Source organism: Lipophrys pholis (assembly GCF_963383615.2).
Source record: "Lipophrys pholis genome assembly, chromosome: 2".
Taxonomy (NCBI): domain Eukaryota; kingdom Metazoa; phylum Chordata; class Actinopteri; order Blenniiformes; family Blenniidae; genus Lipophrys; species Lipophrys pholis.
In genome coordinates this window covers 10,783,206-10,927,384 of record NC_137636.1, presented here as the reverse complement: position 1 = coordinate 10,927,384, position 144,179 = coordinate 10,783,206, and the positions used below count along the sequence as shown (strand labels likewise).

The 144,179-nt window shown below is 39.4% G+C and overlaps 7 protein-coding genes across 11 annotated transcripts; 4 read left to right on the top strand and 3 right to left on the bottom strand.

The window, feature by feature from the left end:
* Positions 1–925: 925 nt before the first annotated feature.
* cdh16 (cadherin 16, KSP-cadherin) lies at positions 926–27,477 on the bottom strand (the record flags this gene model as incomplete). The annotated part of the gene is made up of 17 exons (XM_080458055.1): positions 926–1,630; positions 1,774–1,890; positions 2,523–2,639; positions 6,165–6,404; positions 6,544–6,674; positions 6,770–7,011; positions 10,306–10,497; positions 13,593–13,669; positions 14,187–14,399; positions 15,249–15,399; positions 16,911–17,036; positions 21,632–21,828; positions 23,522–23,680; positions 24,168–24,297; positions 24,575–24,709; positions 27,244–27,342; positions 27,457–27,477. The coding sequence occupies 17 exons, from the start codon at positions 27,475–27,477 to the stop codon at positions 1,530–1,532; spliced, it is 2,448 nt and encodes an 815-aa protein (XP_080314181.1). The 3' UTR covers positions 926–1,529.
* A 1,552-nt stretch (positions 27,478–29,029) lies between these two features.
* rrad (Ras-related associated with diabetes) lies at positions 29,030–31,656 on the bottom strand. Its single transcript, XM_080491385.1, has 5 exons — positions 31,575–31,656; positions 30,938–31,328; positions 30,207–30,280; positions 29,880–30,084; positions 29,030–29,491 (listed from the first exon to the last, which is right to left on the bottom strand). Exons 2-5 carry the CDS (start codon positions 31,308–31,310, stop codon positions 29,214–29,216), a joined length of 930 nt encoding a protein of 309 aa, XP_080347511.1. The 5' UTR covers positions 31,311–31,328; positions 31,575–31,656; the 3' UTR covers positions 29,030–29,213.
* A 2,797-nt stretch (positions 31,657–34,453) lies between these two features.
* LOC308106609 (ATP synthase F(0) complex subunit C3, mitochondrial-like) lies at positions 34,454–38,669 on the top strand. 2 transcript variants are annotated; one of them, XM_080458457.1, is made up of 5 exons: positions 34,454–34,564; positions 34,859–34,951; positions 36,057–36,128; positions 36,560–36,759; positions 37,212–38,669. In XM_080458457.1, exons 2-5 carry the CDS (start codon positions 34,913–34,915, stop codon positions 37,324–37,326), a joined length of 426 nt encoding a protein of 141 aa, XP_080314583.1. In that variant the 5' UTR covers positions 34,454–34,564; positions 34,859–34,912; the 3' UTR covers positions 37,327–38,669. The 2 variants fall into 2 exon arrangements, with proteins under 2 accessions (XP_080314583.1, XP_080314584.1); XM_080458458.1 differs by having other exon boundaries at positions 34,554–34,747; positions 37,212–38,096.
* A 668-nt stretch (positions 38,670–39,337) lies between these two features.
* LOC308106893 (uncharacterized protein) lies at positions 39,338–41,079 on the bottom strand. Of its 2 annotated transcripts, none has more exons than XM_080458919.1 (4): positions 41,022–41,079; positions 40,569–40,907; positions 40,368–40,469; positions 39,338–40,176 (listed from the first exon to the last, which is right to left on the bottom strand). In XM_080458919.1, exons 1-4 carry the CDS (start codon positions 41,065–41,067, stop codon positions 40,127–40,129), a joined length of 537 nt encoding a protein of 178 aa, XP_080315045.1. In that variant the 5' UTR covers positions 41,068–41,079; the 3' UTR covers positions 39,338–40,126. The 2 variants fall into 2 exon arrangements, with proteins under 2 accessions (XP_080315045.1, XP_080315046.1); XM_080458920.1 differs by having other exon boundaries at positions 39,346–40,176; positions 40,863–40,907; positions 41,022–41,070.
* A 2,221-nt stretch (positions 41,080–43,300) lies between these two features.
* On the top strand, positions 43,301–48,624 carry nsun3 (NOP2/Sun RNA methyltransferase 3). 2 transcript variants are annotated; one of them, XM_080491354.1, is made up of 6 exons: positions 43,301–43,709; positions 44,992–45,095; positions 45,187–45,695; positions 45,929–46,083; positions 46,741–46,862; positions 47,320–47,930. In XM_080491354.1, the coding sequence occupies exons 3-6, from the start codon at positions 45,227–45,229 to the stop codon at positions 47,651–47,653; spliced, it is 1,080 nt and encodes a 359-aa protein (XP_080347480.1). In that variant the 5' UTR covers positions 43,301–43,709; positions 44,992–45,095; positions 45,187–45,226; the 3' UTR covers positions 47,654–47,930. The 2 variants fall into 2 exon arrangements, with proteins under 2 accessions (XP_080347480.1, XP_080347479.1); XM_080491353.1 differs by having other exon boundaries at positions 43,304–43,597; positions 47,320–48,624.
* Positions 48,625–74,214: 25,590 nt separating this feature from the next.
* Positions 74,215–133,560, top strand: LOC308127148 (ephrin type-A receptor 6-like). Its single transcript, XM_080491984.1, has 20 exons — positions 74,215–74,804; positions 85,383–85,447; positions 98,519–98,647; positions 99,697–99,846; positions 99,942–100,103; positions 100,225–100,453; positions 111,599–111,754; positions 112,311–112,661; positions 123,170–123,294; positions 123,664–123,826; positions 125,348–125,453; positions 126,646–126,716; positions 129,267–129,392; positions 130,567–130,752; positions 130,873–130,934; positions 131,042–131,251; positions 131,332–131,481; positions 131,566–131,759; positions 132,113–132,262; positions 132,756–133,560. Exons 1-20 carry the CDS (start codon positions 74,726–74,728, stop codon positions 132,868–132,870), a joined length of 2,979 nt encoding a protein of 992 aa, XP_080348110.1. The 5' UTR covers positions 74,215–74,725; the 3' UTR covers positions 132,871–133,560.
* A 2,535-nt stretch (positions 133,561–136,095) lies between these two features.
* Positions 136,096–142,214, top strand: arl6 (ARF like GTPase 6). Of its 2 annotated transcripts, none has more exons than XM_080488844.1 (8): positions 136,096–136,281; positions 137,348–137,496; positions 137,594–137,655; positions 137,817–137,885; positions 137,977–138,071; positions 138,296–138,425; positions 138,704–138,759; positions 140,166–142,214. In XM_080488844.1, the coding sequence occupies exons 2-8, from the start codon at positions 137,359–137,361 to the stop codon at positions 140,189–140,191; spliced, it is 576 nt and encodes a 191-aa protein (XP_080344970.1). In that variant the 5' UTR covers positions 136,096–136,281; positions 137,348–137,358; the 3' UTR covers positions 140,192–142,214. The 2 variants fall into 2 exon arrangements, with proteins under 2 accessions (XP_080344970.1, XP_080344971.1); XM_080488845.1 differs by having other exon boundaries at positions 139,792–141,248.
* The last annotated feature ends 1,965 nt before the right edge of the window (positions 142,215–144,179 follow it).

Genomic DNA, 144,179 nt, shown 5'->3' with positions numbered 1-144,179 from the left:
ACTACTTATTTCTTCATCTGTGGTGTGGAAAAGTGACCTGCTGCTGGTGGTGAGGGTGGCAGAGCACACCTAAAACGAGCAGGTTCCCCCCAGCTGAGGCCTTTACCCTGACTGACGTTATGGGACCAGCGACATTTTGAGATAAAGAACATGAAAGCTTTACACAAAAAAAACCTGGCCCAGATTTGAACCCACAACCTCTATAGTTTATTCCATTCTACTGTCAGATTGACATATTTCACAGGGATAAATTGATGATTATCTGTTAACTTTTCAGAAACATTTCCATAACAATGATAATAATAATAATATCTATTGCAGTATTTTGGATCGCAAACTGCATCATAGTCATGTTTGGGTTCCTATAAAAGTCTTGTTATGACAGTTTTTGTTGAAAAGCTGAACCTGTTTGTGTTCAAATTCAACCTGAGAATTTCACTGGTCCGCAGCATGTTGCATCACTGGCTATGTGGTTATTCTGTTTTTATCCTAACAGCTGAGTATGAACAATTATCCAACCTTAATCACACTGTTGCCACAGCAATGTAATAGATTGGTATATAGAATCTATTCTATTTCCAATGCTTTGTCTTTTTGTGTATAAGAAGTGATTACTGGACAGTGCAGGGCAAGTGTCATTCAGCAGACCTTCAATTGTTGAGCTATTCATAGCAACACTTTGGTCTGAGTATAGCTTTGCTTGCCTGCTATGTGGTGTGGGGTCAGCATTTGTGAAGCGGTAATCACAGAAACTGGAACACGGCGCTAATGCAATTATAAAGGCGGGGTAATATCAGGCTGTCTCATTAGATTTATTGTGTTTTGGTTTATATTCTGTAAGGCAAAGGGTATCTACAGATAATGAATCATGAACTCGTGTATCAAGATAGGTGAAAGGGGGGATTTGAAGCTGAAAAAGTTAGGTGGTGTTTGTAGCTTGTTTTATTTCTTTTGAGGTGTCAAATTACAGAAGATTACAACTTAGCTTTACAGACATGTTTGTTGTAATTGTTGGCTGTACAACTAGTTATTCTTCTCTATCATTTGAGGACTTGATTCCAGCTAAACAACATCATCCTTAATTATTCCGTTGTGCAGCGCAAAATACGAGTGTAAGGCACTATGCCTGCATTTCATACAGAAAGTCCAAAATGTATGAGCAATACATATTGTGTCATGTTATTACCACTTATTATTCTCCATGAAAATCACAGATTTTGTTCATAATGTTTATAATTTTATCAACACATTTTTGTGACAGTATTCCTCTCAGTGGTTGAAAACAGTGGCTCCACAGCAATAATGAAAATACTCGAAATACAACCCTCCAGCATAAGTCGACATTTGGTCCGAGGCACAGGCCAAAGCAATCAGGATGCATGAACTAAACAAAACAAGTTTGGCGTACATATGATTCAATGATTAAAACACACATTGTGAACAGTGATGGTCAATAAACAAATTTTGTGCTCTGGCAACAGTGTTGTTCTGCTTCAGTGTCCAGGTCGAAGTGAGTAGGACTATCCCACTTAGATGGAAATCTTCAGAGGAACTCTCTCCTGGTTAGTTTTACTTTGCTCTTTGGGATTCTGGTATGAGAGTCTAACAAATATGACAATGAGGATAGTTCCTGTAACAGAGGGATACAAGTTATGCAGATATACAAAACAACTCAAAGAAAAGTTGAACTTGAAAAGTTTTCTTGAAAAAAATATGAGAAGTCCTTCATATCTGTGTATGCCGCCACTTTGTTTTTTCAACCTCTGTGCGTACCTATGACTGTGAAGGTGCCGAGCAGGATGCCCACTGTCGACTGAATGGTCGGCATGCCCTCCAACTGTTTCACAGGCATTTTGCAGTTTCCTCTGACGTTGCAGGGACACACTGTGACTATCAGAAAGGGAAATCAGGACAACAAAAACAAGTCAAATTTTAATGATTCCTAACCCCAGAGGAGTTCTGACTGAACAGGAAATGCACGTCCACAAGGAATCACTGGCATGTTTACAACGGTGTTCAGTTTCAACAGAACTTCTAGCCAAACTAAATCCACAGCGTACGTTAAAATGGACATGACATCATACTTTCACTTGATGATAAAAGTAAATATTTTTGTATTATAGACAAAATCCAATATAATATACAAAGAACACAACATTCTACTTTCGCTTGCTTCATGTGTGAATTTTGTTATTTTAGTATATTCCTTACAAACAAGCAAAAAAAAAAAACCTAAGCTCTTTTTATTCTCTAAGCCATATAGTTTATACAAACCTGTTCATTTGAACTGATGTTTTATCTTGTGTTATGTATATAAACTGTCAGCGGGCTATACTGGACAGATCACAGTCCCTGGAGAGCTCAGTAATCACAAGTGTGGAAAATTCATTTGTAAAGCTGCAATACATCAGGAATACACTGGAGCAGAGGTAGGATCAAGTTAGTATGCTTTGCTCTTAGCTCCCAGCGCTTTGTGCCATGACCTGCATGCACTCAGTGCAACTCATAGGTGTCAGCGTTACCTGGCAGGTTTATGAAGGTGCTCCTGGGAGGAGAGCTGCTGTCAGAGATGGTGAAGGGCACGGTGTAGACCTCCGGGGCCAGGTATGGGATGTTTAAAGACAGGTTGGTGTGAGTATCTGAAGCGCACAATATTTGCTGGTTGGTTCAGAAAATGACACATTAAAAGCTGTCTATGACTTAGTTTAGCTGTAGAATTACACAAGATAAGCGTTGTCTTAAAATGTTTAGAGTTTCAGCGCTCAAGTGTTGCAAAAGAATATTTCAAGATTTACTCTTTAACGTCGGTGACTTTTGATAGTCAGTCCTTGAAAACACAATACATGATAGTAATATCTATTAAAGATGTGTTGGCAAGTGTAAAACTGAACAAAATGAATAGGTTCACGAGTGAAAAGACTAAAACTCTCCCCGGTTGTCATCAAAAACATTTCACATCGCATGGCACTAATGTCCGGATTTTTATGAAACAAATGATGTGCTCTGGAATTGTTTTAACTTCTAACAGATACCTTTACAGAAACAAGACATTAGCTTAAGGTAACCATATATGGTTACTTGTTCTATTAAGATTCTTATGTCTCGTTCAGTGTTCAAACAGGATGCAATAATTCACAATTCTCATGAATGAATATTATATTCACAATACAACACAGACCATACATCCTGAACTGGTTAATGTTTCATAAAAAATATAAACCAGTCATGAGTTTGATGGTGGTGATACATCTCAACGAAGTTGACATGTCGTCTGTGTTTTAATGAGGATACAATATGGGTTCATGTGACTTGAAATCACTGCATCATTCTACCAGAAACAGGAAAGCCTCCTGACCCACTGTGACACTGTGCGGTTCTCCAGCTGGACGGTGGAGAACAGGAAGGACCTGCAGCAGTTGGTGAGAGTGGCAGAGCTAAGCATAAACACATCACTACCACCCCACAGAGACATTTACATTGGCAGGCAAGGAAAGAAGACCATCTGCATTTTGAAGAAACCCACGGACCCTGGATGTCACTTGTTCTCCCAGCTGAAATTGAGGAATAGACGTTAAAACCATCTTCTACCCTCAAGCAAACAACCTTTGCCCCCTTTAAAAGAGACAAACTAACTAAATTAAAACTAATCACACTTTATTAACTTGAGGTGCGATCCCTCCAGTACCTTAGTTCAGTACCTTATCTATTATTTTACTTCACTTTTACCTGAACTGCTGAATGTTTTCCCTCTGTCTCTTAAACTATGATAACTTGGATTCTGAATCTCTTCTTTTACACTTCACGCAGCATCAAAACCAGTGACTTCCAATCAGGTGGCCTGACCACCCGGAATTTAATTCACTCATGTCACAAAACTACTAAGTTTAAGCATTTATTTACTTTGGAAGTGTATTGTATATTTAAAGGTAATCTCACAAAGTCAGCAGTGAGAGAAACAATGGCAGCATAAAAGCAATGGGCAAAATTGGAGCTGAATGCATCTTTTGCCGTGACTAACTGGTGAAGTTTCAAACTGTGCAAGCTGAAGCAGTACCAGACCACCAAACACCCCGAGACGGTATGTAAACCCAAAGAGTTGATCCTCAGTGAAAATGAACTCATCAAAGTATGCAATTGTTTTACAGACATTATGATTGTATTACTTGAACCACCAATGAGGCGAATATCTATCAAAAGTACACCCATACAGCTGCATATCTGCACAACACACAGAGAGTGTAAGAGACAGACGGAGCTCTGTATGCAGTGGTCTGGAGCTTGTACCTCTTTATCTTATCTCTCCACATCAGTCTAAAATATAAGCCTGGTTGCATGACGTAAAAACCCTGCTCTGCAAAGAGAAGGCTTTTATCAGGCTGTTTGAAGTCTTATCAGGGGGTCTTAAACTCTAAGCTTGCACCTTACCATCATTCCCCTTCATGTTCCATTTGTCAGTTCGGGAAAACACAAGCTGTGCAGCCCTTATATATAGAGGCCGTTAATGTATATAATGCAGTTATCCTCTACCTGCACTCTGTCACCTCTGATGTAACAGTTTATCGGATGGACGTGTGACTACCTATGTCGTCCAGAATCAGTGACACTGGAATGTATTTTACACTGCTGTGCTATTAGATGTGACACAAGGAGATTGGCTGTAAGTTTTCTCTTTCCTTTTGACTATGAACAGTAATTTGAAGATGAAGTGGAATAAGAGCATGCTGGCTCATTAACTTCATTTCCACATTGAAAAGAACTGTCACATCTGTGAAAGATTTTTGGATGAATGGATATATCACAGAGGCGCAATCTCCTTTTCAATAAAGGTTGGGGTTGTGTCACTCGAACTGTGCAATTCTGCTGCAAAATTATACTGACACAAGTACACATTTATTGGTACAGCCATTACTGCCTGTGACCAGGTGCAAAGCATTCTGGGAGAGTCCTCTTTTAGCCTCCATTAGCTGGCAGGAAACCAGTAGTGACGCCAAAGAAATCACACAGAAGATATAATTACAGCTGGGCTCAATCAATACCAGCAGGAACAGGGGAGTGAAAGAAAACCATAAAGAAAAAAAAAAGCTGAGAGGGAAGTGGTTCAACTGTTTGAATGACTTAATGGCAGACGTCATAGCTGCAAATAGTTGGCATTAAATGAGCCCAACACTCGCTGTGCATAACTACAAAAAAAGCATAATTGCATTATACCTCCCATTGCAGACAGCGCTGGTGAAATTATGCAGGCTGAAATCAGAACATAGTCATTCGCAAATCTTCAGGACCAGATCCCCACTTTCTTTGATCGTTGGAATGCAGTTTGCATACTTACATTTATGTAAGTCGAAGCAACTTATAACATTAGTCACCCTCTGGCAATCTGAATGTCCACTGGTTGTATTTGAAAATGCATCAATCAGATATGTAGCAGGGTTTGACCTTGCAGTTGGCTGGGGACAACTTGTCCTCTTCAATAAATTAACTTCCTACATTAAATCAGTCTGCATTAATCAGAGCGCATGTCACAGTTTGTTTGGACAATTGTGTGCACAATGCTCACGTCTTCATCCTAAATGTTCTAAAACGGTGGGATGACGTGTCGTGATGTGCATTTTAGCAGGTACGGCTTGACACAGTGGACATTTCACCTGTCAACGCAGCAAAAAACATGTCACCATAGAGAAGTTGTGCTTTTGCACATGCATGTTTGCAGGGGCACATAATAATAATATTATTATTTTTATCCATACACCTGTTATTTGCAAAGTATGACAAGTATAAACATCTGCTGGGAAAAGAGGTCATTTCATTTAAGATATTTGGATATGAAATAACATCCATTTGGCTGCACTCCAGCTGGCTTTGAGACCATGTTGGCAACCACAATCCAAACATAGTACTTTAATATAATGAATACTTGATTTGATTGGAGAATAACAGAAACTCCTATTGTCCTATTGGATATTCATTCCAGATATTGTTCTGATTGCAATTGGCACCTTGTACTTTCAGCTTGTTAAATCTACCAAATCAGTGTAGAAAAGTAGATAAGCAGAAAATATCTGCCAGAGCGACAGTATATTTGTGTGTTCTCTTCAAAATGAGTCATAGGACTTCCATTGTATACTCTGAGGTGACTGAGTTCGCCTAGTCTGCCGTCATCTCACCATTTATAGGCGTGAGTTTCCAGTTTCGGCGAACTGTGGCATCGCTGCGGAGGGAGAAATTGAGCCTCCCACCATGCTGTGGACCATCACTGTCTCTGGAAGCGAGCACCAGAGCTTGGTCCTCCCAGCGAGGAGTACACAGGTACTTCCAGGAGTAGTCTCCAACTAGCACTGGGCTGTTGTCATTCACATCCAGGATCTGGACAGTCACCAGGGTGGATGCGGATAAGGAAGAGTTTCCTGTGATGAACACAGGAATCATGAAAAACGTGTCCCCAACAAGTTGTGGCTTTTTATGCAAATTAGGATTTTCGCCTAAACTATTAAACATCCGTAAAAGTGTATTGTGAATGAAATAGTTTAATTAAAACTAACTTACGTCCATCCACTGCAATGACTGCCATGGTGTACGTGCTGTTTTCCTCTCTGTCCAAGGCCTGCACAGTTTTTAGTTCACCAGAATACTTCCCTATTGAAAAGTATTTCTTTGTGTCTCCTTGAAGAGAATATCTTGCACAAAAAGAAAAAAAATTACAGATAGAGGAAACATACATATAAATAACAAATGTGCTGCTTTGCGCATCTCGACTGACTGAATTGGTTACCTTATTGGGTGGGAGTCTGGGTCGTAACCTCGGATGGTGGCAATAACTCGCCCTGGCTCCTCCCCTTCTCTGACGGTCACCTCATAATGGCTTTGAGACAAGACCGGACCCTCGTTTACATCGTCAACATAAATAGAGACTGTAGCTGTGGATGCAGGTCCGTATCGACCACGAACCAGAGCCACGGGATTCTGGGCACTGAGGACCAAGATGTACTCACTCTCACGCTCAAAATCCAAAACCTGCGAGAAAATGCAATAATTGAAAGTTGTCGATCAATTTCACACACATCTTTTTAGACACCAATTCTGGAAACGTCCTTTTTGCTTTGCAGCAGCATACAGGATGAGAATGAATAAAACTAAAACCGCAACAAAACAAAGTTTTATTGAAAACACAGTTTTGAGGTCACAAAATGCCTTGATTTGTATTCAAGAAATGTCACTACCACTAAGCTTAAAAGCCACATTTTACTCGGATTTGGAAGGTTTTGGAATGCCTTTTTTTTTTTTTTTTTTTATATCATACAAAATCTCAGAGTACAGAAACTGAAGTGGAATGTTTATGATGTTGTCGAATTTCTCTGGAATCTGTTAAGCAGAGAGAAATCCCCACAAAAAGATCATTTCCATGAGATAAAGGACAGCAGAGTCCCCATAGTCCAATTCCCTTATCATTCCTCAAAGGAAACAGGATCTACTGGGTATTGCTGTATTTGTAACAGGAAATAGACACTGAAGTTAGAGGGGGAAAAAAAAACATTATTTGATGTGTACCCATTTCAATAGTTTCCTTTATATGTTCAGTATGTGTGCAAATGCAGGGTGACTATGCAGTAAATACCTCAACAGAATGTGGACGTATTGCCATACGTTATTGTTAAAACTTTGGGATATTCATTCAATGAACAAGAGACTTAATGTAAAATAGGATACCCCCCCCCCCCACCCCCCACCCCACCCACCCACAACACCCCTCCCACACACACGTATAAATAGATTAAGGCGTTGATGTTAAAATTCTACTTATTTTTAGTATGAACCACATTTAGCTCCATATTTGCACCAAAATTAGGAGCAGCAGACTCATATGATAGGATTAACTTAATCTGGACTCTAAAAATAGTAACTGTGACCTGCTGACTTTGTATGACGGATTAAAGGCACTTTCAGAGTGGGAGTTTGGAAAGATTAATTTTGTTTTTTTAGTGTTTACAGTTCAGTCAGTGATTTAAATACTTGTCACACATTTAAAGATCCCAATGATTCCAGATGTGACAGAAACCAGCAAAGGTAAATTGATGAAATCCATTATTTTATCCCCATTTTGTATGATTTTGATTATTCTAGTGTGATCTTTTGACTCATGCCCCGAGGCTTCTATTTCCTGTCAACTTGTACCCTTAAATGAGATCTTTCTTCCCATAAAAGCAGACATATTAAGCCGGCATCGCCTGACATCATGCTGCTCGTGCTGAATGTGTCTCTGTTGCTAGGAGAAAAGTACAAACCTTGGGGGACAGATGAGCACTGCTGCTGCTGCTGACTGGAAGTGACGCGTCGCGCGAGTCAGCGTGTATCAGTGCTTCAGTTCGTGTGCACGGACTCTCCAGAGGCTATCGTCAGTTATTTCAACTACTAAATAAAACTCCCAGGGCAACACTGCCTACTGTGTGCTGTGTTGTGTGTATTTCTGAGAATTATGAACACTCAAACTCTACTGGATTGTTACAGTCACACTGATATTTTACCTTATGTGAGTTAGCTTTTATCTCTTTGTTTCAGGCACACGTTGGTCTCGCTGTTTAATTTTGTTCAATTATATTACATGTATGTTTGAAAATATTTTTCAATCATTTGTGAAACACTTTGAGTTGAATTGCATTGTCTGAATGCTGAAATATCAATATAGATTGATTCATTGATTAAGTTCACATGATCCTAATACCTAAAATATTATTCAATGTATACTAAGAATTGTGACCAGTTTAAAATACTGTGATAACATTATGTGGCATAATTATTTTTTAATGCTTTGGTTACAAAACAAAACACTGAAACACTTTCCTCTCCCAGTGTTAAATCTTACATATTTCTAGATATTTTAATCCCTGCAGTAGAACCATAGAAGATAATGTTAGCTGGGTTCACAAAGTCAAGAAACTAATTTACCTGTTGAATGTCTGCTCATAAATGAACTTCAAAAAAGAACTTTCTCCTAATGCGTCTTTAACAAAGTGGTTTTTATATTTGATGTACTACCACAGGCCAACAGTTCACCTACCACATTCAACTCACTCACATCCTTTAGTTTGTAATACATTTACGTCAAGCGGTAGCCTCTGTGGTAAGCCGCCATAAGGGTCTGCTCACACAACCTAATTATTCACTTAGACTGTGAGCAGTGTGTAATTTCTAATAATGAAATGTGTCTGCGTTCTGGTGCTGACCTCATACTGTAACACCATAAATTACTGGATTTACACAAGTTAATTTAAATCCAGTGAGAAATTTCCTGGGATGCGTTTACTTTTTACCAGGATGAGCTAAATAAACAACAATATTCCTCCAGCGATGCAAAGTTAATTACTGTAGCATCTCACAAGGCCAGTACAAAAACCTCAGCAACAATTCATTGTGCGTGACATCACCACTAAGAAAACAGACCAATTTGAAATAATACACTGATACCATTTTTAGGTTCCAGTGGTCTGCTTTTCCTCAGAGGAGCATGAGCAATTTGCTGTTCAATCACATTCATCACATAGACTGTCTCCTGCCTGGCCCACTTACAAAGAGCAGGCCATTATCCTATACTCCCACTCACGTGCAGACACACTTGTTTTATGCAAACGTGTGAGCTGTGAACTTTTACATCTTATCTATTCTTTGTACAGCACTTTGGTCCATGGTGGTGTCTTTAAATATGCTTTATAAATAAAGTTGGATTGGATTGGATTGGACTTGTTCCTGCATGCACCCCTGAAACACCCTGCTGGATTAAAGGGGGCAAGCGAAGGGTGATGTGCCCTGGGAACAAGACAGATTATTGGGCTGCAATATTCTATTGGCATCAGAACTCTGTTTTTCTTTGTGGTTTGCACAACTGTAGTATTGACGTATTGGAACATTATTTTCTGACCTTTATTTTGGTGCCTCTCACATATACACTGTAATATTCCAATCATGCGAACATTAATAAAGTTTATTTTCATCTGTATTTTGGTTTGGCCTGCTACTGAATGATCTGTTAAAACTGCAAACATACCAAGGAAAAATACAGGCCGCAGAGCCAAAAATTGTCTTTGACGTTAATATTTGTGCCCCTGGGAGAGGCTTTTATTGGTCTCTCTTACCCTAAAAAGGATAACAAAAACAATTAAGTTAGTATAATTTGGACTGAACTCCAATGACTGCGTGTAAATAGTTTGACCTTGATTTGTGTGGTACGCAAACAAAAAGATGCTCTAGTGTATGCGTGTGTGCGTATATACATGTGTGTGTGCAAAAAGTCACGAGAATTTTTCAGCTGTTCACCTTCGAAAGCACGAGTGAGACCTCGTTGGTCTGCTTATCCGTCACTAATGTAAAGACCTCTTCCTCGTTTCCAGACTCTAAATGGTAGTCCACCTGCCAGCTGTCTCCACCTCGAACATCTGCGTCCCCCGCCAGCACAGCTGTCACTGTGGTGCCCACCGGAGCGTCCTCCGGGATGTGAAAGGGTCCGTACTACGGGGAGGAGGCAGAAAAATGTGTGACTATTGAGAGAGTGAGCATCTATTGAAAGATAAAACTCTAACAATTTGGATTTTTAAAGAATAAACTTAACGAAGTGGTGCTCAGATAGTGAGCTCACAACTTCCCAAACACCATCCATCAGTACGGAAAATAAGAACGAAAGGAGAAATTCAGATACCACGGTGTTCAGTGTTATCAATTCTGTAAATCAACAACTGAAATGTTTAATGTTCCTTTTCAGCAGTCATTAGGCATTCACATTACTCCTGGAAAATCTAAGTGAGCCGTGAAGCTTATCAGTTGGAGGGCAAGAAAAGGTCACATCAATTCATCGAGATTTGAGCAAGATGTGGAAATCTCTCCTGCTAAAGGAGATGCAGCCACCTAATAAATCCAGGATTTACTGTAATGTCTTTAATATAGACATAAACATTTTGATCGTTTCTGAGAAGTTTTAGTGCATTTTATTTGTGAAGATCAGATCCCCTCTTTTTTTTTTTTTTACAAATTTATTCAAAAGCTTAAAATATTTAAACACACAACTTCCCTGTGTATATTTCATTGTGATTTTCTATCATGGAATCATTTTAATAATGGGAACTGTACAACATAAAGTGTTGTCCATTTTTAATAGTGGTAACCGAATGACACTGGATGCTGTGCAGGACAGTGATGTTATAATATGGGAATTCAACCGTTAATGTATTTTCACATCTACAAATGATCTTGTATTTTTTTTTTTTTTTTTTCTTTCTTATCTTTTTTCTTTCTTTTTTCTTCTTTTTCTCTTCTCTCTTTTAGAAGTTGGCATGGCTGCCGTACACGACCGGGGGGGAACGCACAAAGGGAGAGAGAAGAGAAGAGAGAGAAGAAAGTCGAGGGGGGAGGGGTGAGGGGGGAGGGGGGAAGGGGATAACATACAATGTCCTTGTTGTGCTACATATATTATTTGCAATAATCACACTCATCCAAATACTTTCCAACTGTTATTAGATTGAACCAGCCTGAGCAGCTCTATCTAGACAGTAAGATGATTTTCTAGATTAACCAGCCTGAGCAGCTCTATCTAAACAGTAAGATGATTTCCTAGATTAAACCAGCCTGAGCAGCTCTATCTAGACAGTAACGTGAAGCAGGAACATGAAATAACAAAGAGGCAACAACAAAAGAGGAACATGATTTTTAAAGTTTGAGCAAATGATGACAGACAACAAGCAACTTCAGAAGCACCTTTCGTGAGGAGTGAAAGTGTGTGTGTGTGTGTGTGCGTGTACAAATGATCTTGTAAGTACAGGTGCCAAATGCTTAAAGGAATATATGCAATCATATACAGAAAAAAGTATTTTTGTATGGATATTAGTCCAACAAAAATATTACAATCTGACTGCACTATAAATGGCATTTAAGGGACAAGAATTCATCTGGTTCCCTGTCAAACATTTTCTACTCTTGCTAGAAAACCATTGGTGTTGTAGTTTTGTGGCCACCAATGACAGTCACGGGTGACCGACCATCCAATTTTCAAACGAGACGATAATGCGACCGCATGGGGAGTGTATGTTTGCCCCCTCTTGCCTTCCTGGTGTGAGCTGACCTTTATTCACAAACCTCAGTGTGTTTAGACAGCCGTTTAATCTGCCACTCACAGATGTCCTCTCGTGAAGCAGCCATGCCTGTGATCCTGCTGCCCCATCCGCCGGGCTGCTGAACCCATTCCTGTCACCACTCACCTCCCACATCAACCCCCCCACAGTGTTGCCTTCACATTGCCATGGAAAAAGCTGCTCTGCTCAGGCGTGACCTGCTCAAGAGCATTTTCCACCTGTGTGTGTGTGCGTGTGTGGGTGTGTGTGTGTGTGTGTGTGTGTGTGTGTGTGAGTGTGTGTGTGTGTGTTATCTGAGTAAGTGTGCTTTTGTTTATCACAGCTTGAATTGAAATTCTTCACTGTTTAAAGAACATGTGGTTTATAGCTTTGCGTCTTTTGCGTAAAGCATGTATTTGAGCAATACCATCATGACAAATATATTTTATTAAGTCTGTATTCAATGCTTCTGTCTCATGTTTCTTAAAGCAATAACAGTAAAGATCTCCGGCCAATTGCTATTTCCAGGGAGTGACTTCCTTCCCTGAAACAAATAGTGTTCCTTCACAGATCATTATGTCTGCGTAGTCAAGCAACTCTGTGATGGTCTGGGAGTAAAAACAGTGAACAGAGAAGACTGTATACCCATTATCACAGCAGGATAATTCTCCCACTTAGCTCCCAACCCTCAGGACTTTTTTTTTTTTTTAAATCTCTCCTATTATACAGCACATGTGGGTGGAAGTGAGGGGATTTTCTGAAATTGCCTATCTTTAGTTCATTTCTTTCATATCGCCACCCACGCTAGAATGAGGGAAACCAGTGCGTTGCTTCATGCTGTGCCTGCAACTGCGGCGTTAATGATGCGGCCTCATCTGGACCTCTGAACCACACCGACAGGTGTTGAAAGTTTCAGATATTTTAAATGTGATGCAGATGATGGTGAGGTGAAGAAAGAACAGAAGAATAATTCAGTTTAAGATGTCAGAAATGACATTACAAATGAGGAGTGCTAAAGTAAGATGCTGAAATAAAGAATCGGGTAATACAAACATTCTTGGTACACAGTAATAGCTGTTACAACAAAGGTCCTTGCATAATCTGGAAAAATCTGTAACATTCTAATGGTACTGGAGGGCGTTCTGCAATCACGATGTTGATTTAGCTATAAATAAATGGGTGGAAACTAGTCTCCAAAGAAAGCTTTATCGGATTAAACTCTAAAAACACTGTCCACTTAGAGTACAAACCACTGAATAAAACTCCACCAATAACATGGTGCCATCACTATAAGCCTAAGATTAAAGGGCATATCTAATTCCCCATCAGGGAAATTAGATCAGTGAGCTGCAGGGTGCATTCACAGTCTGCAATCTAGTAGCCCCTTTATATAGTCTGTATTTTTTTATTTTTTTTTAATGCTCATGCTGTAATGCCCCAGGCCAAACATTGCATCAGAGGTGTGTCTTGATGTCTGTGTGGATGCTTCTTGTGCTCTCGTACCTCATGCTGGGAGAAGACTGGTGGGTTGTTGTTTTCATCCTGAACGGTCACAACCACGGTGCAGGAGCTGTTCAGACCTGCCAGGAGACATCGCCGTGGCTTCTGTTAGTGACTCAGGGTCAGTCCGTCACCCGAATATAATATGTTTAAGGAACAGCAAGTACCTCATCCTGCCTCCATCACACCCTGAGTCCATGAGTCATACAGAACACATCATCTGTCACCCCAGTGGTGAGCATGTATACACTGGATGCTAACAAATTCACAAAGCGACTGACGCACTCACTCACAAATCTAATCCATCTCTGCTTGTGGGGGTCATGACAGAGCCTAAAACATTTCACATAAATGCACAACACATACGTAACTAGCAATGTACGAAAACGTAGCAAAGAGAATCAATTCATGATTTTTATGTTGTTGTACTGTTCTCACTTGCACGACATATGATTTATGTTTCTTCATCATTTTCTTACAGCATAATGTTTTTCTGCCTTGACAAGAGACCGTATGACACCAAACACTGTCAGTTAAACACCACACATCAGAGAAACCTTCAGAGAAAGGCTGTGTTCTGCGTCTGTACAGAATCACCTTTAGCATCCTCAGCAGTGATGGTCAGAGTGTACTGTGGCGCTGTGCCCTCCATACTGTCTGCCTGGACAGAGATGACCCCTGAGTCACGGTCCACTCTGAAGAGGGCGCGAGGACTCTCTGGAATTTGTCCAATTAGACGATAGAAGATCCGCACATTGTCCGTCTTTGGATCATCGTTATCAGCTGCCTGCACTGTCAGGATTTCTGTCCCTGGGAAAAATACACATATAAAGAACAGTGAAAGTGAGATTCGTAATTTAAGTTACCTTTTGATAAAAAAAAAACCATGTTTCTTTTCTCTCTCTCTGTCTCTCTGTCTCTCTGTCTCTCTGTCTCTCTCTCTCTCTCTCTCTCTCTCTCTCTCTCTCTCTCTATATATATATATATATATATATATGTAGAGAGAGAGAGAGAGAGAGATATATGTATATATTAGGGGGAGAAAATCTAGATATTTCAGACTATTCTCAATTTCTCATTACAAAACACTTGAATAAAGTTGCACAGTTATGTTTACAACAGCCAGCAAATCTAAAATGTTTTTGGACTACTATATTAGATGGCCACATAACATCCTGAATGAGAATGGGGGAGAAAGGTTATGGCATTTAATCTTCATTTAGGAATTCCATTTAGATGAACAGATTGTGAAATCTAATTCATTTCTGTGTATCAAATTGCTCAAAGCATTTACAAAATAGAGCTGGAAAGCAACTACCTAATGTTTGTCACAGCACATTATTATACATGTTATGATCATGTGGGAGAGTAATGGTGCCCTCCGTGTCCTCCCAAACTGCTTTCTATATCCAGCACACATCATCAAGACAATGTCAATACTGCCAGTCTGTAACGCCACATCGTCATCATAGGGTAAGTGTTAATAATGGTCAATTATGATTGATATTACTGCTATATAAAAATCCCAAACTTCACTAGCAATAACACATTTTTGAAAGTAATTATGTGAAGCAGTACATACATTTCAAACTTTAACCCATCATGTTCGCTGTTTATAACATGACATCATAATTTATTTTCAATAAACAGATTAGCTACCTCGAGCGGCCAGTTCCTTAACCACAGTATGATACTGTGCTTGTGGAAAGGTGGGTCTGTTATCATTGGCATCGCCCACCATCACCCTCAACTCCACAGGCTTGGCAATCTGTCTGCCATCTGGACGCTCAACCACAATGCTGATTTGGAACTGAGAAAGCCAAAGAGGACAATGATGTTAGTCACCATTGGAGGTAAAGCCACAAAGACAGAGGATGGGTTATGCAACAAAGTACCAAGTAATTGTGGTCACTTTATCATAATGGATGTGTTACTGTTATTTAGTGGAAGTTCACAATTTTCACGTGTGGACGGGTCAAATAAAATCCCTGGTGTGAGAGCTGCTGTTAAAACCCTGGTGCAGATCAACATCCTTGCATAACAGAGTCATTCTTGTTGTAATGTTGCTTTATAGATGCCATTATATTTTTTGAAACCCTGTTGTTGAGTTTTTACCAGGTTAAAATGTCAAAGTTTGTTACATCAGCTGCCCAGAGTGCTTTTGTTTTTATTTTATGAATTTTTTTCCAATAAATTTGCCAGTACGAGTGTGAATTGAGTTGAGCTGAGTTGAGTTCCCACCAGGATGGGAACTCAACTGTGGGAAAACTTCTGGGATTTGAAGGTCTTTAAACACATCCAGTGATTCATTTCATGTTCATATCACGAAGAAACCTTTAAAAATATATATATTTTAAATCTTGACTAATGTTGAAACACTATATAGAAGCTAGTTTGGCACTTCTGCCAACTAAAGACAAAACTCTTCCAACAAAGAACAACTTAAATGAAATATTGTCAGTCATTCACTAAATCACTGTAGAGGACAGAAATGGCAGTGCTAGTAGTCTGTGTTTTAACTCTGTCTCTGTAGCTCTGTCTTTTGTGGCGCTTGAGCCTTTCAAGTGAATATGAATTGTTTAAAGAACACTAGAGAAGCTTTCTATGCTTGTCAGGTTGTTTTATTGATTACCTTGTTGCAGTGCACTGTAATGAGTGATTTTGTTTGATGGAGTGGATTAAGGTTCTTTCAGTCAAAAGACTGTTAAGGTGGAAGTAATGTGACAAATTTTAATTAAAGTCTCCTTTCAGAGAACAGCATGGAAACCTGATGAGTGCATTGAATATCTGCCACTTATTCGTTCTGTTTTCTGTTGTTGTCTGCTGCAGAAAATTCGTTAAACAAATCCCACTTCATTAAACCACATGCAACTGTGCTGATTTAATTACAAAGGATAATAAAATCTGGTTTCAGCCCCTTATGACTCTCGTATGGATAAAAGAAGATGAATTGATGGATATTGGAGTCAGATTGAAAGATATATTAAGTCTGCAATATAGTTACACTGTCTTATACCAAAGTTAAGAATTCAGTCTTTGAGAAATGATCAATGCTGTACCTACATCGAAACTATTTAGACCAGGGGTAGTAAATGTGCTGTCTGTGGGTACTTGGTAACCTGCTAGGACCAATTCGTGGCAGTAATGTTCCAGAAAATAGGGGTCAGTGCAAATGTCACAATTTTAAAGTCATATATTCAGGAAATCTTTCACAACTACACCTTTATTTGCCAAAACTCTTGAAGTACAGTAGTTTCTCAGTTTTAGTTATTTGAACGTAGAGGTGTTATTTATACAGTATTTTGCAGTAAATGTACACACCTGGTCTTGTGTCTCTCTGTCCAGTGGGGCGTTAAGGTAAATGACTCCTTCTCTGCTGATGGTGAAGAGCATCTCTGGGAACTCCCCCTCCAGACTGTACTCTGCCTGACTTCCACTCCATTTGACCTACATTAACACACATGAACGGAGAATAGTTTTATATGATTACAAAATCAAATACATCAAAGTGTTGTAAGAGTAAATAAAACTTTACCGTAGAGATATTATATCTGACGTGTGCAGGAAATAAAAGTAGTGCAGCTCAGACATAGACAGCTTTGCGCCCAAACGAACGAGATGTTCAAGTCCAAAGCTGAACTTCCATTTGTTTACACGATAGGAAGCCAAACAAATCCTCTGACAATGACGGAGAACAGAAAGCGTAGCCAAAACTAACTATGCAGGCTGAAGGGGATTTTCCACTCTGCTTTACAGCCCTTGACAGAGGGCTGTGCAGAGGGGCTGAAACAACCCTAGTAGTCATCAAACAGCACCCAACAAGGACAGGAGCCCAGTCAGAGCACAGCGGATGCACACCCAGGGCATATGTACAGTATCTACTCAACTCACTGTCACACTCTCCTCCCATGTTTTGGATATAGCTGCCCAAACCAAGAACATCTGTATACAGAGCACCCTTTCACACAGCTGGCATCTTTCCAGTGTTATGGTGTGCTCCTGGACCTTAGAACTCTAAAGATATTTGATAGATTATGAGTGCCTGTTCATGAAAAAACAAAAAACAAACAAAAAAAACTTTTCTATAAAACTCATATGAAATAATTAGTTTTGCTTTCATCAGTCTTTGAGTTTGCAGAGCACGCTCGGGCTCCTCTGATGCTTGTGTTTGAACTGTGTCAAAGAGGCTTGTGTGTGTTTCTACATAGTTCTCCAGGCAGTCTGGAGAGTAATCAAAAGCTGAATTTCAAAACATGATACAATGCTCTGCATCAAATTATAAAATCAGGCAGGGGCAAAAGCATCAAAGATGCTGAAGAGGTTGTTGATTATGACTTAAAATGCTTCACAGGCAGTCGACCGTAGCAATTTTGATTTCCACATGCATATTTCAGTCCATTTTCAAGCAGATCATACTGACATCCAAACAGTGAATTGTCATTTTAATCACAGTTAATCACTTAACTAAATACGTTGATTTGGGGTGTACCTATAGTACCATTGTAAGATTATCTACGCACCAGTTAAAAGATAGTGTGAGATAACCGAAAAAAATCTTACTGTGTGTAATTCAGATGAGCAACACATATTAAAGCAGTAGATATGAGAGGACTGTCTTGTTTAAAAATCAAACCTTGCTTTTTTTTTTCGATTGTGGAATCAATCTGTAAACACAACACTCCCACTATCTCCTCATAAAGTAGAGATGACCATCTGGCCATTACTCCATTATTTATCAAACTGTGTTCGTCTTGATGCTCCGTTTGCTTTTCACAAACCCTTGAGTTATGGCGTTACACTTTGATAACCGTCTGTGTGATATTAGTTGCTGAACATAAATTGATCACAGTGATAAAGAGTGAGCCAAAGAATAGTAGAGATGTTGGAGTTAAACCGAGGCGGTAAAAGAAATCAAACGAACAGCGAAGAGGCTTTCTGTGTTCTGAAGTCTTCCTTTGGCTTAGGCTTCCCCAGTGTTTGATTTGCACATTGTTCTCTGTTCCTAGTCATCTGATGTTCTTGTCTCGAGTCCCCTGTGTTTCCAGGCTTATTTTTAGCACAAACATCTTGTCATGTTTCTGTGAACTTCACTTCCTTTGGTCATAGTACTTGTAGCCGCATGCATGAGGCTGAGGTGTGCTGAACATAATCACAGTCAGGATGATTCAGTACAACAGCAAGACCTTGAGTGCAATATTGCTTTGGGGCAGCCGTGGCTCAGTGTGTGTCAGTATCAGGTTTTTCTTCCATTTCCAATGTTGGTGGTTTGATCCTCCTTCTTGCATTGTTAATGCATTTCAGGTGCCTTGAGCAAGACATCAAACCCCAACATTTGGCGACCACCTTGCGTCTTCACCTTCAAGTTTTTGAAAGATTGTCAAAGCAAATGGGTGAATCGGTCAAAACCAAGTTTGCCGAGACTGTTACATGATACACTTCAAGAGAACTGATCACATGAGCATATCTATTGTAGAAGCTTAAACGTTTCAGCTATTCACAACATCACTTTGGGTGAAAGCTGTTAGCTGAGGTGTTACATCTACAAAATGTTTCATCTGCAATACTAAACACTGATTAGGAGGAAGTGACGAAGGTCTAGTGAAGCTCAAACTAATTCCACAAAAAGTAATCAAATTTCATCCCCCTGTGGAAACTGACAATTCAATGCCACTTAGAGCTCTGACTCATTCATTCACAGGCCCAGGACCTCTGGTCCACTTCAAAGTCTCAATAAATTGCATTACTGTTCACGTAGTTCCACAGAGTGCATTACATAATCAAGATTTTCATGCAATCAAAAAACATAAGCAGCAGATGACGGATTGAAGTGAACTTTCAGAACTGTGAAAACAGAAAAGTGCTGAAAACCAGCGTGGATGACATATTAAAATGACAACCAAAGCATATTCTATTCTGCAGAATCAGAACAATTAAACACAACAATGACTTACTTTGGTAACAGACTTTCAGGGAGAGATGGATTCAGGAAGAGATACATGAAATCTGTAAACCAGCAGTAGGATTTCAGCATCGGTCTCACTGTGAATGATGTCATTTATTTGTCACAGTTGAGTGGATGTGGACATGACTGCTCCATTTATGTGAGGAGTCAGTAGAGGAGGTGAGATCCATAGACTGGGTCCCTCAACACGATCATTTTTGTATGTGTCATAACAGCGGTTAGTCCCACCGCCTACCACTTCACACAGCAGCACAATCTGCAACGTGGGCGAGATGAGGCTTCCCCTGGATAAGGACCACGTTAACCTAATCCAGTTTGGTGTGATTTGTGAGGAGAGTGAATGGGATACTGTAACTAAATGGTTTTCAAGTTGATGCTTCTGTAATAGAACACCAAAGACTTCATTTCCCACTCTGTTAACACTATTTTTCATGATGGATTAAGACACATACACGTAGAGAATCTGCTCATTTAAATATTTCCAGACGGTCTCATTTGTATACAGGGACACAGATCTGTTGGTATTAAAGACTGAAAATGAATCATTCTTTAAAAAGCAGCAAGCTGTGTTTGATATCATTTGCTGTTATGTTATAGAAATACAACTCAAACTTCATTGTAAAATTGAATTAGACTTATAAAAAAAGGCAAAAATGTGCCTACACCAGTGAATCCACACATTTTCAGTGGGAGGCAGGGGGTGGTAGAACAGAAGACAAGAGAGGCTGAGGGCGAGTGTGGGGGAGGTGGGAGAAAACAAGAGGGGAGGGAGGTATCGCTATGTACCTTGTGGTCACAGTGACTCTACACAGGGCATTTAATTCAACTTCAGAAAATGCTCTTCGGTCCTTTCAGTGTCACAGCATGAAGCTGAAACAACAATACAGTCTGTATGCAGCTGCAAAAATTAAACATTTCATAAAATATGATTAATGCCACTGACATCTAATGTGATTCAGGAGTTTCAAAACCACCAAGGACCTTTAAATTATTGATCGACATGAAGCTGATATTTGCAATATATAATAAAGCAAATAGGTTATGACCAGGGACACAATGAAACTTAGTAATATGTGATAAGACATAATGTTAGATCATTTACATCACAGTATAGTGATCATGTAGAACAACAGAGTCAACGCCTCCAGAAACTGTGTATAAACTTTAACACAAAGCATTAACTGGCCTTTTGGGAACGGGGGAAACATCATTTAACAGATATTGACAGATTTGTTTCAAAAAGAAACCGAAATATAGAATGTTAGGTGTACATCTATCATGTGAACATCTGTAAATGTGAATTATTAGTAGATAGCAACTGATCTATTATTGAGCTATCAAATGTAAAAAATAAATAGATAAAAAAATCTTTTTGTAATAGTTCACAGCTCAAGTTTAAAGACAGCCACTTTACAGTGACAAAAAAAGAGACCATGTAACAAAGACTCAGCTGAGGGCTTTGAGTGAAATGACTCAGGGTTTTTATTAAGTACTGTTAGTTTTTCTCACTGCATTAATCAATGGAATTGCCAAACACACTGGTTCCAACAAAATCTGAGACTTTATTAAGCCAAATACTCCCCGCATACTTGTTTAAACATACAAGTCAATAAAGATGACATAAAATACTGATGTATTTATAGAGAACTGTTCAATACATTTAAAAATGATGTCATACGTTGGATGTATTGAGTGGGGATGTTAAGCGGTAGCATTAGAATAATGTCCCGATGAGTGGTGGTGGGTGTGAGAGGGAGCCAATGACTCTTTTTGATTCTGAGAGCCTAAGTGACTCAGTCAGGAGGTAGCCTGAAAGGATCCATGGCATTTGAACACCATCAATAATTTAGTATCTGGTCACTTAGGAGGTCCAGTGAGGCACTAAAAACAGCAACAAGCAACGCGATGCCGCTTCACTCAGTCCGCGCTATCGACAATGTTTGTTTTATAGTAACATGATATCATAGTGGCAACTGCATTAAGCGAAAGCTGTTTCCATAATCCATGGTGAAAATCAAAGGAGTGCTTTTTATTGTAGGTGGGTCAAGTCACTTGATATGCAAAAGGTTTAACTTCTCACCTGTGAGATGGGGATGGGGTAAGGGCCTGGGAGATTCTCCTGAAGTCGCACAGGGTCAGGAGAAGCCCAGGTATTTCCGGTCACCTCAACAGTAACGATGCCAGTCGTGAAGAAGGCGTTCACCTTTCCTGCCATGTCCTTCACCATCACTGAGAGCTTGTACCGTCCACACATCTCCGGGTCAAGAGTAGAGGCACCTGGTGGTCCAACAGACAACGAGGGAGACTTTCACATGTTGTCTTCTGGAACCTTCTGGAACAAGTTTTTACACTTGATGCCTTTCTCGATGCAACCTGAGCAACTGGGTTTTGAGAGTCTCTTTCAGGGACTCACAGCATGAATGAGATTCACAGAAGCACCAAGCTTACTCCCTAACCTTTGGTCTGTCCTAAAGAATCACAAAAAACATTTAAAAACTATTCTGTTTATTTTTCCTTACTTTATATTATTTATCTATTTTATTTTATTTTTGTCTAAATGTAAGCTGTTAAACATAAACAACACATCATAATCATACCCTCAGATAAATGATGACATTGAAAACCATGCAGCAGATATTCATGGCGAAATTGCCTTGTGGAAATCAGCTATAGTGTTGTCTCATTAAACTCCACCAAAGGTTTCCGGAGCACAAGAAATAGCACCAGCATGCCATCATTTACTCGGTACTCTATATCTACATTGTGTGTGAACAAGTTCTTTTTTTGTTTGTTCATTTGCTTCTTTCTTTACTTTTGCATGATTGCACAGGAATAGGTTGCTGAAATGCATCATTTAAAGAAATACGTCGTTCTATCTGGTAGTAAAGCTTCCTTTCAGCCCATACCTATCTGGATATTCAGATTAGTTTTATTCTTGTATCTCTCTGCGTCATCCTGACTTCATGTAGGCTCACTGGGGGCACTGGATGTGAAATATAGTCTTTTACCTAAAGTACCTCAATTGAAAGCATTCACATGTAATGAGACAGTTACCTGCTAAACGTGTCTTAGACAGCTGTGTCTTCCTCATCTACCAAACAACCCGCACCTGGAGCTCCGAGCTGCCTCTGAGGTTAACATTTGGTGTTAGTGTTAGAGTGCAGTGTGCAAGTGGAGAAGATGATAACGTCGAAATGAGGCTCAAAATAGATAGAATCAATCTGAAAGATAGCAAAGGTTGTTGGTTTGCCATAATCAATATTTCAGCAGGTGTTTGAATGGAAAAATTGAAATTGGCAAACAGACAGAGGGAGCGAGAAACACATGAGAGAGAAATGTGTACAGTAAAGACGAATACCTTTTATCGCTCCATGCTCAATGTGGATCCTTGTTAAAGTATCAAGACCAGATCTCGCCACCATAACTTGACCAGACTTTCAAAAAGAAGTCCCTAACGTTCCATGAGCATGGAAGGAATACTCACCCATTTTTTTAAAGTTGTTTATACCTACTTACATCAAAGCTGAGACTTGGCACTAATAAAGTGTCCATCACTTTAATTCAGATGGCATGCTCTTAGGCACAGTCTTAAGTCTGAGTCTGAAGGACGTGTCTGAATACTTCAGGTCTAGACGTTATGTAATGGCTATACTGATTCTAAACTTTCAGAAATGTAACATGAGCACTTCATGAGCCAACATGCTCTTTCTGCTGACACTGATATATTTGCAACATGATATAAGAAGCTATTTATAGCAAAGGAACAAATTAAATGAAAACCACTGGGATGTTAAACAAAAACTATTTCTATGGCATATGAATATACGACAGAAATACTGAGTGTATGAAAATAACAGGCCTTTTCAAGTTGTGAAGAAGACGGCTACAGTAAATTAAAACACGACGCGTGCTGTGCCATATCTGCACTATTTGTGGAAGAAAGCCCTCGGAGCCATTGATCCAGATTTACCTTCCTCCGTGAGAGAAACCTCTCCAGTGATGGAGCTAATGAAGAACATTTGGCTGGAGGGAATCCTGGGAGTTTGTTCCATCAGGCTGAACCGCAGTTCAGCATGGGCAGTGTTGCGGTCATCACGATCTAACGCCTCCACTTGCATGAATGGGATCCCTGAGGGTGATGAGTGATGCGGAAAGAAACCATGGGAGTGGGAAATAAACAAAAAGGAGTCACAAAATTGTCCGGAAAATATTATTGATTTAGATAATAAGATCCATATTGATCCCAGGTGAGATATTGTGGAAAAAAAAATAAAATCCACAACTTTCACATACTATGATGCAATCCTCCTGTCTGCAATGTTACAAATGTCACGTTAAATTGAAATTGATCACAAACATTTTAAAGAAAATACATTTGATCATTGAGTCAAGGCTGGCGTGAAGTCTGAACCTTGCACCCGGGAGCTGAAAAGTAATTTCAGTATGATCAAAAATGAACTGATTCGGTTTACTAACTACTTTACGAAATGATGTTACAGGTATTTCAAATATCAAGATGTCAGTAGTGAGAAATGTACTATATATATAATATATTCTATTATTATGTTATATATAACTATATAACATGGTTGCATTGTTGCTCAAGGTTCCCATACCTTTAAGAAGCCCGAGCTGCACACTGCCTCTCATGCTTTCCTCGATGAAAGCAGGCACATTGTCGTTCTTGTCGATGACACACACTTCAACCGTGAAGCTCTGACGATGCACCGACGTTCTGAAGGACACCTGCACCACACACACACACACACACACACACACACACACACACACACACACACACACACACACACACACACACACACACACACACACACACACACACACATTTTCATAATTAATTCACCATCAGCGTTCAATTCTTCATATATTTAGACAAGTACATTAAATTACATTAATTTTACAATGTCAATTTAATACATATCCAGACATTTATTCAAGCTGACTATGACTCATCAGAGACAGGTATAGAAGTGACATTATATGAACCAACATGATATGGTACCTGTAGAGAGTAAGATGGCTGTTTCTCTCTGTCCAGTGGTTTTAGAGCGTACAGGAACTGAGAATCAATTCCAAATATTCCTTCATCATCTCCTGTTACAACCAGGTCACTGTAATTGCTGGGCAAGCTGTGAAGCTGAAGAAATGGAAACGAAAACAAACAAATAACAAAATAATACATTTTGTTTGCACTCCTCTCTGTATCCAAGCCAGGTACGAATGCATAATGTGTAAGGAACTATTACTACAGTTATCACTGATTTGACTTTAACCTATATTCAACCAGGACACCCCATTAGGACTTGAAGAAATACATTTTTTAATGATTTTTTTCTATATTCATATCTCAATTAAGTATAAAAAATGTAACTGATTTCTAAGTTTTTGAATTTTTTTGCTTGTGTAAAATTCGGCCTTTCCTATTTGGAAGCCTTCTGGTCGACTTACATTTTTAAACTGAAAATACATTACTCTGTGTGGTGAAATGTTCACTAAGAGACAATGTTACAACGCCCACACTAGCTGATCTCTTGACACGCATGCGTTGCAGGAGACATCTGGTTCCTTGAGAAGCTGAAACAGTTTCATGGGTGAAGTTCATAACAACCTGATATATAACTACTTTGATTTGTGTATGCTGAGTGAATAAACCACATTAATAAATCCAACTAAAGCCCAATGTATATATATTTTTTTATTACTAAGTTGTCCAGACACGGGCCTGCAGGCAGCATAATGGTGCTTTGGTTAGCAGTGTCACCTCACTGCAAGGATTCTATTGATAGTTTGCATGTTCTTCTTGTCCATACACAGATTTTCTCTCTAAATATGTGCCGGTCAGGCAAAGCAGTGGCTCAAAACAGGTTTTCTTTATAACGGTGTAACTAGTTACTTGACCATCTCTTAATGAAAGCTATGAGGTGAACTGGTGAACACAATCCTCATTAGGTTAAGTGATGAGTGTAAATTCTCCATATTTATGTGGGAGTAGATGATTTTCCCCCACCTTTAGCTGATCCGGGCTCCACCCTTACTCATAAAACAAATATAGATCATAGATGAATGGAAGTCAATGCACGAGCAGAAGGTGCTCATGGCCACCAGGTCACGACACTTTGTGAAACTAAAAGTTACATCATTATCATTAATAGATTTTGAGTCAGAATCTGTTCAAATGAAAATGACAATGTGATGATTACTGAAATCAATGAGTTCGGGGTGGCTGAAGATCAATAGGTAAACATCTTAAAACCATGTTAGTTTTGTTTTTTTAAAGCAGCGTTTTAACAGTAAAATGTCCATTTCCCCCTGACTTTCGTGTTTTTGTGAGTACCCTGCTTTTCAACTTGTGTTGCTGACAGAATTATCATTTAAAAAGGTAAGACTATTAAACAAACTTTAGCCAGAATGAGCAACCTTATTGATTACATCTTCTGAATCTCCAAAATGAAAGTCTTATCGCAGCAAAAAAATTCCAGAACCCAAATATCTACATTTAGAGTCAGTGCCAGTCCCCAGTCATAGTCGTGGCTCTGCAGTATGTCTGTAGAGCTTCCGTGCCTGGTAAGTATCTCAAGATTAGTCATTCAAGAAATTTGATTAATAGAAGAGACATCCTTGATGAACAGAGCTTTGTGGAAGGGTTCTACCTTGAATAAATCTGAAGCACTCATTGTGTGCATTCCATTTACGAGACAGAGTGAGGTTATTGGCATTCATTTCTGTCCATTAACGCGCTATTGGTGAGTGACTGAAGTGTTAATGAAACTCGGTTGAAGTTTGAATAGCTCCTATGTAATTGTGCCTCATTCGAGATGAGATGACATCACAGTATGGCCAATTAACGTGCCAGATGCTTGTACTGTTGCACAATCCAGAAAACGTCTGAGTGACATGCATGAAAAAACAACCCGCCTGCTACCCATTTGGACCAAATGCAGAGGCTGGGTCTGACGGCTGAAAAGCATTATGAGCGAGCCAATTATAGTGCAGTGATGACGGCAGCGTGCTCGTGCAGTACATTTTCAACCTTGAGTGCAGACAGAAAGGGAGGAGAGAAAAGAAAAAAAAAGATGCAATTCTGGCTTGCCACCTACCTAAGCGTCGACGCATAGACAAGCAAAAATCAGTAAACAAATGATCACCAGAATATCAACACACTCAAAAAGCTGTCAGTAGATGGATTTATTTTAAGTTTTTCTTCATTCATGGGAAGTTTTGAATAGACATTCCTTTCAACTTAGTTAAACAGCTACACACTCCTGAGGTGGATGAAGCAGTATAGAAGAAGGATAGATGGATGGATAATTAAAAAATGGAGAGGCTACTTTATACAGGCTCCGTCTCAATGGCCTGAATATGGAAGAAGTGGGTAATGAAGGTGGAAGGACAAATTACAGTTGCTCTAAAACAAGATGTTTTATAGCTATTTCCAATCGTTACTGATACGAGATTTCTACACTGGTTACTTGATACTGGTTTTTGTAACAGTGACTATAAAAACATTCAATCTTTCAGTACTTGTTTGCCATTCAAATTTAACATAATTGATTAACCCTCAAATTGAATATATTGTGATAATTTGTAAAAATTTCTAATTAGATGCCTATAAAAAATAATTGTTGTTCAATAAAATATGATAGTGACTTTACATAAACTGAAGTGCCTTACCTTGGCCAGATACCATGGGAAAATGCCATCGTAGTTTTCAGGAACACCAATTTTAACGTTGGCCCCAGAGCAGGGTGCAGTTGTATAAATCACTGCCAACTGTGAAACAAGATATTAAGTGTCTTAGTGGGTTTTGCTGATATGTTAATGCAGTAATTTCCTTTTAATAGATTATTAAAATGTGTTAGAATATAAAAAAAAACAACTTCTTACTATGAATGCTGTGAAGCGCATTGCTGTGGGACCTTTGTCACTGCAAGAATAGTGTATGCACAGCATGTCAAACTAACTAGGAATCAACACAAAACACAGTCCTGTTACTGATTCACTGTCCTGAAATTCTTTCATGCTGAAGAATCTCCAAGATTTCACATATTCAACAATACACATTGAAATGTGTACCACCTACAACAACAATAAAAGCCATATTCCAGTTAACTACTAGTACAGATATCTATCATGGTGTGTTGAAATGTAAAGTTAGTGCCTTCTAAAAATAAAAAATGAAGCAAGTTATATTCTATTGAGGTCCTAAAGATAAGACTCTTTAAATAAAGCCAATTAGAAATATAAAGTCACAGGCTTGTCCTCTCTGAATAGCAATATATAGGAATTACTTCATTCTCGCCTGCAGAATATCACATCCATGACACAATCAGGGTTGACAAACATAGAGGTTGAAAACGATTCTGAAAACGATATCGCTCCTAATTCCATCAAAGTAGTCCCAGCTTACCTTCCAGCTTAGTGGTGTATGTGCTCTGTCTGAGACGTGTTGGAGGAGTGTAAGTTGGATGGAAAGATTGCGTACTTGTACCCCTTCAGTGGATTAATGGTTAACACCTTCAGAAAAACATGCCTAACTACCGTGTTTCCTTCCTTTAAAACCAATGGCCAGTGAGGTTCCATTCCACTGAAACCATCAAATGATTATTCATGATGAGGTGAAGCTACTTGTTTTCTGGTGCACTGTGCATGAATACACAACTTCAAGAGGGAGAAGATTTCATGATTAGTTCTTTTAGATTTTATTTAGAAAAGAAAAAGGAAATCGACGTAAACAAAGAGTTTTCAAATCTCATCAAGGTTCACGAGACTAATATAACTTATTGCTTTACTCATACATTCACAACCTGAATTCAATGTTTCGGAACAACATAGAATGGCAGAAGTTTTCTCGAAGCGTCCACCAATCCTCAGTAACTTGGCAGGGGCACGAACCTGCGTACCACATTTCAAGTAAACATGACTTCAGACGACTTAGCATTGTGATCATTTACCTTACCCAACAGAGCAATGAGATGTATGTTGCATTTCAGCATCATTCATGGTATAATATATACATGAATCGCTTATAATAAAGTAACACGACGATAACCCAGCAGCGAGGCGATTTTTGCAGCTCAAAAGAAAATACACGCTTTTGTGGATTTCTCATTCATACTGATCAAATTATGACAGAAATATGTTTATGGCAGACGGTAAAATAAAATAAAATAAAATAAAAATAAAATAAAATAAAATAAAATAAAATAAAATAAAATAAAATAAAATAAAATAAAATAAAATAAAATAAAATGAAATGAAATGAAATAAAATAAAATAAAATAAAATAAAATAAAATAAAATAAAATAAAATAAAATAAAATAAAATAAAATAAAATAAAATAAAATAAAATAAAATAAAATAAAATAAAATAAAATAAAATAAAATAAAATAAAATAAAATAAAATAAATGCTTCCAAACCCCCATGCAGATTATTATCATTACCATGATATGACTTTACAATGCCAAAAATGTCATTTTTATTCATCACACCATTATCTGCTTTAGTTTGGTGTCTAAAAAAAAAACCAAAAATATATTTCTGTACAGCTCTATTAGTCCTTTTGGGTTAGTGTTAAAACACACACAGCATCTGGTCTTCAGAGGCCAAAGGAAAAAATGTCTCTTCATCCCATCTGTTCCTCAGAGAACCGTCAGGTCATGGCAGGATTTTGACTTCTGCCTGAAAGCCATTTTCTTGTTCTTGCGTGCGACCATGCGGCCCAGAAACCGTTTAGCCTTCTTGCCAATGCTCTCTCTGCGCCTGCAGTTGGCCATGCGTCGAGCGTTCTCCTCCTTGCTGTCTTTCCTCAGGCGGATCTGTCTGACAATACCCTCGAACAAGTCGTGCACGTTGTGGTGAAGCGATGCAGACGTCTCGATGAACTTACAATCAAATACCACGGCACAGGCACTTCCCTCTGTCATCCAAACAACAAGAAATAATGGAAATCAGAACTCTGAAAGTTGTACATTTAAGACAATTCATTGATACATTGATAAAATTTTGCTCGATGTGATAAGACTGGATAATCTTGTTAAATTTGGCAAATTTAGTGTGCTATTTTAAAATATGCCTAATTTCATCATGAAACATCCAATTTATAAATATAACATTTGTCCTGACCACAATTAAGAGTTCAGAAATAACAGCTCCTCATGATTTGATTATCAGGGGTCACAAGATTTAAATTTACATGGTAATTACTTCACACTTCAAATTCCACTCCACCAGACAGCTGCATACAGTTGCATCCAGACAGGCAGATGCAATTAGGCACAGTAATATGGATATTTTTGCAAACTTACCATCTACAGACACCTCTCTGGATCGCACCAGGTCACTCTTGTTGCCCACGAGGATTATGGGAATGTTTTCTGACTGTCTGGCCCGACGCAGCTGAATACGGAGCTCTGAAGCCTTCTCAAAGCTTGACTTGTCTGTCACGGAATACACAATGATGTAGGCGTCTCCCATCCTCATGCACTGATCCTTCAGCCACTGACTGTTATCCTTCAGGAAAGAAAAGAAAGATACCAGGCTAAGCATCATACATGATCAAGCTCGTCTTTTGACACATGTTTATTGAACAATGGGAATGGTCAGGCGTTTCATAAAAAATATTCAATCCTCACCTGTTCCCAGATGTCATACAACAAAATGGATGCTTCTTCTTCGTCCACCATAATAGATCTGTCATAAGTGTTTCCTGGGGGGAAAACAAATTTGTTACACATCAGCAGAAAGAATAAACTCGTGCTCATGCAATCCTTTTTAGTGAATATGTGTTACTGCCTTTTCATACTCTGATAATGGCGATGTTTTCCATTTTAGAGTGAAAAATAGAGGCAATATAATCTATTATCACTAGACTTGTGTTTCCCTTTCACTGTATTCTATTTAATGCATCTCTGTTAGCTGTACTACAGAGGGCTGGAGCCTCACTGTAGATGGAAATAGCAATAATCAATGCTGGACACTCTTGCGTGCGGTGATAAGGACCTGCTTTTTCTATGAACAAAATCTGTAATCTCCAAAGATAATATTATTTATATTCAGACAATTTTTGAGTAAGCAGTTTATAAATAGTTTAAATATATATTTTAGGTAAACATGGTTGTTATATGATTAAATTTAATCAAAAAACTGAAATGATATACCTTCTCAGAGTAGCAGATAATTTTTTTTAACTTAAATTTCAATAGTATATATTCATATAAGTAACTCTGCATTGTTCAGTGTTATGCAGACTAAATTTACCTTCCATTGGCTCAGTTATCTCGCCTTATATTTAAAGGCAATGGACATCTGCCTGAGTGTGTCTACTTGGTACGCGTGATGACTCATCTTCAGCAGCACCATTTACCTGCTTCATCGCAGTCGTGACCAGCATCTTCATCCCCTCCAAAGACGCGCGCCAGGCTGGTCTTGCCGACTCCGTGCTCCCCGAGGAGAACCACTTTGTACACCTGGGATTCCGCCTCGCTGCCGGTGGAGATGACGGAGTCGGAGGAGTCAGACGCGCAGCTCCCCCGGTGCTGCTCGCTCGGGGAGTAGGACGTGCAGCGCAGCAGGTTGGACAGCTCGTCGGTTTGTCCCGTCTGTGGCATCGTGACGCGCAGGTCCCGGTCGTCCACGGGCATGCTCCTTCTGTGCAGATTGGGCAGATTCATGGGGAACGGCATGCTGCCTCTCCTTTTGTCCATATTTCGCAATTTGTCGCCTTTGTTCAAAGTCATTGTGCTGAAACCGAGGATCTGTATGGAGAGAAGAGCTGTGCGTAAATACGCGACCCGATCACAGTGAAATAGCCATTTCAGCGGACTGACGAGGCTTATAACACAAATATTTATCACTGGAAGTCAAAGGTGTGTGTCACAATAAAGACATCTATACAGAATTTTACGGAAAATACTATTGCCACGTGCTATGAAGCTCAACATGAAACAAAACTAAATCTCGAAATCTGACAGTTTAAAAAAAGAAAAAAAAGAAACACTTACTCTGTGCTGGCAAATAAATCCAACGAAGGAAATCCAGTAATCCTTATTTGAAAAAGTTGTGATCGAAGGGACAGCTTTGCTTGAGTCTGAGCAGAGTCTCTGCTGAGCGTATTTATACAGGACTGGAGTGACGTCTGCAGGGATTCGCCCCGGAGAATCACGTCTCCGTTTATTATAGTGGTGCGTAACAGTAACATCACACAGGAGGGGGAGTATAACTGGAAGAGCTGAGGAATCTCCCTTCCGCCTCACCAAATGGAGCTTTCTTTGTGTGGGGGCGGCCAGAGATGAATCTTTGAAGAGGGAAAGCCCACTTAAAGCTGGGTCATGAATATTTGATAATAATTCAACAGACACATTTAGGCATGGTGGGATATCCACATCACGACGCACGACGCAAGATGTTGAGGCGTTTCATTGAGAGAGACTCTCGAAATGTTGCGGGAGCTGATGGTCACCTTTGAGGTTCATGTGATCTGCAAGGTGCAGGTCAAAGCAATAAGCCTGTGCAATGTGTTTAACATACTATAAAGTGTATCTTAAAAAGGTGACAAAGACACAAAAAACGGCTCACAACGTGCAAAAGGTGTGCCTTATTCTCTGGTTTGCCATTACACGAATGTGTTCCATGTTTTTCTTTCATATCTAAACAGAAAACACATCGTTTAACAGACACGCATTATATAACAAATAATGTGTAATATGAAGAGCTATAAAAAACCCACACACGATGCATTCAATTACTATTCATCCCCAGCTCTCCATCCGCAAAACTGACAGACACACTGCATTCACAAAACCACCCTGCAATCAGTTCCTCTCAGCTGAAAGGACTGACCCAAAGCTGTATGGTAATGATGGCAGTATTTTTTGGATTAATTCAATAATCTAAAAAAAATCATTTTAAAATGTAGAGGGTCTGGAAACATCTATTGTAGACCAATTGCATTTGGAAGGTGAATTTCCCCAATCTCATCTTTGCGTGTGCCAGTCTTTAATGCAACACATTATGCGTAGATTTTCTTTTACAAAATGTGGCTTCTTGCACGATTTGTACTGCCACGGTGTTGCCAGATGCTGTATTGCTGTGTGTGAAACAGTAACTATTCTGAATGTTGAAAATCACACAAGGTTCATGGTCAGAAATAATTTTACGAAGGGATTTGAAAAAATGTTGTATGATGTGCTGCTGCCCCCTTCTGGCTTTTAGTGTGACATTAGAGTTCAACCTTTTACAATTCTGGGTCAGGCGGTGACTAGTCCCAAGCATTATGTGACTATATACCGCACGTATATCACACGTAGGCTACAGTCTACTGGATATCACATAAGGTACAGTATGTGATATATACTGTAGCCTATGTACAGATGTTAGTAATATATACATTTTCCAAATCCTTACACTTATGTGTGACTCATATATGAATGAGAATCACCCAAACCTACATTGGTTTGTTTGTCCTTCATGGAGCAAAACTCTCTCTCTCTCCTTTTCTTTATGTATACCTAAATTTAGCATACTGATAATTCAGACTATAAAGTGTATGTAGTGTTTGTCTGTTTCATATGCATGAATGATAAAATGGTTCAGCCTTACATAGAGGTGATCGGTGCTTCTCACAGGGACTAATGTCCACATTCACTTGATGTAGATGTGAGTCACAGCTTCAGGCAATTCATGAAAGAAAATATGTCATCATGCATTGGTCATAATGTAAACATAAATATATGTACGGTAACATAAAGAATCCTGTTTATTGTGATTGAATAAGCATTTCTCTTGACCAAAACAAAGAAAAAGTAGCATTTAAAATTTGGAGACACATGTATGCTGTTACTTTTAATCCCCATCCAGCAGCAGGATCAATTTTCCCATTTTCCTAGTCTTATGCTTCCTTAATGTCCTTAAGGTTGAAAAACAAACAAACTAGAGAGCACATTACTGTACGCGATTGTAATGCAAAAAGAGGACATTTTGAGTGCTTTTTTTTAAACAACGGTTTTGACCACAGGCACACACATTGATGGAGCATCACACAGTGAAATAGTCTTGGACAGTGTGCAAAATTATTCATTTTTTGGATTGTAACAAATACTTACATCTCACAAAAGATTCTTGGAATTTTAAAGAAAAAACACAATAAAACATATTGTTTAATTTGATTTCACTTGTCAATTATATAATGGAAAAATAAAGTTCTGACATGTTCAAAAACTTTATTTATATTGTCAACGGGGCAAGAGAACAAATTGCGTTTGGTGAACATCATTTGCTGAAACAGTTTTACAGGAACAGTACAAGGAGGAAAAAAATGATAAAATAAATATAGAGAAAAAGAAGAAAGAAATACAAAGTGACATCTCATACTAAGGAGTTTGAGTTTCCATAAATACAACCAGCCAGGAAAGTACAGTATTCTCCTGTTTCAATCGCCTTTAGTTTGTCAGCGTGTTTAAATGTAATGCTTGAACCTATTCAGAAAAACAATGACACGTGACTTTTTTCCAGCGAAGTTGCACCACTGATTGTAACACTATGACATCAGGAATAAAAAAAAATTCAGGTAAGTATAATTGCTTTTCATCATGCAGTTATCAAATAGTCCAAACACACATTGTCCCCAAAAAAGGTAAACATATTATCAATATCAATATGAATGAAATCAGTAATATGATGAACATGTGTGACAAACGAGGCGACGGGGCGACGGGGCATGGTGCGTAAAATACTGAGCAAAACACTCATCAGTTTTAGACCATTTATAAAATGGATGTCATAACTTTTAATAAGAGATAATATACCCACTTGTGAAGTATCAAAGTGTCCTGCAGGGGTACTGATCAGTGAGTAGTTTGCTTGTAAAAGGGTGATCTCATTCATTCTATCGGAGGACTGCAGCACCTTCTGCTGGACGCCGGAAGTCGCTCCTTTCAGACGCGTCACTGCGCATGCTCGTTCCTCCCGTGTGTTCGACCTCTACTCCAAACCGGTGAGATCTGCTAGCCTCCTCTGTCACAAACTGTCTCTCACGTTAAAATAACTCCGTGACGCTTCTCTCTTGCTCCGTGTCTTTGTGCTTTTACCGGCCGCCCGCTCGTTCGGTCGTTCGGTTTTCCAGTTTGCCGATTATTAGCAGCATTGTGCGCTTTTGCCGTTGATCGTGACCTTACTTGTGCGTCCGTCCAACTTTGCACACCCTGTCCTTTTATTCTCCAGCAGACGATCTGCAGCAGGAACTAACATCAGCTGCACTTTGCTGTGTCCCGTTTTTGTTTTTCTACAGGCTTCGGGCAAACACCAGCTGCTTTGGTTGACCTGACCAAGACGTCTCCTCGTAATGTACGCCTGTGCTAAATTCGTCTCCACGCCCTCTCTGGTGAGTCACTATGAATGAAAGATCTCTAATCGCCTCCTGCAAAGTACTTTGCGTTTGCGTCGACTGTCAGCCGGGATGTTTTCAGAGCAATCCGCAACCGGGCTGAGCTGTACAGCCTCCTTCTCCCCTCTGCTAAAGTCAAAGTCAGCTCGTGCTGCAAGGACGTCCTGGTTTTATCGGGGAAAAACTCAATCCCAATCCTCCTGTGAGACATTTTAAAGCCTCCCCGCAACACATTGCTTAAAATGTACCCAGCTGAGAAGAAGAAGCCAATCTAAAGTTGAAAACTTCGATACAATCCAACACTATGGTGTAATGAAATGCTCTTTCACATGAGTTATAGCATCCCAGTTACCATAGGTGGAAATAACCGATTACAATTCTACACTTGCTTTTCCATGCAATGTTAATATGCACACGTATTATATAATCTACTTTGCTACTTATAAAATCACAAGCTACTACAGTGTGTGCTCTCGATTTGAATTAATATTCAACGACTTATTTGCTATTTTGTGGACAATAAAAAAAAAAAACAACAACCTTATTCTTGACATAAAATTCTGGCTTTATATCTATATTTGTTCACAAGACACGCTCCTATACTTTTAGTTTGTTTCTGAGTACCATAACTTACAAACTGAATGTTTGTCTGCCATTGACGATCCAAGTAAATGTGGTTTTAAAAAGTAATTTATGCTTTCAGTAAATAAATGAGTTTGTGTAGCACATTTGACTGCGTTTGGTATCCACTGTCTTCACCTGATTTACCACACACAAACATAGTGCTGATGGCTGCCATGCAAGGCACTCGCACATCATTGGGAGCAGTATAATTCAACTCCTTGCTCAGGAACACTTCTGCACATGGACACAGTAAGATAGGGAGTTAAAACTTCCACCGACCAAGCAGCAACAGCCCAGAGCAGCTTCTGAGAAACGTTTGACTGCAATTCGAGCTATGTGACAGAAGTTGTAGAAATTGTTAGTACTCTTTCTACCTCAGATAATTACTTAAAATGTGACTGCTGTTTTCACCAGTTCAATTCATACCAAGGCATCTCTGCCTTAACCAAATATGTTGTTGTTTTTGCGTTGTACACAGGTCCGTGCTGGATCTCGGGCTCTGTACAGACCTCTCTCTGCAGCCGCAGTGTCAGATGGCAGGAAGTCAGACGTGAGTAGCCATCAATGGAAAATGTCTTTATGATGCCTTAACAGTTGCTCCCTGAAGAGGAGGAGCACTCTCAAGCAATCCCATGTCCAACAGTCTTCTCTGCTATTCCCATCACTTTCTAAACACACTGAATGACTCAATATCCACTCAAGAGAAAATGCAGGACACGCCAAGCAATTTTCAACTAGTTCTAGAACAGCGGCACGTATTAGGATCAGATTAGTTTAACTATTGCAATTGTTAGTTTAACCAAGTCGTTATTATACAGTGAACTTTTGGAAATAAGCTAATTGATGTATGCGTTCCTTTTGTTAAAGTTATTATTGTAGTGTACCATTATGTGGGTGAATACAAATACAGTTATACATTCTGCGTCCAGTTTCAGACGGTCTCTTTGTAATTATTTATTTATTTTTATTTTTTGCTTTCAGACCGCTTCACTCCTGGCACCACAGAGCAGCGTAGCCTCTCAGCAGCAGCTGGCAGTACGAGGATTTCAAACCAGCGCTGTGAGCCGTGACGTCGACACCGCTGCGAAGTTCATCGGCGCCGGAGCCGCCACAGTGGGAGTGGCTGGATCCGGAGCCGGAATTGGAACCGTGTTCGGCAGTCTTATTATCGGATATGCGAGGTGAATTAAACACATTACTTGTGATCACAAGGACACCCATGTTGATTATTTCCTCTCCTGCTTCCTGACTGCAAAACGATGGATCTGAATCCTGGTTGAGGTGTTGCCCCACCTCATATGTTTCCATGCCACCACATCCAATACTTTAGAGAGTCATTTGTTACAGTCACTATGTGTTGTAGCTGCTGGACATTTCAAGCATGCGAGGCAGGCAAACCAGAGCCCAAAACCCACACGACTAGTGGCTAGTTATTGTGGATTTGTATCAGTCTGCACCACGTTAGATCGCAAACTTTGTTTTTGCAATTAATCATAAAGGCAACCAGACATTTCACAGTGGAAAAAACATAAGGAAACTATCAATTCATCTACATCTTAAATGATCATCTAAAATGATTCAAGTGTAATTCTTACCTCAACCTTGGCTCGAATGCTCCTCTCTTTCTCTACAGAAACCCCTCCCTGAAGCAGCAGCTCTTCTCTTACGCCATTTTGGGATTTGCTCTTTCTGAAGCTATGGGCCTCTTCTGTCTGATGGTTGCGTTCCTCATCCTGTTCGCCATGTAAGCTGGCCGAGCGCCTGCCGTGACAGAATACACCACGATGTTAACGAGAATTCGCCGGGGGGGGTGGGGTTAATCTCGGCCTCCTTTGTTGCTTATTCTCGTCCATTTAGTGGGTTGTGATCGATTTGTGAATCCACCATGTACGAAACTGTTATGAACCCAGATCACTTTACTGAGGGTTTGTCAAAATATTGTATATTTACTCTAAAGTTTTTGTTAACAACAAACGTGCAACCTTTAACATCAGTAAAACTTTTAATTCCTCAATGTGTGTCTGTGCATATTTTCTATGGGCCTGTGTGTGTTGATACGGGGTGCGTAATAGAGAACCTCAACAACCTGGATAATAGTTTCCTTGTGATGACGGAAGTGGGTGAAAGAATCATTCCATAAAAACCCTTTCATATGTCTCCCATAGAGATTGTAACGGATGAGATCTTTAACAGTGCGATGCTTTTTTTTCAGTTTTATAGGAACTGGTTTTAGCTGAGGGAGACAAAAATATACTGTGAGTAGCTATCCTGGGTTTTCTTTTCACTCGGTTAAGATCATTTTGGAGAAAGAAAAGTCACCCGACAGTCAAGTTGTCACTAGATTTTGATTTGCCTGTTCATACTAAACATTACAGTAAAGCAAGAAGACCGTTTCAATAGGACATTTGAAAATAAGATCGCATATATAGATTCACTTTCAGAAGGAACTCATTTATTGTAATAAGCTCCATGTGTATGTATATATTGTACTGTATAAAAACATTTTGACGCACTGTTTACAGAAAGTTTTCCAAGTGAAAATGGAAAACCTCTCATTGTGTTTTGGGTGTTTGGTTGACACAACAACGGTGCTCGGAGCCAATGAAAATGCAACTTTTTGAAAATGCTCCAACTCCATGTAAACGTGGGAGAACAGTTTATTCTGAAACGCTGCTACTGCACATGCGTCCTATGGCCAAAGTAAATAGTCCTTCTGCACATGTGCGAGTAAATGGACAAAAACAACAATGGCGACTTCCAGAGTCCAGATTCTCCTGGGACCTGGTAGTTTTATAGTTGAGTCCCCTGTAATAGCAATCCAACCTTATAATTAATCAAAATAGTTTACTATATTTCATATTTAGTATTATTTGAATAAGGTATTTCTTATATTTATCTTTTCATGTAATGTGGAGCTGCTGTTAAAACAGAATTTCCTTATGTGAGAATTATGAAGTTATTTCATCTTGACCTAGAGATTTGACCGCGTATACTAATGCTCTTCATCATGAAATATGTTCTGGTTGATGCCTAAATGATCTGTAGGTGTCGTTCTTTGACAACTTAAAGGCTTTGTGTGGTTTTGAAGCAGAAAGATTAGTGTCAACGTCCCTGTTATTGTAGGCACTATATTTGTTTTGAGCTGTGTGACCGCGGAAAACGCTTCTATGGGCAGAGTGTGGTTCATATATACTTAGCATGCAAACATAGATATACAAGTGATGAAGTCGTCCCCAAAAACCAACTCAAGCACAAAATGCACCGAAAGCCAGGGCATTTCTGTTTAGTAGAGTATTTCTTTCTAACTCCAAATATTGTACAAACATATCCTAAGCATTTAAAAGCCTGATTATTTCCGCTATGATTTGCCACACACATCTGCTCCTGGCAGACTACCACCTCATCACATCGTACAATTAAAATTGCAGAAAATCCTAAAGCGTTTGCATTTGCTAAATAAACAATAGTACAGTTCCAACTGATATTATAGAATAGAAAATCACACTATGACAACAGAAAATGAATATTAACTGTAAAACTAAATAGCCCAGAGTCCTCCCCTATCATCTTAATGATATCATCTTAATGCTATATTATAAGGTTATAAGATTATTCTTGGTGCTGTTATCAATATCAAGTGACAACATTAGAAGTTTAATAAAACAAAACCCCAAACTTTGCATGATTTTATTGCATAAATCAGTTTCACTTTTTTTTTTTTTTTTTTTGTAATTTTAATAAATTAAAGGCGACTCTTGAAAGTTGTTAATAAGTTGGTAACATAGTTTATTTATTTCATTCATAGAAAAACAAACAAATTCAATACAAGAAAATACAGAACAAAAGTTTTAACATTCCTGAATGAATGGGAGGAGAAAGATTCACTTATATACTCTGCTCCTTTTGACTATAAGGTCCAAGTGGCCTAAATAGCCACTCTTGCTTATATCAGAGTTATTTCTCAAAAAAAAAAAAAAAAAGCCACTTTGATTCTTCTATGTCATTTCAGATTTGTTATTATCTATCTACACATATTGTTTTCTAACTAGAAATCTACTGATGAGCCACGGCTCAGGTGCCACATTCACTCAGTGTTTCCAGTAACATGGTGTGATCTATTGTTTACGGGTAATTCTGTCTTCATGCATGCTTCCTAGTATAGAGGTGGTTGAATGGGTCACATTCCTCTTTTTTTACTTATTCGGAGGTAAGTAACAAACGGAGGGTAAAACTGTTTGTTTAAAGACAAAAGTTGTAGAATAGAATATTTCAGTAAATATATAAATCCAAGACATTCAATGAGAACAAAATTAAAACACAAGAAATGGAAAACAGTGACTGTAACAGATGCAACGGCCGCAGGCTGCAGAAACGTACGATGACTCTAAAATTAAAGGCCCTCAAATAACATGGTGCCGCCAATTGTATTTATTCCGACGTCCGTTGACAAAATCATTAAAAGTGAAATACTCCCATGGGTGGGGTACATTGATGCTTATCGATCCAGCATACATTCTATGAAACCTGGGACCCTTTTCTTCTGTGTTTCTAGATGAAAAGTCCGGGCTGCTCCTCCGCGCTCTTCATAAATTCCAAATCTGGAGAGTAAGAAAGAGACCCTTTTCCAATACAGAAATTTCAAATCTTTACTCGATTTAAGTTACCTCGACATAAATAAAGTATTTACATAGTGTTTGAGTTTCTTTCATTAGCAGACATAATGGATCTTATAAGGTATCTTATGGCATTAGGGCTGATGTTGAATGTGAGAAGTGTCTCTGTACAATACCTGTCTGAAATTTGATGACGAGGCAAATGGTGACTTTAGTAAGAATCAGACTCAGGCCGCTCAGTATTATAGTTGTCAGGGATGTGGTTTCAACAGGTTTTTCTAAAACGGGAAAGACAAGAATTTTAAAAAGTGATTTTCTTAAACATAAATACATCACTGCGCTCCTTGGATAATGATAATGCCCATAATCATCCTCACCTTGAATCTTTAAATATGTTGAGCTGGTAATTATTGGGTATTTCCTGAGATAATATCCACAAAAGTACAGCCCAGAGTCGGATTCATTCACACTCTTGATTTTGAGAAACACAGTAGACATGTTGGATGTCACTTCGAACTTGTCCCTTTCAAATCCACTGCAGAGTGACGCAGCCTCATTTGAACTGTAAATGGAGGCGATGCAGCAAGGCTGCGTTCTGTTGATGAATCTAAACCAGAGTAACTGAGTAGGACTGATGGAGAAGTTGAAGCAAGGCAGAGTGGCATCCTCACCAGATTGAGCCTCCACAGTGTGAGCGAATGAGAGATGGATCCAACCTGAAAGACATCGAAGAGAATTGTGACTGCTGTTAGCGAGCGAAGCAGAAACAAACATCAGCTGGGCCTCAAATAGTCGATGCTTTGGAAAAGAAATTCCATGCCAATACTTACTGAGGCTGCAGAGAAGCAAAACTGCCACTATAGTGAAGCTCGTCATTCTGCATGTGAGAACAGTGAGCATCAGCTGGGTGGTTTCTCTGAAAAATGCCGTGTTTGAGTTACCAGCAACTGACCACATGAGCATGCTTCTCTGATGAATGTGTGAGGTTCAGTGGAAACCACAGTGCATCTTTGAAATGGAAACCAACTTTGCTGGGCTCTTTGTACAAATGTAATAGAAGAAACATGGATGTATTTTTCTTCGATACAGCGAGGGATGTTTTGGCTTTGAATCCAACTTTCCTTGTGTTTCTGAGAAGAAGCTCATCGTACAACTGCCTCTGGGAGTGTTTTAAGTCTACCTTTGCAATTTACATGATGCAGCTCAGCCTGCACATTGGTATGGTGGTAGGTCATGTTGGCTCTCCTTAAGAAAACACAGGCTTGAGTCCAGACTTGGATCTTTCTGTGTTGAGTTTAGATATTATGAGAATTTACTCCAGGCAGTCCAGTTTCCTACCACAGAGGTTTTAGTGACTCTAAATTGCCTGTACTTTTGAGTGTGTCTGTCTCTGTGTTAGCTCCAGCCCCTTGCGGTCCCAGCTTGCATCAAGCACTCAATATGTGGCACAGATGGGATATTTTAATATATTAATCATCTATGGGTGTGCTATGCTGTGAAATCTGATAAATGCCATCTTCCATTCTTTGGGGGGCAAAATGTGCCTGCATATTAATTCAGTGACTGCTGTTATGGAGCTTAGGACCTCAAACAACAGCTAGGGAAGGATCTGTATAAAGCTTTCCTGTCCCAAGTCAAGAAAAATACAAAATCGCCTTCAAGTCCTAATCTATTCATGTCCATAGGCTTTAGATCAGTTCCATGTAAATGAGGACCTTAAAGCTCCACTATCTGCTTTTTCTTTAGGGGAAAAAAAAAAAATTCTGCCTTTGAAATAACCTTTGGTTTATGTTGGTCAGTCGGAGGGCTTGACAATGAAATATAAAGTGAGGTCACAATGTGAGACATCGAAATTTCCTAATTGCAAAGTGTGCAGTTTGGAAAATATAGAAAACAGTCCACTAAGGCGCCACTGCTGTATGTTCAGGTCAGCCATGATGGTGGTACTTGGAGAGCTCAATATCTTTTCAGGTGGTTCAACACTGTGAAAGGTTTGAGAACAACAACCAGAACAACAGCCTGGTTCTGCAAAGATTTCTTCACGATAAATGAGAGTTTTTCCTTTCCTAAGTGGAGTACACTTGCCCATGTGGAATTGTTTTTTTTTCTCTGGAAAGGTGCAGTAAGATGACTGTGTGGCATTTGGTGCTAAAGAAATTAAACTGAATTGAGTCAAATTAAAATACACTTGTTTGTAAATTTGTTCAAATCCCCGGATATTATATCTGACCTGGTTACGCTGGCGTTTTTCCGTGCACACAGGGTGCTGAACTACTTTCTGTGGTTTCCACTGTGGTGACGACGTTGTTGACGCCACTGTGATAAATGAAGAGGAAGGGAAGCAGAGAAAATATGTTGGTTGCTCAAATCTGCACGCAAACATGGGTGTATTGGTCGGGTTGGCAAAAATGTGGCTGCTTTTCACAACATTAGTTGAATTTTTTCTGGATATTCTTGAGAAAACATCAACAAAACAGTTGTCATAATATGGCAAACCAGTACAAATGTACATGTTTTCAAGTTAGCTCTGGATGAAGGAGGAGGTGGAGTAGAATTCAGTACAATAATAACCAATTACCCAAAAGTGAGGAAATAATTTTTTGATTACATTTAAATGAGCAATTTCCCCCCTGCTAACCTAATTTCAGCTACATTGACGTATGTAGCCATTTTTCTTTATCACGCTAGATTCAACTTCGTGTGTATCTATCTATCTATCTATCTATCTATCTATCTATCTATCTATCTATCTATCTATCTATCTATCTATCTATCTATCTATCTATCTATCTATCTATCTATCTATCTATCACAAATAGACGGCCGTCATATCCATGGTACTGCACACGTAAGTATTGCATGAAATTCACTTTGGCAAGAACATTTCAATAAATGAACCTGACAACTTAAATTCTGAGATCAATTTTGAACCCTAAGTTAAAATATATTTTGATAAACATATAACCAGTTACTTCAAAACAATGAGTTCATACTCACTAACGGGTACAAATTGAGTTTGCTGATTATCCTGGAATATCTTTTTTTTTTTAGAACTTCATTTCTGAGTAAATTGGTCTCGTTTCTCAGGCGGAACTGAAGTTCAGTTCATATTGAGACACGGACATATTTAAAAAACGTACCTATCAGTATCTCATTCTGAGCGGTGTTTACCTGACTGCAATTTGACGTTTGTTTGTTTTTTAATTTAAAGTTTGACATGTCGGCTTTGGAGCAAAACAGAAGACTGCATGTTTAAACGTGTCCAATGTACCAGCTCTGTAGATTCTTGTGGAAAATTAGCTTTAAGACTAAAACGCCTTCGGAGAGGTTGTGTCGGTGTTATGGTCACAGCGGTCCACGAGTTGGTTTACAATCCATTCAGAAAAAAGACGGACGGAATTCCCAGGTAAACAAGCACTGTTATGTGCTTCGTAAGTAAAGGCTTTGCGTGTCTATGGTCCCTGGGAAAACTCTGACAGTCCCACTCCTTGTATAAGAGGTCCTTCGACATCAGACAGGTGAAATTCATAGTTGTTCCAAACTCGTGATTGCACTAATTAACTTGATCGTGTTCATGTCAGTCATCAAGTGTTATGTCAGTTCATTACAGAGAAAGAACTAATCCGCCCAGCATGTCTTTTTAAACTTACATATATATATTTTACTAATTGGATAAAGTGCACACACAGCATCCTTTTTTCCCCCCAACTTTGTATAAAACTATGTGCAGTTGCACCACTTCTGCTAAAATGATTCACACTGGTTGAAGACGATTAAGTTTAATATTCAAATCTGAAGCTGCGGTCATTCCTTCAAAGACTGACTTAACACCTCTCGTCCACCAGGGGTAGTTAGTGTCTAATATACAAAACCGTCGTTCATTTAGCCCAGATCAATCAAGCCTTATCGACTTTAGAGTGCAGTTTGTATTTCTTTTTTTACTTTATTTTTTATTGATTTTCAACATGACATAATATACATTACATAACCACAAAACGATTTTCCTTCAAACAGATTTTTGTCCGGAAACTTTAAAAAACAACTTTATGAGTATTGTTATGCTTTATCTAACTGCTGTCTCTTGTCATATAGTCGTCCAATTATCCAAAACCTTTTATAGACTGGATTCGCTTTTATCCTTAAAATGTAGGTCGATTTCTCCATCAAATAAATATCTTGTACATTATCCAGCAACTCTTCTTGTTTAGGGCATTTGCATTAAGCCAATTCCTGGTCGTGGTTTTCTTGCTTGCTGCAAGTCACATTTTGAGGAAATATGTGTCTTCTCTCATGAATGTGTCTTCATTTTTTTCTCTCCAGGGAAGTAGGTTGGAATTTTATATCCTAAAATAGTTATTGTTTACATTTTTCCCAAAAAACATCTGCAAATCCACACTTCGTCTATCATTGCTGAGTACGTTGTTGTTTTTATTTTGTAGTTTTGGTGTTATAAGAAAGAAAAAAAAAAAAATGAAGTCAAATTATTCCAGCAAAATTCTCTCCAAGTTGTTGAACTTGTGGGTGTACATTGCATCTCACACATTTGTTACCATTCTTCTTCAGTTATTTCAACCTTTACCTTTTCAATGGAAAATACAGAGTTCTGTCAAATGGCGAGTCACATTTAAATTCCTCAGTTCTTCTAAGCAAGTTGGAATGTTTGAAACGTTTTGAGGTTTAGTTGTAAACACACTTTACATAAATGTCTGTGAAAGTTACTGAAGTGGCATCAATTTACTTTTATAATTCATCTATATGTTCTTGTCAAGGCAACATTTTCACATCGTTCCTTTATAACAGGTGACAAGGCAACACAAAAAAGAAAGATCATCATGTCCAGCAGTGCTGGATTTATTTGACCAGCAGTACAGTGAGGAACTTGGAGATCTATGGCCATCTGCAAGGTACATTTTGTCTGGGACAATTACTCCTGCTGTATTTACACACAGACAGCATCTTCAACTCTGCTTCATTGAGATGACATTTCTCTTGCAGAGCGGTGCTTTTGGACCCTCACTCCTGGCAGTATGGCGTCATGCTCAACCGCTTCAGCGCCGTGACAGACATCACACAGATTCTTCAGTCCCAAGGCTTTTCCACATTATTGCTGCAAACAGATGTCTCGGTGCCACTTCATCGTGGCTCCTCCATGGTCTCAAATTGTAAATATCAAGAAGGAGAAGACATTGCTTTGTCATCTTGTGGCGCCCTTTGTGATACCGCTCTCCAGTCTGACAGCAGCTCTCCTGTGCTCGGTCAGGACCTTCAGTCAGAGTCGACACCCAGTTCGGCGGTTCCTTCATTACAGTGTTACGTCCACTCGCGTCCACTGCGGTTTCCCTCTCAGGCACACAGGCCTGGCCAGCTGAAGCAGTACTACCTCCTGAATGCTGCCTCCCTGCTTCCAGTGTTGGCTTTACAAGTCAAAGACGGAGAGAAGGTTTTGGATCTTTGCTCCGCCCCTGGAGGCAAAGCTTTAGCCATATTGCAGAGTGCAAACCCAGGTGAAACACACATTTCCCCAGCAATTCTTTTTGCTTGTGTTTTTCTTTTCCCTCACTATAATTACTGTCTGTATGTGTAATAAAGCTCATGTTGCCATCACATTAAATGGCTTTAGTCTGTTTTATAGGCTCTTTATGAAAAACAGATGCAAATAATGGTAGTTGCTGTTACGATGGACCTATTTGCATTTTCATGCTGGATATTCTTAATGCATTTTCATGCTTTGTTCCAGCACTTCTCTGCTGTAATGAACCAGATCCTCACAGGCGGGATTGGCTGGTCAAAACATTGGAGTCTTTTCTGCCTCAAGCACTTCCCAGCAGAGTGATTGTGTCTGCTCAGGATGGACGGGCGTTTGGCCAAAGTGAAGCTGGTTTCTATGACAAGGTGCGCACTGTCCTGTGAATGTTTGTGGTAGCAAGCGATTGAATACTGCTAACAAATTGAGTTTACACGCTGAATTTTCAAAGACATGGTTTTAAATCAATGAGAACAGAAAGACTTTGAACGGAGGTTTATAAAACTACCAGGAAATGGGAAAAACTCTTTATTCAAATTACAACTCAGACGAAGAGGACAAATTGGCTCAGAGGAATCAAAGGACTCCATGGGTTTGATAATAGAAAGAAATATATAAAGAGGAGAGCGTAATGATTAGGCGTAAGGCATAGTGTAAACAAAGGCTGCATCGCAAATAAATCATGTAAACAGACAGTACAGGACTTGTGTTTTTGTAATGATGAACATGGGTTGTTAGTGGATTTTGTACCTCCTGTCTGAAGTCTGAGCAGCTGCATTCATGTTATTTTGGCAGAAATTCTTATTCCAACTCAAATTAATTTGTCTCTAGATGATTCAAGGAGCCTTGGCACAAATATAAGATGTTCCCTAATTAGAAAATTATACCAATGTTCATTTGCTCTCGTTTTACTGTGATTATTAGTATAAAATGTCCTCCTCTCTAACTTTTGTTCTTTAACTTTTTCTGTAGCTCATTACTTGTTGTCTGGACAGCTCACATTTCTCTCCCTCCTGGTGTCCCAGGTTCTAGTCGATGCTCCATGTTCCAATGACAGGAGTTGGCTTTATTCTCCCAATAGCCAGCAGGGGGAACAGAGATTAAAGGAAAGAGCCAAACTGCCTGCACTCCAGACTCAGCTGCTTAAGTAAGTTGAATGGCTGAGATTAGAAAAAGACAAAAACAAAACACGGCTTGGGGTTAGTCCTTAGGTACTAATTTGACATTTCTCTTTACATTTCTACCACACCATTTTAACATAGGTTATGTTGGGTTATTAAGCATTAGACGATAGTGAACATTTGAAAATAAATTGACGATTTTTGTCTTCAATATGTGACACAGCTGTAACCCTCTGACAGGTTATAACATCATTAGATCACTTAAAAATAGTACATTTATTTGCAGAGTTCATGAGTTAGAATTCTTACGTTTATGTCATAAACATACTGTTTATTACAGCAGCGTTGTATTTCTTAATTTTCTGCACTTGTTACTCAGCTGTGGCTTCATTACCCACTTGAAACAAAACACACGTTTAAAGCGCATGTAACACAATTTTAAAGCCTCTTGATATAAAGTGCTATATTTGTCTCCTTTTCCAGCTCTGCTCTGGCAGCGGTGCGTCCAGGGGGAATCGTCGTGTATTCAACTTGCACACTGTCCAGTCTTGAGAACTTTGCTGTGGTCGAGTCTGTGCTCAATGACTTTCCCGGGGCTGAGCTTGAAGACTTGTGGGATGAGATTGCTGTTGGTTTATCTAGGTACTTTGCATTTAGTTCTCACCCTGGTCATGGCCAGACAACTCATGAGCCTTCCCTGCAGCCACAAAACAGCACCGAGTCTTCTTATCACCGCAGACTCGGTATTCTCGTGGTGCCTCAGCCGGGCAAGACCTGGGGACCCATGTTTTTGTGTCGGATTAGAAGGAGGAAATAGCGTCACCGTATGCAGAAGAGATTACCAAAATGAATATGTTGAACTTAAACTTTACAATAATGCAAACCACATGCAGCCCCTGGCTTTTACAGATAATCCATTGGAGGCATGTTTTCGTCCACTGCATACAGGTTTAGAAAGTGATGTTGAAGTTTTAACGCCAATCATTGACTGTCAGTGTTGCATCCGCAGTGTTTGTTTCTCATAGCTGCTGGCTGCTTTATGTATGTGGGTGTGTTGTGTGAACAAGTAAATAAAAATAGCACAAGCGCACATCAGTCATACTTACCTTCAACAATTTCCTCCGAAGCCAGCCCTGTGCCAGCCTGCTTCTAATTGTTACATAAAATCAATATTTTTTGTCATAAAGCTGCATCTGTAATGACAGAAGGAAGAGGACGTTTCAGTCAAGCAGTGAATCTATAAGAAAATCTACAGCTAGACTCAACTTTATAAAGCTTTCTTTTGTGGTTCGTCTCATTGTGTGACTTGAGCTCACAGGTTTAGTTCACCCTCACCGTTTTGACTGGAGAAGCCGGTTTCAGCACAAACATCGAAGTGAACCTTTAGCAGGTTCAGAACCAGAAATTCTCCATGGAATCGAAGAGCCTCACAGACTTAAAAAAAAAGACTAGGTATGGTACATTTCATTAATGAAGCACGATGCACAAGCCAATTAGTTGCGTTTTAAGTATTGATAAAGCAAGTATGATATTGTCAGGATAAGCCTCTGCAAACCACCTTCTCCTTATTTATGGTCTTCTTTTTCAAATATATTTTCAAATAGCAATTGTATCTCACTCTAGCTTCTGCCTTTACTCCCTGAAAATAACCAGGAAGAGCATCTTGCAGCAGATAAACACACTGTGGCACTGCATAACTGAGAGCTCTGTACTGTTTTAGTATTTAGAAGAAAAATATCCACTGTTGCTGTCTTAAACCGTCCAATAAAAACAATCCTAAACAACATGTAAAAAAACTGTTACTGTAGCGATTGGCTACAAGAGGAAAATATCCACACATGGATAGAATTGTTGGTAAGCATCTGTTAATAAAAGAAAAACCCACAATGGTCACAGAAATATCTTAAATCTGACAAAAGTAATAAACAAAAGCTCAATGAAAATCAGATATTGCTTTTCAATTGTGGTTCAACAGAATTATTTTAAAAAACAAACTCATGAAACAGGCCTGGACAAAAATGATGGTCCCCTTAACCTAATATTTTGTTGAAAAACCTTTTGAGGCAATCACTGCAATCAAACGATTTCTGTGTCTTTATCTTTCTGCACCTCTCAGCAGGTATTTTGGCCCACTCCTCATGAGCAATTGCGCCAATTGTCTCAGGTTTGTCTCAGTCCCAGAACATAACAGAGCCCCCTCCATGTTTCACAGTAGGGACAGTGTTCTTTTCTTGGTGTGCTTCATTTTTGCGCCTGTGAACATAGAGCGGATGTGCCTTGCCATAAAGTTCCAGTTTTGTCTCGTCTGTCCACAGGACATTCCTCCCAGAAGCTTTGTGGCTTGTCAACATGCGATTTGGCAATTCCCGGTCTTCCAGTTTTATGATTTGTTTTCAACAGTGGTGTCCTCCTTGGTGGTCTCCCATGAAGTCCACTTTGGCTCAAACGACGACGGATGGTACGATCTGACACTGATGTACCCTGACCTTGGAGTTGACCTTTAATTTCTTTGGCGGTTGTTCTGGGCTCTTTTGTCACCATTCGTATTCTCCCGTCTCTTCACTTTGTCATCAATTTTCCTCCTGCGGCCACGTCCAGGGAGGTTGGCTACAGTCCTGTGGATCTTAAAGTTCTGAATAATATGTGCAACTGTAGTCACAGGGACATCAAGCTGCTTGGAGTTGGTCTTATAGCCTTTACCTTTAACACGCTTGTCTATAACTTTCTTTCTAATCCCCTTCGCTTCCTCTGGTTCATGTTTGGTGTGGTGCACGCCATGTTTTTAAACATTGCAGTGGCTACTTGTCACCTTTTAAATAGGCCGACTGACTGATTAGGAGCTTGTAGATGCCTGTGATGCTAATTAGAGGATTGGTTGAACATTTCCCTATGGTGAAATTATTTTCAATCTTTTCTAGGGGCACCATCATTTTTGTCCAGGCCTGTGTCATGAGTGTGTTTTTAAAATAAATATATCTTTTGAACCACAATTCAAAAGCAATGTCTGATTTGCATTGCTTAATTTTCATAGAATTCTTTAATTATTATTACTTTTGTCAGAGTCAAGTGATTTCTTTGACCATTGGGGGTTTGTCTTTCATTAACAGAGTGGTGCCAACAATTTTGTCTACGTGTCTAACTGTCAAAACTGCAGAAACTGTTGATGTGCATGTATCTCAAAATTTGATCTGCTGCTGTACTTTCTCTCTTTGTTTGAAACGTCTGCAGATACTCAATCTGTTATTGAGTCAACATATCTCTTCCTGCTTTACATGAATGGTACTGCGTATTGGATTATGTATAAGTAGCGAAAATCATTTTATGACATCAAAAACAGTGTTTGTCAGCCAATATTCATTTCAGATACAGATACAAATACATATGCAAAGGTTTTTCGACTTAACAGGAGAATAAAGTTTTCTGAGAGCTGGCTTTGATGATAATAATGAGTAACGCAGCTCCTCTCCTCATTCCTGACTTTTAATTTTTTTTTAACGCTTTGTCCTGACACGAATTAACACACCAGAAGTAATCTTCTCTCCTCTGTCACCATACGTCTGTTCAATTGGACTGAGATGACCGTATCATCTCTTATGGCGGCTCATTACCTGGCAGGACTGTTCCTGTGTCATGCTTGAGCGAAAACCAGAAGCGGTTTCCTCGCAGTGTTGGAGCTTTTCATCAGGCTGTGATTGCTCGGATCAGACAGAAAAGCCGTGTTGAGGGTAAACGTGGACAATAATACACCAAAATTGATACATTTTTTTTCAGCTTTTGAACATAACACAGAGACAAAATATGTTGCTGCAATGGCTGTTATGTGTGGAAACCGTCTTTTATTCCAAGATCCATAGGGCTTTTGGGTTTGTGAGACTATGAGACACGGTCAAAGATATGATGGCTATAATACGAAAGCTGCGAGTGCCTTGCTCCGATTTCATCCCACTATTCTGTGCGGCTACAGACACAAGCAATATTGCGTGCATTTCTATTGCTATTTTTATTTGGTGTCCTACTTTTACCCCACTTCTGCATTTCTTTGAAAAATGGCTCCAGACGCCGATGTGAGCCCATCATTACACCACCACAACGTCAACACAAACTTAAAAGTGGCAAGATGTGGAGATGAATTGGGGCTTCATTGAGGTTAACCATATTGTTGACCTTTGTATGAACTCTGGTTTGTTGATGTTCCCCATATTGCAGTGTTTCCTCTAGGGGAGAATCTCTAAGCAGCTTTTCCTCCACTTCAAAGGGAGAGAATGTAGGCCTGATTTGCATAATCAGGTGGGGAACAGCTTTTTGCCAGAGAGGCAGGAATTAATATGTGGCACCGCCAGATGTAATCATTAAAACCCTAGTCATTGACAATAAGGGAAGAGGAGGAGAGGAAATTAGAGCAGGAATTGTAGAACAGTAGACACAGAATGAGAAAGAGATGTGAAGCATAGGATAGTCCTAAATGCCAGAGGACACTACAGCAAAGTAGACTAATCTCGCCTGAGCTCTGTTAAGCCTGAATGCCATTTTTCAGCCTGGTAACATTCACAGTTCTGTCACTCTGTGTTTGGACATGCTGGTATGAAGTTGATGTTGCTTTTCTTAGCGTTCTACTCTGTATGGAAGCCGCGGCTTTAGCAGTGTACAATGTGATGGGAAAACATGATGAAAAATGACTTGAAATTTAGCAAACTACATGCCAATCAAACCGGAAGCTTTTTAGGACTATGTTTAGCCTTTAAAGCTACTCTCAGAGGCTGTAAATGTACTTTACGGTTCAGTCTAGCTGCTGCTGTTCACCCTGTTTCCGGCAACATCAAGCTGTATTGACTATAGATCAAATTAAATGCAGCATACTCGAGCAGAAATGAAATGGGTACATATTACAGACGTTACGACAAGTTTATGGGAAATGATACTGTGTACAGAGCTGAAAAGAGTATAGAGAATTTACACAACTTCTGTTACACTGCTTCAATTGTGCTCAACCAGTGAAAGCGGCCCTCTTAAAATAGTAATATGAGCTACCTCTTAACTGCATTTATTGCATAGTCAATAGAAGACATTCTCTTCAATTCAGTATTCAATGCACATATCTAGGACCAGCAAACTGTGTTTATTAATTAGAAGTAAAACTAGGCATAGTGCAGGAATTTTCTTAACTTATCAGGTACAAAAATGCAGATTTTACTGTTTAATTATTAATTCAAAGCAGATCACTTGGTGTAAATTGCATTGCCCAAAGTGCTGCTAAGTGACAGTAATCTAATTATTAGTAATTTGTTACTTTGACCCCAGATCATGTAAAAACAACTACAACAAAGAGAAAAGTTTTTTTTTAGTTTTTTTTTGTTTATCATATTTGAGCAAAAATTCAGTCCGATTTCTGTAACAGTAAACACAATGTCTATTTGATACTTTTCTGCCCATGAGAAATGTGTAACTTGAAGCATTTGACACTGACTGTGCTGGATAGCTAACAAGTGGGCCTATAGATTGAGTGCCTTTTGGGGCATCCATCAGTCATTTGAAATGTCGTCATTTGTCAATATTCCATCAGTGGAAGGGAGAGCAGGACCGCTGCTCTTGATTGATTGTTACACCACTAACCTCTGAGGAAAAGTGCCTGAAAGGAATAAATAATCACTGAGGTCAGTTGCACTGTGGTCCTGACCATTTGTAAGCAAAAACATAGCCATTATCATTAGAATAATCAAACAGTATTATTAAAAAGGAAGATACCAGCATTCCTCTGCATTGCCATTGTCAGTCAGGACCTACCAAGTGTACATCAATACAACCATTAAAAAAAAAGTCTCTATGCAAGTCATCATGTATCACCAAGTTTTTTCTGTATGAAAGGTATCATCGGAGGGGAAAAAAAATCTTTCATTTGAGGACTGAAGATTTTTTTCTCGTGTATTTTCATGGCCTGGAGAAGCTTCGGGTTCCATCAATGTCAGAAGAGACAAACAACGCCGGAGGGGAATTAATGGGACAGAAGTAAAAGTGAAAAGGTAACTGAAACAACTTCAAGATAAAAGGAAGGAGTGCAGACATCTCAACCCTTTTATCTGCTCTTTGTCTGTCACACATATGGACTCCAAAGGCAGAAGAAGCAGTGAAGAAAAGAGATGTAAAAGCCTCTTCTTGTTGTGGGCAGTGATCCTGCTTTTTTAGAGGATTGCAGCGTATTACTAAAAGGTATACTTGAATGGGGGGCGTACAGTGGTGTAGTGTTAAGCACTCTTGCCACATAGTGAGAAGGTCTCGGGAGAGGCCAGGGGGCCTTTCTGTGTGGAGTTTCAATGTTTTATCCCACAGTCCAGGAACAGACGTTTGAGTTGACTTCGTCACTCCAGATTGCCCCGAGGAGTAAATGTACCTGTGTGTCTGCGATGGTGTAACCTGCCTTCCCCCTTGTCAGCTGGGATCACCTCCATGCATTGATGTACTTTGGTGAGACCTTCTATAACAATTGCTTACGAGTTAAATTCTACTCCGAAATGTTTAAAGAAAAAATGATGAAAACTACAAACTTTATTGCCTAGCATTTCTCCAAAACATTCTATTCTTTTCGGAGGGTAGAGGGAGAAAAAAAAAAGAAATCAAGAATACTTGAAGACAGACTGCAGTGTGGCCCCTTGACAAACTACTGTATACCAACAAAAGATGTGTTTTGTTGGTTGTTCCTCCCATAGACCTTTGTGAGCCTCAGCTGCTGTGAGGAAAGAGACATCCATAACAGCAGCACAGGAAGACAAAGCACAGGCTTAACAGACTGAAGGCAGGACAGATTACCCTGGCCCAGACATTCATTCATCCTTTGAAGAAAAGACAGAATTGATCTGCAGATATAAAACTAAAGCCTCGGACAGTCTTCCAGCAAAATGGGATTTGAAAGAAAACTACCAGGTCTTTTCAGTTTTCAGTATTGAGTCATCATTCCTCAACAAATTAAATGCAAATTGGAAAAGCAGATCAGTCAAACCAGACTTAAATTTATGCCATTTCAGACGGTGAATTTACAGCAGTGACTTCTTAAATGGTAACTTTTCTCACTGTCTCCCAGTCTTTTTTACTTGTGGCCACAGTGTCCGTCTAAACTAAACAGAGACCGCAAATAAATAAAGAGAAAATAGCTGTACTTATAAAAGATTTAAAAGCATGCATAATTAAAATAACGGGAGCCTATAGGGGAGCATGGTACATCTTTCCTCTATGTCATGAACTATCTCACAACTAACCTAAAAAAAAGCTTTTCTAACATTTGCAGTGGATAAATTAGACCCTATTTTGTCAGACATAGACAAACCACCCTGCAAAGGGTTCCATTCTGGCCTGCAGACAAAGTTTGCAAAGTGTAGGAATGTCCCCCAAAATACATGATCCTGAATCGAGAGATTGGTGACGCAGCAGTAAAAGCCTTAATGCCAGCAGAGAAGCATCCAACCCACGTTGTCAGGGTGAATCTGTGAAAACATGCACGTTGAAGGCTGCATAAATCCTGTATTATAAGAAGCTGTTTGCAAATATCTGCCTGAAGATAATCATTGTAGAATGTATGATTTAAGATATTTCTCTAGGTTTGCCTAATTCATCATGGTGCACTTTTTTTTTAATGCAGAACGGTTTGAAAGGAAAACCTAAGACAACATTTCTCTGTATCTGACACTATTAGAAAGGTATAATCTTGAAATTACTAGAGATCCACTTGTCTGCTGTTGGTAAAGAGAATTCAATAAAATTTCGATTTTTTTGCAACACTGTAATCTTATTCTTTGCACTAAACTAAAATATCATGCTTTTGTTTCAGTGGTCTGGCATGATTGAGATTTAACTATGCTGTTCATGGGAAATGAATTAAATTCAGTTTGGCAATTAACACTTGAGAAGAAGTTCACCTTGTCTAATACTTTTTCTCATTACCTTCAATAAAATCTTTACTTGTCAGGTAATATTTCGCCTTGACAAACCTGCACAATAATACTTTAAAGTAACATCAGGCATAGTCAGAGACAGTAAACTAATCAACATCTATGTAGTTTCAGTACTTCAACATAATGACATTGACTTGCTCTCAGGCATGACAGAACAAATAAAAGTATTTAAATACAAATAGCTAATATGCTGGTCATTGCCTTGTAAGAACAACATTACCTGCACTTCTTCAATAATAACCGTGTATAGCTTTATTTGTTCACCAGGATTTAAAGAAAACAAACAAGCAAACAAAAATTGTTACATTGTGAGTGTGCATATTTTCTGCTTTGTGACTTTGGTCTGAATTCATTATCTTTGTCTACTATATTGTTATATTGCAATTCCAAACACTTTCTGCGTAAGCACTGCTCTTGTTTCAACAGACAGCTTAATTATTAGAGTAAGTCATCCTAAAACCTTTCTGTAGTTTTTGAACTTCTCATGTTTATCGGCTTCAGTTTGGATTATTTGATTTTACCAGAGTGAACACATGCAGGGCAGCCCGAAGGTAACACTTTTTTTGACCTCTGCATGGTTTCCCGTGGTACACATATTCAAGAATAAAATGTTCAGCCTTGCAATGGTGTCCCCAGACTGAGTTGCCTCATCTCAATTTTACTTCACTTCTCCCAAACTTCAAACCTTGCTGAAGTGGACACAACCTGAGTGAAGGAAAAGCATGAATAATAGATTCTTCACCTGAAAGGGGGGAAAAAGGAGAACGGAAGTCAGAGGGGAGAGGTATGAAGTGCCTGATTACAACTGATAGATTTTTAAACTTACTTCTTTAGTTTAAAATTTCATAAAAATAGAAGTGGGAGACGTTACTCAACAGATAAAACCACACGACACGTCCTGAAATCAGGGGCGTATTCACAACGCGGCTGCAAGTAAATCAGAAATAACGGAGCCCCTCTGGAGTCCTACCTTTAAAATGCTCAGATTGGATATTCAATACTCTATTCATCACATTTTATGTTAGCACTTAAGCACTTACACATTACATATTTATTATTCATACTCAGCCGGTTGTAGAGCAATGTGTGTGGCTATAAAGTGTTGCAGTATACGTCTCCTCTCACACCTCCATTTTTTTCACGCGACCTTTTATATTCTGGTACTGATGACATTACAATGAGCTCCTAGTGCAGCGGTGATAAACTGATTGTACTACCGACAGGGCTGGTAGGAATAATCGACACTGTTCTTTTCATGCAAAATGATGCTTTTGGCAATCCGTTGTAAGTCAAGGTGTTATTTGCTTATTGGAGATTTTGGGGGAATAAAGTGTCAACCTTATTCATATTACTACAAATTCATGTAAATTACTAATGCCAGCTATCATACAGTTTAATCTGTGTCACCAAACCGTTTCATAGGTTTCTGTGGGCACCGAAAGCTTTATGCCCAGTGACTCCTTAACCCTTTATAGCACACTGAATAAAATATGTGTAAATCAAAACAACAGCAAAAAAAAACAAACCCTGAAGTGTTGTTGACGAATATTTGTATATGTGAAGAGTTTAAAGTCAATACAAAGAAACCCCATGGCTTTGAAACTACACAATCAACTCTCTTGCTAAGCGCTGTGAAACTAACCGAAAATCCCAAATATTGGAAGATCTCTAATTAAAGCAATCTCTATATGGGCTCGAGCCATCTTTAAAGATTGCCCATGAATTATTGAATACTTCTATCCTGGAATCCAATTTGTTGTTTACAAAAAATAACTACAGTAAATATGACTCACTAGATTTCTATCAGTGTATTTTTAAAAACAGATGCTGTCACTTGCAGCAGTTATTTGTGTACAGTGCTGATGTTCAAGCACTTTTTTTTCCTCATAATTTGAATAAAAATGCTTAAATCTGGTGTACACACTCAGAATAGGAGACACTTTGCTGAAGCAAAATGAGCAATTATCGATGTTGATGATTAGCGCTGCACTAATACTACAAAAATGAACACCTAAATAATTAGCACAATCATCCCCTGCTATAGTCTAATGTTTCCTTATTTATTTTTTTCCATTTACCAGATATGGTCACTTTCCAGATAAAAAGTGGAGACATAAAACTAATCAACATTCAGAGATTAGAACAGAATCAGACTCTTATGAAGTTGCTGAGACGTTGTAGTGTTTTACCAGTGATGGACAAACTGACACTGCCACCCTCAGAGGTATGTTCGAGCTAAACAATGAGTCATTGTGGCAACATAGAAACTGCATCATATCCAGTGCACGCACGCACGCACGCACGCACGCACGCACGCACGCACGCACGCACGCACGCACGCACGCACGCACGCACGCACGCACGCACAAGCACAGAGTTAGTGTGACTCAGTAGCCAGTGTGCTGACCGGACAAGTTGAATGCCTGCCTTGTTTCAAGAGTTTCATAAGACATACAGAAGGTGACACAGAGGCCAATGCAGCACATGAACTGAAGTCAGCAATAAGGCAGGTGGCAGAAGGGAAATGTCTTCTATTTATCCTCCCTGTCGATTTTTTTCTTCACCTGCCTCCCCGTCCCTTCTGTGCTTTCAGAACTTGCTATTCTCTCTGTCTCCTTGTCGCTGGATGACTTTTTCTTCTCCCGTTCTGTGTCTGTGTATCTCTCTCTCTCTCTCTCTCTCTCTCTCTCTCTCTCTCTCAGAGTCAGCCTTTGATCTCCCCAGTCCCAGCACACAGGTAGACAGTGATGCTGTATGGCTTTTCTCTGCCTATTAATGTCTTAACTCTTGCTCTGCCTTGTACGGGGGGTCTACTGAGACATCATTTCCCGGCACCACACTGCCGAATGACAGTTTCTGGACATCCTTAATCACCGCTATCCCGCCTGTGTTTGCATGTGTGAGTGTGAGAGGATTATGGGACACTCAAATTAGTGAGAAAATCAGTCAGGATTCTCATTTATGCCTCAATAAACCTTGTGGCAGCAGCAATTCTCCATATCAGTGTTTACACAACTGTAACCTGCTGCTGTTGGTTTATTTTTCCCACAGAATGTACACAGCTCCCGTGGATAGGTATGATCTGAAGTGAAGAATTCTAATGAGAGAGATATAGATCGCGCAACATAGTTGTGTAGTATAGTGTATTCTGGCTTCATAGTGAGAATGTCTCTGGTTGGACTCTGGATTGGGCTCGGAGCCATCTGTGTGTGGGGTTTGCATGTTCTTCAGGTGTGTGCTTGAGGTTAATTGGTGCTTCTAAATTGCTCATACATGTGTGGTTGTCCGTCTCTGTGTTTGCCATGTTATGGAGTTATGACCCATCCTGAGTGTAACCTGGCTTCACTCACTGCTACCTGCATTCCCTCCAGCCCCCAGTGGTCCTGAATCTGATAAAGCAGCATCGAAGATGGATGGATAGAAAACGACTGTAAATTTCCTGCGGGGGCTTGGCTTGTGACTGACAAATTATGTGGTATTTTTTTACTCTGCCGTGGCAATAAAGGTGGTTTGATTCTGAGCTAGTGACTGAAACTTGTAACCAGGGTTTGAATATTGATTAGAATTGGCCTGAATATTTATCTCTGAACCCACGCACAGAAACTCCACACAGAAAGCCCCCCAAGCCTGAACTGAGCCTGAGAAGAGAGCACGGCACCACTGTGGAGCCTCTCAGGATTGTGTCCTTGATCAATTTTTCCTTGATACTGTGCTGCACTTGCATTGTGCAGGCATTAAACTTGTAAGTGAGTGGAGATGAGCCTCGGCTATACCCATTAGAATAATCACACCAAATGTGGACGATATCAGTAGGAATCAGTGCGGCACCATTGCAGGTATACTTGATGTTTCGTTGTGGCTGGGTTTTTTTTGGCATATAACATTTTTAACTCCTCTAGAGTTTGATCATTGTTAACCATATGAATCATGTTGCAAACTGCTCCACTGATTTGGCATTTCTATACATTGTTTTTAGGCGGCATATTCTAAATTTCAATTCAAATGTGGTTCACTCGAAGTGACTGGGATGTTTCTGTATCCGTTTCTGACATGAGGAGCAGGTACAAGCGGTTGTTGTTGTCATATTTTGAAATAGAAATAGAAATTCATAAACACATATATTAAATCAAACACATATGTTGTTAAACCTTATCTAAAACACAAGCTCCAACTTTAATTTCACATTCTCAAGAGATTTACCCACACTTTAGGTATTGTTGAATCCAAACAACCTTTTTTTTTTCTCTTCAACAAGCTTTACCGAGTGACTATTTTTTCTCCCATACTTTTATCTTGTTTCCAAGATACAGATACAATATATTCAAAAGCAATTAAATGCTGTCTGTAGGTTGTTGGTTTTTTTTAAATCCTCTGTCCAAATGAACAAAATTCAGATGAGATAAGTTTGCCTGGCTCTCATCACATCCTAAATGAGCCAGTCTTACATCACTCCTCCTCCTCCTCCTCCTCCTCTTCCCCCTCCTCCTCCTCCACCTCTCCCTCTGCTGTCTATTCATCTTTCTCTCTTTCCTCGAGTGATGGCTCAATTACCATTCCTCACACTCAGGCTTCAAATATGAACAAAATAGAGCTGAATTTTTGGACCATGACACAAAAAACGAGAAAGGAAAAAAGAAGACTTAATTTTTTACCTCTCTCCCTTTCTGGGGCTGTCCAGAGTTCACTCAGCTCAGTATAGTGAATTGTGACACCAGGAATTTAAGCGGTTACTGGGTTGAGGCTGGGCTTCAGATCGATTCAGTGAACTCGGCACTCAGTACGACAGAGGAGGGTAAAAACTTCTGAATGAATGTATGAGGCAATCAATTAGTCATAAACTTTACTCACTATGAAACTCTAATAGAAACAATGTGACGTCCGTGCAAGCATTGGCATTAAAACATATAGTCAAATATCCTCTGAACTCAGCGGTAAGAAATGGTGGAAAGTAATTTCTCTCAGGCTTTCCATTCATCTATTTTCCACTGCTTTCATACCGTCATTTCCCACATTCTCTCGTCACTCTCTCCCCCTTCCTTAATCCTCTCCTTCCCTAAGTGCTCGCTCCCAGCCTCCGAGCCTCAGGGATCCGCACGACTTGATTGTGTTTTGATGTTCTTGCGAAACCTACAAGTGCACTCAGCACTCAAGACCTACAACATACATTTTCAAGACCGCTCACCCAGAGGAAAAGAGCTGGAGGAGAAAGGAGTATTTACTATTACCGTTGTCAGCACACTATGAACACACGCTGTTGGATAAATAAACACAAATCCCTATACATTGGAGAGCGAGAGAGAGAGAGAGAGAGAGAGAGAGAGAGAGAGAGAGAACACTTCCTGTATATATTGCTTTGAGATGCTTCCTTTACCTGGATGAATGACAATATGTAAAAATATCCTGTATGTCGATATTGATTGTTGAATCCTTGAATCATTTTCTCTTTATAGTCAAAGCAAAGGAAACTAAAATATGTGTGGTCTGTCCACTGTAGCCTGCTACTGGAGCTTTTTTTTTTTTTTTTTTATACAACATTTGTGACGAGTTGGTGATTTTACTCACAACAAAGAAGCATTTGCATTCAAGATTTGAAAAAAGAAAAAGTTGAACATCCATCCATCTATCTTCTAGACAGCTTTTAGTTCACTACAGGGCAAACACACTGAGACAGACATCCACACACACTCACATTCACACCGAGGCTCATTTTAGGTTCACCAATTAATCTCACATGCATGTTTTTGATCCGTGAGCGGAAACTGGAGGAACCCAACGCCCACACGGGGAGAACATAACTCCACACTGAAAGGCCCAGCTAGTATTTCAACCCATGACAGTCTCACTCTGAGGCGAGAGTGCTAGCCACTGTTCGACTGTGCACACTGACTATACACATAACATATAGAAATAGCAACAATACATGGAAAAAAAAAAGGTTTTCTTTAAAGTTGCACGTTAACAGGAATGCCAATGTCACACTGAAGTCAGTGACGGCTAAAGCCTGAATAATAATGTTTCAGAAACTGACACAAAGCCAGTCGTCTAATTAGTAATGTGAGTATATATATTTATATATATGTGTGACTGTTACATGGGCAGTTGAAAGGTACAGTATGTCACTAAGCTAACTCAAAGAGACCATTATCCATACATGTATTCACAACTTTGGCCTTTTTAGAGTAGCCTCCAGTAGCCTGAAACATTTTTTACAGGATATATCAACAGTACTTGAAAACTCAGCATCAAGAATTGAAATCAGTGGATTTTTCCTTTATGTCATGTTGACATCATGTTAGTAACGCTTTCTGAAGGCTCCAGTATACAAGTTGTCATTAAAATGCTCCAAAGAATTAGAAACTACAAAGCACAGGATGTCTATTCAGCTGCTCTCGTTTCCACAAAAGTCACATTGTGACTTACAACTCATTTTTTTTTTTTTTTTACACTGCATGCACGGTACTTGCTGTCTCAACTGGGATTCAGGACTGTGTACCACATGTGGAGAGTTAACTTGATGCACCACAAGGAACGATCAAACAGTAACAAAAAACATTCATAATCATAGTAACAAGAAGCATTAATAATCCTAATCAGTAAATCATTGAAAAATGAAGACAGAGTAACGTGTAATAGAGAGAAATTGAAATTATAAAATAAGATTTAGTGCAAAACAAAGGTGTAATAGCTGCAGCAGTTACAGATTATATATATAGTATAGTCCCACCAGATTATCAATTTGAAAGTGGCATTAGAGGAATTCAGCTTCCATATCCTATCAATCAAACAGCTGTTGATGCCGACATGTTCAGTCTGAAAAAGCACTTCACAATATGAGACAAAGCATGCGCAGCAAGAGACTTTCAACCTTTGAGAGTCTCTGGCTTAGACCCTGATAGCAAGACTGGTTTTCATAAGTCAGTATTAACAGTTACTAATAAATATTAAATCAATCTAAAAAATTAGGTTCAATAAAGGTCATCTTTAGGTCACTAGAGTAAACTAAAAGCTTATATATTATGTCACGTGATTCATTACAGTATAGCTCCAATGAGAACTATATATATATTATATCATGAATTAAAATAAAGGTTAAAAAAAAATACTTTATACAGAAAGAAGAAAGCACGATGTGGTATGTGATTGAACCCGTCCTTTAAACTACGGCTGTGACTATAAGAGACTGTTGTAGTTTCCCACAGATTATCTCTGTCACCTTTTTTTCAGCTATTGATTGTCAGAGCGAAAACATTAACGAGACCTTCTGCGTCACTAAAGCGAAGTGTGACAGAGCAGTGGCATTAAATGAATGCCCAAATATATTTTGTTAACTCTTATGACTTCCTGTAATAAATGAATCACTGGAGGCTGGTCTCATATCGGCGTGTTTCAACACACGTAATAGTGTCTCTCAAGTTTACCCATATCAGTCTCAGAAGTGTTGCTCTTCTCTGTCCTGTTCAAGCACATCTTTGTTTTTTTGAAAAACCCATATGAAGCCTGCAGTGTACTTGCTGACAACAACAGATTGGTGGTGTTTGGGTCTTCATATTTTTCTTTCCTGGGGGTGGATCAAATCGATGTGACAGGTGGATGCTGGCCAGAATATCAACGCTGGACTGAATGGGGCCTTTTTATCCCAAGTAAAATCAATAAGCACTATATTTGGGGAATATGGCTTCAGGAAGTCAATACAAGGGAAGTTTATTCAATACATCTTGAAATGGAGCAACTTTAAATGTTTCTTTGGGACTCATGATATTTCTATGTTCATAAAATTGTAAATAATGATTTGATGATTGCAAAGAAGAAGTGTCTGATTTGTCCATTTTCTGATTGTGGGTTTAGTTTTTTTCTTTATTAACCAACACCAGGAGTCTGTAACTGCTTGAGAGGGGGCAGGCCATCATTGCTGTACAATAACTAAACTACAGACCATGGACCTGGAATTAATGTATCATTTCCTCCAGTCTCAGAGGGTATTAGTCTTTGAACTGTTGTAATCTAGTACAACTCACACGGACACCACACCGCACCACACACCAGGACGTGTGGCATTATCTTTATGGGTGCCATCTCATTGTTGATTCAGTCTAACCCTAATCATTACACTAACTTAATCGTAAACCAGCCATGAAAGAACACCTTGACCATTATGTTAATTAGAGCGAGGGAGAGCTCACGTGCACCCACGCGCCCACGCACACAAAAACTGCTGCAGACCTCTTAAAAACACACAATACATGAAAGTGAGCACATGTGATTACCCATGATCTAATGCATGAACAACGATCAGTCAGTTATTACTTGCTGGGATCATCACATAAAGTGATAGCTAATAAAGTAAAGGGCGACGCAGCAATGCATCAGAAAGCAACAAGACATCTGACTGGGAAAGCCTTGCGGGAAACGACACGGGACTAAGTGTGAAAACATAAACAGATGCTGACAGCCTTTTGTTTTGTGGCTGCTCTGCCACATTCATTATGCACAACTAGTTTAAATGAATAATGCAGGTGACTAAATGGTTCCACAGAAGTAGTTCAATTATCATCATGAATAATAAATTTATTATTAAAAGGTGCTTAGAGATTTTAGTCACACATTGTGCAGGTTTATTATCACTTTGCCAGACTTGTGTGTCAGCTTTGCTCTTTGTGAGCATGACCCACCAAAAGCATCTCTTCTCAGGGAGGGAGGAACACAGACACGTGACACATCCGTTCTCGCCATTTGTGCAGCAAGGAAAATTATGCTTGTTCAAGGTAACAGATGCATCTCAATTAGTTTAAATGAGCTCGGGAGCCAAATGTTACCAAACTGTGAACAAATTGAGTCATCTGCATCTCTGAAACAAACTGGAAAATTTGTAAAATGATCTTTTCCCAGCTGTTCTGCTTCCATTTGAATTATCTCACCAAACTTCTGTCTTCTTCCACTACTATACCTGCTTTCTTTTTATGGCTTCATTTGTTCACTTTTCAGCCCTTCAATCATCTGCTGTAAAGAGAAAGAGGGCCGTAATACTGGAAATGACTACATGGGAGATATAATATCATTATGGAGCTACAATTGTCAGCTGTCATCCTCATTTCAGTTTAAGGGCCACCACACGCAACACAATCTGATCTAAAATGTTAAAAAAAAGAACCGATTAATAACTATAACTCCAAATCTTGAATCCTCTTGCAACGGTGCATCAGACAGGTGGACAGGCTGATGCTGAGCTTCGAGACACAAAATCCTCTATTCACTTCAACAGACAGCACAGAGTTACCAATTAACCCAAATTCTTTAGATTGCGTGAGAAATCCACGGCGCCTGATAAAAGATTGACATAGGCACAGTGAGAACATGCAAACTCCACACAGAAAGACCCCGACACACAGTCCAACCTGGATGTTCTTGCTGAGTGCTAACCACTAACCCTACATACCAGTTGTGCAAATCGCCTACTTCTTGACTTATCTACCAGGGAAGGAGCCATTTCCACAATCCATGTGATGGACGGGTGGAAGGGCCCACTTTCCAACACAGTTTTATAGCTTCGGCTAAATCCACATGGTGTCACTACTACAACCACTTCATTTGAGAAACTGCCAGTGTGCGCCTGCTCAGACAAAGAGGAACAGAGACGAACAAAGAGAAACTGGAAAATTACTGATATCAAAACATATTCTTTTCATCATGGATACAGTTGAATCAGTATCTATTCAATTTCTGTTTTTACGAATACACTGATTTGATGAATGCAATGCATCGACTGGAGGAGCATACATTATAGTCTTACATTAACCTTTTTACACATTCTACAGAGAAAGGCATGGCAGATATTACACAAGAGTATGTCGAAGCCTGCATAAAAGAGATTTAGAGTGGGTTTTGTATCTTCTTTGTGTGATTTCAGTGAGTGTACATATACACACATTAAATACACATTCACAGGTGATGGCCAAATGAACAAAGCGGCTAAAATTGAATTTCTTATTCGCGTTCTTTCAAGCATGACACCAGGTTTGACAGGTGTTAGAGACAAATTGAAGACGTGAGGTTAAACATGTTAACTGAAAGGTAATGAGGTGTAAGATCTAGTGCAGAAGAAATAGCTTTCAGGAGGTAAAATAATACAGTGGTTCAAATGAGCCTCCAACCTTTCTTCAGATCGGACCAAAGACTACTTCTTGGAAGTTGTAGGCGCAATGTATTTCAAGTGTGAATATAAACAGAGAAAAATAAGAAGAAGAATCATCTGCGCTGTGCTTTGAAAGTTCACAGCAGCCTTTTGCACAAGGGCTCACTGCAAAAAATTAGGAAGATTACCACATTCATCATCGTTCGAATTCATCATCTGTGAAATCCAGTAAGCTTGGCTGAAAGGTTGAAGTCAGCAAGGTCACAGTTCAAATTCCACTGAGGGTATCACCAGAAAGGGCATTCAGCATAATCCACTGTGACAAAAATTAAAAAAGTAGCAGTTGAAAGGGAATATTCGTCTGGATTTGCCGTTGGTACAGTTAAAGATCATCCATCTGATGGGGAATAAATCTCCCGGAAATTTTTAACATTTGATTAAAATCTATCTGGTATTTCAACTTGGACATGTCGTGAAAAGAAAATACCAACCAAACCTGTATTTTGGCAGATAAAAAACATGCTGAGAACTGAACATTAAAGAAAAGAAATGTTTGCACAAACACTTTGCTGTTGCCTGAGGCAGCAATGAGAAGGTCTGTTTTGTTATGTCGCAGTATTAGCCTATTAGTGATGATGGATCTGAAGTCCTGCGAAACGTGTTGGAGGATGGATTGAATTTTAAAATTGCTTGTTATAGCTCATGGTAGGAAGCACGCTGAGAGCTGTTGTGTTTGTGGAAAGTGAGAAAGGCTTGATGGCACCTCCTCGTAGTCTCCAGTGGAAGAGTGATACACGAATTTCACTGACTCATCTTCCCAAACTGAACCTAACTGAGCCTTTGGTTTTGGCTTCGCTTTTGTATAAGAAGCAAAAGAAAATAGCTCGAGAGCTTCTCAAAAAAAAGTGTCAAGTTGCTATTGATTTTCTTAAAACTTCCATTTCGGTTTAAATAAACACACTTATATTGTTACAGACAGCTCAGCCCCCTCCCCCCCAAAGAAAACTGCCTTTAATCCAGAAACCTAATAACCCCTCTGATCTGTTTGGAGAGCAATTTATATGGTGTCAATGGTTATTTTGAAACAATGGTGTGTATAGACCTGTAGCGATCAAACACTTTTGAAGGACATGAAGCCTTTCGCATCCTTAAATCACTCAGTGGATTCTACATCCCACTGGGCCTCTTAGACACAGCTTCAATCCAATTCCTGAAACCACAAATCTGGGCTTCCCCTCCTGCCACTGAGATTGATCCTGTAACAACAGGTGTTCACAGGTGTTCAAATGTGGCCGCGCATCGACTGGAAGCCTTTCTGAGCCTCAGAACAAAAGAAATCAGCTCAGAAGGCAGCAGGAGAGGGGGAATCACAGTTTATGGGATGTCCTCTAGATGTTTGATATGTCACCTTTTCTTTGCCCCTGAGATGTCGGCCTGAATACTTAGCGTGTCTTCTGATGTGAACGAAGACGAAGAACTTATTGTACGGTACAGTGCAAACAAGTGGGATATTCGGTTTGTTTGACTGAGCCAGATATCCCATTTGTACCAATTTATTAGTGTTTCTGTGCCAACCTGGCAAGTAATCAAGGTTTTCCATTTTCCTTAAAAATGGTTGACAACAGCAATTAAAGACTTCCACCGAACTTCAAAAAGCTGAAACTTGATATCTCAGAATAAGCAAGGACGAAGTTGGGCTTCAAGCACAACGAACCTTAATAAAACTTCAAACTTTGTAAAACTCCTTTTTGTTGATGCACACTGATGTGAGATTGTCCTGTTTTGCATATCTCTAAAGGAGTTGTGATGTATGTTATCTGATTGGTTTAGCGTGTATCTATTTACTTTCATGGTTATTACTATACTTCACACAGATCACACAAACATGAACCAAATGTTAATTGTGACCTTTTTTTTTTTTTTTTGCTTTAGTCTGAAATGAAACTTGTCCCTGAGGGGACGTGGAGTTTATCAATCAAACTCTACAAGCTTGCAAAAGGGCAGAACAAGCCCCGCACGGATATTAAACTTAACATACACATAACCTCATTTTCATACGGCCCATTTTCTTCCGGGCTCTGAGCCTGTTTGGCGCTCACTGTTCCATTTAATAATATATAGGTAGCTTGCTTGAAGTTGTGGTTAATAGTCACAAAAGATGGAGGCTTAGTCCGCTCAACTGTAATGTTTAAGTTGGGATTTCTGCTGCTGACTTCACAACTTTGAAGTTCTACTACCTTTATGTGGAGATAATGTTCTCACTTTTACTATACAGACACTTGACAGCTCGAATCCAGGTTTTTTTTTTTTTTTTTTTTAAAGCATATTGATTCCAATTCTCAAAGCAATAAGCACTAATGGAGACCGCAGCTCTCAAATGCACTCTCGCACCACTTTGCCAACATAAAATGAAGTTTTTGCTATAAAAGATACTGGTATCCATTAAAAAGAGAGGAGGTGAGTAATGTGAACTTTGGCGAGAATTAAACAAAACAGTAGTTAATATCTTAGTAAAAGTTACAGTTTTAATAGTTCAGCCTGGGAGAAAATTGCCAAAAATGCATAATTAGCGAGCATGACGGTTTTTATTTGTCACATATTTTCCAGCTTTTTGCTCCTGGTACTTGTTTTCCTGCTAAACAATAAGCTAATTACAGTCCAACTCCAGCTGTAACTTCTGTAAATGTGGAAAACGAGAATGAGCCACCAAGTAAATACCAGAACCAACGGTCTGGCAGCAGGCTTGATAATTCTTGATGCTCAGTTGTACTTTGAGCTTAATTCTTACTTCAGTTTTGCAATACATGGAGCACGTTGATCCAATTCAGGGTGCAGGAGTCCATCTGGGCTGAACCGGAACTCAAACAGGAGACCTTCTCACTATAAGGCAGGAGTCGTAATTACTACACCATTGTGCACCATTGTTCACCATCTAAATTAATGTTTTCCAGCAAACATCTGATAAAATAAGCATTCAAAACAAATCAAATCACAAAAGCGAAGCTATTCAAGTACAGTTATTTTGCATTGAAAATTATCACCAAAGATGTAAAAGTTATCTTCTGGTGGGCCAGTGTTTATGTAATATTATCTGTTTAGATGTTCCAATGTGGAACAACTGACGAGCAACATATTGCCATCATGAAGTTCTTTTTCTTTAAGAAACTGGAGCTGCAATCTGGTCTGTGGGAAACCCAGACAGCTAATTGTCTTGATTTGGACTCCCAGCCGCTCCCTGTGATCTGGGGGAATTACAAGTTCGGTCTGCAAACTGACTTCAAAGATGTTCATGCATAGTAAATTTCAGAATCACTTATAGGAAAATTAAATCAGCCTCTGTAAATGCATTATAATTCTTGTACACAAGAACTGATTGTTTGCGTGATGTACAGGGCCAGGCAGTAACCAACTTAATCTAACCTCTTTCCTTCTATACACACACACACACACACACACACACACACACACACACACACACACACACACACTTAGACATGCTCAACGTTTCAGCATTGCTTTCCAACTCACGTTTTCTGTTAATCATACCTAATAAAAAAATAGCTAAGTGTTTCTCGGTTCGTCTGTCTGCTTCTAAAACATCACACTTTCCTTTCCTTTTCTCTTTAGTGAGGACACCTCCTACTTTTCGAGCTCCACTTCTTCTTCCCCTGTCCTCACTCTTCTGCATGACCAGTTCCATGTCAGCCCTTAATTGTGTTTTGATGTTCTTCCAGACCTGCAATTGAGCTCCATTCTCGCCAGCCAAAACAGAACAGACACTTGTCAATGCACAGACACCGTGAGATTCCCACTCTGCGACACATACTCTGCAGTTTCCAGCTATTTTATCTATCTATCTATCTATCTATCTATCTATCTATCTATCTATCTATCTATCTATCTATCTATCTATCTATCTATCTATCTATCTATCTATCTATCTATCTATCTATCTATCTATCTATCCAAGAAAACTTCAAAGATGTGCAGTGGAGCAGGAACATCAATGGAGGATGAAACCCAAAGACCTCCCTTTCCCTCTGGGGGCCAATGTCACATGTAATCACTGTACTTATCACACACACACACACACACACACACACACACACACACACACACACACACACACACACACACACACACACACACACACACACACACACACACACACACACACACACACACACACACACACACACACACACACACATACAGACAGACAGTCAGGCAGTCCTAACGCTCAACTAAGCTCGGCTCAGGGAGTAAATATTTGTGCTGCGCAAGCTCCAGACAGAGAGAGGCTCCTCAGCACTGTGCCACCAAATCATGAAATATTCAGAGAGAAGAAGATGCGAGGAGGAGAGAATGAGAGAGTGAGAGGAAGGAGAGAGAGAGAGAGAGAGAGAGAGAGAGAGAGAGAGGTCACACATAACAGTATAAAATGGACGGAGGGGAAAATGTGCGTGGGTAGGTGGCTCTGTGCAAAAGCAGAAGATCTGAGGGGGAAAAAAATGGGGAAAGCCAGAGGGGATGTTGAGAAAGGTAGAGGACATGTACAAGTAGATTGAAGGGCTCGATAGAGATAAAGAGATGCAGAACGTAGAGTGGTTGAAGGGTCTGACAGTACAAAAAAAAAGGGAGAAGGGGAGCGGATAGAGGTGAAGCAGTGATGGGGCAGTCTAAATGTGTGAGACAAGCAAAGATGTACACTGACAGGCAAAAAAACATTAGGAACTGTAGACAACACAAAGTGTGGTATCCGACAACAGAGGGGATGTGTAAGAGTAAATGGATTGCAGGAAATGATGCTCTAAAGCTTTTAATGGTCTCACTCAGTCTGAAGCTGAAGAGTGATAATCCCTCACCAGGACTTAATGAGGGTTTATTCTTCCACAGGATCTTCTGTCCTGGGATCCTGAAAGACTTCTCACCGTTAAGGCTGCTCCATTCACATCCACTCCACACACTGCAAGGGATCACTGTGCTATTACATTGATTCTCTTTTGTGGAACTTGTAACTGTAATTGAAATAAAGTTTACTTTGAGGTAATCAAAAGTAATCTTCATTAGAGGAACTCACAAACATTTAAAAGTTTTCTGTTTGGTCAGTTTTTGTTCAGTTTTAACTTCATACTGAGTCTCTCTCTCTCTCTCTCTCTCTCTCTCTCTCTCTCTCTCTCTCTCTCTCTCTCTCTCTCTCTCTCTCTCGCTCTCTCTCTCTCTCTCTCTCTCTCTCTCTCTCTCTCTCTCACACACACACACACACACACACACACACACACACAATCTGTGTGTGCATGGATGTGTCGCTATTCCAGTTCAACATATATCAACATATGGGATATGTGGTGTAGTGGTTAGCATTCTTGCCTTGCAGTGAAAGAAATCCTTGGTTCGAGTCTCGGTTTGCAAATTTCATTGTGCAGAGTTTGCATGTTCTTTCTGCATGTGAGAATTCACTCCTGGTAATCCAGTTTCCTCCCACAGCTAAAGCATGCATTTGAGGTTATCTGGTGACTCTAAACTGCCTGTAGGTGCAAATGTGATTGTGTCTGTCTGTGGTTGCCCAGTGATAGACTGGCGACCTGTCCAGGGTATAACCTGACTTCACCCATCATCAACTAGATAGAGTTAAGAAGATGGATGATGGTTGGACAGGAAAGCCATAGCTCGTTGGAAAGACATTCATTGTTCCTCCCTGAAATAAGACTTTTCCTCTGTGGGCTTGCAGAGTTAAGAAGAGATAGTTTCTTCTTCTCCCAAAAGTTGAATGTCAGATTTCGCAAAATTTACCAAAGAGTCATTAATTAAAGTAATTGGTGCATAGTCTACAAATAATGTAGCTGCTGCACACCAAGCTGTTTAACCTTCTCCTTTAATGGTCCCTCTGCAGTAATTGAGAGGCCTGGCTGGCTTGATTATTATTATATATGCTTTCCAAGGTGATTTGAGCTCCTAATGATGCATTATTCAGTGAGTTTGAAATCACTTGCAGTATTGCTTAAAGGTGCTTGTTATTTATATCTGCAACTGTTCCTGTCTTAGGTAGTTCTCTTCAAAACGAGAAATGGCATAAAGTTCAATACTGCTGTACTTTAGCCTGAAAGTTGGATAGTTGGGCGATTATGTCAAGAATGTGCCGATTACAATACGAAAACTGCATAAAAGATGTAGAAGGTAGACAGAGCCGTACACGGCAGCATAAAATGCAAAGGACTAAATGCCTATTACAAGTTTAAACAAAAAAAAAAAAACAGTCTGTGGTGCTAATTGGTGTGAATCATTAACAGTACTGAGGTATAAAAACATAAAAAGTTTACCCTTAAGCGTAATGATCTCTGTAATTTACCAAGGTAAATCCAACTTTTAAAAGGTTCTTTGTCATGACAATGGCTCTGATAATCTAACAGCATTTTAGAAACTACATGTGGATAGTTGACACTTTCATGTAAGAGATGCATTTGCAAAGATATGCTTGAATAATTTTTCATCTGAAGAGCAAAAACACACATTTGCTTTGGGTCTGATGAGATATATATCAATTTCACTCCCATTAAAAAAACGAGTTGGGTTTTATTTAACATGAAGTGCTCTCATAAATCAGCTGGAATGTTTTTGTAGAACCGTGAAATCTTGACCATAGTACCCGACCTTCACCCACAGTGAGCTGGGATCTGTTCCAGACCCTCACAACCCTGAGGTGGGTGGTATAGAATGGGGATGGCTCATTGTGAGAGCTTGTACATATTTAATCATCACTGCCAGAGTCAAAGTTTTGACATTTACTACAAACACATATAAGAAATCTTATCTGAGAAAAATTGGATGACAGGGAGTAACTGTCTCTGAATTTAGTCAACACTTCAGTTAATGTGCTTAATATTATAATAATAAATAAAAAAGATACACTTAAAAGGTAATTTACAGTCACTTTAATTGATACTTGGATCAAATGTCATTGAAATAACTTTCTTATAAAATCTGAGAGAGCAATGATCGATTACTTTTTGGAAATTCAATCTCCAGGACACAAAATATGAGGATGGGCAGCACACAACAGCACAACAGCACATTACAGGTTTTCATTGAGGGAATTTAAATAGTCCCATTTGGAGTTGAAAAAAAATTCCAATTGAAAGTAGCAACACTGAATAGATTTGTTCCCATAATCCATTAAAAAACAGAAAGCAAAATGTGTCACGGATTGCAGGTGGACCCAAACGCGGACTCGCCAGGTTGCATAAAAACTGAATTTATTACAGAAATAAATATCCAGGAAGATCAAAATCCCCCACAAAACAGCAACGTCCAAAAACCAAAGAGAAAACAGGTAACACTGGGGAGGCGGGACTGGGACGTGGACGAAACAGGTTGACGTGATGAACTGACACGGACAACAGAGGACGGGAGGCTTAGATACTCTGCGAAAGGGAGGACACAGGTGGAACTCACCACTACAGATAGGCGCACACACAGGGAGAAGGCAATTGGATAATTGAAAACGTGAGGTGAGACACACAAGGGCAGATGCACACAGAGACCTGACAAAATGGAGTTGCCACTTTTCAACGAAAGCTTTATACAGTGATTAAAAAGGAGGAAACATGTCATTGTAACAATAGCATCCTTGTTCAGAGTCACAAGGTGGTGAGGATAGGTTATCCAAACTCCTGGTCTAAAAGAAGTGGCATTAGAAGATGAACGATCGATACAGTAGATGGTCGCTACACTAACTGGAAACCTAAAGTTCACAGCTGAAAACCTGAAACAGCAAAATCCTGACAAAATACTTTGATTAGTGAGTTAGAATAAAGTTTGCTTAGACAGGAATGAACCTCTGATCCAAGATGAAAACACGACAGAAAAATGATGTCATTAGCAACATACTGAAATTTTAATTATTGAAAGTGTAGGAAATTAGTTTTTGAAAGAATCAACTCTTTTCTCTGCATTTAGACTGAAGGTGAATTTATCCTACGAGCACAAACATGAGCTAATGAACAATGTGGTGAAGAGATTCAGTAACTGTAAGTATGCTCACACCCAATAACTTATGCTAAATGATGGTCACACTGTTGGAAAGGTGAAGGCTGGTGAGAGATATTCACCAAAACTAAAAGACCCAAGATGTTCGGGGTCGCTATCCATGGTGCTGAAATGTTGTTTTCAGTGCTTGCAGAATACTTAGAAAACTTTTATCAGCCTTTTTATTCAAACACAAAGAAAAAAAAAACATTAGATCTAAATTGCATCAAAAGCAAAGCACTCTTTACTTTTAATAATTTATTTTTCTCTTGCCACAGGCCGCTTCACTCAGCAACTTGAAGCAGCTTGGAATGCTGTTGTAGATACTTTTCCTGGGTGTCTGTTTCCCGATCAAGACTTTGCAGAACACGCATTATTAAATGATATTTCTAGTCAGGAATCACATGCGTGCATTGGTGAACTTCATGACCGGACGGAATGTAGTACCATTACCAATGTAGCCAGCAATTATTTGAACTGTCAGCTAAAGAGAGCGAGTGAGTGATGTGACTGCAGTGAACATTACCTTTATCCTCCAGTAGCCAAGCTATGGCTCCAGAGTCCAAAAGGTCATTATATCCTGACTGCTGGTCCCGGTGGACTTCTATTAACAGTCGTCTCCACTATTGTGTCACAGGGCGAAGCTCATAGGCCATTAGTGAGGACAGGTAGGAGTGTTTGAAGTCAAGAGGAAACTCCTCATGTCACAGTGTGCTTTAACTGAAGCTCAATTACAATGTGCAAGCCTTGAGCGAGATCATTTCTAATGAGCAGCACACAGACTTGTATGTGTGTTCACCTTCAACCCTCCATTCTCTGGCTCAACTTTTTACCCAATCTATTCGTCTGCTTGCCTTCCTCCCCTGCCACCATAAATAGGAACTGGCCCAGACACATTACAATTCCTGAAGCATAATCCAGTTCAGGTACATCAGAGCACAGAATTGATACAGTGGTCGACTAATGGTTTCATATTTCCCTCCATCTCCCCCCTGGAATCAATAACCTGGGGAAAGAAGAAGAAGAAAAATATTATTTTCAGTCTGTTGGAAACGATGCATTTATATGTTAGAAATAAGGTGAAAGATCACAAGAACAAGTTTTCGGGCATTGGACCTGGTTTGTAAATCTTTGATTGTGTGAGAGAGAAAGAAACACAGAGAGAGAGAGAGAGAGAGAGAGAGAGAGAGAGAGAGAGAGAGAGAGAGAGAGAGAGAGAGAGAGAGAGAGAGAGAGAGAGAGAGAGAGAGAGAGAGAGAGAGAGAGAGAGAGAGAGGTACACGCAGTGATACAGAGACACAGCAAGAGATGGAAGTGAGGCGAGAAGTCCGGATTATTTTTTCTCCCCGCTTCTTTCTTGTTTTAGGATCAAGACGCTGAATAACAAACACACCAGAGACTCTGATCGAGAAACTTCGCTCTCAGACACTTTAGTCCGACTTCGACCGGGACTCGTTTTGAGGGCTGATAGTCAATTACTCCTCGTTGAACTTACTGCGCCGAGTTTTCTGTTGTTGTTGGGTTTGTGTTTTTTTGTTTTGTTTGTTTGGTTTTTTATGCGCACAATGGCGAGTCGTTGGTCTCGACTGTCCGTCTCTGTCCACATGGAGATCTCCGCGATGAGAGGTTGAAAAACAAAACAAGAAAAGAAAAGACGAAGAAAGAGAGGAAACAGAAAGACAGGACTCCCGTGGATATACTGGGAAGATTTCAGTTGCCTCTTTCATGACATCTCTCCTTCTCACCGTGGGAATCTGTTAGGAGTCTGTGCCGCGCACTTGTGTCTGACTCAACGATGAGCTCCGCTGGGAAATACTGCGTGTTATTGTTCTTGCTCAAAAGTATCCTGTCGGACCCAGCAACCACGAACCAAGGTGAGTCGAGCTGGGCGTCACGGTGTGTCACATTTCAACAGTGTCTAGTTTTCGTCTCCGCCCGTGCGCTCACGACCACAACGTGACCAGATGTTTAAAGTTCAGCTTCATTTAACCTCTCAGACAAGCTGCACATGAAAACTTAGACATTACGAATAAATAAAGATATGTAGAGCATTTCAGTCTGGACTTTTAAGCCGTCTAGGCTCAACTGCAAGACAGGGAATACGTTTTAAGATGCTGTATTTTGAAAGTGTGCTGGAAATGCGTTTATTATTTAACATTTTTCATGACATTTCAAGCTTCTTAGTACATTGAAATTTGTATCATGTGTTAGGTGAATTTCAGATTTACATTGCCCACCCTCCCCCCTCAAAAAAAAAAATCAGGTAATTTGGAGTTCATATATATATATATCTCTAGCCATGGCCTTAGTTTGCAACTGTGGAAGTCAGAGTTTAGTTTTATAACAACTAATGAGCATCATAGTGGAAAAAATGTGTCTGTGTGCTACTTCCTTGTGCTCCATCACCCAAATTATATGAGAGGATATAACATCCTGCTTCACCTCCCAAATCTGGGTGCATAGAAACATCACCACAGCTATAGGGACCAGTGAGTATTACAGTAAAATGTCAGCCTCTGGCACTTTCTGTCAGCTTTACTGATGCTTTTTAGTTGCCTGTTTCTAACTCTGTCTTCATTGTTGAGCTTATAGGTATACGCTTATATACTCCTATATAAATACATTACAGATTTTAGTCTGGCTTCCTCCCAAACACTTTTCTGTGAGAAGAGAGTGTGTGACAATAATTTCATTAGAGATAAATGGCAAACACAGGACATTATCTGTCATCGGCTGTACTCGTGAGTCGAACAGGTAAATGGTTGCCAGAGCGTAATCTGTTTTTGACATCTTTCACTTCGCACATTTGCAGAGGTCAGTTTAATATTCCTTGCTGAATGTTTAATGTTTCAACTATGCATTTTCAAAGACGACAAGAGCCCTTTCTCTAGCCAAATGTCAAAGTCTCCTTCACTTCATTTCTTTCTGTCCTGTGTGTGTGTGTGTGTGTGTGTGTGTGTGTGTGTGTGTGTGTGTGTGTGTGTGTGTGTGTGTGTGTGTGTGTGTGTGTGTGTGTGTGTGTGTGTGTGTGTGTGTGTGTGTGTGTGTGTGTGTGTGTGTGTGTGTGTGTGTGTGTGTGTGCGCGTGCGTGCGTGCGTGTACGCACTCAGTTTTCCCCACAGGATGCCTTTCTGCCTGTGGTGGTGACAGGTTTGAAGAGGAGGCAATGCACACAAGGGAAACTTGAGAAAATGTCAACGTGAGGTGTTTAGAATGTAGTGAGAAGCAGCTAATAAACTGTATGGCACCCCTGTGCAATATATCGACCCTGCTATTGGATGTCTTATCAGACTTTCAATGACAAGGTGAGATCTCAATTTGTTAGTTGATTTAATTAGTTAATTTAGCTTCTGGAGGTCAAAACAAGACAGACTACTTAAGTTTAAAAATACCTTAAATTGTTTTAGGGAACAATAGCACAGTTTCTTCTAAAGTAACTGTTGTAATTGTACGGTTGATAATACAGTCACCTTGTAAGCTGTTATTGTTTACAGCTGACTTGTTTGAAATTGTGAATCCTACAATATAAATTAGGCATCATATGCACACGCACGCACACAATAGTGTGTTAACTATATATTAGATCAGCCGCATACTGTAGCTCTTGCATTGCATAAAGTGCAAAATAACAGATCTAGGGTGCGTTTGCATGAAGTAGAAATGTTGTTAAGATGCGTAAACACAGCTTTTGACCTAGCAAACAGTCACACCGTTACAGTTACGCAACTTGGTTTTGGAGAAATCCCAGGTAACTTATTAGTGAGCTAGTTAGCCAAACATACTAAAGTATCATGCTTACCATATTTAAGATGAAAATATTTCTGCTTATGATTATGTAGGTCTTGTATTATGGAGACCAGTTCAGCCAAGCTGATTCATCACACATAAAGATTATGGTTCCTTTTGGTGAATCTTTTCCTGCAGTTTTTTTTTTTGTTGTTGTCTTCTTTTGGTTTTATTCATGAGGATTAGGTTGTTCACCTAATCGGTTGTAGTTGATGTCACATAAAAAAAAAAAAAAAAAAATTAATAATTAAATACAAAATATAATGCTTGGCTCTTGTTGCGTTCTGAAATTTCAAAGCCTTGATTTTCAATTGTAAGAGCAAACTGAAGCTTCCATGCCAACATTTTTATTGCCATATCTTGTTATTATAATGTTCTAGGGTAACATTTTTTTTGCCTTTCATTGATGTTTAATTCATAGCGGTATGACATGTGTCCAGTGGGGAAAATTGACTGTGTTTAAGGTTTAATGACAGTGACGCAATCTGTTGTTATACATAAAAACCACAGCCTGGTAAACAAACTGCCACAATTTGACTGAACAGGGCAAATGAAAGAACATTTAAGCGAATCCTCACATCTTAGAAGCTGTAACCTGATAATGTTTGTAATCTTGCTTACTCCACAAATGCACACTGCATTTTTGAAACTAGTGTTGGTTAACCTGAAAGGAAGGATTTTTGTGTTTCTTTATCCACTGACCAGATATGCACAGTGTCTAAAAAATGGGTGTCTGACATCTCTGGGATCATTTTACCTCACAGCAGTACTGTTCGGGTAGATATTGCACTGTATTTTTCTTTAAATACGAGGAAGCAGTGCCATCTGTACCACCAGTGAATTAGATACTACTGTGCTCTTTTATTATCATTTCATTTGGAAGTAATGATTCTTTTTCTATGTGCGGCTCTGTGGAAGCACATCCTAGAAAATATATGCCAAGGGGCCTTATAGAAAAGATTGTCTTTGTGGAGATTCTCATCCATGCTGGTCAAAGATAACTGTCACAATATGAGAGTGAAGCAACAAAGGCACTTCTGTCATACATCCCAATGTATCATGTTATACATATATACAGTATATATATGCATACATACGGTAGGGTAAATTGTTTTAATTAATCAAAAATAACTTAAAATTATCAAGAAAGCAAGACAAAACCACAGTCATGATAGTTCATGTTTTTTTCCAGCAAGCATATCGGTTGACGTTACATATCCAACCAACCAGACTCAGCCTATCCAGTTTTGTAATATCACACATTGCAATCAAACACAATCAGACACTTTTCAGTATATTGTCTTTTTGCTGTCCAACTGGAAGGAAAGAAGAAACAGTACTTGGCAACTGCTATCTCAAAATCCCAAGCGATAAACAACAGAAGGTGCTTGAGGGGTTGTTGGGGCAGAAATGGCTGAGTGGGATGTCCTATGATCTCAAGGTCAGAAGTTCAGTCCATCTACACATTTGTTGACGTGTTCTTCATCAAGCTGAACTCCACTGAGCCTCAAGTTACTCCTGATGAAGCGCCTCGCTCTCCACTGTAAAGCCCATTACTACCACCATATGTAAAAAACAAAAACATGTATGTTTTACATCCTATACACTGTAACTTGAAAGGGATATTAAATGAATGCCAGTATCACGATTGTAATATTAATATGATGCAGACGAGAGATGCTGGCACAATTAGATCAGTGTAAAACTGGGAAACAGACTGGAGCAGTACAAGTGTAGTCTTCATGGTGTCGTTCTTCAAAAAGCTCTCTACACTTTTCTTTTCTTTTTTTTTTTTCTGGAGCTCCCTGCATTTGCATTCATGTTTAATAAGTTTAAGTTTTCTTCTTTCCTGCCTTTGTTAGCCCATTCCTGCACATCTTTTTATGTTACTGCCCCCTGTGGATCACTGGAATAGTTTGAAACCACTGAAGGGCACGCGTTTGAATACAAGACCGCCTCTCAAGCCCAAAGCACCAGTAAACTCTGCTGGAAACTGTTCAGATGTAATGTAGCACCTACGGTGTCAACCCTGTAAATACACATGGCTGAAGAGAAAAAAAAGAATGCACTCTGCTTTTATTAAAAAGAATATTTTATCAAAGGCTGAAAACCCATGATGACTGCACTGTGTTTGAGGTGTAACATGAGTTCATTCAGTTGCTTGCACAATTTTAAAAGATTTGTAGCTGAGCCACTACCTCCACACACCAGCGTCAGTGAATATATTTTTTGTCAGTTTTGTCAGGCGAGTGGGTTAAATTCTCCTAATTCAGTCACTTCAGACTTAATGGTTTGGTAGATTCATTGGTTAAAACTTGTCAAAACATACATAAAACATATGGCTTATGTGTCAATTTAAAGCTCAGACATGTTTCCATCTTATTTTCTAAAATGTGACAATTCACCCTTCAGCCAGTGAAGCTTTGGAAGGACAGTTGCAGATCATCAGGCTTCCAGACACAATAACCAGACAAGAATAATGTGATTTGGCATCCTGATAAATTTGTCTGTGTGTGTGTGTGTGTGTGTGTGTGTGTGTGTGTGTGTGTGTGTGTGTGTGTGTGTGTGTGTGTGTGTGTGTGTGTGTGTGTGTGTGTGTGTGTGTGTGTGTGTGTGTGTGTGTGTGTGTGTGTGTGTGTGTGTGTGTGTGTGTGTGTGTGTGTGTGTGTGTGTGTGTGTTAGTGTGCTTGTTCGCTCTGAGAGAGCAAATCCATGTATCAAATACACCACTGTGGTCTCGCCCCATTATTTCCTTATTTGTGGAATTTAATTACTGTATGACTACCTTGCTGTATTTGTGTGTGTGTGTTTGTGCGTGTGCGCATAGGATCGACTGATACAGTTTTGAGTAAAAAAATTACTTCTGGTTACGATTATGAAAGATTGTTCTAATTTTCCCAAAAATCAATGCCTTTCTGTTTGGGATCCCTCGATCATATTTTTTGATACTGATCCAATTGTTTAGGCTTGAGACTCGGCGGATACTGATACTTTCCCAATCCAATACTTACATTGGTATTGCGAATATACTTATTATAATACCAACTTAGTTGTCTCAAGCTAAAAGCTTCATTGGAAGAAGCTTATCTTAGCTAGAATTATTGTAAAACTCACTTATAGAATAAAAATGATTCTCAAAATGACATAATTACCTATTTTAACTTCATGCAGTCACAGCAAACAAATCCCCTCTGTGCTGTCTTATAAAAAAGAGAACATATTTATTTGGAATCTCTGATCCACCTAAACCGTCATAAACAATTTCACCCGAATTGTGGCAAGAGATTAAAATTGAACACATAACGCCCAGTTAAAAGTGAAACAGTTTGACTAAAGCATAAGCTAGAATAAAGTACAACATTAACAGTATTCAGTAAAACCGATCAGAACGTCCCAATTCCACTTCTAAGTGGCTTAAACAGTTTAGCTTGAAAAGAAAAGTCCTTAAAGTGTAAATACACACAGTGCTGCGCCGTGACAGGAGCCGTCATGAACAGCCAGATGAAGCGTGTGAGCAGCGCAGCACACACTGGACACCCCCAATTTCTTACATTGCCTTCTTCATTTTCTTTGCATTATCACACAAAATGACATTTTATTGCACCTGGCAGTTGGACTGTTTGCACGTTCTCTCATAAAATATTGCTGACATGTTCACCACTGCATTGCTAATGCTGCCTACGGTGTGGTTGCTATCTGTACGTTTTCGGCAGGTCACAAACGGGGCTCGGTGGACGGCCGCTCACGAAAAAAAAAGATCTGCGAGGTGATCGGTGATCGGAGGTGACCGATACCCGATCGATCAAAAATCGCTAGTGGCCCCGATCTGATCGGGACATCCTGACTTTCTGTGTGTCTTGGTCTGTCTCGCAGTCTCCCTCCCTCCATCTCACGATGTCCTTTGCACAGAGGCAAGGCCACCTTGTTATAATTCAGACCTTAATTACAGCAGGGAATCAAGGCTAAATAGAGTCCCGGTAAATACTAAAGCAGTTCATTTTGTCATTCTCAAAGTGTATCTTCCCTGGTTATCTAGCTTGTTCTCAAAACAGTCACAACCCCATTAAATGAGTCCAGATTTGGCAAAGTCCGCTGTGCACTGGAGTGACGGGTCGGCTGAAGATGTGACTGTTTGGTCTATAATGTCGACTACTGAAGTGGGACATACTTTATTGACAAGAGATTATAATTAACTGGCTGTGTGGAGACAAAGGAAATTGCACATTCATCATATCAAATTGGCTCAGGGGGCTTAGCAAGGACCAGATAATGGCTCTTTTCATGCCTGAGCCGTGACCAGAGTGCAGACGGCTACAGATTGTTACACATGTCGGTACACAATGCTTCATGGATTCATGTAAATAGACATGTGTTCACATGTTCTTGCAAAAATGTCCATGTATCAAAGGGTCTGATTTACTAAGTGTGCACGCTCACACAAAGAGCTTGTGTTTCCACTTTGCATGCATTTGGCAAGCGATCGACTAAGAAGAACCGCATGAGTGACATTACATGCAAACAGGACTATTGAAATGATGATTTTGCATGTATTACGCCTTATCCACATGAGAACGGTCAGTTGAAAAAACATTGCTTCCATAAATGTTTGCGCGGAGCGCCCAATAGCACAAAAATGTGGCGTTGGAGGTGTTAGTGGAGGAAGTTATCGGACATGTTTGAGTCTTATAACAAATAAATCAGAATTTGGGGAAAAAGGCAATCCAGGAGATGATCAGTCACAAATTCAAAACTTGAGGTACATCTCATAAAGCCTTTTACAATAAAGCCAGTAAACAAAAGCCAGGTGGAGGTGAGGGGACAACGGCTACCATCACATTAACGTCAACAAATCTGCTAAAGGATGAATCGATGAGCTTCTCCTCGTCCAACATAGTAAAAACAGATGGAATAATAAACAACGCAAACTTTATTTCACAGGTGGTAAATTACATTGTGCCTTACATTAAGCAACATTAATCATTTAACATAAGCTGCTCCTAGTATTTTTACATAGGATATTTTATATTCATGAATGCAAACGTGTGTGAACGAGCAAACGTGTGTGTGTTATGTTATGTCTTTCAGATGTTTTTCGTGGTGCTTTTCTCAAGTATACCAGCTTCAATATGGGCGTGTGCACAATGGAATGTTTGTGTTCTTTTTATTTTTAATGAGAAAACCTTTTGTTGATCAGGAATTAAGTCTGTTTTTGCACAGTCTGACTGTGAATCCTGACTGACTTCCAATAGGGAGCACGCATCGTGCATTTCAACTGCTGTTACTGATGTTGCCTACGAGTTAATACGACTGATCATGTTCAGCATGTCAATAACTCAACTCAAAAAAATTATCCAACTGAGAAATGTCCCGTTTCATTACTCTAAGGTCTAAGTTTACTTTCTCAGGTGCATTCTGCGGTAAACTGGTTAGCATGGACACTTTGAATAGTCTGCTAGTGTGCAGGCCCCGAACGCACAGACACACAAAAAAAAACAAACCCTGACATCTTTCTATCATAAACAGCATGAAGGTCTGCAGCAGCTTGTGCTTTTCTGTGTGATCAAAGAGAAATGCGCCAGCCATCACTCTGCACCTACACCAGCGAGCCCTATTTGCTCATGACCCTGTCACTGGTTGTCCTTGCTTGTATTGCGATTGAAGGCTACTATCCACTGCAGACCGGGCGCACTCATCAAGACCTGCCATTTTGCAGGGACTCTGATTGAGTTGTCTACCCATCAAAATAGTCCGAGTTCTTCAAATCCTCACAAATCTTTTTTTTTTTTTTTTTTTCTTCTGCACAGCCGCTTCGAGGTCTGTCTGTGTGTTTGCAGTTTGATATTTCCACCTCTTGACAGATGCCACTGTAACAAGATACAAAGACATTCCCTTTAACTGTGAGGGGTTTTAATGTTGTGGCTGTTCGGTGTAGGTGATCTGAAAGATGTCAGGGACTGAAGTGACCTTATCAGTTCCACCCCACAGCATCAACTATAGATTCATAGTTTAATGAATAAAAGAAACCAAGCATTGTCACTCTGCGGTGACAGTGAACTCTGTCTTTCTCTTTTTACTCCGTACAAGGAGGGGAGGCCTCGGGGTACAGGGCATGAATATGCAGAGGGTCATGTCACACCCAAAGGTAGAACATCATTGATTGATGATCCCGTTTTTGAAAACAGGATTGGAGGAATTAAGACAAATATGATGCGTTTCTACTCTATTTCTTTCATTGTAACAGTGAGCTCATTGTGCAACATTAGTGATTATTTCATGGATTTTGTCAAGTATTAACACAGGAGGCAAAAAAAAAAATCAATGTAATACAAAGTTATTTCTTTAGAGGCACTGCAATATATTCTCAATTCTGCCTTCCTCATTCACAAATAGACAAAACACTGAGTTGAAATTGCGGGATCGATTTGTCCAAATGGAAGATTTTCAACTTCTGCTTCTTTACTTTTGAGAACTCATACGACAGGTTAGGTTTGCCATACTGATGAATCTCTTATTGCAAAAATAATTGGCACACTGTGCCATTTTACACATTTTAAACAATGAGACTAAAAAGCAATAGAAAGCGGAGACAGGGCTGATCATTTAACTAGACCTTGCATTAGACACTTTCAGCCTTTTGGCTCTTCCTGACTGTCCCCGAGGAGGTTAACATAAAATTCTGAATCAAATGACAATGTATTTTTTTCGAAGAGGAAAACTGAATTTGCGTGTACTTATGCTTGCGGGCCACCTTCTCCCATGTTTGCTGCTCATTCACCAGTGTCACGAGGGGAACCACACGAACTGATGCAACGGCTTGGACAAGGGCAGAAATGTCTTCCAAAACACATGACCTTGTCAAGTTGAGCTGTTTCAGCTGCTTTGAGATGCCTCTTACCTGCATAAACGGGAACAGGCATGGATAAGGCTCCAATTTGAATTGACCTTATAAGACAAAACATGGCAAAGCATACAAGGAGAAACAACACCTTGACTGATTGAGACCAAGAACAGTAACCTTTTTCACACAATAGCAAACAGTTGTTGTTTTTTTTCTTGTTTTTTTTTTTTTTTCTCTGAAGTGACAGAAGCATTCACATCAGGTTTACTTCTCAGCCCTTCACGGTAGTTGAACTCCTGGGCAACACTGGTCTGAGCCATGAAACTAACAAGACAGCGTGCACACAACAAATGAAACGAGTTGAACTGGCAACAGACAACACAGCAGCATGTTTATGTTCGCAGACGTGATCAAGGTGAGCGAGTGTGCAGAAACATCAAGGGTGATGCAGCTAGAAACTAGGGGCTTGTGCATACATGGAGACACAATAAGCACAATAATGAGTATGAAACTGGAAGTTAACTAGACCAGGGATGAACACTGGAGGGCCACAGTCCTGCACAGTTTCAACGTGCATGTAAAACACAGCCACACTGATTTTACTGAAGGAACAAAACACGCTGTACGTGAACCAGCGAAAAGCTGAATAATTGTCACTACAGTAATTATGTGTCCTGCGCTGGCTGTGGCTTTCCAACGATCATTAAACAAATGTTAAAAGAGCAGTGGCCTGATTTTCTAAGATCCTATAAACTTTGTTAAATTGCATCCTCACACAGATGGATGTGCTTTTGGTTTTTGTGCGTTTTACGAGTGATCGACTGAGAACAACAGTGAGCCAGCCGTTCACTACAATAACAGCAGCATCTCTGCTGAAGCCCATTTGCACCATATTCTCAAATGTTTTAAAAACAGGCAATCGTAAAGAGTGCAAACATTTTCAGACTTTGTAATTTCATCGCATCACATAAACCAATATTCGATATACACTAGGGCCGATGCTTAATTAATGGTGGGTCTTACCTTGCATATTTATAAGAAGCAATCCCCAGCGTGTCCATGTCCATGTCTGTTTTCATTCACACGTGCAAACCTTTGGTGAATCAGACAAGAAGATGCATTTCCACCCAGAAAAATATGTGTTACATCACTACATCCACCATGTCAACCACCACACCTGTTTGTTATTATATAGTGCTTTTGGTGAAACTGGACCCAGCTCGTGCAAAATAGTTGAATGAGGGTTTAATAATTGCTGAACAATATCTTTGTCCATTTTCTTTTAACAACTATTTGCTCTTAGGCAATTTTTTTCCCCTTATTTTTAAAATTGTAATTTCAAATACAATGTATTTTATTCATTCAATGTTTTAAAGTTTGCAGAGTACTTCCATCGTTCCCTTATTGTTCCTTTATTCATCTTTGGCTTATCTTTGGTGTCATGTAGCAGAAAACATCTGACCTCTGAGAAGGAGAGTACCAATTTCCCAGACTTCACCTAGATGGAGGGCGTATCTGTGTTAGTGTTGGTGTTGTTCTGGACTGTCCTAAGAGCTGTTATTTCATAGGTGGTTGAATCTGATAAGGGCTTTACAGCTCTGTCAGCTCCCCATTGACAGCTTGATAACTATTGTCTGCTCTCTTCCTGTTTTGTCACCTCCATTTCTCTTCTCTTTAAATTCACTGTCCAACCTCTCCCTTGCACTCTCTTTTCCCGTCTTTGCTACCCCCCTGTCATTCTTTGTGCATGTACCGTTGTTCTTTCACTCTTCCAACTTTTGCCCTTCATTTTTCATAACTTTCTCTCTCACCACCCTGTTCCCTCCAGTGGTCCTGTTGGATACCACCACAGTGCTGGGAGAACTGGACTGGAAGACCTATCCTGTCAATGGGGTGAGTTATACTTCATGTTTTAATGGATATTATTTAAATATCTTCCATACTTGCATCAATTTGTGGTACCTGTTACTTTTAACTGCCATATTATGCATTTTTCTCGCTCTACAAGCAAGTGAGCATTTACATTTATATGCCAATTTGAATTGAATAATTTGCACATTAGATCTCCTTCACCATTCACGGTGGGCTGTTGCTATTAATGAAAATGTCTCTGGTGACACTGAAGTTTGATCAATAATCTTACTTAACTGTAATTGGGAACACTCTACATATATTGTATTCTTTTTTAACTTCTAGTCTTGTTTTCCACGTTACAGTTGTAATATATGGTTTTTGGTCTCTGCTTATGCTGTCATAACAACTGTCGTCTTATTCTCTGTTGTTGATTAATGTTCTAAACAGACTTTTAACTAACATCAACATTTCTTGAAATACGAAAATCCACTTCCTAGCTATTTTACCAAGCATGCATATTATCTTTAAATGTCCTGAACCTGACATTTCCTTTCAAAAAAGAATCTTTATGCCAGAGTAAAAAAGACTGTCTTGAAATCAAACAGTTAGGAGACAAGACCTCTTGTCTTATCAAAAACCATGTAGGCAGTTGGTGACATATTTTCTACGTCAACCTTCTTGATAATAGCTGCGTCAATGTGTCATCCAGTGGAAAGAGATATGGTGAGTTTTGATTGAGTAAAAATCTGTTAATTGGAAGGAACAGACAGACAGACGGACAGACAGACGGACAGACAGACAGAGGTTATTTGAACAAAGAACACACAACAGCTGTACTTGGTGTCTATGTTCTGACCTTGTCAATACAAGGCATCACAGCACGACTCAGCACGGTGTCAACAAACCTCTCCCCGTGGGGGAGCTGGACTCCACAGGTTGGATGCTGGTTTGCAGCTTTTGAACTGGATGTGAGAACTGTGACATTTGGCTGCTCATGTCATTGTAGCTCTCAGGTGAGCATTGTGGAGGATACAACACGGCAAGTCTACGCAGAGTAGCCACAGACTGAGAACACTACTGAGATTAAAATGATTCAATGGACATGATGTTTTTACTAAATGAGTGCTGTGCACTTTGGGAGAATCCAGCTGACTAATTCCACTAACGTCCTGTTTTCATACTTTTTAAAAAGAAATCTAAGCAGCAGCTATGTGCAAGATCAATGAACTGATAAAGTAAATGACTCAATACATCAATGAAAATATTGTTAATTGAACACAAATACCTAAAAGGTTGCCACGATTTAATGAATGAATGAATACTTTTAAACCCCTCTTTTAGTTTTAACACAGACATGTTAGTCGGAGGTTCACGTGTAGAGAATGTATGCCTACAATTCTACCTACTATTTCGAGTAGGGAAATGTGTAATATTTTTTTACTGCACTTCAAATAATGTATAATTACAATTGAAAAATACATCAATGTTAAGACTTTGGAAAGTGAACTGTCATTTCCTGAGACACCTTTTCAAAAGGTGTCTCAATTAAAGGTGTTTTTTTACAGCTTTGAGCGGACATGATGCTTTTATCATGGCTTAGACAAAATACAATGGTATATTCCTTTTTTTTTCAAGAGGAAAATAATATAATTGCATTAGGCATTTTATCCAACTGTAGAAATTGTGTTTGTTGTGCGAGCATGCACGTCTCGGACTTAAGAGACACAGTAATCCCATTACATTCATTTGACAGAGGCTTTTATTCAAAGCAATTTACAATACATGTAGCCAAACCACTTAGGAGGAAGAGAAAGATCATTCAAAATTGGGAGTGTATTGCTTTCTAACAAATAACTAAAAGCATGCTCGGTGTGTGTATATGTATGTGGTTCTCTGTCATAAGACATAAAAACATAATGTAATCCTAGCGGGGGCTTGTGAAATCTGCTGTCGCAACAAGATGTTTGTTAGCCGGTTGTGCAATAACATTCTGGGATTGTTGAGAGAATCACAGGACCAACAGAGCTGATTATAATCTGAAATCTTTTGGTACAATCGGCAGTGATAAAGGTCTTCCTTTTACGTTTGAAGACTTGTTAACGCTTATGTCCATATGAGCCACTAACAGGTCATCGGAATCATTTTGCTGCTACTAGACAAAATTAGATGCAGTCCTAATCTGAATGTGAGCTTCATGGTCAGAACATATTGCTTCTGTTTTCTTCTCAACAACTTTGCACTAATCCTACTGTTGTATCTGCAGCACATAAAATATAGATAACTGGCAACAAAAGGGTTAAGATCACAGCCATTACTTACCGTCAGTCCAGTCACCCAAAGCTTCCTCTCTTGAAAGAAACATTAAATTATGCATGTTATTAATCACTTCTCTGAATTGTGCTTATGTAAACATCTGGATTCTCTCTCTATTGCAGTCTGATGCCCCGTAGATTTCCACAACCTTAATGAGATACTATTTAACAGATACAGATAGGATGAATATAAATCATTCATGCATCTCACACCAGCAGTTATAAAACAGACTTGTACAATGTCACTTGTAAGACGCTGAGCTTTTACGACCCTCAACTGAAGGATTCTTGGCTTATATGTCTTGTATCTTCATTCATGGTCACATCACAACTGCACTCAACTATAATGTTAATAAATATTTACAAACAGCCTTTTAAAAGTTAAGTGAATTTATTCCTGAAGCAATAAAAGGTGTAATAAAACTCCTGAAGCACTCCGATCTTGATTCAATAGTCCCTGGTTTTTCCACGGTTAGGTTTTTCTATTTTAACCGAATGAATATAACAGCAATATTTACGCGCCATGAATATACAATTGACCAGGCCTTTAAAATATCTAGAGATTAAACTAATTTAATTGTAGAATACGATTCTTCCAAGGCTGAGCCTGTAGGGAAAATGTTGTAGATTTCATTCTTATAAACATTTCAACTGGGACTGCACAAACATCACCACCAATATTATTTTTATGACTTTGTGTCTAATTCGAGACACAAGGTGGTGGTGGAGGGGGCTGTTTGTACTTTCAGGCTATTATTAAAAGTGCAATAAATCCTTTGGAACAAAACCAATAAATAGCAACAAAATACTGAGATATTTCCAGGGCCAAATATTGAAAAAAGCTTCTCTCCCCTTGCACACAAGCTAAACAGGCTTTTTTTTTTTTGCTGTGGGGACCAACAAGGCCCATTAATTGGTTGAACAAAAACACAGCACAACGCCACTCCCATAGATTCTCATCGAATCAATAATTCATCAAAACTACAGAGATTTAATGATATTTTCATAACACCTCTCTTTCTCTCTTCCCTTTAGTCTGACATTGACAAATTGCTTTGTTTTAATCAAACCCTCACACCTCTTAGCCAGGTTGAGTGCCGCCACCGACACTATCTGTCTACGCACTGGGTGTGTGTGTGTGTGTGTGTGTGTGTGTGTGTGTGCTTTCTGAACGGCCTCACGTCCTAATAGCTACTGATATGAAATATTTATACTCTTAAGAGATTTTTACTCGAAGAGGGGGGGGGGGGGGGGGCTCTAAGTTTTAGTTTCCCCCTACTGTACTCCCCCAAAAAATACAGTGATTCTTGTTGGCATGTTATATAAATACAGTCTTTTTCCAACATTGTTGTGTGTGAATTAGAGTTGCCTTCACGCAGCTGTGGTGCAACTGTGAAGAAGAATGAACATTAGCCGCTTGTCTCTATCTGCAGAGAATATAATGCGTCATCATCTGATAGCAAGAATATTTTGCGGAGTTGAACTGAGAATTTCTAAAAGCGACTCACTGGTCAATGAATAATTACTTGAGAAACAAGTGATTTAGTGACAGGTCCTGTCCTGTAAAGGTCGTCCACAGCCTCAGGTCCAGGGAATGTAAAACCCTTCCAGAGATTTAAGGCGGTCAAGTTCGGGACTCCCCTCAACGGTGAAACTGTCCTGAGAGACGTCACTGGCTGCACTTTCTAATACTGGCTGATGTAAGAGTGATGGTCAATGTGTCAAATGTGTCTCTATGCAGCCAATCTCATGTGGAGATTCTGCTTCATTTGCTTTCATTACACTGGTTGTTAGAATTCAGGCTCACTTGGATTATTTAATGCTTAAGGTTTTGTGAAGAAACTTAATGAGCTGCAGGAAAGAACTGGCTGAGACTCTTGAGATCATGTGTGCTATGAATAGATGTTTATTGAAGGCAGTATGAGCTTGGAGAAGTAATGTAGCATACAAGTGAAGACCTACGATGCCACGCCAGTTTCTCTAACAAGGATATCTCCTCACAGGACTCACTGAGGATAGTATCTGACAGACAAAATAACACACCGTGTGCGTTTTCCTTCATGCATATGGAATACTGAGCGTCTTTTCTAGACCAAACAAATGCTGGGAGGACTCTATGCTTATTTGTTTATTAGATGTACAATGTGATTAACTACATCTAAAACGTTTGCATTGTTTATGTTTGTTTTAGCATGTTTGAAAGATGTGTAAATCAGCTCAGCCTTCTGCAGAGAGTTCGCTGTTATCGTGGTGAGAATATTTTTCTCTGCTGGCTCTCAACAACTTTTGCTTGTTGACTTAATGAGAAGATACTATATTCTGTGTTGTACCTCAGATTTTGTGACCAATCATCTCCCAGATTGTGTTTTTTTTTTTGTTTGTTGCCAAAATCAGATTTATTTGCAGTAGACACTTGGATATATCCACTTGCCTCCCTCGCCAACACATCCAACTCCAGGTTATCACATTTCATTTTATGCCTGTGGGAACTCAGCATTCCAACCAATTACTCCATAATGAATACAGGCAACAGCAAACATGGAAGCAATGTGTTTTGGAGCAGGCCGCTCACATTTAAGCAAGTCCGAATGCGCCCATCTTCATTTTCTTTCAGTTGATCATCTGCTGACTGCGCACACACTGAAAGTCTGTTCTCGTCAGCATGCGGTTGCGGACACTTTCTCCAGGATGTTCTGGCCCGAGGTATCTACAGGACTTTGCTTTGGCATACAAACCAATTTGCAATGTGCGGGTGTGTATGTTTCTATGAAAATAGTCTTAAAAGTTCATTTTGCAAGTCTGGCTCCTCATACGTCGTCCTTCTGTTAATTTTGTGAAGGATTTTCTTTTTTCAAAGGTCAGAAAAGAAAAAAGAACTAATCAGAAGATCTCAAGATTAGTCCTCTGGGTAAAAGATATTTACTACCTGCTCATGTAGGATTGTTATCATACCGAAAGTCTGCCTGGAGGACTCGATCCTCCAAGCAGACACTGGGTAAAGGTTAATTAAGCTGTCCCACTGAAATGAAAAGACATTCAGGGGATTTTATTAAACACCTGATATACTATCTGTCAAATGTCTGGAACGCTTCTCTGTAATTCTTTAAAAGGTGATGAAGAAAACATTATGCACATTAAGAAATACTGTTATTTTACACCCAGCACCTTACTATGCTGTCATTGTTTAGATAATGATCACAATCACAACAATCTAGAAGGATGAAAAAAATGTTGTAGTGGTGAGCATGGATGGATGGATGGATGGGTGGATGGATGGATGGATAGATGGATACATGGATATTCAAACATTTTAGTAATATTTGGTCCAAGTGCAAGAATCAAATGTTTGCATGATAACAACCAGTAGTTGTGGGATTGTTGTCAAATTAAAAAAAAATAAAAGATAAAATAAGGGAAAGCTTAAAGATCAATGTGGCATCATGCACAAAGATACTGGATTAGCATTAAATTATCTCTATAAACATCCTCTCTTTTTCACCCCTCTCCTTCCTCTCTCTTTTGTTACTATCCTCCAGTGCCTTAATAGCATTCATAAGTCATGAGTCGTCAAGGAAAGGCAACTGGCCTCAGTGAACAATTGTGTAAAGAAAAAGTAACATGTGTTGAGCTCAGAAATGAATCTAATGCTATGCTCATACTTTTTCCACCCAGCTCTACGTTCAACCATGGATATTAGGAAATAAATTCACAAGATACATTTCATCATGCGGCTGAATTAAGTACCTAACCACTTCACTGTAAAAACTGAGACATACAATAAATATGACGGTATTTAATACAGTATCTAATACAGATGATGCCATGCTGAAGCCGCATTGTTTTGCTGCAAGTGAGAGGAAAGACTTCTTGTCATGGTGACCTTGATCTCCATGCAACTAGCTGCTGATCGGAAATATGATGTTTTTGTCTGCAATGTAAAAGTTCTTCCTGAACCTTTTTCCAACACTGAACAACTTTAATAACAACTTTCCACCAACTAAATTCACTGGCTGTCACAGATTCCTGTCAGAAGTGGAGTGCAGGACTTAAGCTGCAGGAAGCTATGGGTAAAAAAAAAAAAAGAAATCATACCAAGTTTTTCTTGCCTGAACATCCCTGCACAATAATATGGTTTTGCAACTGCTTCCAAACTGTCATAAAGAGGAATACAATGTATTTAAATGTATTTTAATGAAATCAGTGAGGTAAGTTAAGAAAACTTTTACGATTATTTATTCAAAACATTACTTTATTAGTTACTTGAACAACAAATAACAAATATGTCTGAAAAGTGTGTCATGCATTTGCTTTAATCGTCTTTCTTGTTGAGGATGCAGTTATTGATTGTGTGTGTGTGTCACTGCAGTGCCATTAAATGCATGTAATTCTATTATAGTGACACACTAGCTGAGCTTTCCACACTGTTTAGGCCAGTTTAATAACTCATTCTCTGCTGAATTCAGCGTACACCCATTAGTCGGAAATCAAGCGTTTGAGTTCATCACTCGTTAATATAGTTCAGTATTTTCAATTGCAAGCAGCCCACTGCGCAGTCTGCAGCATGGGGGCTACGACTTTTAGCAGAACTCAGAAACTGATGAATTAACACACTATAACAATACAGCTGAGATAAACTAGCATGCAATCTACTTCATTCAGGCATTAGAAAGACAGTTTAAAGTAGCTTCACGTGCAAAAACTAAAACATTTTCATTATTTCTGGCAATGCTTGTCTGGAAGGTAAGAGTACGTAGTGAAACCAACAAAATGATGGGTCTTATAAAAATTCAAGCAAATCAGGTAAAGTAGCCATGAATAGATAAAGGGTAAAATTATGTTAAGGTTAACTAACTTCATGCAAAAATAAGAACAAATGTAATGACATCACATGAGCATAGTGGTTATTATACCTGCCTCATAGTGAGAAGCTTGCAGGTTTAAGTTCAGGAGGTCTTTCTGTGTTGAGTTTCCATGCTTTTTCCAGGAACTCCTGTCTTCTCCCGCTGCCCAAAAACATGCATTTGAGGTTAATTGGTGACTCTAAGTACGTTTGATTATTTGTCCAGGTTGGCTCCGGTACACAACAAACCTGAGGTGGATAAAGCTGTATAAAGTAATTATCTGTGACTGCAACTCGTCAACAAATGTAATCTATTGTTTCTGGATCACCCTTTAAAAACGATATCCAGATATCTGACATCCAACCAAAATGTTTTACTTGGCGTGAATTTGAGTTCAGAGTTAATTTAGTGGATTTCTGACTGGACGAGAGGCGACAGCGCTGCTTTACTCAGATTTGAAAAACATTTATTTGACATGTTGTGTCTGGTCCGCTGGTGAAGTAGCACATAGTAGCTATGTGATTGTTATAAAAATCCAACAGATCTATATATAGACCAGAGCAGGCGTCCACCCCAGCAAATAGCACCCTGCCAAGCGTGTTGACATTGCAGTAACTCGTTTGTCACCAGTGAGAAACTGTTAAAAGTTGGAATCACCGGTTCGTCTCCAGATTTAAAGCAGGATGCTGACCATTTCCTAACCTGAGAGGTGTGGAATCCTCTCTGAAGCCTGGTCCAAAACAAGGAGTTAACATATTGGGATTTCTATGCACATGATGTAGCTATGTGTTGACAAATACAGAGGACAAAAACTGTTAATTCTTTAGGTGGTTCGTCTGTTCTTTGAGCCTCTGAAAGCTATTTTATTTGAGCTGTGCAAAATCAATAAACTTCATATTGGTGGGATTTACACAAAATGTAGGACACTTAATCATAATAAAATAGATTCACAGAGCAACCTTTAGTATTACATGTTTAAAACATGATGTCATGTTGTACATGTTTAACCTAATCAACTCTGTAAATTCCTCAAAAAGACAAATTTACTGCCATCAACTAAAACGTTTATTACAAGTGGCATAACTCACCAACTCTCAAATACAATAATATGACTTCCGCAAGGAATTACTCCAAACCAATGATCAAGTCTGAGGATGGGCCGGGACTCGTGAAGTAAATAGTCACCTGAAAACAGGAATGATTAAATGTTTTTTTGTTTGTTTCCCCACCCTCTCCTTACAATAACAATCTGTATTCAGACACCGCAGTCATTAATTGCTGTGTTGCAGACTTTGTTAAAATCCATTTGGGCTTGAAGGAGGTGCACCTGAACAAGCAGAAGTCAATAGGATGCTTTCATAGAGGAGGACGGTGCAAGTGTCATTGTAATAACATGAAGTGTTTGAATTGCTTTTTAGATTAAATGAGGACATTTTTAACAAAGTCTAGTGCCCCGGTGCCAAACTAAGTATGTATTTTATCACAGAGCCAGTCGGAAAACATTTTCATCTCGGTTTCAGAACACATGGTCTTGTGCTCTCATAAGGCCACTGTAGAGCGACTTCAGTGCATTAATTAGTCCTAAAGCTTGTACAGGGAACCTGCTTTCTGTCTGCTGCAGTCTGCTAAGCTGGGGACTAATAGGCAGAGCGATTAGGTGCATATCTGATTGCCTCAGAGAGTGCAGGCTGCAGCTCATCTTTCAAACTTGGGGTTTACGTTTGTTTTCTCTGCTGTGAACTATGCCACCTCCCAAGGGTGCTTTTTGGAAAACTGAGGCACACAAAGTGACAAATCACCATTTTGTCATGTTTGTATGCTTAATGGTACTCCACTTACTTAATGCCGATCTTATGCAAACCAAGGATACTCAATTTCAAGCTTTGTAACGAGGGAACTGATAAGACAATATACTGTATAGAGTGAGTGTTGGAGAAAGTCCTCTTATATAAAGTGGGTATTTTCTCTTACACCAGACTGAAAGGCATGTGGCAAAGCAGTACAGAGGCTGGAAACTTATATGCAACAATAGTGTGAGTGTCTGGATATGATGGAATTCAGCAGCAAGGCTGTGTGGATTGAAATGCCTGTCAGTCATCTACTTTGGTCCAGTTTGAAATGTGTCAACAACTATCTGATGAATTCCAATATGACTGTCTTAATGTTTAAGCTTTCCCAAGGAGACATCTCAATGACATAGGTACTCCTTGGCCCTTTGCCGCATGAGCAGCTCAGATAATATGTACAGAAAAGCATAAATCCCCAAACTTCCAATTCAAATATTTTCCAAAACAAATCCACTTTAGCTACAATTTTTGTGTTGTTCATCAGCCACATTCAAGTGAAGCCAGAATAAAGAATAAAGACTGCAACTATCTTTGCCCTTCAAATTCGAATGCATTTGGCAGCTGCTGCGCATACAGGAATACAGAGGGGGCGAAAACAATTTTCTTTTTTTGTATGAGCACCTTGTTCCATTTTTGAGAAACACTGTGCATGTATCCGTCTCATCTTCCGCAACTAAAAACTCTCAACAGCTCTCGTTTATGATAAAATGCAACAGATTAAAATCAAATCGTCATTGAAACCTATACCATCTATTTTGATCTTGTGCAACAGCACACTCATACATTTTGTAAAGTGTTTTTGCATGAAATATTTCAATAGAAGGTAACATGCTGTAACTAATTCTTTAATTTATCGGTCATAGATCTGATGGTATTGAGCTGCGCTGCAGGTATCTCTATAATTATGACCCTCACATGTATGTTAACCATATTATAGGTTATACTGGGTTAATGCTCCATATCATTTTTTAGGAGAAGCATAAGTAAGCCACTTAGGCTATCCTTTTCTTGATCACTTAAAGCAAACAGTATTTTTTATTTTTTTAAATTTTATATTCATTCATTCATTCATTCATTCATTCATTCATTCATTCATTCATTCATTCATTCATTCATTCGCAGTTAAATAATCTTAATAGCTTAAGCAAAACTGAGCATGTTTACGTTTGTAAAGCCTGAGTTTATGGCAGCTCTGCTGTCCTGGTTCATGTTACATTGTTGCAGTGCATTACAGGAAGTGGCTGTGTTTGTTTTGAGTTGAGTCCACTTTATATATAAAGACACTGCCTGGCTCGACAATATTTGGAAGCCTGAGATACGAACGAACGGGGATTGGATGGGATTGATTAATCATTTGGCCCATGGGTGTCACATAGAGCTTATTTAGATCGCTTAATTAATGTAAGATTAATTGCTTTTGTGCACTCTAGTCAAGGTTGAAGTGTTATTAAATAAGTTTTATTTCAGAACACTCTACTGAACTGGTTTCAATTTCCTCAGCGTCTCCTGCATCCAGGTTTGCGTTTTCAAATGTATGCTGGTCACGATCAGCTGGCTAATTTTCCCCTCATCAACACTTCAGTTTGCAGATATCAGCGGTACGGATTTACATAATGTTGGCGCCAACATGGTGGAGAGTGGAATCAATAACCAGTGCGCAGTGTGTTTCTGTGTAGCTTCTCGTGCTTTCTTATAACCTCCGTGCTCCAGGCTCTGACCTGGAAATGATCCTTGTGCAACCATGGAGGAATCGTCAGCTGAAGTCTCTTTCAGACTGGGCGAGAAGAGACTCCAGGAGAAGGATTACTGACTGGTGACCTGCCATCACGGCCCATCAGGCCACTCTGTCCAAATTCACAAAGACAGCATAGACTAAAAAACATTGTCTGTTTTGTCTTCAATTCTGGTAAATATGTGCTGTGTTTTTGCACACGTTGGCAAAACAACATAAGGATCTCTTTCTTCTCAATATCATAACAAACCTGTGTGCACAGTCCTCCACATATCTGCTGTCTGTCCCGAGCCCCTGAATCAAAGCTTCCATGAGCTTGTTGACAGCAGCCTCGGCTGAGAAACAAATAAACCCTTTCATTATGTGGCAAATCTGTAAAAGTGCCTTGACCTGACTATGTTGTTATTAGCACTATATAAATAAAAAGAAATGGAATTGAAATTGAAAAAGTTCAGTTCGTTTGAACACCTGGTTGCATTCAGGTAATTTAAATTACAATGTTTTTTTGGGATGTGAGTGAATTTTCACACAAGGACAGCTTCCGAACCTCATTTGTTACAAGCACCTGATTTAATTTAGATTTTATGGTTGTAGAAACTTTTGTAAAAAAAAAGAGCCTCATCAAAATAGCCTCATCTGTAAATCTCTGCAGTTTTTCAACATGACTGTGTGTTTCTGCTAGTATTTTAATTCTGTCTCTGTTCACTCATAGTATCTTTATTCTTGTTGTTATTTAAATGTTGTAGATGATTCATATTGTCTCGGTTTGACTTTGTTTGAATAATTGTTTATTTTGACGAGTCAGATCTGCTCGATTGGGTGAAATTCTCTCAACAAGCCGTCTGGTGTTTTTTATACCTCACCTGCACATATATCAGATTACATGTGCAAATAGATTTTAACTTGAATTGAAATGTCCAGAGAAACTAATTTTATAATTGTTTGACACACCCATGATCTTTGCTGTGTTGCCTGTAAAAATCCAGTGGTGACCATTTGGGTGCAATTATTTATTTCTCTATTTTCTGGCATTGATTGATATATCTTGAATAGTCTTAAACTGTGTAGGAGTTACAATTATGGAAGGTATGCATAGCAAATCTTATCAGTGACGGTGGGAGAGGAAAAAAAGTATTCATGGAGCATTCAGATCTTTCTCAATGTTGGAAATCCCACATATATGTATTGTGTCTTTTATCCATACCTTCCATATTTTCCCATATCTCTGGTCAGTTCATTTGAGGAAGATATCACATGAGGCAGAATAATTAATATGGCATAGCTATGAAGGATAGAAGGCAGGCATAGAATGTGCAGCTTGTTCTTGTTTTCAGGCTGCAATATATTGTTCATGACAGTACACTGTGTACTCAGTAAGAAATTTGAATCCTTTAAGTTTACTCACTTTGAGGCTGCAGATCTCATTCAGGGGTTAATATGCATTCATTTTTTAAGTTGTGGAACCTATAAAGTTCTGTATCGCTCCCCTCTTTTTCTACGGTTCCCTAACTTTTTGTATTCTTTAAGCAGATTTTTCTAAATTGGGAGATCAAGATGTGTTATTTTTGATAAGAATCAAATGCAGATTAATTTTGTATAGTCAATGCATGATAATTCACATGCTGTGGCTTTTTCTTGGGTTCTTTTTTTAAAGTTGTAAAATGAAAAATTTGATAATTTTATCTTTAACCGAATAATATAAACAATTTCTAAACACAAGCCAGAATAGGTGAATCATTAGCAATAGCCGGAGCAACAAGATTACTACTAAACAGGAAGGCTTGATAAAAAATGTGATGCAATGAGTTTGTCTTTACCTTGGCCAATTCAGAAGTGAATCAAAAAAGTGCAGCCAGTTGTTCTCGTACTATTTAGTTATCACGATGTCTTCACCTGTGTAATTGGCACAGTGTCAGCGGCACATGTAATGCCACAGGAGTAGCCAGAGAGGAGTCCTGTCAATGAATGTTTGGGATTTTGAAGCTCTGATCATCACACTGTTAAAGCAGAGCAGACAAATGAGGGAGTCTGGCTGATGCAACGGCTTGAAAACATTTGGTAAAACTAACTTGATGTCTCTGAAACACCATGTTTCTATAGAAATTACGTTTCGCTACATGTAAAGGAAGGTGCACAGACAGAACATTTTGCAGAACAACTCTGAAATGGAGGCATTTATCCTATTCTCCAAATATAACCTCAACAGTATAGAAGAAGCTAGAATGGTATAGCAGTCTATACAAATATTTGAATGTACCATTCAGTCACTGTCACTTACATGAAGTCTGTGTTCAGTTTAAGTGATATTCCTCTTTTTGTAGCACAAACCACAGACTTACTAAACACTGCTCTCTATATGTGCTGTCTGTACTTTACAGTGGGATGCCATCACAGAGATGGACGAGCAAAACAGACCCATTCACACCTTCCAGGTTTGCCACGTAATGGAGCCAAACCAGAACAACTGGCTGCGGTCCGGATGGATCCAACGACAAGCTGCTCAGAGGGTCTGCACCACATTCCAACTCTTCTTCAGACGCTTGATTAATCTTTCTTTCTCAAACACAGAACTCATAAAGTGGCCTTGTTGTTTTGACATTGTCTCAAGGTTGAGCGTCAGAGTCCCCTGGGGGATTTCAATCATCTACGTAAACCATCAGCAGGGAAAATGGCAGTCAGATGTACCTTAAAGTAGCAGAAATAACAAGTTCACTCTCAAGGGGCTGAGTTCCATTAGAGTGGCTCGTAAGATGTAGGATTACTTCTTTGCACCTTGAAAGCAGTGCTTCTTATTATATGCGAAACACAGCTGTAGCCTAAAATACTGAAAACCCTCAGGGTCTGAACCATCAGGTTTTAAAATCACCCTTCTTTTAAAAAGTACACGTCTACATTTTATCCCTACTATATTTATTTTTCCTGTTATCTATTTCCAAATTAATTTAATATATCTTCAATGGCGGAAATTATACTGAAGGTTTGTGCAAAACTGCTGTTGTACATTACTTACTCAGTAAGAAGTCACAAAGTATTAGTAGTATCAGTTTTTTATCACTGGATTTTTTTTTTGTGGCATTTAATAGGCATTCAATTCAGTTAGTGGGATTTTTTTTTTTATATTACTAGTATATAAGCATGGAATGTTCTCTGTTCAAAGAATAAATGAACAACAGACAAAAATGCTAATCTGAAGTCTGAATGTGAATTTCCATTGTGAGCAAACTGAGTAGAAACTTGTTTTAAACTCACAAACTAGATGATAAGGTAAAAATTGTACTTTAGTTCATTTAAAAACCACATACTTCAAAAACATACATTTAATACAATACACACACTTTTTAGTAATTCACTTCCACCCTGATGAATACTTTTTGAAATGTCATTATATTATACTTTTGAACTGGCCAGTATGTAGCAGCCATATGGAGACTATCAGGGAAATCTCACCACCAACAGGAAAACTACAATCCCTCTTCTGATGTTTAAAAGATCCTGGAAAATGTAGTGATCACTGATATATTTTCTTATTTGTTTGTCTTTATTTATTTAATCCAAGGTATATGTGGAGCTGCGTTTCACACTGAGAGACTGCAACTCCATCCCCTGGGTGTCGGGAACCTGTAAGGAAACCTTCAATCTGTTTTACCTGCAGACAGAAGAACCGCTCCCTGCAGCCACGAGGTTTCGTCCGAGTGACTACGCCAAGGTTGGTTATCGACTCCGTCTTGCTCAAAGGACCTTTCGGATGCAACACTGGTATCATTCAATAAAAGTAATTAAGTTGTTGTTGTTGCCTTCCAGGTGGACACCATAGCAGCAGACGAGAGCTTCACACAAACCGATCTGGGAGATCGCGTTCTTCGCCTCAATACTGAGGTGAGGGAGGTGGGACCAGTGACACAGAAGGGCTTCTACTTGGCTTTTCAAGATGTGGGGGCGTGCATCGCTCTTGTGTCTGTCAAGGTCAGTGAGCAAGGTGGCGTGACTTAAGTTTGCATAAACTGCAGCTATGAACTTTTATTCCGGGGAATACTTCAACAATTAATTTATTTTTTTGGTTTGTTTTGTTTTTTCTCCCCTGAAGGTCTTCTACAAACGTTGCCCATCGACTTTAAGGAACTTGGCAGAATTTCCTGACACGGTGCCGCATATGGACTCGTCGTCTCTGGTTGAAGTCAGGGGTGCATGTGTGGACAACGCAGAGGAGAGGGACACACCAAAATTGTACTGTGGCGCCGATGGAGACTGGCTGGTACCACTGGGCCGCTGTGTCTGTAGCATTGGCCACGAGGAGATCGACGGCTACTGCCGAGGTGAGACGCTCCTCTCGCTGTGGATTTGTGTGTGTGTGTGTGTTTGTGTACGTGTGTTTGTATGTGTGTGTGTGTTTGTGCTCAATTTAGAACAGTTCGCTTCATCTTCAGTGTGGTAAAGCTGCAGGTAGAGAGAGTGAGGCAAGAAGAGAAGAGAAGAGAAGAGAAGAGGGGTTGCATCACTAACAGATCTCTAGGGCCTCTCCAGTCATCTGCAGGACTTTGACTTTACAGTGCTGATATTCCCTCCTCTCACTCTAAGATCTTGCATCCTCGTCTGATCCTTTCCGTCCACATTTCCATTCATCTCCCCTCAGCTCCACCTCCCCTCGCCATCTTCTCTGCTCTCTTGTCCACTTTGTTTACCCTCGATCTGCTCCCCTTTCATTCCTCTGCTTTCATGCCTGCCTTTTATTTCACACTCACTACTGTTTTTGTCATCCTTTCCCTCAAAGTGGCTGAAAACAATTCAAATCGGAAGAGATTGCGTGTATCGCTCAGACTTTTCTGGCATTTCAAAATCATTACATTGGCCCTCATGAGGACCTCTCTGGACTCTGTCAATTACGTGGTGTAAATGGGAAAGCAATTTCTCGTAACAATCAAGTTGTTTTTGGACTCTGGGTGTTTATGTCCAATGTTCCCTTGACAAATATCATTCTGTGTGGATAACTGCAAACATCCGGCCAATTAACATTTACATAAAACCACTCCAAACCTAAAAGCCTCTATAAATACCAAAATGCTTTTGCAAATGGATTTTCGGGATGCCCTCTCTCTAATTAGTCATATCAGCATTACCTAAATGTGGCCCATTGTCAGCTGAACAGATTAGAAAAAAGTTGAAGAAACAGTTGGTTTGTTCCAGATAGTCTTTGGCCTGGTTTCTCAATTAGACTGTGCAGACAGGCTTGGAGCTTGCTGGCTAATTGCCTTCATTTGTTAGTTTCACAGCTAATTTAGCTTGCAACTATTTTATTTTATTTTTTTATCCCTAAAACTCCCCCAACCTTCCTGTTCATTTACAACATTCACACTTTTGCTTGCTATTAAGGCATGAGCTGGATTGAGCAACACCGGCTGTATGATTACAATAGAATAGTAGTACGTGTTACTTACCACATTTTGCAGATTTACAGAAGTCTTTGCTGGTTGACGGGAAATTCATGCAGTACCCCTGTGGTGATGTAGTTACTCAGGGTTTTACAGAGAGAACTGGAGCGGTCATTAGTACAGCTGATATGTAGGACAGCCTGTAATATCGCCGTTATTTGCTCCTTGGGTGTAATTTTTCTTTTTTTTATCATTGTCTCTTTTATCTGCTTTTTATTTATCTTTTCTCTCGCTCTCACTTTCAATCATTTCAAGTTAAAGAACACAGAAGCCTGTCAGGAGAGATTACGGATGAGACGACAGCTCAGGAGCAGCCCTCTCAATGGTGTCCCTCGTATAGGTCCTATCCATACCCTCCCTTTTCATCCGCCTTGGCTGACTCTAGTTGCTTTGTTCAATTGTACTGTAGTTGCAACAGTGTCAAGGGGATCTTGGCAGCCACTGCGATGAATGGGTCACTAACTCTTGCAGCAATAACCCACTTGGCACTTGGAAAATGATAAGTGCGAGCCTTTTTACAGCCATATATGCTGTACGCTGCTAACAAACTGCCAGCCCTCCGTGAGTACGTACCTCTTGCTGACAGTAATACTGTAATGTAATTTTAGATTGGGATGATTGAATATATTTTCCCGAAAACCTATATGGGCATTACTAATAGATCAAATAGGTCATCTAATCTTGAAAATTAAACAGGTAACAAATCAAAATGCCTTGTTACATCGTTGCAATATTTCCCATGAACTAAAACCCCAAGGTTGTTTTGCAACCTTATGAATAGATAACCACATATATATATATATATATATATATATATATGAAAATGGCATCTACACTGGTATACACATTATGTATGAAGCATGTCTAGTTCTGATCAGCAAACTATATTTGAATATGTTGCTGCTGGGGATGTGCCTTCAGCTTCCTTTTTTATAGGCAACGATTGAATATTTGCTGTTTGAGTCATCATGAAATCAACAAGGGCAGAACAAACTGTATTTGATTATGGTTGTAAGGTTACCACGAGAATTGATCATTTATATGGTAAATACCACAATAAGACAGAGACTATAAATAAGAGCAAGGCAGAGGAACCATAATAGCACCAATACTACAATCTTTTCAAAAGGATCAAAGCCACTATAATGACATTCAGTGTATTTAAATTGCAGATGAAAGTCAGAATGCAAAGTTCTTGGTGTACAGTTTCCTAGGGCTACTAGAGCCCATCTGTCCCCAGCATGCAAAAAAAACAACAACATTGAAAAAAATTTAAAAAGTGTATGTAACAAGCATTTTCTTAATTTTTTTTTTCAAGTTTCTTCCTTGTTTATGGTCTCATAGACAAAAAATAAAGTGCAATAACTTTCCCTGAACCCAAACTATGGACATCAAATAGCTCATTCTGTCCAATCAGCAGTTCAAGTACAGTTCAACATTTGCAGGATTTCAACCGGAGGATGTTTGTGCCTGAAATACATGAAATTACTGCTTCTCTGCCAAAATTGCAGCTGATTAATTTTCTTCTCATGAGTCAGTTTTAACTCATTTTTGCAGCGCCAATGCAAGACTTCGAAACAAGTTTCCAGGTTGTCTCTTCCGTGGATGGACATATGAAACTTAATCCAATCTTATCATGTGAGTGTTAGTCTGAAACAAAACAAGCGCAATCCCACCGTCGCAATTTCCTCTTCAAAATACTACAGTAGTAGAGAACACCAGTGGTACTGCTAAGCTGTTTAGTTGTTTTTCTCTTCCTGTGCACTGATTGGAACAACATCTTTGAACTCATTACTGTTAAAAGAGATGGTCAATAGAAACAATGCATTATGGCATTACGATTAATGATTTATGACTTCAAGGATTCATGGCCAATTATTTTTTTTCTCATCAATAATTTCCATAGGTCTGCCAGGGCTTGTGCTGTAATGAAGATGTGCACTTTGCAAGTAGTTGCAGGAAGTTTAGGTATGAACTTGCGATGACTTCTGCTTTCTCCTCGTTTTCATTTTGGAACACTGCTTCAAAGGGTACTGTGATCAAAGCTGTCTGAGAGGCAGCATGGGGAAAGAGCAAAAGAGGCAGAGAGAGAGAAAGCGAGGGAGGGAGGGAGCGTGAGAGAGAGAGAGTGAGAGAGAGAGAATAGGGAAAGCCCTAGCGCTCCCAAATATAAGCAGAGCTCTGCACTAACACGTCCATCTTTCCCTCCCAGCTGCCTAAACAAAGGCATCAGCGCTTATCAAACCCTGCTTTCCACCCCAATAGCATTCTGCCAGACTGTTCTGACATCTCAATCGAGCGCTTTATTATTCTATTCCTTTCATTCAGTGTCAGCCACAAGAGGATTACTCAAAGATAGGCTGGTTATATCATGACCTAGATAAGGCAACATCATAGTGCTAATGCTATTTGTTCCACATCCTTTCGTCACAGCATCATATTCAAAAGGCGGCGATGAATTGCAGGGGAGGCTAATAGAGATGTCTTTTCAAATTCCATTTGAATCAGAGCAGAAGAGCAAAAACCCACCAGCAGGATGAGTGATTACACTCTCACATTGCTGAAAACTTCAAATATTTTGAGTCAGTTTTTCGCTGCAGTCACAGCCTGTACTTTTTTTTTTTTTTTTAATTATATTGAACCCAAAACACTTTAACTCCCTCTGCCCTGTTCACTAAATTTGACAGTCACTAACATTTTAGAGTGACACAATAAAGCCCATCAGATATTTTACTCTTCCTGTCTAATGCTGTAAGACATGCATCATGCATCATAGACTTTTAGAAATGGAATATATGTGTTTTACTCGTGAGTTCCAGGCAGAAGAACAAACCTGTGACCTCAAAATCAAGTAAGATGGAATTGTAAATGAAGAAATCAATACGTCTCCTGGTTGTATCCGAGTCACCAAGCACCTCTTCTGTCCATTGAGGACTGTGTTTACTCTGGCCTCTAACACAGCACTGCCAGACTAGAGCATCACTCATTCTCTGTGAACTTCCCATCTGCATATCAAAGCTGGGAGACCAGAGTAAACATAGTCTCTGGCTCCATCTGTTTCTGACAACGTAAAGCCAAGAGAAAGCTTCCAACTCTACTCACCCAAACAACTTGAAATCTCAAAGCTGGCGCATCATCACGTTCCTGCAGGCGGGCAAGCGATGCATCTTGGGAGATCAATTCTGAATTGATGCTTTTCACCACAGGACAAAGATGGTTCATTATGAGTTTCCAGCCAGCTTCCACTGGTTATCTAGCGAGTGTTGGGGTTGATTTACCGGTCCTGGCCAGGCTTTCACGTCGGCTTGTGCAGCATGTCGGTTAATTAATTCTCATCTCCAGGCATCACTCGTTTCATACTCAAGCATGCTTATTGGCACAAATGGAAGTCTATGAGATGCAGCCCACTTGCACGTGTAATGAAATAACCTGCGAGACTAAACAAATAAACATCTTCATGCTCTTGTGCCTGATGGGACACCGGGGACGTGCGGTCAGCAAAAGTTTCATAAAAAGCACTGTGCCACAAAGAAAATCCGTATTTCATTCCAATTATTTCAAATCATCACATTTGCATATTTCTTGTTCTTGTTGCGTTCTCAATTCTTGTCACTAATAAGATATGTGTAGATCATTTTTTTTAATCAGTTCATCAAGTTGATCTTTAGAGTACTTTTCCCCTGATGACTACTGATAAAATTTGTTAAAACTCACATAAAGATTAAAAACTACTCAGCCTAAATTTGATCCCTGGAAAATGTCACGGTTAAACTCATAAAATCACTATGAGCTTCCGCCAAACTTCACATAGAATTCAGATTAATCAGATTAATATAATTGACAACATTGAAAAACAGTAGATGCCAAGAGGATTTTGAAGTCAATCTAAATAAATTGTGTTCTCCATAAGTATGTCAGAAACTGTACATGTTTCGAGGACTATTACTGAGAACAGTCGCAGTACTGTGATGTTTTCTAAAACCAGACAGATAACTTTATGAAATGCTTCTGGGGTTAATAACATCTTTCAACTGGTTAGAACCAATCCTAAATTCCCCATTACTTTGAAACGACAGACTGGAAACAGGTATGATTTTACAAAGTGATTCATCCAGATTGTTTGTCTTAGTATGGGTTGAATAATAGCAGTCTTCGAAAGAGTAGACAATGTATTTCAATTGCAAATGAACAGCAGAAAGCTGCCAGTGCCTTTTGCTTATGCTTGTTCTTGTGTAATTGTTGGGTTTTTCTCAGCAAAAGTGCCTTTAAGCAATGATATTGAATTGAATTAAATTAAATTAAATTAAATTAAATTGAATTGAATTGAATTGAATTGAATTGAACTGAATCGAATCGAATTGAAAATTAACAATCCAATCCAAACCAGTCGAATTAAATTGAAAACTAGAGCATTACCTCTGCTTCTGTGTAGGTGGCAGTGCTGAGCACATAGTGTTTCCGTCACTTATAAGCTCGGTTAACGACAAACATGCCCTTCACTTCATACTTTTTGATTTTTTTAAAATCTCTGACCTTCTTACTGAAATAATCTGTACATCAGCTGCCAGGAAACTAAATGCCCGCTGCTGATCAATACACGAAGATCCCCCCCAAAAATGAAAGATTAAATTACGATGCACGTTGTTGTAGCGCAGAAACACATGGGGACCGACAGTCTCCTATGTCTACCTACAGGATCTGAAGAAAATCAGAACACCAATCAGCTCTCAGTTTTGATTCCAATCAGGAGCGTTTTTCAGGCAGAAAAGGACAGAAATTTCACATCAACGACTAAGGAGCCAAACTAAATATTGAAGTGAGGAGTACTTAAAAGGAACAAGGAAATGTGATTATGAAAGGTGAAATTGCACGAGGTAGAAAGAAACAAACAAATCTTAAAGAGCGCTCTGTCAAGTCTTCTCTCAACCAGAGGAGGCAAGTCACAAATAATTTGTTCTTACATTTTGGTGACATTTTGATCTCGACTTTTGAACAGAAATGTCTGTATTTTCTATTGTTACATTCTTAAAAGTGTCTTGTTATTTCTTTCAATTTCTATAAGGACTCAGATTTACAGTGACATAATCAAAGCAGTCCTCCCATTCACTCCGGACAATTTGTCCAAACCCAAACGCTGGAATATGTTTATTCAGGGTACAACTTCGTTGTTGTTTTTTTCACGAGACCTAATACTCATACCGGTTGTCAGGTGACAACTGAAGTCATTCATTTTATGAAAACACAAGTAGTTCAACAGTGATTGTCATAATAATTGAAAATGATGTGAAAAACAATCAAAGTTAAGACATATTAAGATTTGATATTGATTGAAACAGGTTGTACACCTCTACCAGCAGCACCCCTTAAAAAATTGAGTATACTTCAGAACCTGTACATTTCTCTACTTTTGCTTAGGTAAATTATCCATCTTTCTACTCCAGTGAAGAATATCACAACCATCTCTGCCACCTCATATCAAATTCCTCACATGAAGTTTGAGACGGTGATGCAACAGTGTTGCGGCGGCTGCTTGCTGCACGGATCCCGACTTGCCAAACGAAATGAAGAATATAGATTTCAGTAATCGGATTCAATTTAAGTGAGTCCTCCTGATGGGAACAAAAACTTATTCTTCGTGTAGCATTTTCTGCCAGGCTGTGCATCTCATCTCTGCTTCCAGCTTTTCAGATCTGTGGATTTGATTGCACTCCTCTTTTTCTGCTTCTGCATTTTGACTTGTGGAAAGTAAGAGCGTCCTCCTTTTGTTCACGACGATAAACAATCGGTTGATTAACGAAAAGTGAAATTCACTGACTGAAGAATTTCTTAATGGAGTGGCTCTGCTTTTAAAAATGATCTTAATCATTGTTGTTGTATGTTTCATGTACATGAAGAGCTTTTTTTTCCCTGGAAAGGAGCCCGTGTTTTGTTTCTCTCACGAGAAAGATATGAGAAAGGAAAATGGCTTGACGAAAACCCAAAGAAGTGACTTTAAACAAATTGGATCTCGCATGTCTCTGCGTGGGTGGGTGTGCCCGTGTGTATTTGTGTGTTTGTGTGCGCAATATGTTTTCCAACTTTTTGATAGAAATAGTGCTATGAGTGTTGTGATTGCTTTTTGGTGGTGATCTTCCCAGCTTATACTTGAGAGCAGGGAGCAGCTGGAATTTTAAATGAATCTGTGTGTTTGTTGCCTTTGGCAGGACCTCCACTTGGGAGGAAAGTAATATCCATGTGAATGAGGTTCCCTCAAAAATTGGAAACTCTGTGACAAATTACTCTTCTCATTAGGAGCTAAGCAGCAACGTGATTTTGGCGAGATTTGTCTGTATGTCAATCTTCTATCTCATCTCCCCTTTTGCATATCTTTACTCTGAAGTCCAACCATTTCATGAGGTTTTATTGTCTTGTGTGTTACTTCCTTTTTTTTTGGGGAGCAAATTCTTTTCTGCACGGCGCTAGTGCAAGTTATTTCTCATTTTTCTGCTGAGAAAAACAATTGGTAGACGTAATACTGTTTCAATAACTGCATTTTTCTAGCAGATGGAGCCGGTGGAATTCAATGATTTGAATGAAATGCCTCACAGCTAAAATGTCAGTAATTTGAGTCTGGTTGGAGTGGATACCCAGTTTTTTTTTTGTTTTTTTTTATTACAGCCTAGAAATGTGCATTTGAAGGTTAACCAGTCTCTTTAAATTGTGCATAAGCATGAATGCAAGTAGTGGTGGTTACATGTTCTCTCTAATTGCCATGTATTTGGGTGTATGTGGGTACCGCGGATATGTGGGGCAGCACAATGGTCACAATAGTGATATAGTATATATTTTGTATGTGTTTTCTTTGGTGCGCTGTAATCTTGTCACGTTTCTTTAAACTTCACTTGTCTTTATCTATGTTAAGTCAGTAGAACCATTTCACACTTCTCATCCTCCTCCTTTTTTTAGTATGTGGTGTTGTATTCCCTCCTTGGGTTGATTGACGCCGCTTCGGATTATTCCGGTTGTGTCTACTTTTCCCTCTTTTTCAGTCTGCTTTTTTGTGTCCGTCTGTCAAAACACTTGTTTCTGATCTTGCAAACATGTCTGTTTTCCAAAGCAACACCTTTTGCTTTTTGTCTTCTGGGATTCCTGGTGATGACCTGGTTCCTAGTTCTTTGGTTATGACTTTGTCTATTGTAGGACTTTGTGTTGCTGTCCACCGGGGAAACTTTTCTTTTGTGTTCATCATCTTTATTAAAGATCCCTTTTTGTTTTGAGTCCTTTAACCTGCAACCCCGACAGGCACAGCTCGAGCACTTAAGTGTTTCCTCCCAGTGTTCCCTGCAGCAAAGTTTGCTCATACACTTTACATTATGTTGATGTCACTCATAAAAATAACTTTTTTGCCCCTTGGTATTTTTCACTAATAGGCCTTTAATACCTCCAAGGATTAAATTTCATAATCCTGTATTAATGGATTTATCTGCAGTCTGAGGTCTCTTGTCAACAGTCTTCATTTCATAGAAATTGTCTTTGGGGAACATATTTTTTGTTGTTGTTGTTGTTGTTTATCTTTTAAAGTGATTTGCACAAGTGGCAAATCCTGCTGAGTTATACATACATGTGAAAAACTGTGAGGGTGGGGGCACTACTGGAACTGATGGGAAGTCCCACTTTGTAACACTACTCCCACCAGAGACTCATTAATGAGCATGTTATGCAACTGAGGTTCAAGTTGAGGGATCTTACCGAAGTGCATCACAGGAGTTGATTTTTAATCTTTCTGTCTGGGAGTTCCCTTTACTGGGACTGCATGTGCTATTAAAAACCAAGCCTAAAACTCAGTGTCAAGTTCAGTAAAGGGACTACCAATTACTGTCACAGATGGAGCATCGCGCTTTATTATGTGACGTATATATCGATAGTACAATTGTGACTGACTTATTAAAAAACATCACGAAACATCCCTTCATGGATTGGTTGGATCTTAAACATACAATTTTAAATAAGTGGAAAAAGAAGTTTGTAAAGACGTGTGTGTTTTGTATATCTCCAGTTGCACAGCACTGTCTATCGAGAAAATAGCCCAAGTGTCATGAGACCTTCAAGACAATGAAACATGTTAATTCCCAACACCATTGCCAAGCCTACACATTCAGTATCCTGCTATTATCATAAGATTTTACATTGCTGAGAACAAGTGATTCCTTTCATCCAACTCCCACATGACATGTATCACTGATTTTAAGAAAAGAAAATCAAAATTCACTTTGAGAGTCAAAGGTTATGTTTCTCTGTGTGTGGGAGGTGTATGTGAAACGGTTCAGTTTGTCTTCTGATATTCCAGGGGCTAACGTGCAGGAATGCCCTTCTCCAGGCTGCAGAAACAAGACATTATCGTCAGTGTAGCAGAACAATTCAACTGTTTCATGAGTAAGTTTGTCAACATTTTGGATATATTCCATGATTTCTATAAAGTCAACAAACTAAACAATAATAACCCATCACCAAGTGTTTTGAGTAGATTACTACAAACTTTTTGACTGACAGACCTCATTCATGAGAGAATAAAATGTCTAATACTGAGAGAAAATAGTATTTTTTTCTTAAAGGAAGCGTTCAATAACCTTGTGTGAGAAAAGAAGGACCTACCCAGATGTGCCACGCTGCTGCTTTTCTTTTGTTGTTGTTTATGAATACCAGGGAAAATATTAAAATGTTGATAATATGAAGCCCCTCTAGCAGCCTGTCATGAAGTCTTGATTGAATTCTTGTGTGGGTTTCCTTTCTGCTCCGTCACTGCATTGTCTGTTCGGTAGCTGGCACATTTATTTGCTAATTCCGAAATTATTATCCCACCCACACAACAATATTAGCAAACAAATAACTTTGCAATAAACATGTCCCAAATTTCTCAAATATTAAATAAGTGCGCTATTAGTGCTTTATTCTCCTCTGCTGAGATAAGCCCGGAAAGAAGGAGGCAATCTGCAACGGTTTTGCCATCTTCTGATAAGCCTTAAGGGAATGAGCGGCGGTGAGGAAAGCAGGAGGACAGATGGGAGGAGAAAATATATTGGAATAAAGATGAAAAACAAGAAAAGGTGAAAATGTGGCAGAGCAGTTGGGGCAAAAATTGAAAAGATAAGAAAAGAAGAGTTAGTTGAGTTGATGGAAAGAAAGAAATATAAGGTGAACCGGTGTAAGGATGGAAAACGGTGAAGACGGAGCTCAGCTATCGGGCCATGTACAAGGATGGAGGTTTTAGAATGGAAACGGACTGTAATTATATTTCCATAATTCATTAGATACGTGACTGTGCAAACAGTTAATTTCAAGAACCTTGTTTGAGAGTTATTAAGACATCTTTCTTCATTTCTTTATGTTTTTGCTCTGTTCATTGGTAGGTGAGCATTAATCTATAGGGAGAATGTCGACATGCTATCAAACATAATGTTACAACTATAAAATGTATAGCAATATGGAAAACTTCAGTTTTGCTGTCAGGTACTGTCCCCAATTACAACCAAATCACCTGTGTTAGATTAATAAAGATAAATTGTTTTCTATAAGGTATGACTGAGTGCATTTAGAGAGCATCATTAGGAAATACTGCCATTCAAGTTTGCTTCACTTAACACTGTAAAATGTTCCCTTTTTCCAGTGAGAAGTTCCAAGTTGATGGATTCAGATATTTTCTCTCATGTTTGTCAGAATTGTTTCAACCTGAAGTTACTCAGAGTTGTAGCATCTGTTCAGATTTTGAAGTGATAATGTCATGCAGTGTGTGTGTGTGTGTGTGTGTGTGTGTGTGTGTGTGCGTGTGTGCGTTTGTGCGCGTTTGCAATGCCATAATCTGAAAAGCTCTTTCTTAGTGCATTTCTAATAAGGAAGTGACAGTGATCTATTGTACCTCAGGAAATAAGGTCAGACCACAGGTGAGCAGAGGAGCAGCTGGAGTTTTGGATTAAATGTGCGAGCTGATAGAAATGCAGTTGTGTGAGCAACACAAAGCATTTCGAACGGTCTTTTTCCTCTGTGCTCTCTCTGCAGCTTGTAACCCGGGCTCCTTTAAAGCATATGCTGGGAACACCAAATGCTCCAAGTGTCCTTTACACAGCTCCAGCCATGACCAGGCCGCCACCATCTGTCACTGCGATAAAGGTTTCTACAGGGCTCTCAAAGACCCCACCACCATGGCTTGTACAAGTTAGTACAATACTTTTAAAGTGCCTCTCTTTTTGTGGTACACCAGAAATAATGTAATCTTCATTTTTTCCAACATTTTCAAAATTTCTTTATTTCAGTTTTGTAACTCTTGTTTAGTCATACATAGCCATTTATGACACTTGCCTCTATGAAACTGACAAGCTGCGTGCTGGATCGCCGCTCTTATATATTCAAAGACACAATCTCAACAGTTCATTTTTATATTTGCCAAATCAGATACAGTAGAGCTGTGAGATGTGGTAAAATATGAGCTGTTACAATTTTATTCAAGAAACGGACACAAGCTGTTAGAATGAAATACAGCTGAATGCCTTTATAGCCAGCCGCACACACCCTGACTTTACCTACATATTGAGCACATATTGTAGGCTGCTAACTTCTTTAATTATCTGATTGTGTCCATGTGTCCACTCCTCAAGGTCATATGATGTGACACTACAAACAGCCATCTCTAAAAAAAAAAAAAAAAAAAAAAAAAGTGACAAGTGAGTTACCAATGAGTCGTTGTCTTCAAATACTTCTCTTTTCTCTTCAGGGCCTCCGTCAGCCCCCAGGAGCCTGGTCTCATTGATCAACGACACGGCTCTCTTCTTGCAGTGGATGCCTCCTAGTGATACAGGAGGCAGGAAGGACATCACTTACAACGTCCTGTGCCAGCGCTGTGATGGAAGCGACACGGACACTGTTGTGACACAGTGTGAACCCTGTGAGCCAGACCTGCGGTTTATCCCTCGCCCGCTTGGTATCACTGGTACCTCTGTGGCGATATTAGATTTTGCAATGCACGCCAACTACACCTTCCACGTCGAGGCTGTGAACGGTGTGTCTGCGCTGGTCATGGCTGCCCGATCGCTGGCAAACGTCACCGTCAATACACACCAAGCTGGTGAGTAGCAGGCTTGTTGATCACTTTCAGTTTCTGTCTGTTTGGTTGGCTTGTTCCAATAACGACAAGCAGATATTCATGTCAAGTCAAGTCCTTTATATATTTCACGCAACAATGATACATAGTATAATGGGCAGTTAAAAGCTTTAAGTACATGTTCCGCACCGAAACAACTGTCTTTATAGGATAGAGGAATAAAAATGTAAAAATTCAAATTTAGAACCAAAAATAAGGAAAATAGCACACTATATGACAATATTAATATATTAAAGAAAACTAAGTCACACGAAAAATTAAAGATAAATAGATAAATGTAGATAGACCAGTGTCAGTAGTGCAAGTCCACAAAATAATAAAAGCAAATTGTTGGGTCTATTTTTCTCGGTTCAGCAGGCGGACAGCCTGAGGGAAGAAGCTCCTCCTCATTCTCTCTGTGTTTGCCTTCAGGCCGTGGTAACGCCGCCCTGACGACAGCAGAGAGAACAATCTGGTGGCTGGCTGGGTGGGCTCACTCAGAATCTTCCTGGCCTTTAACCTGCATCGTTTGTTGTAAATGTCCTGCAGGTTGTGGAGGGTGGTTTCCGATGGTGCGCTCCATGAGGCGGACCACCCTCCTCAGGGCCAAGAAGTCCTGCTGTGTGCTGCTGCCCATCCAGGTGATGATACTCCAGCCAAAACATTGTCAATGGTGCAGGTGTAAAAGTTTCTGAGCACCTTGAGAGGGAGCTTAAAGTCCCTCAGGCGACTGAGGTGAGATGCTGTGGAGCTTTCTTCACCAGGATGTTGATGTGACAGGACATCGTCAGGTCCTGTGTGACGTTGACCCCCAGGTACTTGAAGCTCTCCTCTCGCTCCACCTCGGTCCCGCTGATCCTGAGTGGGTGGTTCGCCCTCTGCTGCTTCTTGCCGTAATCCACAATCAGCTCCTTGGTCTTGCTGTCGCTCAGGAGGAGGCTGTTGTCTCTGTACGAGTCCACCATGTGGGTGACCTCCATCAGATAGTCCTTCTCATTGTTGTTGGAGATCAAACCCACCACTGCTGTGTCATCAGCAATCACGTGTTGGAGACTGATGTGGACACACAGACATAAGTATATAGTGAGTACAGCAGAGAGCTCAGTCCACAGCCCTGGGGGGGGGGGCACCAATGTTGAGGGTTCGTCAGGGGGATGGGTGATTTCACATTCGAACCACCTGATGTCTGCTGGTCAGAAAGCTGTCGACCCACCTGCACAGGGAGGAGGCGAGTCCAATGTCTTGCAGCTTGGTGACTAGTACGGAGGGGATTATGGACTGGATTATGTTGAATGCTGACCTGAAGTCCAAAAAAAACCATTCGCACATAATTCCCCTTCCTAGTGTCCAGGTGGGCCAGGGCTGTGGTTGATGGTGTCGTCTGTGTTCCTGTTTGGCTGGTATGCAAACTGGCAGGGATCCAGAGGCGGGGAGGGAGGAGGTGATGACGTTTTCGACTCGTCTTTCAAAACAATTCATTCAGCAGCTATTTTGATCCATCTAGTTTTTTTCTTGGCTTCAATGGAAGATACAGTCAATTTATTTTTACTTGAGGGCTTCAACATATTAGAGAAGAAACTCTTTTTTTCAACTGAAGTCATAATTCAAAGTTAATTAAACCTTTCATTCCCATTTTATACACATCTTTAGAAAATCTTAAGATTTCGGACTAGTAATCTAAACTAGTATCTGATCCAAGCTTTTCTCTTCAAATATGAAAGTTTCATAACAAAGAGTTTCATAGTGGTAGTGTGTGTGGGACAATAATCTTTTTGAAATTGCTGGAATGGGGCAAAATCTATATTGGTGGACAAAGAAATTCCAGTACTCTGTCCAGCCTGAGAGATTGAATGATGTTTAAAAGACCCTGCTGCTGCTCAATATTTTTTCTTCTCATTATCAAGGTTAAGATTCAGATGTCCATGTTTAGCCTTGAAATATTAATTAAAACTCTTCTTTTACACCCTTCATTGCCTATGCATGCCTGTTTGTAGTTGCATAATAACGTATCCATACCCCCAGAACACTTTGCATTGCAGCTGAGTTCAGATGAAACTATACGGCAGCATTTCTCTTGCAAGATTTGCCTTTCTCCCTCCTGAGCACCCTGGGATGTGTTCAAGAGTCTTTCTCTCTCCATCCAGTTTCATATGTCAATAGGTGAAACACGCTTGTGACCCTTAAAGAGCTGACAGGGCCACTGTGACCTGAACCTACCTCTAATTAGCAGAACTCAGCTAACCCCAGGTCAACCACAGCTGCCAGTTCACCAGGGAGCATTGTCTTAAGCTTGAATTAAGAAAAAAAACGGAGACCTGCGGTTCAACCCGTCGCTTATATTTTAAGGGCAAGTATATGGATGGAATAATTGATGGGCACGGTTGGGATGACGGAAAGGATAGGAGTGAATTAATAAATTATACCGGGATGTACTATGTGAACACATTTGCACCTCTTTCAACATGTTCGGCAAGACAGTATTGGGATGAAATTCAGATGAGAATGAGACTGAACATTCTTCTGTGATAGATACTTAAATACTAAATTGTGGGTATATCATTCAGTTTGTATCTCTTGATTGACTGCAACACTGTCATCTGCCGTCCATCCATCCATCCATCCATCCATCCATCCATCCATCCATCCATCCATCCATCCATCCATCCATCCATCCATCCATCCATCCATCCATCCATTCCAAACTTTTTGATTAGTTGTGAAACCAAAGGAAGTATCAAAACAGTTAGAAATGTAGTTTTTCAAGTTTTATTTGATAATGTTGTCTCGGCTCTTTGAACATTGAGGTTGAATAAACGTTTATTTTCAAATTGTGGCTTTTTAATTGTGAACATGACACCTACTATTTTTCTTATCCCACTAGATCAATAGGTCAAAAGCTGTCTAGAAAAGAATTAATACCAGAAGCTTAAGTAATTATCGAACATCTAAAATAATTCTAAGTGGCGGATTGTGACTCCTGAGACGTGATGTGACACAATCAGCTCATAAAAAGCCACAGAAGTGCTTTCCAACAGTGGAGTTTCCTTTATCTCTAAAACTGTGTTTGGCATTGTCCAGAGTGCAGTGAGCAAGCAGATCCAATATTAGCTTGGTTTTATTTGGTCTGTCACTGAATCAATAATTAGAGACAACTGATGGGACCTGCCACCAGCTCCATCCCTCCATTCAAACAGTGGAAGTGATTTTCGGTGTGGGCTGAAATGAAAAGTCACTTTCTGAATGTTCTGTACTCTGCTGTTTTGTAATTAAAAAGACTCAGCCACTGCTGTGCCCAAATGATTATTCATATTCACTCTTTAGAATATTATATTTACTCTCCTATGCAGAGAAATGCTTGCAAAAAGGAGCTCATTAATTACCCTCATTGAAAAGTGACGTTCATGCCCTCTTCTGAGAACACTAAGCCAGATGGCATTTCTGCTTGAAAGTTCACTGAAACGATTCATTGATTGTTGAAATTTGGGGATATTAATTATTTTCTATAGACTTATCAATCAATGCCTTGTTTAGATATATTTTCAATGACGTTCTTGATTTGAGAGAGAACAACCCATGACTACAGTGCAACATTTAGAAGTAGCTTTTCAGCCGTTTAGAAGAAATCCCAAAAGGTTTAGCAGAAATATTGAAATGGAAACAAATCAAACAAATATAAACCTACGATATAATTGTTAAAGAAAATCTCTCACGTTCATTGCCTGAGCCACATGAATATGAATTTCATCGCAGTTTACTCGGTGCTTGTTGAGACATTTTAATCTCGACCAATGTAGAAATCTGCACCGTCAGCTCATGATATGACTCTAACTCATAAAGATCAGTGGTGTAGTCTACATGATGGACAGTAAGACACTGTATACCCACCAAGAATGCTTCGGGATTACAGAATAACTGCTGGAAAATGAAATGTTCTATATAGATAAGGGTAAAAAAAACAAAAACAGCTATTAGCTCACAGGTACAGTGATGGAAATCATCCATCCATCCATCCATCCATCCATCCATTCAACCACCCATCAACCAACTTCAGGTGAAAGTACACTGGACTGGACCAGCTGACACACATTCGTACCTACCAGACATTTTAGACTGAAAATACATTTTTACAAGTTATTCTTGCTCTGAGGCAAGAGCACTAACCGCTACACCTTCCTAACATGATGTCATTCGGAGCAAAATGTTAAAAATGCTGCCCCTGTGTATAGTACGTAATACAAAGCCGGAAATCCAGCAGCTTCCTGTGTCAGACGCAGTGAGATGTTATGGGAATTGAGGCAGCAATAATATCGATAAGTGGCAGAGAGGCGCCCAGGCTGAGTGAAGTGAATGGAAGAACACATTTTAAACATGTTGTTATTCAGCCTGTTCTAGCTGTGATTCTGAAAGGTGCTCTTTGAGGTGAAATTCCCAAATTTATAATTTTCTTATTGACCTTCATTTATCAATTGGCTCTCTCCGTGAGGATTAGGGGCTCGCAATGTTTATGAGTCAGTAACAATTGTTCACATTTTTATTTCTAATATTATCATATTTATACTCCTGCATATTAAAAGTCTTCCTCAAATAACTGACATGGCTGATCCACACTTGTGTACACACTTGAAGATGTATTGTATTGGGGTATTAGTGAAATGCATGCTGATCGCCTGTCATCATACTAAAGAAATCAGATGTCAGGCGTAAGCAGCATGTGTCACTTCTTACCGGTTTCTCTGGCACAGGCAGCCAGACGGATGGAGGGAAGTTAGGAATGCAAAATAATCTCTCCAGAGAAGGAGAAGCAGCCTGTGGGGATGTTCCCTGGATGTTTAGAGTGGATTAACTTGTCAAACCGCTTTTCCTCAGTAGACATGTTGTATGCGTGCGTACACACACACATACACACACACCCACACACACACACACACACACACACACACACACACACACACACACACACACACACACACACACGCACACACTGCAGTGCACATGCAAATAAGCAGTCAAAAAAACCACATACTTGCCATTTGCACACATGTACCGCCTACAGACAGCATATGTACAGGTAATCATTTACCCAGTGCTCATTCGTCGTGTCTCCTCATGGTATTTCTTTTTTTCTCCCACACACATTTCTGCCATACTCCGGTTTTTAAATCAACATAAATGTATTCAATAGCTATAGCTGTGTTCATTAATGAGAGTACAATGATGCTATGTTTAAGTTCGAGCTGCGAGGATGCGGGGTAACGTGATCCTGGTATCTTGTTTGCTATCTTTTCACGGCACTGCGCATTTTAATTGAGAAAAGGACAAAACTAAAAACATTTTTTCTCACTTCTAATACTTTAAATAAAATAAAAGCTCCGGTCAGGAGTTAAAAATATAAGAAAACAAACAGGTTTTATCGGAAATTCAATAAACGGTGTAATTGAACTGTGAACAAAAGAAAAATCCATTAAGAGAACTTCTTCATTAGAAAGTCTATTTGAAGTCAAGTTTCAAAGCATATATGGCACATACATTGCATGAATAACACACGGTGTATATTCTATACATATACATGTATATCTGACTGTGTGCAAATCACTCTTGAAGCGTGTGAAAGCTTGTCGTTTCAAATGAAGCAGAACTGTCATTGAGGGGAGAGAAATGCTCGTTACTAATCCGTGCATGTTCAAACCTCTGTTTTGCCGGACTGTAGATGGACAGTCTCATTGCCAATTAAAACAGATACTGCAAGGTGATTCTCATAATTGATTGTGATATTATGCCGATGATGAAATAATAGCCTATCAAAAGGAGGATTAGCAATTAACTGGATTTCTTAGTGAGAAGGAGGCAGACTGATTTATTTTCTGTTGGCGTGCTGTCTGTTTGTAAATTGTATATTAATGCTTCATTATGCTTTTAATTACGCTATACCTATTAATCAGAATTACTGATAATTCCTCTTCCCTGTTGCCAGTGTGCTTGCCTAACCTTGATAAGTTATAATGCTCACTTAAGGAAGATGTGGGATTTCTTTCAGTGTTTTTGAGTATGTGGTACATGAAAGATCAGTTAGTTTTGCAGCCGCACAGTATCTGTTTCATTATGAATCCTCAGAATACACAGGTAACCATTTTAAACATCCTTTTATGTGTGTGCAGTCCTGCTGAATTAATTTCACTGCTAAGCACAATGGTGGGTTTCTGATGGAGGCCATCAAATGTTGTCCTAAAGCTTCTGAAGTCAGCAGAGAGAGCAGCATCATCTCTGTTTATGAAGAGTGAACTGCACTCGGCTCAGAATAACCTTGTAGTTGTTGCTCAGCCGAGCGTTTTTCACTGAGGATTCCTCCCACCAAGTTCACTGCGGTATTCTGGAAAGAGGCACACAGAATCCAGTGTGAATGTGTGTAAGATGTACGATGCGCAGGGCAAAAATGTGCCCGTGAAGCAGCAGCCACAAATACAGACTCAGTCTTTGGCAAAAGTAATTCTTACATAAGATTGGTGGGCAGGCTGTCCCAGTTGAGGACGGACATGATCTCCTTGGACTGACAGTGGTGCAGTGGTGAGCATTGTTACTCCATAGCATGATGTGGGTTCAAGCCTGGGTGGGGAGTTCCATTCTCCTGAGGTCAATTGGTGACTCTAAACACGACAAAGGTGTGCGAGTGTGTTTGGTTGTTTGTCCTGCGATGGACTGCTGACCACAGTGTACCCTGCACTGGATAAAGCAGTGTAGAAGATGGATGAATGATTGAAATAAAAATCATATTCACATGAGTCCAATCATTGGCATAGTAAGACCTATTTGTATGATTTATTGAGCCATTGCTAGTAATCTTAGGATTGGACATATGTTCGTGAGGTCTCATTTTAAGTGCACAGATTTTTAGTAACTTTTAATTTGATTAAGCCTCATGTACAATTTCCTTAATGGGATGAGTTTGTGCTTATCAATCCTTCCTGTTTGTTCTTTTTTTTTGTTTTGTTTTGGGTTATTTTACAAATAAATACTCATTGAAACAAAATACTAACATGTTTTAGTAATATTTAAGCAAATTGTACTTGTACCTCGTTTAGATTTTTAGTCATCTCTGAGTAATGATCCAAACAGAGGAATTAGTCCTTTTTAAGTACATGTTGAAATTCGGATAAATCTGAAGTTTGATGCGAGCAGAAAGCTGCAGCAGATGAGTACATATGCTGGAGTTACTTTTCCTTTTTTTTTTTTTTACATTGTTTCCTATTCATGCTCATGTTGAATTATTGGATTTAAAATGCCACAAGAAGGCTCCATTGCAACAGCTGCTATGCAAATGAAAATGATAAATTGAAAATCATATCAATCATCGACTGCATTTGTTTCTTACTTTGACGTAGTTTTGGGAGGGCATCCAGTTTTCTACACTTAAGTAGATTATAATAATAGTGAAGTGAATGATGCGCGTCGGCAACTTCCCTCATTTGGGTGTATTTTGATAACTTACTGGCATATTGGTGAGACACTTGCGAACAATTACGGAATCAAATCTATGAGTGTGTACTTTTAGTAAGGTATCGTTTACCTGCATATTAGCTTAATGAAATAACATATTCAGTTGTTAATTGTAATTTAATTGCTTCAGACTTTTTTTCACCGCCCGCTGACGTTTACTAATCTAAATCACTGCGAGAATGTCTCCAGCTTGAGTCAGAGGTTAGGGGCTTTCTCTTTATATGTGCCTTTCCTCACATATAAGAACACACAAGAACCATTTGAGGGTGATAGATGACACTAAAACGACCTTAACTGTGACTGCTAGTCTGCGTTTGCCCTATGATTTACCCTGCCTCCACCCATAGTCAGCAGAGATGGACTTCAGCCCCCAGCGACTATAAGTTGGATAAGATGGATAGATATCCTACCTCACAGAGTGCAAAACTATAATTTAAAAAAACGTTTTGACTCCAGTACTACCGTCATCTTGCACAAACAGTGTCAACAGGTCATGCAAAGTTCTCCCATGCTAAATCTACATTTTCTACTGTTTTGTGGTGTCCTGGTTCAGTGGATGTTTGTTTTGTTTTTTTACTCTCTTACTTTGCTCTTTTCGCCTTTCCTCCAGTGGATTCTGTTCTTCAACCCCCCCCCCCCCCCCCCCCCCTTGCTCTGGGAATAAGGCTGACTTCTATTTATATGCTCAGATGCTGGGGAGATGCAACCTCATGGGATTTCTTTACAGCTCTCCCTGTTCACTCATCCTCTCTCCCCTCTCCTCTCCCTGTCCTTTCTTCATCTCTTTGAGCATCTGCAGTCGAGGGTTAACCTATTTTTACATGTTGCCAATAAACCAACTAGAGCTTATAGATTCTCAATTATCTTTTTTTCTGTGTGACTTGTGATTAAACTATAATGACCATAATTGTTCTCTTTGAGTCACTCGTCCATGGCAGAAGGTATCTAATGAGCAGATTGACTGGTCCCAAACCCTAAAATAGCTTCTTGTGTGAGAGGGTGGAAGGTTATTTGAGTTTTTCCACTTTGTAAAAAATGTCAATGTGCAAAATATAGAAACTCTAGCACGTTACTCTACATGTGTATTATGCATATACAAATACAGAAGCAGGTATAAATCCTATCCACTAAGGTAATTGTCACATACATAAGTAGGTCAGGTATCTTAATTGCATCTACAGGGTTACATTGATGTTAACTATAAATCATCACTATTGCTTATTCTATTTGCAGACATTTACTTTAATTCACATCATAAACAATTTGCACATCATTACTTTTTAACTATGTGTTTAAATGTATTTAAAATTTGTGGAATTTGATGTAGAATTATATTGAGTCTTTGTTGCAAACTGCGTAATATCGCAGATTATCCTTCATGGCAGACAGACACAGCATGTGGGAAAAAGAGAGACAGTTAATCTTCTTTTTTAGTTTTTCCATAGAGTAATGTCATATGGTGACTGTACAAATGAGAGAACTTGTTACCCTTCTCAAAAGGTATCCATTGTTAAACCATTTAAAGAAAAAGAAAAAAATCATAGTTTTGGTACAACACAACACAGCTAAAGGGTGTACATGTTTTTAGTTGTGCTTCTTAATTTTGATGCTGTGATGCAAAAGTTGAGCACACCTTACGTGTAGTTGGTTGTCACCTTGACTTCCCGATTCTGCAGGAATCAGCATAAAATTCAAGCTTCCTATGTGCACCTTTTTTCTTTATTTTGTTTCATCACGAGCCACTGAACTGTGAAGCGTTGTGTCTCGGGTAAGAAGCTGCCACAAACTCTTGGCCTTTTGACAAGATGTGAGGGTCGGATCTGCACCCAAATGCATCAATACGACAACACAACACCTTTTTTTTTTTTTCTGAAGTGCCCTCGACTTCGGTGGCTCCGTGTGTGTGTGCGTGTGTGTGAGGGTGGGTGGGAGGGTTCATCTGCTTCTTTAAGTATGAGGACAGTGTCAGACGCCAGGCTGGTCCTGAATTTGTATTCCATTAATGATCTTCCAAACAGCACGCTCAACAACAGAGGGACAGGATCTATTAGTTTGCCAAATCATATTCTGTTCATGCTGAGGCTTTATGAATAATTGATGGTAAATATTTGGATATCTGTGAGGTGATTTTGCGATGTCCTCAGCAGCCTCGTGTAAAATATTTCCCCCCAAAATTCAGCTCTAATGACAAACATGATAAAAAAAAAGTTGCTGCTGGTCTCAAACTTTGGTTAACAGAGGTGTTTCTCACAGGCTGCACATTATACTGGGGTGAACACTAAAAAGGTTGTTTCCTGGCCTTTCTTTCCTCTCGGGCATTCTTGTGATACTGACACTGTTCCTCTTAGAGATTGCTACCAGGTTGTAACATTTCTCAAACCCTGTTTTACTTGAGACTCTCGACTGTAAGCTGGAGAGTAGAGGAGCATATTGCAGCAGACCCTTTCCACGGATTCCATTTCTGATGTTTGTTGTTGTTGTTTTTTGTGGGTTTTTTCTTTCCTGTTCGGAGCAGTAAAATTTTTCGTTCAGTTCTCACATCTTTCTTTTGATGACTGAAGGCCCTTTTGAAATGTGTTTTGCAGTACTGTCTCTAAACTCAGACGATACACTTTAGAGTTCATTGCAGCCGAGAAGTGGCTGTTATCACGTATTTCCTCAGTCTGCTGGGCTTCTTGGACAGGCGACTCTGCTGAGTGTCTCAAACCTGTGAAAAACCTTTTTTTCCTTCTTGATTCCCTCACAATCTTTAGTATTAACAAAGGTACATTTCAGATACTCTGCTATCATAAGTAAATCCTTTGGTAAGTCAGATAAGCTTTTCATCATCTTTTGTTGATCTTAAGAATATCCAGAAAAAGATTCAACCCATCAGGAAAGATCCATCATCTAAGAAGTTATATGAAATTCAGCTGCTACCTAAACTCTTTAACTTTCATGTTTCATCATTGGAAAAGTTACTTCTCTGTAGTTTGACTCAACCCTGCATCCTGCATCCTCAGGTCCTGCTCTGGTAGGTGTTGTCAGGAAAGACTGGGCCTCTCAAAACAGCATTGCCCTCTCCTGGTCAGGAATGGAACTGCCGTCCTCAGACATAGTGGAATATGAAGTTAAATATTATGAGAAGGTAAAGTATTTTTCCTAATAGATTATCATTGAAAATACTTTTGAAAGTGTTTATATTCACTGCATCGATAGATTGGTGGTTACATTAGTTTATATTGCTGTTGTTTCAGGACCGAAATGCAGCACGGTGATTACATGAATAATGTGCATTGTTGGCATCCAGAAGCTCAAATATTAGTGTAGAGAATCCATAATGTGTTGTTATCGCTGCTCCGTTCACCATCTGCCCTGGTAGTTAATAGGATATGTGTGACTTTGTTGAGACATAACGGATTTATGATAACAGGTTTATACAGTAACAGGTTTATCTGCCCTCCCAAAATGTGCCGTTTCGTTTATCATTCCTCTCAATCTGTTTCTGCTTCTGCAGGAGCAAGAGCAGCTGAGTTACTCATCAACACGCACCAAAAGCCCCAGTGTGGTGGTAACAGGCCTCAAACCCTCGACTGTTTATGTCTTCCATGTACGCGCTCGCACTGCTGCTGGCTACACGGCTTACAGCTCCAACTTTGAGTTCACAACTGCAACAGAAGGTATGAGAGTGGAAGAGTGGGCCTGTGGGAATTGTGGTTTTCTCCGTGTTTGCATTTGTTTATGTTTTTAGTGAGAATTACACTAATGCTCGGTCATTTAAATTTGTATTGTAGCAAGTTTTTATTCTGAAACGGAGCACAGGAGATGAGGAGAGTTTCAAAGCCAAAGATACGATGTTATTCGTGTTGATCAACTTCTTTATAGAGTCATTTTAAAAGCACTTTATGGTTGTTCTTTATTATGGATCAGCGAAAGTCATCAGTGTTTCTTAGTGCATGAGCAATTTACTGTAAATAAATGTTTAGAAGCTTTATAAGTTCCTTGTTGTGAAGGGGCTGTTATACTTATTAGAGTTCGGAAACTGCTATCAATAATCTGAACAATACACAGTTTAGGCGATGTATATAAAGACTTTTATATACAAGCTTGACAAACGAGAATACATTTATTCAGAGCCATGTAATGGACATGTACGTGTAGCTGCGTGTAAAATATGCTGATTAAGAGGGGTTTTTTTGTTGTTTTTTTTAGATATCTGGTTGTTTTCTACTTCACTTTAAACCAAACTCACTTTGGATCATTGAATAAATGCACATCTTCCAAATTATGTAAAGTCATTTGAGCATTACTCAAGGAAATGTCTCTACTAATTTTCACCCACCGTTCCTCAGTTTTGAATACAATTCCTTAAACATAAGCAGCCTACAATAACAAAGGTAAGACAAAGATGCCAAAATGCAGTTTATTTTGGTATATAGGAGGTAAAAAAGTTGAACAACTTTTCAACAAAGTGATAGAAAATGAAACTTTCTTCCTCACAGACTCAGATTCTGACAGACAATTTAATTATTCCCAATCAGGGCAGTTCATCAATCTACTCAGCTTAGCCAAGAAAAATCAATAAGTAAATTAAAAAAACTAAACTATTTAACACTCCCCATGATGGTTCAGTGTGTGGACAGGAGCACAATCAAGGTGCACAACATTAGCATACAGAATTAAAATGCACAGATCCTGAGCTCAATGGGCAAATAGAATAAAGGACATCGCAAGACAAGTTGTTGTTATTTTTGCTTTTATTTTGATCATGTGCATTTGGCATGCTGCTCAATATTTAACATGATGAACTCTTGAAGTCGAACTTAACAGTTTCAAATGAAAAATTTAAACTAGAGACAGAGATATGCCAAAAAAATGTGTTTAATTTCATCTGTGATCAGAACAACATCTAAGTTCAAGTAGAGGAAACTGAGGGAAATATAAAAAGAGCCTTCTATTATTTACAGTACACTAATATTTTGATCTGGCAATTATTGTTTAATCTGATGAGTCCCGTTATAATCAAGGCAACAAAGAAAACAGTAATCCTTGTAACAAGGTTGTTGTATTTAAGAAAGACTAGGCTGCTTTGTGCCAGCATGCAGTCCAAAGCCTGGGGGAGAGTTTATAATATTCACATGTACTGACCGGTCATTTCATTGTTTGTTTTTTTTTCACATTTGGTTCCCACTTTTTTTCAGATCCCGATGTGGCCGATCAAGGTCAAGTTCTGGTTGTTGTTACAGCGTCTGTAGGAGGCTTCTCTCTGCTGGTCATCCTCACCCTCTTCCTCCTCATCACTGGACGGTATGAAAGACACACACGCACGCACGCACACACACACACACACACACACACACACACACACACACACACACACACACACACACACACACACACACACACACACGCACACGCACACGCACACGCACGTTGCTCTTGTCATAATCTCCAGAGTCAGGCTACAAGCAGAAGTCTGTTAATGGACTCTCTTTGCCACCAAGCAGGCACTCTGATTTTCCAAATGGCTGAACCAATTTTCTGCCTAATTACTCTGCATGTAATGCATGTACCAGCAATTTGCTTCATTCCAGTAACCTCCACAGGTTCCCTCAGATTCTTGTCTTCAGCCGGCTTTTGGTTCATACGGTTTCACAAAGGAACCAGTGGCGTTGATTCCATATTTGATCATATTATTAATAATTTGTATTATACATAAATGTTCCTCATTTTTGGCTGATATACACTGTACTGCAGTAAATGAGCTCGCATCACAGCAGTCCAGATGTCTGTCAGAGAGCTGCTGCTATCTCCCTCCTGTTATTGTACTGCATGGATGAGTTTCATATATTGTTCCAGCTTTATGTTGTGCCAAGACTGAGTCACAGAGGATGATACGGAGTCAAAAAAGTTACAGTATATGAAAAAAATTAAAAAAACTTCCTCATTGATCATCTTTTGCATCTTGACTGAATATCAAAACAGAAGTTTTTGATATGAGTTTCGTACAAGTAATGAAATAAACGCGCTTCAAAGTGTGTCTTTCAATATATAAGGAGTAACGTCTTCTAGTCTCACATTGAGGGGAAAATTGTTATTTTTGCTGAATACTAATGTTTGCTGCTTTTGTCCCAAGTCCCCTTCTCTATGGAGACTGAGCCTTAAAAGCTTTTAGCGAGGGGCTTCGTGAATACTGAAAAAATAGACAAATGGAGGAAAAGAAAAAGAATACCATTGAGGCAAGATCAAGTTGCTCTAAAAGAATTGGTTGCAGGAGAAAGAAAATTGCCGTCCTTTTTGTTTTTGTTGAATCTTGCAAACCAGATAAAGCTGATGCTGTTGAAAGACCAGTGGATAAACGGTTGTGTTTCAGGGATTTCTGCTGTCAGAAAATGTGCTTATTATATATCTTTTTGCACAAGTTCCATAAATTGGTTTGAGATGGCCGGTTTAGTGACAACAGTGGTTTTTATTGTTTTGGGAATATGCTTCTGCGCAGGTGCCAGGGTTACATTAAGGCCAGAATGAAGTCTGAGGAGAAGAGGAGGACTCGCTTCCACAGTGGACACGGTACTGGATATAGTTTTTTTACTCATCCACTCGTATAATACTGATGTTAATTCTAAATTTACAGTTAAGTTTTAGTTTTGACACAACTTGGCTAAAACTGCCCACACTTTACCTCAAAGCTAAAAGTATGGTTCATCTCTTCACATTTGCATAAGACAACATTTTTTTTGTTAAAAGAAATTGGCGACTGATATTTGAGTGTCAAGTTTGGGTATGATTATACAAAAAATCATCTCAACACAAACAATACATTTAATGATATTCAATTGCTTGCATATGACGCCATATAAAAGTTTCATGTTTTGGGCTGCTCTTGCATTGAACTCATGGTATCATGCATAAAGAAGGAGAAAGTTCAGCCACAGTTTACACACAAAACGACTCCAGTCTCAGAATGTTTTTGCGGCTTTGTTCATGATACTTTTTTATATCACAGTATCTTCCGAAAAATGAGTTTTGGATAAGAGTGACACTGATACATATCAATACATTATCCTGGGGTATCTTTAATAAAGTAACCAACTTGAATCCAACATTAGGACTATATTCATATGTGTAGACTAACAAATGCTAAACATCTACATCACTTTCTTTCAAGATAACACATAATTGGGAAATTTTACGGCATAATAAACTCTACTTCTATCATCCAATACATCAGCAGCCTGATAACAAGATTAAACTACAATAATTAAAGTAGATTTTCTTCTTTTTTCTAAATCTATGTCCTATCAATACATTTAGCAAACACTCATTAAATCAATCTGTTGTGGCCTGATTGCATCACTTTTACAAAGATGAAACATTTTGTGTTGTTTGTAATCAGAAAATAATGTCTCCAAATCTTTCTGTCTTATCATTGTGTGCACACTATTTATTAGATATTGATTTTCCCAAATCCATTTCAAATGTCCTCTTGCTATGTTTGGGCTTTTGTCATTCAGACTGACCTTATGTTTCTGCTAAATCTATATTTTTTTTCAGGCTTTCAGCCCTCACAGCTTGCCATAGCAGCCTGTATTGGATTTTGACGAAACTTGCTGTTCCGATTAAGAATTACAGTACTGACCCAAATGCGGTGCTCCAATTACAGATAAAAACAGCTATTGATTGTCCCGAGGGGGAGACATGTAATTCTTGGTGAGAAAAATTGCCACCTTGCTTTTTACTAAGAAAATTCGGTGAGAGCTCTTGCGAGATTCGATCCGCACAAGTGAGGGCCCTGGCTGGGACAAATGTAGCTATTCTCTAATGCGTTTGAGGATTTCTGATTGATCCAAGATGACCATGATGCTTAAAGGGCCTGCCTGGAAATGCAGGAATATTTGTGGTTTTTCTATGCTGTCTCCTTCATGTATCTTTTGTCTTTGCTGTACACAAAGTTGGAGTTCTGCTTGCAGCACATCAAGAGGGACACCAGTCTTGCTGATGGTATACATGTCTGAGTCTTTTGTTCTATCAGAGTATTTTGAAGATTATTTGAATACTTATAATCCGAGCCTCCATGAATCCTTCCCTGTTGTTTGCTCTTTTCGGTTGCGTGCTGGGGAGGCATCGCCCAAGCGGGGGGGGGGGGGGGGGGGGGGTGCGCCAGCAGGCTCAACAGACTGGTGGAAAAGGCTCCTTCCGATACAGAGCAGAGCTTTTAGACACCCTAGAGACAGAAGTGGAATGTAGACTCCAAACTGGATTTCTATCTCAGACGAAGCCTTCAACCTTCTACGATACGAGCTGACACAGCTATAAAGTACATTTAGTCCCCAGCTCATCTGCTCCAGGTGTACCACGAGCTGCTTCAAGTTATCATTTGTGCCAGTCATCATGCACAGTGCTCTCTGCAGCAGCGTCCCCAGCCCCAGCCAGAGAGGAGGATGCCGAATTCTGACTGCCTGCAATGATGTCTTTTTACCCTGCTCTGGGGCATTTTCTCAGCTTCTGCTTTCACTCTCGTTTTTATGCTTTTTCTTTAAATCCCCTGACAAAATAACTGAGAAACTCTACACTATAATAGAAGCAAATACTTTGCCAATTATGGACTTGCACAGATGAGTTTAGAACCAACTTCTTTGGCATGGCACCAACAAAAATAGGAAGCCATATGGTTTGGTTGAACAGATCTCCCTTCAGCGCTCGAGAACAGTGTTTCTCAACTAGTGAGCCGCGACCCAGAAAGGGTCACAGGCTTGTTTTCAGTGGGTTGAGGGGCTTTGCCTCGGCAAAATAAAGAGTAGATGCAGTCTGAAGCTCGGAGGAGTGGTCTGGAGTGGATCTTTGCAGGCCTGGCATTGTTTCTGAATTAATTGATAAGTAGGAGCTTGTGATTGGCATAATGCATTGGATATTAGCAGTTTAAAAAGACATTTAGTTTTTAATGTTGAACATTCAAAACTGGTCTTGGTATCAAATATGCTTAGAAATGTCTGATCTTGTGCTTCCTTGACACGTCATTGTCAGTCCTTCCATCCATTGTTGCATTGTTAAGAATATGCAGTTCTCATTCCAGAACGTATAAACCTGCTGATATATCACTGCACACATTTTCTCTTCCAGTCCCGTTCTCTGGGATAAAGACGTACGTGGACCCCGATACCTACGAAGACCCCACTCAGGCTGTGGAGGAGTTTGCCAGAGAGATAGACCCCTCCTACATATGCATTGAGAGGGTGATCGGTGCAGGTAAAATTGATGCAAGCCCTAATCAATACACCTCTATCACTGCAGGAAATTGATATATGTTTCAATATATAATGCATATCATCCATTATTTCAAGTTTTCCATTATTAGTTGTTTAAAGATTGTTTTTGTAATTTGCAAAAAAAGTCCCAGTACAGCTCACCTGTGACTGAATTTTTTCATGTTATCTTTTTCCATATCGAGCAAAATATCAAAAATGAGAAGCCTGACCACTGTAGGATTTGGATTTTCTGCTTTTTTTTTATTGCGTCCTCTCCCAGCAGCTGATTTGAAAGTAATTTATTGCATTGTGCCTTGGAGAAATAAACCCAGCGTTGCTGACTGTGAATAATAGTGTTTGATGGCTCATTAAACTGAACAGATTGTGTCTGTTGTTAAACCATTGAATAATTACAAAGGTGCCACCCATTTGTTAAACTGCTGTCATGTGGGCTCCATCTGGTGGAGAAATTGTGCGGTCACTTGTTTTCTAAATGACGGAACAAGAACTGAACACTGTTTGTCATCCATCTACCTTCTCTCTTTAAACTTCTGTGTAATCATTTATTAATTAGAAATATTGTCATAGATAGATAGTTGGACTTGTTCATTATTCAGTCATGTTGTTTTGTTGGGGTTTGTTTTATCTCTCACTGCCATGATATTCTGAAATAAAGAACAGGAAATAACTCATAGTTCCTGTCAGCAGCAATGCTTCTTTATGTCAGGGGCTCTCAAAGGGTTAATGGATGAGACCTCCGAACATGACAGGGCTTGAACCACATTACCCCCCCTTCATCTTATGCATGTTTGATATCAAATATTAACAGCTGTCGAGATTCATAGACAATAAAAAAAAAAAAGCAGTTTTCATGTTTTTTACAGGCTTTCAATTTTACATCTGGTAGGTCTTTATACACACAATGCAACAGCTGTTACAGTTCTGATTGTTCATTTAAGCTTTGGGCGCCAACAAATTCAGTGATGAATTGTGAGTTTGATCAAATGTTTAGCCGTTCCTTTCAATCGGGAATTTTCTCAAAAATTTAAAACACCGCCTGACACATGAAGTTTCCCCGCAACCTCTCTTTGTGTTTCTCCTACAAAACATAAACATTTAGAGGTGAGAGTGTATATACGTGCTGTATTGTTGAATAAAAAATTTTTTTTGCTCAGGTGAATTTGGAGAAGTTTGTAGCGGTCGACTGCGCATACCTGGAAGGATGGACATCGCCGTTGCAATCAAGACACTGAAAGGTGGCTATGTGGAGCAACAGCGCCGAGATTTTTTGCGAGAGGCTTCGATCATGGGACAGTTCAACAACCCCAACATCATCAGGCTGGAGGGTGTCGTCACCAAGAGTAAGCACTTTATATGTTAATGTGTGTTTCAATGGTTTTGGGTTATTTTTTTTACAGTTTGCTTAACTTTGGTCTCGTCACCCTGGTTCCAATCGATTTCTGTACTTTACTTTACCTCAGGCAGGCCAGTAATGATAGTGGTGGAATACATGGAAAATGGATCACTTGACTCATTCCTCCGGGTGAGAAGAATATTTACACGTGTGGATTGTTTTTTTTGTTTGTTTGTTTGCATGGCAGTAGAGATATAAAAGAAAGTACAGATCTTTGACAACATCTTTAATTTCAGACGCGTGACGGCCAGTTCACGGTGCTCCAGCTGGTTGGCATGCTGCGCGGCATCGCAGTGGGCATGACATACCTTTCAGATATGGGTTACGTCCACAGAGACCTCGCTGCGCGCAACATCTTAGTGGACGAAAGCTTGGTGTGTAAGGTGTCTGATTTCGGCATGTCCAGAATCCTTGAAGATGACACTGAAGCGGCCTACACAGCTTCAGTGAGTGTGGGTGATATCGCAAATTTGTTGTGACCTGTAAAATCTGAATATGACTTGACCGTGTTTATTCTCTGTGTCAGGGAGGGAAGATACCAATTCGCTGGACAGCACCGGAGGCCATTGCTTATGGAAAGTTTTCCTCTGCGAGTGATGTGTGGAGCTATGGCATCGTCATGTGGGAAGTGATGTCCTATGGGGAGAGGCCCTACTGGGAGATGTCCAATCAAGATGTAGGCTGGTGGTCATACAACCTCACAGCTACTGAATCATGACGGTTTTCTTTAAGATTACATTTGTTCCGATGCTTTTCTCAGGTCATTTTGTCGATTGAGGAAGGCTACCGTCTACCTGCCCCGATGGGATGCCCCGTGACGCTGCACCAGTTGATGTTGCACTGCTGGCAGAAGGAGTCCAGCCAGCGGCCACGCTTCCACGACGTGCTCTCGTTCCTCGACAAACTCATAATCAATCCCAGCAGTCTGCTGACTCTGGTTAATGATGTTCAGAGGTGAGAGTAAGCTGAGTGTATGAAATACTTTAGCATCACAAACTTGACTACCAAGCAGCCCTGTAGAAATATCGGTGTTATTTTATAAGAAATAAAATAAACAAAATAGTGGTGATATATCGTGTATTTCAGATGTGCGAGAAGGTGTCTGCAAGATATTTCACACCAGATTTCAGACGGCACGTTGAGGGTCAAACTGTGCTTTTGAGAAGCATTAATTATTATTATCATCTAGCAGCTACTCGCTCTGTTATTAAAACCCACGTTTGCATTTAGTTAATATGCACTAGTTGTCTCAACAGCTTTCCAACTTGTTAAATTTGCATTGGTTAATATTGCGTTTCTTATCGTAGCTACCCTGACTCTCCAGAGGACATGCCGGATTACCCTCTGTTCATCTCCATCGGCGACTGGCTTGACTCCATCAAAATGAGCCAGTATAAGAACAACTTCCTTGCAGCAGGATACACAACACTGGATTCCATTTCAACCATGAGTATAGAGTGAGTGGAGCCACATTATATAGAGTGCAGCTACAGTCTCAAAAAGCACACTTACAGGAAACAGAGGTAGCATCAAAGGAGCAGAAAATATTGTGACAATGTATTGAAATTGACTCTGTTGTTGAGTTTTGTGCAGAAAATATGTCTATAGCATGCGTGTATCAGGTTGCCTTCCCTTGAATGTTTGTATGATATATGTATTTTTTCAATGATTGATATTTTCTATGTTCCCTCCCCTAATAACTGTGTTGTCATGAATCTGATGTCACTTTAATTTGCTAAGTATTCTACTCAGTGTATGTTATTACTGCTACTTTCATTGCAGCATTTTAACCAATGTCATGCCATTTTTTACAGTGTTGTCATTGCAATTTAAAGTGACATGCATGGGTGCATCCTGTTTTCTTGCATGTTTCTCTTGTAGTACCAGTAAGCCACCTGCCTTTGTCAAGCAATTCATTTAAAATTGCATAAATCTTCTTCTCCTCTTCAGCGACATCAGGCGCATTGGGGTCTGTTTGATTGGCCACCAGAGGAGAATCATAAGCAGCATACAGTCTCTTCGCCTGCAGCTCCACCACATCCAGCAGAGTGGCTTTCAAGTGTGAGACCCTTGCACTGAGTCAGACTGTGTGCGCACACTGAGCTGGAAACAAACCAGAGCTCCTTGGCATCGTCATTCAACTAATTGCACAAAACACCAGACTGTTAGGTGTAGCAGGTACCACATGCTGCTCATGTGAGGGCAGTCTGCTGCTGGACCACATGAGGTCCAGTTACTACACACTCTTCATCTTATGGATCATTATTAATACAGCCTCCACAACAACCAACCTCTGTCAGCATTGGCCCAATGCGGTCTCTTTATTATCTCAGCAAATACTAGCATTCACTTGAATTTTGGACTTCCTCTCTCCAGTGTCTGTTCAAGTGTTCACCGATACCTCTTCTCTTTCCAAGTGACAATCCAATGGTCTCTATTGACTTTGAATGGTCTCAAGTCCGTTACCTCATGACCAGAGAAGATGTGGATAGGATGTATCATGTGGTGGTGTGTGCAACAGTGATTTTATTGACAACTTTCCAGCTGGTTCGTGAAGCAATTGAGCAGAAGTAAAGATAGACATTATGAAAAATACAATCATGATTTTTGAACTGAAGACCGCTGAATGTCAAAAGATTTTATAGAAAATATATGTTCGCTCCTCATGATAATGCAGTATGTCTTGTACAAAAAGTCTTGTGAAAGTTGTATGTTTTATTCAGTTTGTTGGTTCCTTAATAAACAGCCCTATTTTAATACTTAGTTTTCTCTCAGGCTTCAAGCACCTCCGGGCCTTAACACCCGTCCCTCCTCATAACAGGCTGTGGATTGCTCGTGCACATACACACAGGTATCCATGGATCCCCCCTCTCGCTTCCAAACACACACAATGACAATGTCCTCTTAATTGTCACCCAAGAGACCGCCACGTTTTCTGGACAGAGAGAATTGTCAGGTGAGTTTGTCAAGGAGTGCTCATGGATGGTTATAGAAGAAAGGCATATAACTTTAATTATAAAAGACACTAACACTGCCTGTACTCAGGTTCCTCATGTTTATATAGCAGATATTGTATTCTATGCATTTTTTCATTCACAAAAGTATTTGTTGCCTTTTTATCATTATTTTTATTTATAATTGTCCACAAGCTTTAACTTCACTGGCCTCTCAGAATGTTAGTAAAATATAAAACAAGACAATATCCAGTTTGACATATTTTTAAAGAACAGAGGTGGAAATTTCATCAAAGGAAAAAGCGACAGCAAATAGCCGAAATATTTCAATTTGCTCTGGGTACCCCGGCTTCATTCTACAGCCCAAAAACTTGCATTTGAGGTTAATTGGTCCCTATAAATTGCCAGTGGGGGTGAATGTGGACATAACTGTGTGTGACCGATTGTGGTTGTACCTTGAGGAACTGATGACCTCTCCAGGGTTTACCCAACCTTTGCCCACAGTCAACCTTAAGATAATGAAGTGATATAGAAAATAAGTTGATCCTTCTTGTTGCACTCAATAGTTTTGTTTTTCCATTGTCCAATCGTGCACAACAGCAAAGATTTTATTAATCGTGATTCCTCAGTTGATGCCTTTGTCAATATCAATGTATAAGTCATATAAAACAGTGTTTTCAAAGGCTTCATAATTGGCACAATTGAATTGATTTCCTGTTCTAATACAATTCATAAAAATGAGCCAGTGTCAGTGGAGTCAAGTCAATAGAAACTCTCGTGTGAACGAGGACCAGATAACACTGTCGTTACTGTCTACAGCAGTGAAGTCACATGAGAGGAAGGAATTAATACATTTGCATTTCTCAACGTTTTAGTGAACCTATGAAGACATGCTGGGGCTGCACAACATTTGTGGTTTGCACTCTTGTTTCATTGCCTTCTGTTTGAGTCCCGGTCGGGCTTTAGGGGCTTTTATGTCTGTAGTTTGCATGTGCAAAATGTGTCAGCGCATTTTATTTCTTCTGATGGATACATGTTGTTTTCAAGAATAGAAGTAGATTGAGGTTGTTGATGATTGTGGCAACTAATCTAGATGCTAAATTGCACATATGACTGTCATCAAAGGTTGAAATGACAAAACAGGAACAAAGGCTCCCTTTTGGGTCATTTCGAAAATGTACAATAGCCACAGCTGTGAGTGTGCGTGTGCATCAATAACTCTATATCATATCCAGTGTACCCCACCTTTTACCTTGTAACAAGAAAGCGAGTCTGAGTTGGACTTGTTGTGATTTCGGGTGAGTTTGCATTTTCTCCCTGTGCACAAATGGACTTAGTATTCTGGTTTCCAATCAAGAAATATGCATTTGAGGCTAACAGGTGACTCAGAATTTCACCTCCTGGTGTGGGTGTGTGTGTAACTGTCCCTGTGGTGAACTGGTGTGACCTGTCAGCAGTGATCTGCTCTTGAATCAAGATTAAGTGAGTATGGACAATGATATACACTGAAAACACTTGTAATTATACATGTTAAGAGTGTGTTAAATGTAAAAACATTTCATTTCATTTAATTTCATTTATTTATTTTTAATTTTAGTTTTAAAAGTCGTCTACCCTAATTTCCAAAATGATGGTTTAGTACACTGCATAAGGCAAAAGAAGCAGTGATACATTTTTACAGTCAGAGACAGTGAGATAGAATTTTATGAATATAATAGCTTTATTGTCCTCATACACCACATATAATAAAAATACAACTGTTGTTTACTTTGTGCATAAACAATGCAGAAACACAGACCAATTGTACACATAATTCAAATACATAAATATGAAGTCTGAAAAGGGAGACAAAATGTACACACAAGACAAATTATGAGGTGATATGAAACAGGGTTGCATGTGGTGGAAATTACAACACTAATTTCCAAGTCAGCTGTTATATAATTATCTGATGGTTCATGGATCAAAAATAAAAATAAAAAACGCTATAGGAGAGCTTACATTTCTTATATAATTGCCAGCTTGACTCCTGATTGTGTTATTATATCTCATATAAAAACTATCCACACATAAATAGGTATGCTTCAAATATGTGCATTCTTAATTTACTATAATAAACATTCTTGCCATTAATTTTTCCTCCCCGATGACCATTGACTCATACAAAGTCTACAATTTGTTTTTCGGAATATATTTGATTTGACTCAGTGCATGCATGTCTTCATCAGTTTCAGTGATAAAGAGTCAGAAGTGACAATACCAGGGTATTTTTATATGTTTATTTGTCCTCGTTATCTTCTTCCCGCTTCAGATTTGAGCGGGAAACTTCCTCGTGCGTCCTACAGGGGGCGCACGCGAGTCCAATCTGTGGTCTCATAGCAACGCAGCGTAAATAACTCCTCGGTGTTTTTATTCTGTGCGCTACACGCATGAGATATACGCGGAGACATGAATGAAGCATCGATTTGACGCTGGGAATTACACGAACCAACCCGAGGACACTTGAAACGGCTGAATTGCAGGTAAATCGCAGCTCTCCTCTGCGGGCTGCGGAAGGATAAAACGAGCTAAGGTTAGCGCTGCCAGCCTCAGCTGACGCGTTAGCATTAGCATTAGCATTAGCTATCCTACCACAGCGTTTCCCTAAATAATATCGCCTCTCGTGGTATTCTCTGCCTTTTAAAACTCTCTCTGTCTTGTGTTTTGTATCACTTCTCTGACGTTAGATGCGGTCACAGGAACTGAACTGAGCAGAGGCTGAACGTTAGCTGAGGCCAGCTAGCAGTAGTGAGAGGAGATTAACTGAATAGCTGTTAGCGAATGTTAAGACCTGAAACACCGCCGGAGCAAACACGTTCGATAAAGCTACAGGATGGCTGATAAAGGTGGCCAAAGCTGTGTTATAGGTCCTGTTTTGGGTCTTTTTTATGTGTAACAATTGCAAGCCCAACTTTCATGTCGTGGTTAACCTTAATGTAGGTATTCCACGATTCCCAACAACACAGAGCTGTAGGTCCTTTTTCTTTTTTTCTTTTTTTAATGCTTTGGTTGCTTTGATTGTGAAACTGTTGATCTGCTACATACGTGCACGACTCGTTCACATAACAGCAAAACTCAGCATTATATCACAGATTGAATCAAAGGGCCTTTTCTACATTGTATACATATGCTTCCATAGAATAGAATAGAATAGAATAGAATAGAATAGCAATACATTACTAATGCCAGAGGGAAATTCTTTGCAGCGTTTCTCCATACAGAATAAAATTTAATAAATAGAATAGAAAGTTAAAATACCATATAGGTAAAATATTAATCTTCACAAGGGTTAAATATGACTGATAAAAGCACGGAGGGAATGGAATTGACAGGAAAACACAACAAACACTATTTACAGAAAGTAATTTTTCCCCAGAAAGAATGTGTCCCGAAATAAAAGGTTACACATTAATCGGTGGTCTGCTTACTACAAGCTCACATAAAGCTTTTCCGTTTTAATCAGTCTAGCAATGACTCTGTGAAGATTATTATAATCATCAGCATAATATTAGATGCGTGTTACAGCTTTCATTGTCTTTTCTTTTCCAGACAAACAGTGGATGGTACTTGGCTGGCCAATGGGGCTGTTTGACAAGTTGGCCGGATGGCTGGGGTTGAAGAAGGAGGTGAATGTGCTTTGTCTCGGTCTGGACAACAGTGGAAAAACCACCATCATCAACAGACTCAAGCCCTCCAATGTAAGTTCATCCAGGGAATATATATTAACCTCAAATACTTCATTTTTGACATTTGTGTAGAATGTCATATAACTATAAATATGCGTGTGTCTTTCAGGCCCAAACACAAGATATTGTCCCAACAATAGGCTTCAGCATAGAGAAGTTCAAGACGTCCAGGTATCTTAAATCAAACTTCAGTTTGTAGTCAGTGTTGAAGTATGGTTACAGTTGATGATATCTGCTGCCAGTTAGTTTTTTTTCTCATCTTGAGTTTATTATATTTATACTGTTATTTGTTTCAAACTTGACTGACAAGAGAATGTTTTTTGTTCTTGAAGTCTTTCCTTCACAGTGTTTGACATGTCCGGTCAGGGCCGATACAGAAACCTCTGGGAGCACTACTACAAGTGAGTCTTCTCGTGGAACAAAAACGGCATTCACCTTTGCTCTTTTTTTATTATTTTTTTTAGCACGCTCATGTCTTGAATCTCCTCTCAGGGAAGGCCAGGCCATCATATTTGTCATTGATAGCGCAGACAAACTGAGGATGGTGGTGGCCAAAGAAGAACTGGACACATTACTAAATCATCCTGGTAAGATTGTGCTTCTTGAATCTTTTTGTCTTAATCCCAGAGCATCTAGATTATCTTTGTTTTGTTTCGCTTTTTCTTGGCGTAGTGGTAGTGTGCAAGTCATTTCATTAACTAAAGCAAGAACTAATGTCGTTTATTTTCGGTCAGTTTGGATTAAAACTATTGTTCCTTGTTTTGTCAAGGTGAAAAGCAGTTCTGATTTACTGTACTGAAATGCCTTGCAGATATTAAACACAGGAGGATTCCCATCCTGTTTTTCGCCAACAAGATGGATGTCAGGGACGCGCTGTCTTCTGTCAAGGTCTCCCAGCTGCTCTGCCTGGAGAACATCAAAGACAAACCCTGGCACATCTGGTAAGAACTTGCACACGTGATTATTTCTTCACTGACTATTCCAGGGAAAGAACAGCAGTAAAAACCCTCTACCCATTAATTATGGTATTCATTCAACACCAGTTTTCACATGACGTTAAACATTCTGTTACATTTGCAATCGGTTGCTCCATCACCGGAGCCGACCCCAACTGACTGCGAGTGAGGGCAGAGTACAGCGTATGTCAGCAAAATAGAATCAGAATAATAATAAATGTGTAAAACCTGAACCACAATCAAAGTTTGTCTTCATGTTTCAGTGCCACTGATGCTCTGAAGGGCGACGGTTTACAAGAAGGAGTCGACTGGTTACAAGGTACAATCAGATCACTTCGCCATAAAGTTGTTTTTTTTTACCGCCACTATAAAGTGTATTAAGTGAATTTCGCAGTTTCTTTAAATTAAATACATTTTATTGTCAGAAACATGGATTTTTATTTTTTACCTCCATTATCAGAATAAGAGGGATTAAAGCTTGTACCTATAGCCCCAATAATTGAACAGTAATGTGCTTTAAGCTTGTAGATATTTATTAATTGATGTACAGTTTTAGACTCAGTTGATCCACAAAACAAAATATTTGTACAAACTTGTTTATGATTGTTTTGTTTTTTTAAAGAGAACTTCTCATCTTTTGTCATATTTCATGACATTTTCAAAGTGAAATGTTTTTGGTACTTTTTCAAGTTTTATTTATTTATTTAGTTTTTGCCTTAGTGTCACAATAACCAGTTGGCGAAGATGATCTTTCTCACTGTTCCCGATGTGTATGCGTTCAGTGTTTTCGTTTTACACCTCCATAATTGTTTCATATAAAGGCAACAGCAATTTTAGCCATTTAAATAAAAAAAAATGCAGTTTTATTTATATAGCAACAAATACAACACAGTCATTTTTTATAGAGGTAAAACCCAACAGTTCTACTTGGGCAAGCATGGGTGAGGGTGGGGATTAAAAATAAAACTCCCTTTTAACAGGTAGAAACCTGCAGAACCAGAGTCAGAGGTGGAGACTTCCGGCTGTTGTGGTTGGGGTACAAGGAGAGAGAGGGAGAAAAGGATCTGACAGAGAGACAGTTCGAGTGGAGGGTTTCAAACAAGAAATAAACGGCCATCGTGATACGTTTGATTCTCGCCTAAAACGCGTGGTCATAGGTCCTACAATGAGAGGGGTCACACTTTGTCAAAGACGCGTGACAACAGATGAACTCGCAGTCAGACTGCAGCTACAGCTGAAAGCAGAAAATAATGTGACCAGAACAGTTTTATACTGCATGGCACAGTTTGTTCCACACCATCAATGTCTTCTTTCTTTTATGTTTTGTGCTTTCATTCAACTCCTTACATAGATCAAATTATACAGTGAGTATTGACTGTGTCTTCAGTGTTTCATTCATTGTGTTGTTGTGTAGTTCTAAAAGGTGGTAGAACAATGTTTAGTCTCACATTCCCTTGGTTGTTGTGTTATATTTTAAATGTTGGACTAGAACTCTTTATAATCCCCAAAGTGAATTAAATGAATCGAGTAGTGCCGATATGAATGTTTTAAAGAAATGACGTTCCTCAAGTCCTTACGATTTGAAAAGCTGACGCCTTAACGAAAGGTGTGAAAGGTCTGTTTCAGTTTCCATCACGAAACATGGAATCAAAATGTCATCAGTAAGTTTCAATCCTCCACAGACACATTTTCTTTTGGTTCACTGTATTTCTCTTCTTTTTCCAGATCAAATCAAAACAATGAGAACATGAGACCGTGAGGAGGGACCAACCAGAAGTAGCTGCGGCTGAGGAGGATTTATTATTTTTTTTAATGAAATAAGAGACCGCTTATGGTTAAGAGAATGTTTCTAATGGGACATTCAGAGGGTTTGTTATGTGTTTGGTTTATTTAGAAATATGGGATCCTCTGATATGAAGTGAGAACAGACAAATACACTTTATTTCCTTCAGACAACTGCATATTTTTCAGCTATTCCTCCAGATCATCGCTCTTATTCACTAATAATCAATACAACATTAAATAAGTCAGCTAAAATAACAAATTTTAAAAGAGAGGTGAGTGGCTCTGTCGGGGTCAACGTCACTCGAAATGAAAAGAAACACATCAGATATTTGAGGGGTTGAAACGGCAAACCTTTCATTATAGTAGCTCCCACCTCTTAAATATGCCAAATCTGTTTTAGTGTGTGTTTTTCTTATGTCTCTCAGGGCTTCTTTTCACTGTTTCCATCAATGGCCATTTGCCCAGCAGAGGCAGTTTTCTGCCACTGGTTTTACAAATACAAAGAATGTCAAAGAATTACTTGACATGGTTATGGCCTTTTCTTAAAACTTGCACGAGGACCATCTCTTTGTCACAAAAGAACGGCTACTTTATCTTTACTGCAGCTAATATTGCACGCCGCTCTGTCTGTGTTTAGGTAATACTGCTCTACTCGTAGCCATACTGTGTGATACGTTTGTACTGAATGTCTCATGGATTACATCCGACTCCTGTATATACTTCCACTTGTAGCTCAAAGTGGCTTTGACCTGTAACTCTATTGTCATAAATGAATGTCAGGTTAGTCTGTGAAGTTTGTTAGAGAATCTGAACATTTACTCTATAAAGTTAATTTCCAACCAGTGTTTTTATCTTTTCTTTTTGTCAAACTGATTTTTTTTTCAATTGATTCAATTCTCCAGGGATTCAAAGGGAGAGAACTATAGAAAAAAAAAAAAGACCCTTGTCCGGTCTGCACCAAGTTTATTATGCGAGCCTTTGATCCGCTGCTTCGAAAGCTGCTATTAAAAACAATTTGTGTGCAGATCAGAACAAACGGTGACTTATTTCCATCTGATTGCGTAAACTGAGTTTCATAGCAAATATGACGCTTCTTCAATGTTTTTAAAGGTAAAAAGGAAAACTGACTGAAGCTAGTTTTTATATTCTCTGTGACACACAAATGCTTCATCTTTATTCTAGAAACTCTATTTCTATTGAGACATATCTTATATAATGCAACACGACGGATAATACTTTACACTGAATGCCCCCCCCCCCCCCCCCCCCCCCCAAGAAAAAGACAAAACAAAATAACATTTAGGGTGTGTTGTTTAAGAGAAAAACATGTTTCACTTTGTCTGAAAACAACAATCTGAATGTTTCTTCAGTTGATTCTTTAACGTTTTTGGATGACAAAATGTGGTTTATAGTCAAAAACAGTCGTCCGTTTTGATAGGCTCTTAATCAGGTGACTCAAAAAGAGGAAATGTGAGCTTATAGAAGCTACTTTTGTTATGATCAGGCAGCTGATGATTATCTGGGTTCCTGCTCTGGAAGTGTGTGTGTGTGTGTGTGTGTGTGTGTGTGTGTGTGTGTGTGTGCGTGCGTGCGTGCGTGCGTGCGTGCGTGCGTGCGTGCGTGCGTGCGTGCGTGCGTGTGTGTGTGTGTTCCATTCGGGACTCTCACCTCAAAATCTTCAAGGATAAAATAATTTTTTATTTTCTCTTTAACCAAGTGCAACACATTCAAATCAAACTTTCTTCACAAGTGACGTACGTCTTCAACTGTACAACTTGTCAGATTGCTGGTTACGGTGTTTGTGTTTATGTCTTGCAGATATCTTACTTCCCAGCAGGTACGTTGTCCTTATGAGACCATGAATCTTATTCTTTTGAGCAGCTCACTTTAGTGTCTGACAAGTTTCCTTTTGAACTGCATCCATATATGAGCTGTATGTATTTTATTTATTGAATCGTATCTTCTGATAATAAATACTGTGAGAACGCTGTTATTGCTGTATGTATTGGAGTCTCTCTCTCTCTCTCTCTCTCTCTCTGTCTCTCTCTGTCTCTTTCTCGAACGTCTTGAGTGCTGCCAGCAACAGCTGCTCATTAAACCTCGAGCACTTAGACCACAAACAGTTAATTTAGTGTAACGTAAACATCCCCTTCTGTAAATAATGAGCTTTTCTCTTGTTGCGCTTTGCCACATGCTCATTCGGTCCATTTTTTTGTGCCAGTGTGTCCACATTCATAAACACATAGGCTCTTTGGGCTTGTAAAAGTGTAAATATGGGGAAGCTTAGCTTCAGTGTTTGATTTGAACAAGTGTCAGGGTCGTGTGGTAGCCATCTGTCAAACATGTAGTTAGGAGGATTTCCAACATCTTTCCAGATGCTTCAGGCTTTGGCACCAACAACACTGTGAAAAAGCACTTGTCAGCTGTCAGACAAGACCACATTAGAATCTGCATCAATTCCTGCACTTTTTAAATAGCGTTGTAGGATATGGATATCAGTTTGCTCTTAAATATTCAATATTGATTCAAATATTAGCTCCGAGCCCCACGTGCAGAAATTAGTAATCATGCCGTCCATTATAGAGTCAAAAGAAAAACAACATGAAATGGGTGTGTTTGGACTGGGAACAGGAGCACCCAGAGACTCTGCACAGAAAGGCCAACAAGCCCGGACTCGAACGGGGAATGGGAGGAAAGAGTAGGTGCCACTACTCCACAGTGCAGCACAATAATCATCTACATTTTATTTTTCTTTAACAAGCAGCATAACGTGAACACTTTAGCTAGAAGAAAAATCACATAATATTTACCCACATGATGAATCTTTGAACCAGTGGTGGCAAAACATACAGCAAGGGAGCCAAAAGACCCATAGAATTAAAATAAGGTATGAAAACAACATTCGTCCTAAAAGAAATGTTCGAATAAGAGACCTGAGACAATAGATCAGTGATGCAGCAGTGAAATCTGCTTTATTGATAAATGTCAGGAAAATTCCGAGCAAAAGCCTCAAGAGGAGGCAAAGTTCAGAGAAATCAGACTGAGAGCAAATGAAAAGATTAAAAAGGCATTTGATAATGAAAAACTTGGTTTGCCGGCAGGAGAACAACTCGTCAACAGCCTCATCTTAGAGCTGTGCTGGAGTCGTCCAAAGACTTTTCTGTGCAGCCCCTTTTTAAGTAAGTGAGAATACACAGTTGAATCCATGTGCAGACACAGGACAGTTGTAAATGGAGCAGTTTAGGTAAAGATAAGACAGTCATTAAAAAAATCCTCATCCTCCCCAAATTTCCTCTCTGAATACGTCTTTGCTAATGGTGAAAACGTCTTTGCCCCACAGTGCAGATGAAAACCATATCATCTTTAACAAGTAACAGCATCACATTAAGACATTTTTCTAACAATAAAGTACCGTTAGCACCCGAGCCACACTGTGAGGGTAACATTGTGCTTGCTGGAAGCTGCAAAATGCCACAAATGGAAGACGTGGGATAAAATGTGTTTTAAAATAGCATCATGTAGAATTTCCATTTGAAGTAAACTTTTTAGTAATATGCATCCACAATTTTTGCACCAAAACTAATTCAAACATTTTCATTCTACCAAGTTATTGGTCTTGCGTTCTCGACACACATTGATTGTGTGAATCCTGAAGGCAGTCACACATTAGTGATCCAAAACTTTATCATTATTATTCTGTGACACCTCATGGAGCAGATCAACGCAGATCTCGAGAGATCCCTTATCAAATCCTTCAGCTTCAGCATTCACACTTCCTTGAGTTAGACAAAAAACTTCAGACTGATTCACTGTCCATGGTGCTGAGACATGCATTCTGTTGTCTTGCCACAAGGGGGTGTTGTATGTAACACAGTGGTTACAATAAACGCGTCCTCTTAATGAATAAACCCCCAATCCTCTCTAACTAGGCATCGCCATCGCGCCGGTTGTAAA

Coding starts and splice junctions, on each gene's coding strand:
- LOC308106609 (XM_080458457.1), top strand. CDS start 34,913: ATGTACGCCTGTGCTAAATTCGTCTCCACGCCCTCTCTG. Junction 34,952..36,056: donor TCGTCTCCACGCCCTCTCTG/GTGAGTCACTAT, acceptor CGTTGTACACAG/GTCCGTGCTGGATCTCGGGC. Junction 36,129..36,559: donor CAGATGGCAGGAAGTCAGAC/GTGAGTAGCCAT, acceptor TTTTGCTTTCAG/ACCGCTTCACTCCTGGCACC.
- LOC308127148 (XM_080491984.1), top strand. CDS start 74,726: ATGAGCTCCGCTGGGAAATACTGCGTGTTATTGTTCTTGCTCAAAAGT. Junction 126,717..129,266: donor TCGCTTCCACAGTGGACACG/GTACTGGATATA, acceptor TTTCTCTTCCAG/TCCCGTTCTCTGGGATAAAG. Junction 131,760..132,112: donor CTGGTTAATGATGTTCAGAG/GTGAGAGTAAGC, acceptor TTCTTATCGTAG/CTACCCTGACTCTCCAGAGG.
- nsun3 (XM_080491353.1), top strand. CDS start 43,457: ATGTACCAGCTCTGTAGATTCTTGTGGAAAATTAGCTTTAAGACTAAA. Junction 45,096..45,186: donor GATCTATGGCCATCTGCAAG/GTACATTTTGTC, acceptor TTTCTCTTGCAG/AGCGGTGCTTTTGGACCCTC. Junction 45,696..45,928: donor ATTGCAGAGTGCAAACCCAG/GTGAAACACACA, acceptor GCTTTGTTCCAG/CACTTCTCTGCTGTAATGAA.
- arl6 (XM_080488844.1), top strand. CDS start 137,359: ATGGTACTTGGCTGGCCAATGGGGCTGTTTGACAAGTTGGCCGGATGG. Junction 137,497..137,593: donor ACAGACTCAAGCCCTCCAAT/GTAAGTTCATCC, acceptor TGTGTCTTTCAG/GCCCAAACACAAGATATTGT. Junction 138,426..138,703: donor GACAAACCCTGGCACATCTG/GTAAGAACTTGC, acceptor TTCATGTTTCAG/TGCCACTGATGCTCTGAAGG.
- rrad (XM_080491385.1), bottom strand. CDS start 31,310: ATGACTTTGAACAAAGGCGACAAATTGCGAAATATGGACAAAAGGAGA. Junction 30,281..30,937: donor TCACGACTGCGATGAAGCAG/GTAAATGGTGCT, acceptor TTTTCCCCCCAG/GAAACACTTATGACAGATCT. Junction 29,492..29,879: donor CAGAGAGGTGTCTGTAGATG/GTAAGTTTGCAA, acceptor TTTGGATGACAG/AGGGAAGTGCCTGTGCCGTG.
- LOC308106893 (XM_080458919.1), bottom strand. CDS start 41,067: ATGACGAGCTTCACTATAGTGGCAGTTTTGCTTCTCTGCAGCCTCA. Junction 40,908..41,021: donor TTTGCTTCTCTGCAGCCTCA/GTAAGTATTGGC, acceptor GATGTCTTTCAG/GTTGGATCCATCTCTCATTC. Junction 40,470..40,568: donor AACATATTTAAAGATTCAAG/GTGAGGATGATT, acceptor TTCCCGTTTTAG/AAAAACCTGTTGAAACCACA.